The sequence below is a fragment of the Megalops cyprinoides genome, chromosome 5 (genome assembly GCF_013368585.1).
Source record: "Megalops cyprinoides isolate fMegCyp1 chromosome 5, fMegCyp1.pri, whole genome shotgun sequence".
NCBI lineage: Eukaryota > Metazoa > Chordata > Actinopteri > Elopiformes > Megalopidae > Megalops > Megalops cyprinoides.
Window position 1 is genome coordinate 9,184,174 of NC_050587.1, and position 121,896 is coordinate 9,306,069.

Below are 121,896 nucleotides of genomic sequence, written 5' to 3' on the forward strand. Positions count from 1 at the left end.
GTAGTTCCAGATTGCCAAAGCATCAACACCACACCAGGCATTTACAAGCACTAAAATGGCATCTGCAGGAATGACCTTCAGCACAATTTTAACTTGGTGCAAAACAATCTGAGTCATTCCCTTGCAAAAGTGGACCTTGGCAGTTCTGACAACTCCTCACCACAAGTATGGAAGCTGTGCTCTTTAAGAGAAATTCAAGTCAGATAAGCTCTGGGTTGTATGTCTTATCACATGGCCTGTCCAGCGGTCCACAAGCAGTAAAGTACTTCTCTTGTTCTGGCCATTGATCCCAGGCCTAAGCCCACTCCACAGACAGATTTACACACTGACAGAGGGGCAGACTAGGACACTTTTAATGTTTTTAAACAGGGTGGACACCAGCTCTTCCTGACAATGAATAGCTCCCTCTTCTTGCCAATCATGGAAGAGGAACACAGGTATACTATTTTCAGTTGGGTTAAAAAGGTGAGAGTGCCATCAGACAGGGCACTTTCATCATATTTTCTGTGCACTTGCATCTCATTTGCATCCATATGCTCCCTTATCACTGACTGTGTGAGTATCTGCCTCTGTGGCTTCTGCGAGCAGTTTCTTTGACAATAAAAATAAAAAAAAAACACACCACATTTTTTCAGAAGTGCACGAACCAGCCAAGGCTAGGTTTGAAACTGAGACTCATTGGTTTGAAACTAATACTCATGCTCGCTGCCAGCTCTTTCATTTTTTCCATCACTATTCATCAACACTTCTTTTTCTGGCATTTTCAATCCACCACCTCAGGTAGATGTGCCTGGCTGATTTGCATTCTCTTCCTGTCTCCTTTATTCTTAACGATGGCTTTCCTGCCTCTGACAACCTTAGACAGTGTAGACTGTGGTATACTGTGGCGCGACACCGGACTCAAGATGCTGGCGTTTTCTCATCAGCAGAGAACACCTTTCTTTTTTTCTGCCATCTCAGCTGGCATCAAGGCACTTTGTTAAGCTGCACAACCTTTTTCTTCAAAATATTTTATGTGCGAGAAGCTACAAGACACGAGACTCTTAAATCAGTGATTCTTATAAGAGCAATGCACTGTACGTCAAGATCAGAATATAAAATTGGCAAATTCTGGCATTAGACAAAACTCAGGTAAGGTAAAGAAATGGGCATATGACTAAACACATTCACAAAGTTACTTTTTACCTGCAAATCCAGTCAATTTTGAAAACTCCTCCCAGCATTTTGGCGTTCATTCCCGCAGGGAGGACCCAGTGAATTGGAGACCCTCCGTGGTGGGATTCAGATGAGAGCCGCGCAAACCCTACAGAACACACCGCACAGGACCATGAATGTAGCAGTGTCCAATCAAACTACACGTGGAAAATTGGACAGTTTTGCCCTGCTCACAGCTTCTTACCTTGAAACTTTCCGCTCTCCCTGACGGAGAAAATCAGTATAACACTCCTGGCTGAGCGGAAGGCAGCGTTCAGCTTCTTCTCGTTGACTGGCAGTGTGGACCAAACACCCTGCGAGGCACAAATGGGGGAAATAACAATGTGAACTTACTGAGCAAAGCACTGGGTATCACAATGTCAACTACTATGCTCCTGGAACATTGCCCTCTTTGTGGCTTTTTCTAATCATAAATACATAAAACAATTAAATTAAAAACAGTCTTAGTAATTACACCCACAGTAATGTGAAGTTACCAGACACTGAAACTACAAGTGTGTCTTAGACCTGTTTGAAACAAATTTACTGACGACAGATTAGATGTCAGCTTGAAACAGGCCTACTGTACTTTCAAATAGTTTGGAAATTGCTGAATGGATGATGAAACTGTCCTATGCACATGCAATTAAAAACTGACCATCACAGAGACATTATAAAAAGTGGAAACTAGCATTCACCTTCGCTTTGGCCAGAGAAACATTCTCGTGGTTGTTGCTTTTAATCAGGAAAAACCTGGCATCCCGCAAAATGTACTTCAGCTTGCTTGTCTGATCTACAAGAAGAAATTAAGATAAGAACAAATGAAAAGCATTGATCACTGGCAGGAATCACTGCTGAATATATATATATACATACACTGTTCTACCTAGTTTACCTGATCCCCTAAAGTTTATCACACTTACCTTTGCGAACGGCTCGAACTGAGGAGGGAAGTTTCTCGTGTTTCTTCTCAGAACCTACAGAACAAATAAAACACATTACCTTTGCGTAGAATAACCATCTCAGTGGGGAAAAAACATTAAAACCTGCATTGTAGGGTTTAAATACACTGGCTGACCTTTGGCACAATTATGCATAATTTTAGCTCAGTTTAAGATATTTTTAGTTCACAGCACAAAAATAACTTAAGTGACACACTGCATGAAATTTACATAGTGAGGTTTCATACAGATATTCTAAATATACTATCTGAATATCTGATATTTGACTATTCTTCAGTGACACTGGTTAAGTACTACCTGGCACATGTGGTTTGTGAATAAGGCAGCCTATACAGTGGCCAACAACAACAAACCTTAGGGCCTTCCATTATTTGAAATCGCAAAAAAATTACCATTTAATTCCCGAGTCTCACTGATGGGTTCATTCACGGAATATGTGCTGGAGGGATCACATGCTTTATGGTCTGTGCATTAAAGATCGTAATCTGACCTGCTTTGCCACTGATGCGCACTTGTCAGAGTGACCTGGTTACAAAGTACCTGGTTTATAATGTCTTTATTCAGTTTCACTACCGTACACTAAGCCAAAAATAGGTACTCTGGGAGACAGGATAGGGGGTGTACCAGCGGGCCAGGGCGCCACTTATGTTTTTACTTGAATCACAGTTCTTTCTGTATCAACATACCATTTATATACAGAGTATGTTAAGAACAGTGCCTAAGATTATGACTGAAGAAATGATTAACAAGCTAACTCAATGTACACGCATGCGTACAAGGCAAGCAGATATGCAATCACTTTCTTTCATACAATATTCCATTACATTTACTTTGATCATCAAAATTAAAGTTAAAATGCAAGAGCACAATGTTTCAAGAAATGTATGGGCATTCAGAAAACAGTATTGCTGTCAAAACACAATTAAGTTCATCGTTCAGCGTATTTTTTTCATTTTGTCATCTACAGATTGAGGCTGGTGGGGCAGAAACACTGCCAAGCACACAGTGTTTTACTTAAAGCCATTTCTGTTCCTTTCTGTTTTGTTTCTGCCGTCACCTGCATCTCAGAAATTCAATGCTCTATAAACACAGAGCCAAATTCAGGTCTAAAGTTGCGATTTAGAGTTGCAACTTTATTTTTGGGATGCCACATTTGAATAATGCATGCCCTCGACTTTGCTTTTGGATATAGCCACCATCATTTTCTGCAGCAATTCTGGGTACACACAGCTGTTGCTGGACTTGCACAGTTTGTGCTTTAAAAAATGCACGTCATAACAGCACAAATGTGGTGTAAAGTTAATGACATACTCCAGTGAAGATCAAGCATTTTCTTCTAATCGTTACTTGGGTAGCTTGGGTGTATCCAATTAAATACGGCAAATGTAATAACTACATTATTTTAGGAACACATATACAAACAGCATTAACTAGAAACAAGATTTCTCATCAAGTCTGATGTCACAACATTGCTGGGCAAAAGACCACACCTCCAGAGCCCTCTATATGGGTTGTATACAAATGAAGTAACATGAAAATGAAAAATACTTTTCTCGCATTCTTTTCTGTTGGACATAACTACTGGCCATCTGTAGTAGACTTGAGACTTTCCCTCCACTAATGTTTATGTAGTGTAAAGTTTACAAAAGACTGCCTCTTTATCAGTTACCAATTACATAGCTGAGGCAATTACACATGTTTAAAACCAGCCACAGTGCATACCCAGTGGTACAAGTAGATTTTAATTCTTAATTCTTGGATCAAAGTGCAAAAATCTTGCAGTTCAAGTGAATCTGAGACACTAGGTAAACTGGTGTCTCTACAAATAAGGACAGTTTTACCAACCTTCTAACAGTTACAAGAAGTATTAATGACTAACAATACTAAGCAATCTAATAAACCTGAAGACTGCACCTCGTACTGTATGAAACTTTTGTAATACTAGGATAACACCACAATGCAATTTGATTCATGCATTGTGGAGCCATACTGTCCATTTCAAACCCTAATCCTACAGGTTTTCATGAAAACCTGTCTCCCTACTATACATCCACAGCAAAATTCACAACACAGCTTTATGTCTTTTCTTGACCAAATAACTATCCATCTTAATCTAGGAGGGGGGCAAGTTCATCAGTACTTAGAAAACTGATGGGGGAAATCCTTCCCGTTCATCCTCAATGCTGACAATTCACTAAGTTTATATATGTGTGTGTGTATATTATATATATATTCATAAACACCTCAAAAAAAACTTCAGTGTACAAAAATATGCCAGAATACTCATATGTATACAGCAGCTAAGTCAGAAAAAAATGCAGAAATAAGCCTGTCATTAAATTTACTGAAAAAGGCATTTTACACTAAACAATTTGGGCACCATTACAAAATTAAAATACATTACGTTATTAATCCATCCAATATTTCCAAAATTCTTTAGTGTAACTTGGCCATTCTTTCATCTTATGTTGTGAACAGAAAATAGAAAAAGTTCAAAAACTATTGTTTTGCCTTTACACCTATACAGAAATCCAATTTAAAAGGGCTATCACCAAATAATACTATAAGAGAAGGAAAACTAAAAACATAGTGTATTTTCAAATGAGTTTAAATCAACATTCTTTTTGTGTTTTTTGTGAAATCATTCTCTCCTCCACACATATGGAACTCCATTAGTCCATTCATCTTGTCCATAAACTTTGATTTACTACAATTATCTTTCCCACTCGAGGCAGGTTGTGTTTTGGAAAAGGAATTTTCTTCAAGGAACCCCTGATGGATACCTGGAATGGATAGGTCAGAACACATTACACAGTAGCTACCCATCTGCATGATGGTTTGTTGAGTGTCTGCATAATCAAACTGAAATAAAGACGAAAAAGGTAAACTTTTCATGGGAGGGGAAAAAATGTGTTTAGACGTAGAACATATTAAAGCTAGGCTGAAGACTGCATCAATGAAAGTGTGCCTACTCGGTTGGAAGCTAATGCTTAACAAACACTGCACCCCCACCCCCCCCAAACTAACCCCACTGGAAAAAGGCTATCTATAGAACACACTACACTGCACCCCACAGTACCAGAAGTCATCAGAACTGGCAAAAGCAGGTTAGTTTACACTACTTCACAACAGCAAACAATCTCTCACTGTTAAGAGGACAATAAGGGAATCTTAACTTATCCTTAAACAGAAGTACTGAATTAAGTAACAAAAAAAGAACAAAAAAGGAAATCGGAACTGTTTGGGGATCTTTAATACCTGCATATGATTCTGAAGCTGAGCTTCCACTTCTATCAAAAACGATTGGAGATATCCCTCTAGCGTGCTTCTTCTCTTTTCTTTCCTCATCTGAACAGTAAATCGGAAAACATGTCCCTCATGTTAGATTGTCCATTTAAAATATATATAGGGCTGTTTTATAATACTAATCTGAAACCTATGCAGGACTCAACCTCTCTCCTACATTTCTCTCCAATTTGACACATCCAAGTAGCAACCTATACTGAAATATTCTGACAATATGCATAACTACAAATATCATGAGAACATTCCATGAAACAAAGTCCATGCACTCCAGTGAGTATTAGCAGGTGATAATTTAGTACCCAGGCATCTGTTCAATACAGACTAAAAACTAAAAAGTAGTAAATAAGCTAAGCAACTGAAATGCCTCCTTATGTGTTACAATTAAAGGCAGTGTCAACAGTGCTCTTTTAAAAGGTTTTCAGTGTGTTGCTAATGGTTTGTGTTCTTAGCATAAATTTCATTTGCATTAACCACTTAAACTCTACTGCGTGACAATACGTCACAAAAAATGCTAGGCTGCTCAAAACCTTGCTGCTTGTCCCATATGCCGGTTTTGCACTTAGAGTTCAAGTGGTTGTTCAATCACTGAGAGACTCATTATGAATCATGTAGCTATGAATGCAATTTAAAGGCACGTGTGAGGACAAATTGGGTATAAAGGTGTGAAGCGTCTACCTGAGGCGTCAGAGCCGGATCCGGAGCGCACGGACTCGCCCTCCGAGAAGGAGACGGACTCTGATTGGGAGTCGCTGGCCTCGCTGCGAGTGTCGTAGTCGTTCTGCTCGTTCCCGTCCCGCTGATCCCCTTCCTCCAACTCGTACTCTTCCTCCTCCTCGCCTTCCTCCTCCTCCTCCTCTTCTTCCTCTTCGTCTTCCTCCTCCTCCACGCCCTTCTCCCCTTCCTCTTCCTCGTCCTCCATGACCTCCTCTTCCTCCAGGTCGGAGCGGTTGCCCTCGGAGGAGTCGACGGAGCTGCCCGTGTCCTGGTCGGAGGCGTACTCCTCCGAGTTGGCCTCCTCCTTGGAGGAGTGGCTCACTCTGCCCATGCTCTCATCGCTGGTGCGGCGCAGCTTCTGGGTAAAGCAAGGAGGCAGCGTTCAGTCAGACATCGCTCCTGTGGCCTCACACAACCAAAGAGACAGGCAGATACCAGGCCCGTTCATGCTGAACACACCACAGGATCTGACTCTGTTCAGTCAGCATGCACAATTTGGCATGCTATACAGTGTCATGTATTTACATTTACAAACAAGACTAGATCTGAAACTATGTAAATGCTCCAGATCAGTGTCTCTTACTCCAACTGGCAGCAGATCAGGCATTTCTGACATGTGGAAGTAGCTGTAGGCCCTAATCATGTTGCTTGCATTGTGTGACAGAATACTGTATCACAACCTCAGAGGTTAACCACAAACTGCTTTCTGCCTGTGAATGATATGAGGACAAAAAAGCTGGTTTCAGTGTGAGGCTTGCCAGCTTGTTACTGACTGAAGTTGAGCTGCAGATGTCAAATGTACTTTCAGTTGGAGCCCAATGAATTTCCACAACTGGTAACTTTCAGCCATTCAACATGCCTAGGCATCAAGACATATCAATATTTATACCAATACCTTAAAAATGCTGGTATTAGCACATATTCCAAATTAAGAAAAATACTTTAACAATGTACAGTTCTACTGTCACCATCACCTTTAGTACCCTTCACTTTAACAAAAACATATACAACAAACATTTTAAATTTCATTTTAATTCATATAGCAGATCTCATCCTCAACTTACGATTAGCTCACGCTAGCTGCAGATCCTCTTACCTCCGACAGCTCGGGCATTAGAGGTTTGGGCCTCCTGTCAGGCTCTCTCCTGCGGGACAGGGGCTTCTCGCTGTGCGATTTGGAGGGATCCCCCCTGGAGGCGCCCCCTCGCGCGCTGTGGTTCTTCCTGTCCTCGCTCCTGTCGTAGTGGTAGTCCTCGCCCTTGTACTCCGCAGAGTGCCTGCTCCTGGGGGTGACGGGCTTCTTGCCGTTGGCCCCGCTCGACGGCATGGATCTTTTGATGGCCTGGCGCGTGTGCCCCGAGGACCTCAGCCTCTTGCTCTCCAGGTTGTCCCCGCGGTCGTTCTTCCTCTTGGACCCTGCCGCACAGGATTCGTCCGTTTGAAAAACACTCCGAATGTCAGAATACAGACCAGAATGACTGAGCGGAACCAAGTCGCCCCTGACAAGGCGCGCGGTTGCTATACATCCGTTAACAGAAACAGCAGAGGACGGGTTATTTTTTTTTTCCCCTGTGGACCAGAAAACAGTAGCCTGTCTGCACAATGTGATCTTGCTATGGAACACGAGGTCAGTGGCGTTAGAGAAGGGCAGGTAAGAACAATGTACTCACAATTAGCTGTTTGGGGGTGCTCTCCTCACCACATTCAGTTTTTTCTGTCTTTTCTGGGCAATTTAAAAAAATCTAGATAATGTAGCCCCTGGTAACTTTCAGCAACAAATGCAGGCATTTGCTTGTGTGCATATTTACAGGAAAAATATCCCTGGTTTTAAATGACTATGCATTTTCTTGTACAAAACGTTTATAGCTTCCCAAGTTCATAGTTTTAAGCACTTGGAATGATTTTACAGGTAAAAAAAACTTTTAACTCCAAAAGCGACAGACGTGAAGTCCATCCACATTCATCACAAATGCAAATGAATCTTCTGTTCAGCAGAGAATTACTAATTTTTGTCACTGAACTTCCTCTTGCTGAATGCCATTTAAACCCAATCAAATAAACAGCTGGTAAATACAAAATGTATTCTAAATTAAGTCTGTTAACACAATGCACGTTTCTGCTTCATTATCTGCATGTGCAATGAATTATTTTGGTCCAATCTTATCTGGAGCTAGGTGAGTAGAAAGCTTGTTTAGACACCAAAACTGAACAGATAACCCACTACGTGACACAAGTAAACACACGACATTGTTTAGTTTGTTACATCTGTTTTTTTTTAATTTGCTAAAAATCCCAGCAAAACACTTCCTGATGCTTAGAGGTTAGTTAATTTGTATTAGCTAGCCAACTACCAAGCAGGCTATTACAGATTGGCCAACCAACTGTGCTGCAGTCATTAATGAGGGGTAAACTGACCTATCCTGACACTCGGTGTTCTGAGTGCACATCTGCAGGCCCGTTTCCCAGGTGTGGCCTACATCATCCAATTATCATATTAATCATCCACTAATGGTCCTCCAAATCCTGTTATTATAAATATCACCAGGCTGAGAGAACCACTGATGCGTGCCAGCTACAACCTTAAGAACTTGAGTCCTTCCATTAACAACAGGACTGGTACCATACAAAGGAAGACGATGACGAATAACAATTTAACATGAACCAGAGTGTTTATGTTTGACCCCGAACTCGCTTTGTGCACTTCCTCAGCAATAATGAGGCACATTCAGTACCTTTTTTGTCACTGACATCATGCTCGCTCTCTGGGTTGTAGAGCTCGTCATCTTGGTCTGGTGCTTCAGTCAGAATGTCATCCAGGACATTCAACTCTCCATCTGCAAAGCAACAAGGTTTGAGGATATAGGTATATTTAACTGTGTCCATATATCTACAGTTAGATCCCAGGATTCCAGATGAAACAACAGAAAAAACTGAGTGGAGGCAAAAACATTAAAAAGGTGATCAATAACCTGCAAAATGCATTACCAATCAACATCACACACGGATTTCCTGGACTTTCCTTATTTTTCAATACAATTTCTATTGTTTCGTGACAAAGGATAATTATTCTTGTAGTCTTTCATTTGCTGCTTCTTCTCAAAGTTCTGCCCCTTTTGATAGTTAATCACTCACCTTAATGCTGAATACACTGCTTCATAAGTACAAACAAGAGACACATCTGTGTTCTTTCTTTCTCTGTCTTTCATTTAATGTTACTGGCAAGAGCTGTAAAAGACAACTAGCTAGCTGGCTTGTAGCCTTTTTGTCTGGGTCCTGGACTCTTAAGTTTCCTTTTTAACAACATTACATGTTTGAATGATTTTTTTCTTTAGAGAATACTTTACAATCTGCTGTAAAATAAAGAACAACACAGTTTTGGTCTCTGGGGTGGCAGCGTAGCATACCAGTAAGGAGCAGGAATGCATAGCTGAAAGGTTGCCTGTTCGATTCTTCACTGAGGCATTTGTTGCTGTACTCTTGGGCAAGGTTCTTATCCTTCAGTAAATATCTAGCTGTATAAATGGGTAACATGTAAAAAAAACTGTAACCCATGTAAGTCGCTCTGGATGTGAGTGTCTGCTAAATGACAGTAATGTAACGTCTGGAAATAGTGGATATGCCACATTTGTGAATCCAGCGTCCGACAGATTTTTTTCCCTCACATCTTCCATTATTTCAATTGCCCACTTCCACACCGTAGTAGCGAATTGAAATCACTGTCAGTAGGAAATGCAGTCGTTAAAGCATATCCGTATGGCAAAAATGCCACTGCTCCAATTAAAGCCTACCCATGCATGGGAGCTGCATTACACAGCAAGTGAAGCCAACAACAGCAAGTGATTGCGGACCTTCGGAGCATCACAGTTACTCACAGTATATCATCAACACAGAATATCACCTTCCTGTGGAAGGTTCATTTCAGCAAAATGTTATGGTGACGGTAATTCATTAAATTCCGTTTCTACTGGCTGACGGTGGCAATGGCTTAACAAGCACTTATCCGGCAATGCTACCTCGTTTCAGCAAAACCGTAAATAAACTATTTCGATGAAATCTTAACGAAAGTACGGCATAGGGAGATCGTGTATAGGTGAATTTGCTCCGGCCTGCTATGGATCGCACATTGCAGTCATCTGGCTAGCTGGCCATGTTTCGGACCTCATGCCTGACCCAGCACAAGCTTAGACTGCTGAGAACAGCCTCAGGGTAGCTAGGTTGCTAACGCTAACGAACTTATTAGTAAAGGGAAAGCTACTTAACAGCACTAACTACATCAGCCTCGCCAGACAGCTACATCCCATAACACAGCACGCCATGTATCTAACGTTAGCCATCTCATCAATGATTACTCAATCGATCTTCGGTAAACAGCTATTCGCAATCTGCGTCTAAATACCTATTTATTGGACTTACATGGTTAACAAACTAAATATGGGCTGCGACAGACCCATCTGGTTTACGCAGATTAACTAACATGAGCTGATCCAAGATCGGCAGCGGGCACTGCTTTGTTAGCACGCTAGTTAGCCCGTCAGCTAGCCGCTGTACACCGCTGTTCACAATGCAGAAAATACAGCAGGTTCAAACAGCCACCACACTATTTAACGAAACAGCATATCTAGCATACTATCCATCTTACAGAGCCAGCGTGTTGGCTAACCGGTACCGCAGTTCTGTTTTAGAAAACAAATCACAACAATGGAAAAGGTGGCTAACTGGTGCTATCGATGCCTCTTAACATTACCTTTCTCGTCTCGCCTGTCGACCGCCATCTTCCGCCCCTTTCTCTGCTTGGCGTGTACTTTCAAAGGACTCGTTTTGCCTCCTCTTGTGTTCGCCTATATTACACTTTTTTAATACAGAAATTAAGACTTAAACGCTGCGTCCCTTTACAATTGTGTGCATGTCGACGCAGCTAAAATGGCGGATTAAGCGTCTCTCTTTGGGGAGAAACACGACGGACAACGCTGATGGCGTCACGTGACTACGGAGGACCTCGAAGGCAACCGGACGTTTATCGTCACGTACACCGGGCGTAGGCGTGAGCACCATAAGCGCCGTTGGAGCGCCCCAGAGCCATCTAGAGAGAGCCATTATTCTTTATTATTATTCTTAGCACATTTTGAGCCAATCTGTGCGTTGGTTCATGTTTGACTTGAATTTTCAACCCAGGATTGCAGATAAGTCAAAATGACTTAAAGTAAATAATGTTCCATATCTTAAGGACATTGTTTGTTTATTTAGAACGTTTATTTAGAGTCATGCCGACGCACATTGGCGACGTTGTGCATAAAAATACAAAAATAATATCATAACTCATAACCCAACACAGTGGTCATACCATGACAAAAACACCGAGAGTATTTATTTTTTTCAGACAACAGGACGTTGGACTGTTTTCGCCATAACGTCACATGATTACGCCGGAGTTGTCCGTCTTTGCGACAGTGCAGTTACCCATAATTCTCGAATGTTGCGTCACTTAGAACGCCAAGCAGTGAAGGTTGCGGTGCTCGGCAAACATTCCGCACATTTACTGTGGACGCTGCTTGAGCTTTACGTACTAGAATCACTGGCACATAAGATGTGCGTTTAGCCATTCGGCGAGGAAAACAAATCGTGCCGTTTTGTGAGTTTTGTTGTTTTATGGAAGCAGATGTGCTAAATCATTATGGACGTGATTTGCTGCATGATCGTACTCAGTTATTTAAATGCCTCTGAGACAGAATGAAACTTTTTCTTCTGTACATCACGAATCATGTTAGTTCGGTATATTGTTGAAGAACATGTGCCCCCATTGGTGGTCCAGTCATTGGGGTTTTTCAAATGGCAAATTGCCTTAATTGTGCTATGTTGCCCTGTTTGTGGTACTGAAGCTGGTTGGCTGTTTCACATATTTACTGAAACTCTCAACCACAACGAAATGCACTCCATTTCATTTCAAATATAAAAATATGAGGGATCTTGTGATGTCCACCGCCACCCTAATGATCCCCATCTTGAAACCCAGTCCTGCTATTTCCAGAGGGAGTTCACAATCTTAACTGGAAATATTAACAGTTTGTGTTAAACTTTCTTCTGTGTGTCAAATGAGCTTTAATAACATTAAATGCCATGTAGTATTATAATGCTAAACGAGTGCTAAAGTATAAGTGGCCTATACGTAAACAATCCAGACCAATATGCAACATTACAGTATCCAGCTAAAATGACTTGTAACAGAGTTCCTTTTTTCATCATTGAATATTGTAAACGCCTCTAGTATAATAGGAAATTCTTTAAACCATTTTTCCCCCAAACAGAACATCAGGTGAAATTAACAGCAAGTAGAAGTTCCTTACTTTATTTTTCCTAAGTTTATTTAGTCATTAGCTGATAAATGCTCAAATTAGTTTAAAAATGATTATATACATATCTAAAATGGATGTTTATTGAAACATAAGTTATGTAGATAGAATCCATAGCAATAACAAAGGAATAGCATACATAGCTAACTAACTAGCTGCCTATCAGTGTGAATTTGATCAAGAGTTGCCAGTACCACTTTCAGCAAACCCCTATAACTGAGTCAAAAATTCTTCAGGCTTTTCCCCTCACAGATTTCCCCCATGACTGCACAATTAAACAGTAACATAGGATGGAACATATCCCCTGCACTTGGTGTTACAATTTTACAGATTAGCGAAACACAAATGGACCAATGCCTGAATAAAAAATAATGTACAGAGTTAAAAATATACATCCTCACACAGCTCGTCATGTCTCATATAAGGCCTGTGAGGAAATCCTCATCACTGTCAAAGGTTTTACATGCTGCTTGCTGCAGTGCATGATGAGTGATAAAGTGAGAAGTACACAATTGTTGAATGTAGCAAGCTGGCTAGCTAATTGGTTAGTACACACGCCTTTGCCAATTCCCACCAGCAGAGGGGGTTACAAAACACTACTTTGTGGAATAGATATGGCTCTCATGTTTTGAGCACTTCAGATGTATTGTATTGCTCTTTTATCAGCTGAACACCCTATTTTCAAAATATTTGCTCTCATCATTTCCCCCATGGGCTCTCCCTCCTATTTTCTCCCTGATGGACTTGAAAATTTCCCAAAATGGGGGATTTTCCCTCAATATGGCAACATGGACAAGCACAAGCATGAGAAGACACTGTAAACTTGGATATACTACAAAATTTTGTGTATGCAGGTTAAAAGCTGCAGGAGGAATTTAGTATTCTTAATGCACCCACCAAAAATAATGTTTACTATGGTCAACTGCCACCTCTGCATTGTTTGCATGGTAACATGTTTTCATCATTAATTCCAGATAGCATTAAGCCCATTTAAAAAACTAGTTAGGTCTAGCTAGATATTGGATTGAGGATATGAATAATAAAACTACTTTAGACATTTAGTGGAGTAAAACCAACCAAATTTTCAGGGGAAACTCTACATCATAAGAACCACTTGTTCTGGTGGAAACCGTTTTTTAATAAAGTAATGGATACATTATAGAAATTTCAAAACAAATATTTTAATGGTAATTTTTACACCAGTTTCATCATTTACTGAGCAGATTATCCGTAATCTATTTTTCCGCACTTTTCACAGGACATGTAAGTACATTCATGTATCCATGTATAAAATTACATATTAAAAAATATCAAAATACAATTTTCATAATTACTGTATGTGGTCATATAAAAAGGTATAAAGACACTTAACAAAAAAATCAAACCTAATTAACAGGAATGAGTGGAGGGTTGTGTTCATTTGTGTGCCATAATATGTCATATCATGCATTCGCGTCAGTTCTTGCCATTTCTCAGTACAGGTGTTCACAACAAATATTGTGTAACAACAAAAACGTCTGGTGTACAAATGTAACCAATATTTTATCCACAATGATTTACTACACTATAATAACTGGAAACTATTTTCAGGAAATACTAGATCAATAAAACACCTCTGCATCAGTGGACATACTATAACTACCCAGAGACAGAATAAAAATCAATCGTTTTTACTCTTTGATTTTGATCTCAGGCAACACTTGCGGAAGCAGAATTTGCATGTTTTGAAGGTGATGAAAATCACGAGTGCCACTGTGGCCGCCAGTGCAGCAAACACATCCAAGCAGTGGTACTGATACCAGGTGAGGTTGTGGGCCTGGAGCCTCAGGTGCTTGGCCCCCTTATTCCGCATCACAAACTCGATCCAGAACACAGCTTGGTCCAGAGGTGTCATCGGCTGGTCATGGTGGATCCTTGACAGCTTCATGGCACTTTCTTTGTACCTGACGAGTGGCACAGGCAAATCAACCAACAACCTCTTCATTAATAGCTAACAAGAGGATACAACCGGCCTAATTTGGTAATTATTGCCACCTGCTGGTTAACCACTGTATTACATTTTCCCCACGTTTACAACACAGCTCAAATATTACCTAGAACTCTGCAGAATCAATTCATATTTTAGAAACCTGAATTTGGGAACATATTTCTGACTCCTAATTTAAAGCCAGGTCTCCCAGATCCTTTAGAGAAGTGGCAACATGTTCATCTCCTACTGCTTCTCTTTTCTTCATCCCTTGCAAGCCTCATCTTACTTCACCTGTTACAGTGGAAACCTGCATGTCAAGCAGATTTACTTCCTGAAGAAAATCATTCAGTAATTACTGCTATATAAATTTGCATAGAATTTTTCAGCTGCTTCAGTTGTTGTTGTTGTTTTTTAAACCAGCTTCCCACTGCTTTGTATTACTAGGAAACTGTTCCCTTCAGAAAAGCCAGTTATAGCTTTTATGCCCTTTGCGTGTTTTCCCCATAGAAATTTTACTTTAATTAATACCACAATTTCTTTTCATTACAGATGTACAAATAATCAGGATATACTGTACTTCATTATGTCATTCTCAGGGGTTTGCCAATGGCTTCTTTCTCTCTCTTTGTCTTACTTTTTGTGTCACCTCTTTTCTTCATGAGCTTTAGTTTTTTCAAAAAAAACTTTCTATCCAACATTCTTGGTTGACTTAGTTCCTGTTTCTTTCATAATCTTAGTAAATTTCCCATGCATTTGTTCTATGCAATCTTCCTCTTTACTGTATAATATTTAATTATGACCTTCCTCCTGCTTCCTTCTACTTTTTATTCCTACTCACCTTCTCTGGATAGACAGTATCCATAATCATATGCCTGTTCCTTTCTGGAAATTACTGTCAAATGACACTGATTGCCTGTGGTTACAGCTCTCTGACTTGGCAAGTAATGACTACGTCAACGGGTGGCTCACGTTGGGTCATTGATCACAGTGTTGAGGCCGTCCACCAGGTCTTTGGATTGCATGTTGTTGAAGTCCAGGGTGACGGCAGCTCCTTTAGTCTTCATGTGCATCATGTTGTCTGGCTGGTCAGCAAACAAGGGGATGCCCACCATGGGGATGCCATGGTAGATGGCTTCGTATATTCCATTGGTCCCTCCATGGGTAATGAAGGCTCTAGTCTTTGGATGGCCTTTTGAGCAGAGCAAACGAAGGACAGTAGATTGTGATGTTGCTCTCATAGTGAGAAAATACATAAAGGTGTGGCACTGACTACAATTATGTACTTCTTCAGCAGTTGTAGCCAATAAGATACCTTACCAAGCAAATCATTCTGAGGAATCCAGTCATAAATTCTGGTGTTGCTAGCCAGAGTTTCTGGCTTCTCTCCGCTGTATCGCCAAAGAACCTGTGACCAGAACAGAGAGCAGTCAGTACATCTGTTGGACTACAGAGATGTTACTTTGGAATTTCATTTCATAAAATGATTATGCATGAGGTAACTGGAATAATGTGAATGTATGGTACAAAATGGTGTACCATATGTACCAAAATGTTCAAATTGTATATCTGACATTCCATGCCACAGTGTCCACCAATAATTGACAAACTTCAAGTGAATAGGTATCACAGTAGTCAGATTCAATTTCAACTGTGATTCATCTACATGACAGGACTATGTAGTACCACAACAAAATACTTTTACACTGCAGTACTGATGGAAATGTCAGTTAAGAGGAATATTCAAAAGTACATACTAATAATGACACTTAAGTGGTATCACAGGCAGTGTGGGTGAATGGTCAGGTGTAATAATGAATTATATGTGACCACCAACCTTCTGTGGTATCTGTCCGAGAGCAGCAGCGATGGTGTTTGCCCTTTCTTGAGTGAGGTTCTTGATCATTGATCCCAATGAGAACACCACAATCCCATCATCACCCGAGCTCTGTACAAATTCCTCGATATCCTGAAATAAACATTCTGCCGTTAGACCACTTTATGATAACACTGCTGTGGGCTGACTGAGATTCAAGGTGAAACACATCTATTCCCATATATCACCCAAAGTATGTATAGGTGGAAAGCTGGTCTATTTTGTACTTCATTTCACATTTAAAGCCCTAACTCCTGCAACATGAGCAGCACATCTTAATCTGAGCAATTTTAAAGCACATGTTAGATGGATACTGTATTGCATATTATGTGATGTGCAGTGGAAGCAAGATTGTGAAAAATTTTATGAAACATCTTTATGGTAATTGCCACTAAAGAGAACAGTCATACCAAGCCACATAATACAAGCTTATGTGCAACAAACATACAATGTTGACTTATGTTTATGCAAACATATTAGTTTTGTGCTCACGTCAGGTAGTGGCTTAGCAGGCTTGCAGTGAAGACCACCAACAAATTTGAAATTGGGAGGGAAAGGTCGGGGATATTCAAAATCCCAGTAGGTGCGGATCAACCAAATGTCAGCCTTCCCCATGGTCTCACAGAATGTTGTGGGTTTGCCTGCAAAGTTAAAGAAGATATGTCAGGGCTGTTTAATTTACAAAAACACAAAGGCAATTCATCTTAAAGGGAGGGTAAATCTTTCAACTACTTTCCCAGAAACAAAGAACCTAGTTACTCACTTTTTTATGATATGATGAGATAAGTGTGCAATTACATACAGTACATGAATTTGTTTGGAAAGGTTAAAGAGCACCGTTGCAAGTGCTTTACAAAGAAGGTGAAAAGTGAAAGAGGATAATTATACTGACAGAAACACCTTTCATTCAAAGACATGCTCTGGGCATTTGGAATTATAACACACTGAAGCCAGTAAAACATTTCTTAAACTAAATAAATGTAGTTTTCAGAAAAAAAACATCAACATATTAGTTTTAGACTTTATCAATACATTTACAGTTACTCCTTGGGTAGATGCTGTTATCCAGAGAGGTGTGATAACAGATTTTATGTATGGAGGAGCCATTTTTATTACTGCTCAGCTGGCTAAAACCAGATTTTTAAATTTTATCCAAGCCATCCCAGGTGGCTAATATAGAGAGACAAAAAAACATGTCACACAATAGTATTTTTGTTGGTTGCAGATCAGTTGAGCAGCTGCAAGAACAGAACCCTGAGAGACTCCTGTGGTGAGGCTGTGAGGCTGTGAGGCCTTGAGACAGATTCATGCCAGATTAACTTGTAGGAACAGTCAGAAAAGCAGGATGAAAACTACTTGCGGGCAATGCCCAAAATGCCCAGCTCGGCCAGGGCTACCGGAAGGGCCAGATGTTTGACTCTATTGAAGACAGCACAGTGACTGTGCAGAAACCAGGTATTTGACAGGTTTCAGGAACAACTAAACACAACCATGCTGGAAAATACATGTGAAAACACTGCTCAGATTTTAAAATGCTATCATATTAAATTTGATTCTCTGTTACTGGTGGTGACTTAATGCAACTTACTGCAAATGCAAACCATCAAACACAGCGGCACTTCAAACAGGAAGAGGGTACTTTACCGATTCTAGTATTAGATGCTGTCATTGATGCTTGTGAAATCATGTGCAGACTGTACAGATCAGTATAGATTTAAATTCTGTAGATGCTGCTGCTTAAGGAATTATTGTTAAGCAGTGTTAATTATTAGTTTACCAGCTGCACTTATTCAGGTCATTAGAGTAAGACATTTAGCAATGACAAATTGAACCCCTCTCCTCACACCCAAGGACATTTGGTCCAAAAATGACTTCTGTGACTTTCACATAATATTTTATATAAAGTTGACTAATTGTGTATTTAACAAGTTTCTCACTCTGAGTCTAGTCATTTTTCATTACTTTTAGTAATTTATCAAAGTAGCTTGACATTTGTATCCAGTAGTAAGGTAAAGTACAGATTTTGTATATTGGAGTCTCAAAATGGGGTGGGTGTTGTGCGGTAAAACATGTTCACAACTGAAACTATTTTTCTTTTTCAGCTCTCACGCTTGGTTAACCTAATCAGGTGACTGCTGCAGAACTATATAAGCAACCATGAGTACCAGCATCATTGCCTCACGTGAACAAATACAAGGTTTGCTTACCTATATGTCATACAGGCCTAAATTACAGATACATTACAGTTACGTCTCTAATACTTACCCTTGATCTCACTGTAATATCGATTCAGGTTGGTAATGCATTGGATTTCAAACATTATAGTATAAAAGCTGTATGCTAGAAAATTCCTCAGTCGCTGCAGAAACGTCATCTGGTCTGTGTACGATGAAGGAGGTGCCGGGACGTAAGAGGGGGGCGCTGGCATCTGCCCACAGAGCCTCTCCATAACGTAGCCAAAACTGACCCTCAGGGAAAAAATGATTGGGATGTCGAGCTTTTCGGAGAGCAGGTCGCTGCACGGGATCATTGGATCTGTCAGCACCACCTCGTATTGCGAGCGCCTCAGCCTGTCTATCAGCTGCTCGTTCCGGAGCATGCCGTCGCACATCTGCCTCTGCATGACATTGAACTTCCCCAACACCTCCATGATCTTCAGGAGCACCTGCAGGCTGGAGGCGCCCGCCGACTCGTACATCCAGAAGTGGATGAAGTCCTCGGAGAGGCCGTGCATCTCCGTCTTGCCGAAGGGCACCTCGAAGACCTCCAGCCGGTGACGCTCCGCCTCCGCGTCCCTGACGGACGGAGAGGCAGAGCACACCAGCAGCGTGACGCTGTGGTTGCGGGCGATCAGCTCCTCCACGATCAGCTGCATGTTCAGCCAGTGGCTGTACTCCCCGGGCACGACCAGCACGTTCCCGGCCCGGGCCATCCCGGCCCCGCACAGCAGGAGCAAAGGAACAGAGAGAAGCAGGTGTGTGCGAATCATGGCAGGTACGGTGGAGCAAGCTGGAGCGTTACACAGCGAGCAGGAAGACTGTCTGTGCCGTGTGAATGTTTTCCAGCCCATCCCTGTGTGACTTTTTCTCCAGTTTCAGGGTACAGTGTACGAGAGTATGGAACGAGGCCAATAGGAAGAGAAGGGTGTAAACAGCTTAACGCCCAGAGTGCATTTTATCAGCAGATATTAAAGCTGTGACGATATAACAGCTCATTTATTTACTGAACCTAACACAAATAGTATAAGATTTTTAGTGCAGCAGTAAAAACTGCTTTCATTCAGGCACACTCGTATTTGTCTCAGACATCTCTATTCTTTTATTCGTTTTTTGCAAAGGTAACAGCAAAGATAAAAATAACGAAGGTTGTGTAATGATAATGAGCTATTTTTGATAGCTCACCAAAGTTACATTCTTGACGCATGTCCTCTAGCGAACTATAAGGTATCCGGTATAAGGTATATAGTCACAAGTTAATTCAGAAAGGTGGCTGATTACTCACGTATCCTTTTCAATTTGTTCACAGCAATCCAGTTTGTTCACATCTCACAGTCGCCAGTCCCATTTCCACTCAGCAGCAGACACATTGCATCCATTCAACACAAACTCGAATCGATCCTTCGAGGAAATATTCAGTTCTTTAGTTTGTTCGCTTTGCTCTGTGTTGCCGATTTGACTGCATCCTTACTTATTTGTTATGAGGCTGTTCGAGCAAAGAATACGGACATGGTCGGAAAACTGTATGCTCACCCACCTCTTGATGCACTAACCTGTTAACTGGCCATTTTTTCTCTCCTTTTCCCAACTCATTAACATACTCTTCTCTCCCAGTCAAGAGGGGCGTGGCCTATAATATATTAAACCCGTTATACCTAAGGCAACAACTGACGTGACAAACTCTACAAACCCATTTAAAGGTATATAACAGAAAAACAACCTTTATGTTCTGTGCTTAACCCATACATCAGTTGAATAATGATAAACTTTAAGGTTCGAAATGGCTCCTACAGATGCATTAAAACAAAGTACATTTCTTATTATACTTCTCTTTCAATCTAATTGAATATAGGAAATCTGAGAAGCTGTCCTTTCTCATTCCTGTTCAAGTCTTAGAGGCAAGCCTGCTCATGTTGTTCTGAATAAAATCTTACCCACCCACATATGACCATGTGACCTGCCTTCCATTCAAGACCAAACACATGGCAAGCTGTGCCTATGACTCACTAAAGACTCTTAGTTCTCCCCAGGAAATGTCTCATTGCATTTATTTTGGTGGTAACATTGCAGATGGCAAAGATCTGACTGTCCACCTTTCCCAATCGTCCTTTGTTCTCCCTGCGAAACTGCTTCATTTTCATGGGGACAGATTTCTTTGCTGTCACTTTTGTGCATCTGCCATGAATAAGAATTCCAATTGTGTGTTGTTTCACTGTAATGGTGCTTCTGTTTGGAAAAGGTCGAGAAGGGGGGGAGGGGGATTTTGGACAAGGTAAGTGTAAAGATTCATGACCTGCTCCATGAAGCTCATCCTGTCAGAGAACTGTATGGGGAAGGCAGAGACATGTGAGGGTGATGCAGGCATCTGTCCACAGTAATGTTCCACAGTGAAGCCAAAAGAACATGACATCAGAACATGACATCTGAAAGGAACACAGCATGGTGCCATCTTCTGAATACATGAACAGTTCTTCCTTGAGATCTCTGAGCTTGAGAAACATTTGCATCCAGCACAATTGAAATTAGCCAAAATTTGACAAATTTGTCAGTGAGGTCAAACAAGTTGTTTGGGAATGACGCATCAAACACTACTCACTACACATTAGGGCTAGGCTTTTCTGTAGTTGACAGCAGCTGACCCAGTGTGAGACACTGTGACACTGGATTCCTGTGGGTCAGCTCCTCACTTATGGACTGCAGGATAAGCTTTTGACTGAATTCCCCTGACCAGATGGACAGCTTTCCACCCCTCACTGTCTCTAAAGCATTGTCAGTGGTAGTGTGGCATAGGGGTAAGGAGCAGGTCTCATAACTGAAAGATTGCAGGTTTGAATCCCTGCTTGGGCACTGCTGCTGTACTCTTGGACAAAGTACTCAACCTCAGGAAATATCCAGTTTTATAAATGGGTAACATGTAACATTGTAACCAATGTAATTCGCACTGGATAAGAGTGCCTGCTAAATGACATTTAATGTAGTGTAATGTTTCCCATGATCCAGGTGGCCTCCTGTGCTGGTTTTCATTCAAGCTAAAGTCTCAATTAATTAGGTTTGATTGAGCCGTTAGCAGAACACTGCTCTTTATTTGGATAAAAATAAAAATCAGTTAGTGATTGGTACTCATTTAAAATCTTAATCAAAGCTCACAAATCGACAGTTTAGTTGGAATGAAAACCAGTATAAACAGTAGGCTCCCAGGACCAGGACTGGGAAAAACTGCTCTAAAGCACAAAGTTTCCCCACCCCCCTGAGAACATCTCTTTCACTCCAACCCTTCAGATGCGGGCTGAAGACACACGTCTTCAGACTCTACCTGGACTGACACCATTGCCATTTTAACCTTGTAAATCTAAGATTCTTGGCTTGTACTTGTAGCTCTATCTCTTACCTTGTATTTGCAGCACGTTTTTGCCTAGGTAGAATAGCGGTACTTTTTTGTCCCAGTGATTGTATTAGATATATGTACCCTTATATCAGATTAGCTCTGGCTCACTACACCGACCATGTGCTCAGCTTCAGCACTATCTACATTGTATGACCTGTACACATCTTGCCCTTGTGCCTGTCTGCTCACTATATGCATTTTTGTACGTCGCTTTGGATAAAAGCATCTGTTAAAAATTAAATGTAAATGTGAATGCAAAGTACAACCAGTGTATAAAACCCTCACTTTTTGGGACCCACTGTGGTAAATGTCAGTCAGTTCAAGGAGCAGTTCGTATAAAACATATGGGGAGATGTTCTCACAAAAGTACCATTGCAGCTGATATCACAGATAGGGGGACATGCCACTGTGGACACTAAGGACAATTTAGTTGTGCACATTGAATCATTGATCCAAGAGCTTAATGATACCTCAGCAAATATCACTCATACAAGGGTTAAATTAAGAATCATTCTGTACAACTTTGAGTATAGGAACTGTTAAATATGTAACCCACAATCAATGCATGAGTTTGAATATTATGTATTCTTTCTTTCTGTGGGTCAGCTCAATGGCTTGTAAGATAAGCTAGTGACTGAATTCCCTTGGCTGCAAGACAGGCAAGTGACTCAATTCTTCTGGCCAGACAAACAGCTTTCTACCTCTCACTGTCACGAAAGAACACAATACAACCAGTGTGCACAACCGTGACTCGTGAACCACAGCTTGCATAAAGCAGATGGGGAAGTGCTCTGACAAAAGTACCATTGCCCAGGAGATCCAGGCTATGTCACAGGCAGTTGGAAATGCCACTGTTTTGAAACACTGTAGATTTTTTTTCCCAAATTTAACTTTACATTGCTGAAGTTACAGAGATGTATGGACAAATTAGCTGTGCAAGCTGATTCATAGATGTGGCAACTTAATGATGCCACTGCAAAAATCACTCATGTAAGGGTTCAGTTTATGAAACATATCATACAACTTTGAGTATAGGAAACTGAATTATTAAATATCTAACCCAGAATCAATGAGTAAGATTTTAGATAAAAATTATATTTTTCTTACCTCTATGCTCAGTGAAAAATGAGTCCCATTTTGTTGCAAAAATATTTACCAGAATGTCTTGAGAAAGATAATACAGGGTGTTTTTCAGCCTCTGTGTGAAGTCCATGTTGTCTGTATACTGTATACCAACACCTGGGACATAAGAGGGCGGGGCAGGCATCTGTCCACACTGTCTCTCCATGATGCTGGCAAAGGAGAACCTCAGTGAGACCAAGAAAGGGACCCCCAAGATGTCAGCAAGAAGCTCACCACATAAAAACATGGGGTCAGTCAGCAGGACATCATACTGTGTTCTCCTCAGCTTGTCCAGGAGGGCCTTGCTGCTAAAAAGAGCTTGGCAAAATGCCTTATTCTGCTCCATGCCCTTATTGATCATGTCCTTGATCTTCAGGGAGGCCTGGATGAAGGAGTCCTGTGGCAGATCATACATCCAGTAACGCAATACCTCTTCCATATGATCACACAATTCCTGTTTGGTGAAGGGCACCGGGATGACCTCAAAGCTGCAGTTAGGAAACTGGTTGCTTTCGATGGTTGGTGTAGCAGAATGGGTAATCACAGTGATCTCATGCCCCTTTGCTGTTAGCACTTCCACAATGCTCTTCATGTTGAGCCAATGGCTGTACTCTCCTGGCCAGAGCAGCACCTTCCCACTGGAAGCACCTTGTGGTAGGCAGAGCACCAGCACCAGGACTGGCAGGACCTTCCCAGCACACGACATGATGAAATGTTAGTGGAGGTCTGAAAACTATAAGCCATAAATCTCTTTCCAGGTCAGTCTGTGGGAGGATTACTGGCCCTGCGACAGCAACTTTGAGTTATGCAACCACTCTTTTGGAATGAGTTTGTGAAGTGAGATAATCATGTTGAAGGCATTAACCCTTTATTTTCTCAACAAATGGACATTATACTCTTGACAATACTTCACACAACAAAAACACTTTTTAGTCTTGGCACATTTTTCTGTAGTTGTTGGTAAAATCATGTTGCTTCCTTTTAGCAAAAGGGAGAAACAGAGACTAACCTTGGTATAAAAAATACAGGAACACAAAAATTGTTATGTATGTTATCTTAAACCACCTGAAAAGTAGTTAATACCAGACACAAGGGCAAGTAGATTACCCTCTATCTGTGAAAACCTTTGCCCAGCCCTAGTCAATATACCATGAACTATATAACCCTTATTTAGCCTGACCTCAATTAAACTCATAAATCATTACTAATACCTCTGTACACAGAACACCATGACTCTATATGACTCTGTCCCTGACTTCTGTTGAAAGCAAGGATTTGCTTCTACTTAGTGTACACTGACATTGCATCATAGTCTTTCTGCCTGTGCTTGAGTTTTGGGGAAGCTCTTTCCAACATGCTTCTATTCTGTAAACTGTGAGTGGGGAGGATGTTCGAACTGAACTGGCCAAGCATGATTTGGTGTTGAAGAACTCCAGGGCAGGATTTCAGAATGCAAAAATTGTGAAGGGTGTGAAGATAAGCGATGACAGGAAGCAACTTGATTCATGAAAAGAAAAGAAAAGAAATTATTTATTTATTAAATTCATTAGGGAGGGAGCAAGTTGGAAAGACTATACAGGTGTTTGGGGAATAACCTACAACATAATTTTGAGAAATATACTTTTTCTTTTAAGTGTGCTGCACAAACCATCCACTGTCTGCCTCAAGAAACCAGGCATAGGACATTTTTATTGACATCTTAGTCTAGTTAGCCAACGTTAGCCCTGTTTGTGATAGTCAATTAGAATGATTTTTCTTTTCCACCCCCCTTTGTAATCAGACAATAGTTGGCGATAAAACTATAACAATAATTATTGCGATATAATTTTCCTCCATAGAAGTATAACAAATGTTCGATATAGACTAATTAGATAGCAGGCACGGAAATGAATCACAAACTGCCAATCATGTCACAGGAATAGAGGTATGCATTGTGCGCTTCTTCACTTCCTCCACCGTACGCACCTCTGGTGAAACTGCATTCATAGCAGTCACCACTTTGAGCCACTCCGCATTTTTCCATCGATTTGAAATGCCGCTAGTCTGGCCTCCAAAAAGGACATTTTTTTTTCCCTCTCCACCTCATCAACCATCACCTGAGAGGGCCGCGTTAACCTATTGAGCAACATGGGCTGCAGCCCAGGGCCCCGGCCACTAGGGGGCCCTGGGAACAGCAGATTACGTTGAGGTTTTGAATGGGGTTTTATGGTGTTTTGACATACTGAACGTTTTGGTCCAGTTTCCCATCTGTAGAATAGCCTATTGTCAGTGAGAGTGGAGTTTGTAGGCTAGTCACTTCACAGTGATGTCTCACGAGGCTATTAGAAAATATGATAAAAGGTTCTTTGGCACTTGCATTGATTCAGACTTGTGCCAATTTTCACTTATGCGTGCGGACTGTGATTCATTTATTTCGTCTTCACTCTGTTGTAGGTATGTGGGGTAGCCACAGTAACTTGCAATTCTCAAGTATTATTCTAACCAAAACCTCATTATTTAGCAAGCCCTTTACAACAGTTCAATTTGATGTAGTCTATGCTAAAACCGGTGCGATTAGAAAACTAGTTTGGAAAAATTCCAGCTAATTTTAGCTTTGAGGGAACAGCAATTTAACATAAAAAATATAGCCAATGCTAACTGAAAACTATGAGAAGCTTAATAACGGTAATGAAAACATAACAAACCATGTGTGCTACATTGCAAAAAAATATAAATAAATAAATAAATAACGTGCGAAAGAGTTAAAGATTCAGTCCGCGATTCTGACAACCCGAATCGTGACGTAGAAATAGGTTTCAGATACGTTCATTATTTAACGTGTTTAACACTTATTTAGAACCAGACGTGTCAGTCACGTCGGTTATTGGGCTTCCGGTTGCTGTAGGCCTAAATAGACACCAAATCAACACCTTTGTTAAACGTTGGAATCGGTGTCTGTCAGATGCCTTCATGTTTAAACGTTGTGTTTAACACCCGATTAGAACGTTAGAAACATTTCCTTCCATTGGTGTCAATAAACACGTTTGGTGGATGTATTTTACACGTCCATGTACACGTACACGTATTGAACACCAAAATACAGCCCAAATCAAACACTGGTTTTGATTCAAATAACGTGTTTTGCTACTTGGTTTTTAGTTTTCCGGTTGAAAATTGTGGACATAGGGCCCCGGGAGGTGTGTTAGCCCTGGGCCCCGGGGAGGCTTAATGTTGCCCTGATCACCTCTATCTCCGTGTCCGAATAATTTCTTTTCTTACGTCCTGCCATTGATCCTAAACATCAATCTCTGCATTACACTCAGATTTACCTGGGATCTTTATATGCTAATTCGACTAAACGCGTGTCTCGGTCCATATCAGAACAATTGTGGGAGTGGACGTTAAGCGCGTTCATGTTTTCAATTAATGAATTTCATTAAACCTACCACCAGACCAATTTTAGATGGTGACCTGGCAATCTGCCCCAAATATTCCTATTTCATATTATGGCCATGACGCACAAACACATGGAAAAGGTAAGGTAGGGAATTTTTCGCATCTAGTCAAAACGCCGCTATATTGCAACCCCCAGGATGGAAAAAAATGCAGAAATGGGAATAACAGGATGATAACCTACTGTTTGGCTATGTAATAAAATTTGCCCCATCTCCATTTTAACTGCCCCTCAGTCACTTTATCCTGGCGCGAGAACACTCATCAATGATTGACACAAGACCCGTTTACTTGCATCACCGTTAGTTCCTCTTGGTGTCGCCAATCTGCAAATTACAAATTTTATGCATACGCCACCTCGAGACCACGAGCAGAGGTACGCACGTTTTCCCGGCAAGTATCTTTTCATAAATACAGTTTTATATATAGAAAAGCGATTTTAGTGCGTACGCACCGTTGATACATGTGGCCCATGGCCCCATAAATTTCTCATTTTATCCTTGACATTCTAATGATTGTCAATGTAACATATTTTAGATGCAGAAAAAAACTAAACTAAAATGAGTTAGGCAACATAGACCAACGGTAATATATGGTGGGTATATATAGTATATAATAGGGATGGTAACATTCACCGATTTGCATCGGTGCCCCGGCATAAAAATTCACGTTGCGATTGCCCTGATTAAAACAGTGAACCGGATACAATTTGGGATTAACTCGGGATGCATCGTTTCTAACATCTTTGCATTGGTAAAATCCGATTTGTTTATAATTATAAGTAGAGGTCCTATGCCTTTATTATATAGAAATGTGGCCAGTAATTTTATATTTAGATCCTCTCTTTTTCTCAAGCGCGCTCTTTCGCCCGGGCTAGGCAGCGTCTGTACCACCTCAGACAGCTGTGGAAATTCAAAATCTCCACAGCTCTACAAGCAGCCTTTTACTCAGCCACCATAGTCTGTGGTTACTGGGAGCATCACAGTCTGGTACGGGAACAGCAGCTCCCAGGGCAGGAAGGACTTAAGCAGGGTGATCCGTTGTGCCGAGCGCATTACCAGGACTGCATTGCTTGACCTCCAGGCCATCTACATCAGGCGATGCAGGTCCAGGGCACAACGGATTATCAAAGACATTCACCATCCTAACCATAAACTGTTTCATTGGCTACCTTCAGGAAAGCTCACTGATGGCCAAGACTGAGCGCTTCAGAAGAAGCTTTTTTTCCCCAGGCCATACGGACAATAAACACCACCACTTAGCCACTTCTTCTATATTCTGTATGGAACCCAGCAAAGAAACTTTATATTTTCATGTTGCACAGGCCATATAGACAGTGAACATTCCTTTTACACCTGCACTGTCTTGTTTGCACTTAGTTTATCTCACTATAACTTGAATGTCACGTTATATCCTCAGGACACTTCATCTGCTCTGTACATAGTATCTGTTGTGTAAATAGTATAAATTTCTTATTCTTTCATATTTTCTTATATTTTTTATATTTTATATTTTTTATATTTTCTTATATTTTTATTTATCCCTCTGCTGGTGTGTTGTGTGTCACTTATTTGCACATGCATGTGACAAATAAAGCTACTTCTACTTCTACTGTTGCATAAAAGCAGTATCACGCTCGAGGTCGTGCTGTTATACTGAATATCAGCACGGTTGTGATTTGGTCATAGTTATGAGGCTGCAAGCTGAGCACCGTAAGAAATCACATCCGTGCTGATATTCAGTATAACAGCACGACCTCGACCATGATGTTGCTTAAATGCACAGTGACGTATAGCGTTAAGGGGCATCATAGATTGCGATTAATGTGCTTTAGTTTTTGTTTTTGACACGTTATATTTTCTATAATTAATTAATTGAAATTAGCACGTTATTTTGACAACCCTTAATATAATATATCACAAAAGAAAAAATTCAAGCTCTCTCGTGGGACATTTCAAGCACTCTTGGGAAGCAGCCGCTTAGTTCGCTTATGCGTTAGACTGGCCCTGTACACCTGCGCTGAACACATTAAGGTTCAAGACAAAAAAGTTTGTCCTTGAGATCTCTGAGCTTAAGAAATACTTGCTTCCAGCACAGCTGAAATTAGCCAAAAGTTAACTATGCCATTGGGGAGGTCCTACAACTTGCTTGGGAATGACACGTCAAACACCGTAAACTCGTAGTCCTGGGATTGTAGTTGGCAGCATGTGACCCAGCGTGAGACACTGGGTTTTTGGGGGTCAGCTCCTTGACTTATGAAAGACAATCTGGTGATTGAATTCCCCTGGCCAGATGAACATTCTTATTGTCACTGAAGCACACAATACAACCAGTGTGCACAACTGTGACTCTATGGGAACCACAGCTTGAATAAAACAGACTGGGGAAGTGTTCTGACAAAAGTACCATTGCTCAAGAGATCCAGTTTACATCACGGGGTTATGGAAATGCCACTGTTTTGAAACTACGGATTTAAATTTTTTTTTTTTTTACAAAATTAGATGTAAAATTTTTGAAGCAACAGAGATGGACGGACAATTTAGTTGTGCCGAGTGAATCATAGATACAGCAACTTAATGACTATTAAATGCTTAACCCATAACAAATGAAAATATTAGAAAACATAAGAAAGAATGTTTTCTTACCTCTAATCTCAGTGAAAAATGAATCCCACTGTGTTGATGTAAAAAGATTAAACACAACATCGTGAAAAAGATAATACAGAATGTTTTTCAGCCTCTGTGTGAAGTCCATGTTGTCTGTAAACTGTATACCAACACCTGGGACATAAGAGGGTGGGGCAGGCATCTGTCCACATTGCCTCTCCATGGTGCTGGCAAAGGAGAACCTTAAGGAGATCAAGAAAGGGACCCCCAAGGTGTCAGCAAGGAGCACACCACATGCAGACATGGGGTCAGTCAGCAGGACATCATACTGTGTCTTCTTCAGCTTCTCAAGAAGGTCCTTGTTGCTAAAAAGGGCTTGACAGCATGCCTTATTCTGCTCTGCTGCTTTATCAATCATGTCCTTGAATTTCAGGAAGGCCTGGATGAAGGAGTCACGAGGCACATCGTACATCCAGTAATCCAATAGTTTGTCTATCAGGTCACTGGCCTCCTGTTTGGTGAAGGGCACCGGGATGACCTCAAAGCTGCAGCTAGGAAACTGGTTGCTTTCGATGGTTGTTGTAGCAGAATGGATAATCACAGTGATCTCATGCCCCTTTGCTGTTAGCACTTCCACAATGTTCTTCATGTTGAGCCAATGGCTGTACTCTCCTGGCCAGAGCAGCACCTTCCCACTGGAAGCACCCTGTGGTAGGCAGAGCACCAGCACCAGGACTGGCAGGACCTTCCCAGCACACGACATGATGGACTGTGAGTGAAAGTCTGAAAACTGCAACCTATGAACCTCTTTCCAGGTCAGATGGGAGGAGGATTACTGGCTCTGTGCCAGCAACTTTGAATGAGGTAACCACTCTTTTGGAATGAGTTTGTGAAATGAGATTATCATGTTAAAGGGATTAACTCTTTGGCATGTTAACAAATGGATATTATATCCTGCACAATGCCTCCCACATACAACAAAACACTTTTTTAGTCCTGGCACATTTAGTTGTCGATTGAAAGAACACCAAGAAACAGGTAACAGAAGCCTGCCTTTGTGTAAAACATACAGGAACACAAAGAATGTTATGCATGCAATTACTTGTCTTAAAACATGTGAAAAATAGTTCACACCAGACACGAGAACAAGAACGTTTTGGAGGATGTGTTTCTGTTGTTCATTAACTGGTCAGGTCTGAATGAACATGCTTTTGTTTGTGCAAAGGGTGTCAGATGGCACGAGTAAACACTACATCAGAACTTGGTTCACTCTGCCTACAGAAAAAACAGGCACATCATTTATATATAGAGCTATTAGTGACTTCCCAGCCACAACAAAGCTTAAATACAATAACATCACCTTTATTTATATGTGATATCGGGCATGATTGTTGCAGTATATTTTGCATGCGATATGTGCTTACAGCAAGTTGGTGTCCGTGAGATATCGGTGTTAGGAGGTGTTGGTGACACATCACTAAAACATACCACTTGTGTATTCATAGTTTTTCGATAGCCTTTCAATAGTCTTAACAACAGCCTATTTAAAGGCTATTTTCATCACCTCTCTTGTTTTTGTGTCCTGCAATCTCCACTGCAGTACATCCTAATGTTTGATCTTTCCATCTCTTTTCTTTTCCTACTGAGCTTAGCCTTGAGATCCCCAACACTGGTTTCATATTGTGCAGTAAACATAAAAAGTTATTAACTCTCTGGTTTCTGAGCTAATTGTTATTGCTGTTTTCCATCTGCTCTGGTTTGTGGTCTTAGCATTGCCATGTCTAAGGTGCTAGCATTGCAGTTCCCCTTCGAATAGCCGACTGAGCAATAGCCTCTTGCCTTCATTATATATTTATTCATATCACAAGCACAGCACCAACACATACACTCGTAACAGATCAACCAAAATCATCACTTTCAATTTGGGGAACATAGGCTAGCGCACAATGGATAAATTTTTAACTCGTGAGAAATGAGCTGCTCTGACTGATGCCTTGCTGCCAGTACTTCAGCCCCCTAGCTGTTGTTTTTGTGTTCTCCCTGTCTGTCAGTGTTGTCCATGTGCTTTTGTTTACAGTTCTGTACCCACCTGTTTACTCTTGTTGGTGAAACCGTGCTGACTCCTGCCTGACTGCCTACCTAGTCCCTGCCTACCGTCCTGCTTTGGTTGCCTGATCTGCCTGCCTGCGTGTTTTTGACCCAGCCTGTTCCTTTTTTAACCCATGCACCTGTTTTGCTCTGACTTGGACTGCCTTCCCGGTTTTTGACCCTGCCTGTTCTGCCACCAGGAGCTTGTCCTGCGATTTGTAATAAAACCTCTTGGAACCTGAATGCTACTGGTCTGCGTTTGAGTCCGTGCCTGTGCCTTGACACCTTGCCAGTTGCCAAAAAAACAAAACTCCGCAAATACGACGAGAGTTATTTGCAGTTCGGTTTTTCGGTAACTGGCACATAAGAGCCACGTCCACAGCGTGTAATTTGTGTGGAGGTACCTGCTAAGGACAGCGTGAAATCCTGCAAATTAAAGCGACACTTGGACACTAAGCACCCCGAAATAAAAGACAAACCCATTGACTTCTTTAAAAGAAAACGTGATGCCCTTGATCATCAAAGATCCACTATAGCTAAACACACAACCGTGTCCAGTCAGTGTCTCTGCTTCATATGTCCTCTCCCAATGTATCGCAAAACTTGGGAAGCCACATATGTCTGCAGCACAAGATATGTGCAGAATCATGCTTGGGGAAAGTGCTGCCACTAAACTCGGTGCCATTCCGCTTTCGAATAACACGGTGGGTCGCAGAATTTCGGATCCAGCAAATGATGGGAAAGAGCAATTGCTACAGTATGTTAGGCAGAGTCCATATTATGCACTGCAATTAGATGAGACCACTGATGTTGCTGGGCAAGCCACGGTGCTTACCTATGTAGATTTCTCAAAGACCAGGGGATTGAAGAGGATGTTCTGCTTTGTCGTCCTCTTCAAACCCACACAACTGGTGAGGCGATTTATGATGTGCTTGACACATATATCAAAGATGCTGACTTGTGCTGGGACAAATGTGTAGGAATTTTTTACCGATGGGGCGCGATCAATGACGGGACGTGTGAGTGGCCTGGTCACACATGTCCAGCAGGTAGCTCCACTAGCAAGATGGACTCATTGCATGATCCATCGTGAGGCACTTGCAGCAAAAAAATGCCGAAGCCCTTAGAGTCTGTCCTTCATCAAGCGGTTCAGATAATAAATTACATTAAAGCACGGCCACTGAACTCGAGCTTATTTGCAGTCCTCTGTCAAGAAATGGGCTCTGAACATGAGCAGCTCCTCTTTCGCACGGAGGTACGCTGGCTTTCCAGAGGGAGAGTGTTACAGCGCCTTTACGAACTGCGAGAAGAGGTGAAATTGTTTTTGGTAGAGAGCAAATCGGAACTTGCCAAACACTTCGACAACCCCTTGTGGCTAGCTTCCCAGGCGTATTTAGCTGACATATTTGACAGGCTCAATACTTTGAACTTGTCTTTGCAGGCCAAGATGCCAGCACGTTGCTCCTAGCTGACAAAATGGATGCATTCATGCGAACACTTGACTTTTGGCATGACCACATAATTGGTGGAAATTACGAAATGTTCCCAAACCTTGCAGATTTCATTGCTGATGTACGCAGGACCAATTTCTCTACTCTCCTTCTCTCAGCTGCCGATCACTTAACTGCATTGAAGAAGTAGTTCGCTTCATAGTTTACGGAGGACTACAGTTCAGTCCCGTGGGTTCGGGACCCATTTGTCTGCACAGCAAAAGATCTGTCTTTAGAAATGCAGGAACAGCTTATTGAGATGAAGAGTGACGGCAGATTGAGCATAAATGCAGGCTTTGTTGGAAAGATAATAATAATAATAGAGGCTAATAATAATAATAATAATAGTCCTAAATACCTTAACTATAACTATAACTATGCTACTACTACTACTACAAATAATAATAATAATAATAATAGTTATTATCTATCTATCTATGGGGGGCATCCAAGTACAGTAGAACAGTTTGGGGGGGGGGGGGGGGGGGGCTGGCTGCAAAAGTTTGAGAACCCCTGCTCTACATGATTGATTGATGGTTTATTTTACCCATGTGCCTCTGATGAGAGTCAATGTTTGCTTACACTTGACTCTGACATTTTGTTTCATATTGCAACACAACAGACTTAACATAGCCTTCCTGTCTGTGTCTGAGTTTTGCTAAAATTCTTTCCGACATGCTTCTATTCTACAACTGAATGGGGAGCCAGTTAGTTCTGAGCTGGCCATGCCTCTCTGTGTTGCTGACAGCCATCTCAACAACCTCTAAGAAATAATGCATTGTATTTAAGAGACAGAGAGGCAGAGCACACCAGCATTCTGACACTGTGGTTCAAGGCAATGAGCTTGGGGTACGTGTCTGTCTGTGGGGAGGGGCGAAATCCCCTCATGTCCCCCCATGCTCTCCATGTAACAAAATGAGCCCTTGGCAAGATGAAGGTGATTGATTCTGTACGGGTGCACACTCTGTCAGCTATAAAAGTGCCTCTGTGTTCACAGTGAGAGAACAAGAGCGAGCAAGAGAGCTTTCCACAGCAGAATAAACCATTGTAATAAAGGAAATTGTGCAACTGCACATGATTTTTTGTCTTGTATTGTCTATGTTGTTTTAGTCTGTTACTTTCTAGGTGGCTGACTTGTGAGGTCTGGCCACCAAATAATTATGCTAATTTTTGCATCTTCATTGCTTGACCTCTTGTGTATCTTTAAACAAACATAGGTCTACAGACCAGAAAACTTCACTGACCTCCCACCTGATCCCTTATGAGCCAGATTATGCTCACGTGTCAAAACCCAGGAGTGATTAGAGACTGACAGCCATGGAGCCATTCCCCTGAGTCAACCAAAAGGCCAGTTGTATGACTTGCAGCAGAACCAATGGTATGCTCTGCTCCACATCTATGGACATGAGCAGGAGATATGGGTTGCTCAGGCAGAGACAGAGCTGTACTGATGGAGCTGCAGCAGTCCATCTTCCTAGCCAGTCAGGTGGTAGATTAGGAAGTTCCAGGGGCTGCTAAAATTGAGCAGGCAGAGCTTACACCAGAGGGACACACAAACAGTTCCGGTCCCTGAAGCTATGGGACTCCTGCGCATGGTAGCTCCAACCAGACGCCAACACTGCTAACTGAATCATTGAGGTGGTGGCACTGGCACAGTTCATCACAGGGCCTCCACCAGAGGCCACCACTGGTCCAGTGTCACCAACTGAGGTCCTTATCAGCAGCCATACAGCTAGCAGAGAACCACCTGACTGTCAGTGAACAATCTCCTTTTGAACCAAGCTGAACTAACTCTCTTCATCTATTGGTGTTTTTTTCCATCTATCTCATTTACATATGGCTGTCATGGATTCACAGGAGACAGACATTTTCTTTTTTGCTAACTCATAATTCAGTTAATTTACACATGAAAGCCAATATGCTACCCGTAATGTGGGTTTGGGAGGTAATTAGTAGGTTTTAGGAAATGATTATGAAGTGCTCTCTTCTCACGCATTAAAGCAAAGTACATGTAGGGATTATAGTTCTCTCTCAATCTGCTTGAATGAATGAAATCTGAGAAGCCTTTCTCATTTCTGATCAAATGCAGTAGGGCAAGTCCGTACATGTTGTTCTGAATAAATTCACATCTTCCCCACCCATGTGTGACTGGCCAATCATTTAAGACCAAAAACCTGGCAAGCTATGCCCACAGCTCACTAAAGACTCTTTGATATCAACAGTACATAGAGTATCTCATTATACACTCAGGAATTTATTTTGGTGGCAACATTGCAGATGGCAACGATCTGACTGTCAACCTTACCCGATCTTCCCTAGTTCTCTCCAGGAAACTACTTCAGTTTCATGGGGATATATTCCTGTCAACTTGTGTGCATTTGCCCTGAATAAATATTCCAAATACTTGCCATTTCACTGTAATAGTGCTTCTGTTGAGAAAGCTTGTCCAAAGGGTTGATTTTGGACAAGTTAGTGTAAAGCAGTGTATCTGCACTTTGCAGCCTGTTATACAATAGACCACACTCCACTTCTATCTACCCTGGGTACATTGGGGATAACTGACACCACTCTTCTTTGGGTTCAATCTCACCTCTCTGGATATTCTTTCAGGGTGTCCTGGAAAGGTGGGCTGTGTAGACCTTGTCTATGGGTGTCCCCAAGGCTCTGTACTTCTGCACCTCTCTTTTCACATGCAAGCTCTTGTCATTTCCTCTCATGGCTTTTCATACCACCTCTATGCTGAAGACACACAACTTTTCCTGTTTTTTCCATCATCTGACACACAGGTTTCTGAGTGCATCCCAACTTCTGTGAAAGAGATTTCATAGTGGATGGTGGACCACCGCTTTAAGCTTATCCTGGTTTAGACTAATGGTGCATTTCCACCAAGCAGTACAGTACAGTTCGGTTTGTTACGTAACGGTTTGGTACGGTAAACCCTGGTACGGCTTGTGTCTCCACTGCCAACCGTACCCTACGTAATAGGCGGCGCGTATGCTGGATGGCAATTGCTGCGTCAGCTAGGTAAGTAGCGTGATATCATAAAAGCGCGCGAAGAACTTAACATAGCGGAGACGGTTGATGAACTTTTGTGTTTGTATTACGGCTGTCAACATTAACGCGTTAACGCTTGTTCGCGATTAATCTGGAAACGTGTTAATGTTTTAACGCAAATTAATCATATTATCAAGTTTGACCGCAACTTCCTTACGTAATTCCAGCGCGGAAAGTTACCTGGCTGAATTACTGAAAGGCGCGGCAAACGCAGATATGCTGAACGGCAAATTAATTTGCTAAAAAATTATTTGCTATATTTTTAGAGTTAAATCGCTGTTTCCTCAAAGCCAAAATTAGCTAGAATTTCTCCAATCTAGTGTTCTAATCGCGCCAGTTTTAGCATATGCGCTAATCGGCTAATCACACCAGTGTGACCGTACACGCGAAAGGGTTAAAATGAAATTTGCCGTTCTGCACATCTGCGTTTGCCGCGCCTTTCAGTAATTCAGACAGGTAAATATCCGCGCTGGAATTACGGAAGGAAGTTGCGGTCAAACTTGACAATATGATTAATTTGCGTTAAAACATTAACGCGTTAAAATTTCCAGATTAATCGCGAACGAGCGTTAACGCCTTAACGTTGACAGCCCTAGTTTGTATTCACGTTGTCGCACCGAAGTGATGACTCTCTGTCGACCAATCAACGGACGGCAGTGGGTGTAGCGCCATCCTTTGCAAACCGTACCACCATGCTTGGTACCCCAACAGAAGGGTACCAAAAACCAGTATGGTACGGTACGCTTATTTTGGTACGGTTCCATAAGATGCTTTTCATCCGATCCAGGTCCTCCCCATTTCAACATCTCTCTCTCAGCCTTGACTCTACAAGCCTCTTCACTAATAGCACTGTAAAAAGCCTTGGTGTAATATTTGGTAGTTAACTGTCCTCCTCCTCTCAGGTTGCAGTAGTGAGTCGGGCATGTAAATTCATTTTGTACAACATCCAAAGGACCTGCACGTACCTCACTATATATTCTATGCATCTCTTCTTTCAGGCCCTGGGCCTCTCATGCCTGGACTACTATACTGTCTCTTTGCTTGTCTTCCTGCCTGTGCCATCAAATCCCTACAATTAATGCAGAATTCAGCTGCACCACTTGTCTACAATCTCCCTAAACGTAATCCGTTACTCCCCTCCTCACCTCTCTTCATTGCCTTCGTGTTATTGCTTGCATCAAGTTCAAAACCTAAACAGCACAGTCCCTTCATACCTACAATCATTCCTCAGACCATGTGTACCGCTCAGATCAATACGCTCTGCAACCATGGGGCAACTGACTGTCTCATCTCAATGGGTTCGCTCCTCTCAGACACAATGCCTGTGTGTACTGGTCCCTCAGTGGTGGAATGAGCTCGCCATGGGGGTCAGGAAAACGGAATCACTGGTCATCTTCTGACTCAGACTGAAGACCCACCTCTTCAGACTGCATCTCAGTTCCACCTCAGTTCTTGCCATTTAAACCTGCTACTTCTAGTACTTGTTTATTTTATTTGTAGGATGGCAGGGGGAACTGTGACACTGGATTCCTGTTGGTCAATTCCTCACTTAAGCAAGACAACCAGGTGACTGGATAATCTGGTGACTGACACCGCCTGGACTTTCTGCCGGTTCATCTGCATGTTCCCTGCCGTGACAATGAAACCCAGGAAGGAGATAGTGCTACGGTGGAATTCCCACTTCTCCGCCTTGACGTACAGATGGACGTGTTGGACGTGTTCTGACAGGGAGCGGGAAAAAATGAGGATGTCGTCCAGGTAAACAAACACGAGCTGATTAAGCAAGTCCCGAAGGACGTCGTTAACCAGGGACTGGAACACGGCAAGGGCATTAGTTAAACCGAATGGCATGACGAGATATTCGTAGTGCCCGGATGGAGTGTTGAAGGCCGTCTTCCACTCATCCCCCTCTCAGATCCTAACCAGATGAGGGGTGTCAATAATGTGCAGCACGATCGCCTCGTGGTGGTTGCCGGAAATGAGGAAGTTCACCGGGGAAGTGACGTGGGTAATGCGGACCAGCGGGGCTCCACTGATGGCGTGGGCCTCCAGAGGCGAATGCAGCGGGATGCGGGGGAGACGCAGGCGGGCCACCAGGTTGGCGTCGATGAAGCTCCCGCTGTCCCCTGAATCTATTAGGACAGGGACCGCATGAGGCTGATCCCCGACGAGCAGGGAGGCAGAGAACAGGGAGCGGATTTCAGGGGACTGGCAAATAGAGGTAACGCTCACCTGTAATCCCCTCACTACGGGTGAGCGCTGGCTTTTGCTGAACAGGTCGCCATGAAATGGCCGGACTGCCCGCAGTACAGGCACGACCTGGTGCTAATCCTCCTCTGATTTCAGCGGGGGACAGGCGAGTGCGGTCAACCTGCATCGGCTCTGGAGAGGCAGGAAGCGGAAGTGCAGGGCTCGGTGCTGCGGGCACTAACGGAGGGGCTCGAGCGGGACCAGGCAGTCCGCCGGCGGCTCTCGCCCTTCATCGCTGCGTCAGGTGCTGGTCCACACAGACGGCCAGTTCCACCAGGGCGTTGAAGCTGGGGGGTAGCTCCCGGGTGGCCAGCTCATCCTTGATAGGCTCTGCAAGACCATGGAGGAAGGTGTCATACTGTGCCTCGGTGTTCCAACCGCTGGTGGCAGCCAGGGTGCGGAAATCAATGGCGTAATCCGACACCGACCAGCGCCCCTGGCGGATCAGCAGCATCTCCCTGGCGGCCTCGCGCCCGTGCCTGGAGCGGTCGAACACCTTCCTCATCTCAAAGGCCGCAAAGGCGGCATAGACATGGCAGAAAGGGGCGTCGGCATCACAGACCGCAGTGCCCCACTGCCTGGCTCGGCCTGTCAACAAGGTGATGACGTATGCGATCTTGGCTCGGTTCGTAGGGAACGTGGAGGGCTGGAGCTCGAAGATCAAGGAGCGACAGGACAGGAACGACCAGCAGGTTCCCGGATCTCCTGTGTACGACCCCGGAGGTGGCAATCGGGGCTCCCAGCTCGGGGGCGCGGGCGGGACAGGCGGGGAGGCTGCCGCGGACGGAGGGGAAGAGGAGCGGCTGTCCTGGTTCAGCTGCAGCTGCTGCAGCTGAGCGGTGACACCAGCTAGGCTGGCAGCGAAGCTCTCCAGGAATCGACCGATGGCATCCAGCTGACTCTGATGTCCCCCCAACAACGCACCGTGCAGCTCCAGCGCGGCCTTCAGCTGAGGTAGGTCTGCTGGGTCCATGGTGGCTAGTCCGTAATGTCAGGGCTCAGGCAAGGACTCAATCGCAGACCACAAGTGCGTCGGTTTCCGGGCAGATTTAATGATATCGCAAAGCAGAACGTAAAACAGTTAACAGGCAGGGTCTAAACCAGAGAGGCAGTCCGAGGGAAAATCCAGGTACGGGAAAGCCGGAACTGGCAGGGTCGGACAACGGGCAGGCAGAGAGATTGAGCGAACAATACAGAGCGGCAGGCAACAATTAGATCAAAAACAGGCAGGTCGAAAATGGGAAACAGCAAACAGACGGGAAAAAGCGGCAGGGACGAAACAGTCAGAAAACACTGCTACGAACTAGCAACAGGGGCACGCAGGGCAGATATAGGGCAGGGCTGACAAGGGGATGGGAAGCAGGTGTGCAGGCTGGCAGATGAAGGCGATGAGCAATCAGGCGGGTGGAGAACAGGGCGGGGAGCAGGGCAGGGCTAGAGAACAAGGAAAACAAAAGCACATGGACAGGGAAAAAAAAAACACTACAGCTAGGGGGCGGGAGCACTGACAGGAAATATTAGAAAACATGAGAAAAAATGTTTTCTTACCTCTAATCTCAGCGAAAAATGAATCCCATTGTGTTGATGTAAAAAGATTAAACACAACACCGTGAAAAAGATAATACAGGGTGTTTTTCAGCCTCTGTGTGAAGTCCATGTTGTCTGTATACTGTATACCAACACCTGGGACATAAGAGGGCGGGGCAGGCATCTGTCCACACTGTCTCTCCATGATGCTGGCAAAGGAGAACCTCAGTGAGATCAAGAAAGGGACCCCCAAGATGTCAGCAAGAAGCTCACCACATAAAAACATGGGGTCAGTCAGCAGGACATCATACTGTGTTCTCCTCAGCTTCTCCAGAAGGTCCTTGTTGCTAAAAAGGGCTTGACAGCATGCCTTATTCTGCTCCATCATCTCATCAATCAGGTCCTTGAACTTCAGAAAGGTCTGGATAAAAGAACTGTGAGGCACATCATACATCCAGTAATCCAATAGTTTGTCCATCAGGTCAGTGACCTCCTGTTTGGTGAAGGGCACCGGGATGACCTCAAAGCTGCAGTTAGGAAACTGGTTGCTTTTGATGGTAGGTGTAGCAGTATGGATAATCACAGTGATCTCATGCCCCTTTGCTATTAGCACTTCCACAATGCTCTTCATGCTGAGCCAATGGCTATACTCTCCTGGCCAGAGCAGCACCTTCCCACTGGAAGCACCCTGTGGTAGGCAGAGCACCAGCACCAGGACTGGCAGGACCTTCCCAGCACACGACATGATGGACTGTGAGTGGAAATATGAAAACTACAACACATGAACCTCTTTCCAGGCCAGTCTGTGGGAGGATTTCTGGCTCTGTGCCAGCAACTTTGAATGAGGCAATCAACCTTTTGGAATGAGTTTGTGAAGTGAGATAATCAGGTTCAAGGGATTAACTCTTTGTTTTCTGAAGAAATGGATATTATAGCCTGGACAATGCCCCCCCACATACAACAAAAACACTTTTTTAGTCCTGGCATATTTTGTTGTTGTTGTTTCAAAGAACAACAGGAAACGGGGAACAAAACAGAGACCTATCCTTGCATAAAACATTCAGGAGCCTAAAGAATGTTAGCCATGAAATTGCTTTTATTAAATCATATGAAAAATAGGTAATACCAGACATGAAAACAAGAACCTTTTGGAGGATGTGTTTCCACTGTCCTTCACCTGGTCAGGTCTGACTGAGAATGCTTTTATCTGTGTAAAGGATATCAGGTAGCATGAGAACATGCTACCCAACTGCCTACAGAAAAAAACAGGCACACGATTTATAAATATGCGTTATATGTATATGCGATGTCAGGTATGATTGTTGCAACATATTTTGTGTGTACTATTTGCTTGTAGTGTGTGTGTCTGTGAGATCTCAGTATTAATTAACCTGTGAAAACCTTTGTACCTCCACTGTAATAAAGATACTGTTAACTGCACCTCACCTAGCCTGACCAGCCTTGACTTTGTAAATCAATATCAACACCTCTGAACACAGTGCACCATGACTCTACATGATTGACTGATCCATGTGCCACTGTTGTGAGTCATTGTTTGCTTATACTTTGTTGAACTTGAGGGGGTTGTTTCATCCATACACTGGCTTCAGGATAATGTTGTCGCATTGCTGTGTTAGTCAGAACATAGCAGTCACATATCTACTTCACGGATGGGCATAGATGCACACAAAAACACAAACATGTGTTCCAAGGACCCTGTTGCCCCCAGCTCTTCACTCTACAGGAATTGATACAGCACTAAAGTGGGGGAGGTCACCACAACTTTTATAATTTCCAAAATCCTTGGCTCTTTTGGTGGTTCCTATTGGTGTCCAATGGATATGAACATCCCAGAGGGCCACATTCTGCATGCTGAGGGCTCTCTATTGTGTCATCTGGTACGGCTGGGGGCAGTCTATGCCTGTTGAGTAGAAGGCCAGCTTGAAGAGTCGCGGGCGAGCAGGGGCAGGTCTGTCATCATAGCTTAGCTCACTACTGCCGACATGTCATGCAGCTACACTGGTGGCATCAAATGGGCAGTGGCGGAACTACTGTGATAATTCACTTAATGTGTTCTTCAATGTGGCAGATAGTGTGGTCCACTAGGGTTACTTCATTAGAATTCTTTAAAATCCTATGAATAGCCAATGGGTCTATAAGAATAGCCAATGGGTCTATAAGTGTTGAACATCCAAAATATTTTCAGAAAATAAAGCCAAGGAGATAAGATAGCATTTGTGTGTGACATAATTTGCATAGCTTATTTTTGACAAAAAATTTGACATACCAGGTATGACCATCTTGTACAGACGTCTCTGATCCACCCAAGTCAAACAATATGTTTTTTCTGTCTGACTGAAAGCACATGATATACCTGCACAAAATATTATCAAGGAGAAATGGACTTGAAAAAGTGCTCTGACCTGGTGGTGGTAGACTGGGTCCTTGTGAAGTCTGACCACACTGACTCTGACTAGCCTCAGGTAGGGAGCTGCTCTGGGGTCCGGTGGTGATGCAAGGGCTGGGGTCTGTTTGTGCCTGATGTGCCTGTTTGTTCTTTTTTAAAAAGAACTCTGATATCTCTCCCTTTCTTTTCATGGTTGTTTAATTGACCCTATGCAAAAATAAGACTATGGTTATATCTAAGCATACAATTACCCACATTTTAGTCCAATCTCAATCTTAATTACAAATCCACATTATCATAACTGTACCTTAAAATCAACTACCGGCCTAAGTTAGTAGTTCGATCGTGGCTAGCCCTACTCTGCAGTAAGTAGCTATAATTTATTACACCTTTACGATAGCAAACCGGTTATCTGCAAATTGTGGCAATGTTTTGAGTAAGGTTAACATTGATAATAAGAATTGTTTGTTTTGAGTTGAAGTACGAAAATCTGAGTTAATGGATTTCAAATGGCTAAATGTTCACTTGCTGAACACTGACAGCTGTACTAGTTACCCCACATTAGCTAAACTCTCGTATACTGTAACTTACAACACTGCACTGTATATGCATGGCGTGTATTACTAGCACAGATGTAAACATAATGTTAGGCTAAATTGGGAACCGATCCCTCTTATGTGATTAACTGTCTGTTATGGAGCCAAATTGCGAATATGCATCTACATAGCGACTCAACTTTCGTAAGAGTTGTTCAGGAAACCTAAACCCGACGCTAAACCTTAAAACTTACTTCAAAATGGTGCTTTAGCGGCAGGCCTGCCATAGTTGTGTCAGTCACTCGCGTGACTCGTGAGCCGTAGAAATATTCTCTCATCCTCGTCCTCGATTTGAAAAAGGCACCGCCTGATATCAAAATAAACGCTTCTTTCAACAAGAAGTGAAATGAGATGTCAATCAGCATCAACCTCCAGTGATAATGAATGAAATTTTGGGGTGGCACCCCGGGGTAGCCAATCAGATATCAGGGGTGTCCAGTGCCACCTCGGACACCCCTCTGGCTCCGCCACTGCAAATGGGACTCCTGACAGCTACTGAATTGACTGACATCTGGGAGGGCTTCTGCAGCTCTGTAGCAACCTCCTCTTCTCCTATAGTTAGTCTGGAAGGCCACTCATCAGCTGTCTGGTGGAGGAATGTGGGCCCATGGCCACACTGGTTGGGTTCAGCCAGCTCCATCAGGGACTTGCTGCGGTACTGTCATCTGCGGGCTGCTGGCTGAGTCGACCAAGCTTTGTAATTGGTGAGCTTCTGGATTTGGGCTGCCTGTGTGCCGACGAAGACCTTGAAACTGCAGGAGCTTGACTGCAGCCATGAAAGGATGGTTGTAGAGTCTGTCCACAGAGTTGTGCACTGGATCTCAAAGGTGAGCTCATTCTGCAGCAGTTTGGCAAGCTGAGCCCTGGTCAGTACAGTGTACAGTTCCAGTCATGGCACTGACTGTTGCCACTGGAGGCCACTCGAGACCTGGCCATCAGGAAGCTGATCTCAGCCTGGCCCTGGTCATCCGCTGAGTGCAGGTATGCCACTGATCCATAGGCTTGCTCAGAGGCATCACAGAAGATGTGGACTTCTCTTTTGACTGATACAATGCCTTTCCCTGCGGGCACGTGACATTGGGCAAGGCTAATCTGGGACAGGTGTACTAGCTCACCTTCCCAGGTTTCCCAGGCTCTAAGCAGGAGTTCTGGGAGTAGGGGGTCATCCAAGTCCTGTTCTTTGTCCCACAACCATTGGACCAGGACCTTTGCTTGGGTTGTGAAAGGGACCCCCAGGGAGTCATATTCACTGGCGAGCACCCTGTAAATGTTGCACAATGTGAGAACCGTATAGTTGACTGTACGATGCCTGTATCTGAAGCTATCACTCTGGCGGTTCGAGTGCAGCCTCAGCGTTAGTTCCTGCAAGGTCTGTGTGCTTGACATTGCATGTCCTGCAAGGCTTCTTCAGGGTGCACTGAGCAGCTTGATGTGCATGAGCACACCACCAGCAACTCTTGTTCTCCTTTATCCAGGCCCCCTTCTCATCGGCAGAGAACTGCTGGAAGGCTGTGCACTGGCTGAGGCAGTGCTTCGCGTTGTCACAGTGCGCATAGCAGGCCTGGCCTGAAGAAATGCAGTACTGACAGTATACCCTCCTCCCCAGTGGTTGTCCAGCATATGATGCTGTAGATGACAATGTCAGGGGTGTGGTGCTGGCGGGCGTAGGTGCAGGTCACTGAGTTGACTCCAATATTTTGCCTCACATTACAACACAACTAACAATCTTATCATAGCCTTCCTGCCTGTGTTTGAGTTTTGTCAAGCTTGAAGCTCTTTACAACATGCTTCAGTTCTACAAGTGACAGGGGTGCCTGTTAGTACTGTCTATTTCTGTTACATGTGGTCTGATACCAGATATGAACATAAGAATATTCTGAAATAAATATCAATGTGGAAAATGATTCAACTGTGGAATTGTGAAACCATAGAGCTCCATTTGTGATTAATGGCTTGTAATGTACTTATTAGAAAACACATGAAATATAATGATGTAAATATGATAACATCCTTCTGCCCATTACACTGAAGTTCTTCATGTGGTAATCTGGTGTGATGAAAGCCATGCAATTTTTGTGTCACATATCACTTTTTCTCAGGAAACCTTTGACAATCTTCCTATGGCTTAATATTACAGCATTTAAACAATATTCATGAACAGGTGTCAAAGTTTAGAGAGGTCATAGTCTGGGGTTTATTTATTTTATAAAGAATATATTAATCAATTACAGTAACAATAGCGTTTATTTCACATTAAAAATTCATTTACGGAATGACTGTAATACACAGGCATATTACTAACACTGTAATTACACATTTGTTATTTCATGGGTCACCCATACTTCAAGTAATATAAGAGCAATATAAATTTGATTTTTGTGCATGGCAGCCAATGTTTGTCATTCAGGCAAATTATGCACAGTGTGACACAGTTTGAATCAGATTTCATAGTATAAACAGCTGGAAGCACATACTGTGGTCCATGCAATCACACTGCATATAAAGGTGGTTATACTGCTGCTGCATTATGCAAGAGGACTCTGATACCTGCTTTGCATTCTCATTTTGAACAGAAAATTAATGTAAATGTCTCTGTTTATATAGTGTTTGCTGAACAGACACCGTCCTCATAATGATAATCAGTTTTTTAATTCAACAGCTAGTTCATTGGTAAAGCAATTATATAATATTGAAAAAGAAAAAGGCACACACACACACACACATCGTGATAACCCACTCCAACCCATGGTAGTTTGTCTTATATTGTTTTCTGTTTTTACTTGTTTTCTATACCCTAGTGTATTTCTTGGTAACAAGACTGACACATCACTGTGATTAAGGACTTCCTATTTGCTGGCCACCCACACTTTCCCCATTCCACAGCCCCTTGTCACAGAATTTACCTACAAATGAATGTCCTTGGGAGAGGGCTATCAATTGCCGCTGATTTGCCTGGGTTTCACAGGAGTGTCAGTGTTTGTGTACTGAATGCAAGAAGGGAGCAAATGATTATTGTCAGTTTGTTAGATTATTAGATGTGAATTATTAGACTAACCCCACAATCCTTAACGATGGGAGGGATTGATCAAATGTTTCTATGATTTAGCCTACATCTATTGACAATATGCTTACAAATGAACACCATTAACTGCTGCGATGAGTTTTTGTCAAATGCATTGTAATGCATAGATTTTTCTAAAAATGTGGCATAAAAAACACATTTCCATAAACTGTATATAGCAAATAAATACATTTAAGAAAACCATATTACCTTTAAAGTTAGTAAAGTGTTCTCAATATGCAATTCAGAGCAGCGCTTTTCTAGAACATGACCTTTTCCACAGTACATATGGAAATAAAGAATAGGCTATCTAGACAAACCCATCCTACTAAATCTGAGAAATGAGAGTCAGAATATCACCTCATTCTAGGAGTTCTGCATTACAGAATGTCAAACAACTTGGTAATCAGGAAAAAGCACTGTGCAGTGGCAGTGGTATTCAACAAGCTATATATTACATTGTTAAACAGCAGAACTCCATAATATATTTTAAATAAAATAGTACAACCATAAATGTAAGTAAAATGTTAGTAAAACTTTTTACACAAACTAGAGCTATGCAGAGTGGTCGAAGTCTGTAACTACCTTTGATTATTTTACGTTCCAACGTAATGCAGGCATGTAGGACAAGCGCCTACTCACTCCCATCCTCCATGTTGTAGCCTTATAGGGGAAACAGTATTTTCTGTTTGCACTGTTTTTTATAGGAAAAAAGCAGCGTAAACAGACACCTTTTTTGGTATCAGAAACTACATTAGGCTCATCTCACCATGACACTCACGTAGGAGCGCTGAAGCTAGATGAATGCAATCCTCCAATATACTGATGCAGCCAACGGCTATTTTTCACACAAGGCACTCATTGGAGGATAGGTGCTACTCTACTGACATCATACGAACAACTTGCAGGCCTCTTGCCTCAAGAATCGTAGGGTATCTACAGGGGGTTGAGATGTGGAAACCCTGGCCAACCAACTCATCTCTGTCCATGGTGGAACGAAGCCAATTTGTTCCTGTAACAGAGCGAGTCCTCCGTTTCTTAATGCGATAAATTGTAACAGCACGTACGGTATTTGCCGTTTTAAAAATGCGACAATGTGTACTCGAAGGAAATGGTTCTAAGTATTACTGCACTGTAACTGGAAATTAACCGTTATTAGGCTGCTCCTGTAGTTCTTCCATCCTGTGAGCCAGGCCGGCAAAAAGCAGCGCCAAAGTTAGCACGCAGGTTCATAATCGAGGTGCCACGGTCTATGCTCTGCAAGTGTGCTAACTACGCGCATTATCACAAATATGACTCGTCGAAATAAAGCAAGTGACTGGAACATTGGTTCATGTACTAGAGAACATTTCTGGAAAATGTGAACAGCCAACTGATTTTTGTAAATATAATATAAAGTTGATATAACCTACCCCCTTTTTGGCGAGTTTGGTATGGCGTTGACACCGTCAGGTGCCGAAAAAGAGGGGACGTTGTCTTACGCAAAACTTTATGGGGACCTTGACAAAAGTCGAACTAATGCAGGGGAGGATAACGAGGAAATGACATCGGCCTGCAAAGTGTTACAGTGTGAAAATGGATTGTAGCAATGTGGGTAATATTGTTGGTACTGATAAAATTTGTGTAAATACTGTAAATAATATAATTGATGATGGTAAGTGAAATTCTCTTAGTTGGTATGTTCTGGGGGGATGAGCTTAGTTCCAAAGTGGGGTGTTTTGGTAAATTGTAAATAGTTCTGCTGGCATTATTTCTTCATGTTTTCATGGAAAAATAAATTTCTCACCAGAGGGGTGCACTACAACTCTTGTGCGGTGCTCATTACTGCTTCCACTGCTTGCCCATCCCTTTTCAGTTCCCTTACTATGGGCTACCAGTCATTGTTGACATAACTGATTCTGAATCCAGGCCAGAGCGCTCAGCCTACCCTCAGGTTGAGCGTTGAGCCCATCAAGCCACTTGTGAACCGGCACCACTCTTTTAATTTTAAAGCAGTCTTCATCCGACAGCCCCTTATCTAAATTAGCTATTACATTTTCCAAAAAAAAAAAAATCACTAAAATGACTTTTTCCACCAGTATAAATATCTACTTTTGTTTGACAACTTACAAAAAAAAAACACACTACATGTTCTTGTTAACAAAAACAAGTCTACATACTTCAAAATTCACAGGGATTGCTGCTTGAATCTCAATGACAACAAAAAATCTCTGGCAGTTGTTTCCAGTTTCAAAAACGACAGAGATGAAAGAACACCTTACAGCTGGTCTTTGAGGATAGCATTTTACCGCACTCACTGATTCAAGATAACACAAGATGCAGGTTTCAAAATTCAGGTTAGGACGCTGGTGTGAGGGATGTTTCACCAGATCCTGAACCTGCTGTTGGGGACGGAAAGAACCCCAAGCATATCAATCACCTGACTCTCCCCTTCATGTCCCAATGTACCGTTAAGTCAGAGAGCCCTGTGCTTTTCAGTACACCTGGATGACCTCGTCCCACTCTCTTACTGGCCACACCCCGTTCTCCTTCACATTGGACGGCGAGGTCTTCCAGTCCCAGGTCTTGACAGGAATGTTCCAGTTTGGGCCATAGTTTGCCTCTACGTAGTCCAGTGTCTCGCAGGGGACACGCACCTTGAGCTCCAACAGTTCTGTCCAGCACAAAGTGAACCTCGGGAACACATACCTGCGAAAAGAGAGGCAATCTGTTAACACACTTGCTATGGAGACAACAGGTGGCCATGAGATCAGAAATCAGAATGACAGAATAGCTGCCAGCAGCAATACATGCAATGGCTGACATCATACATGTAATTATTAGTCAAACATAGCTTGCAGCTGTCATGATGTGAACTTGAATAGTTCTATACATTTTAAAACATAAACAGAAAAATACAGTGTTAAATCTGTATCAGGTGATCAATCATCAATTTTTGTATTGTGACACATCCAAAAAACATATATACATTTGCCAAGAGTAATCAAAACCCAACTGTGTTATTTATGAACACTGCAACTGCAAGATGAATCAATGACATTCTGAGTACAAGTACAATGTATGCATTGACTTTTTGTAAAAAAAATTACAGCTGACAATCAAATAGACTAATTAAAAATAAGACAAGTAATAAGTATACAACAGCCTACTACTGCTTTGTTATACACGGAGTTAATTCAGTTATGAATGGATAATTATTAGTCATTTTTAATGATAAGAAATTCTGAAATTTTACTGGTTTAAGCAAGGCATACTGTGTCACTGATAAAATGCTCATTTACCATTTGACAATACGCAATTTACACATACCAACTTTTTGGCAAATGAGTTCATGAGTTCTAATTGTATTAAATTTTCCCTTCTCATAAGGGAAATATTTGTATACGGTTTCATGACATATACTTTATACGGGGGATAGACAAAATAATGGAAACACCAAATGAAAAAGGACATGCATTTTGAGGGAACCTCTATTAGTGTCAGCGCTGATTATGTATCAGTATGTTTCTGCTATAAAAGACATTTTAAATTAAAACTTTAATATTTGAGCTTCTAAAGCAAGTGGAGAGATTGAAAAGATTTTGAAAGAGGCCAAATAGTTGGTGCCTGAATTGCAGGTGCATCAGTCAGAAACGGCAAAATTATTTAATGTGTCAAGGGGAACAGCATGATGGCAAAAGACAAACACAGACAGAAAGACTGCATCGGTAAAGAGGAACAGTGGTTGCAAGTCAAAGCTCACCAACAGGGAGCAACAGATACTGTACTGAGTCATCTATTACTGTTTTTACGACATCTGGACAAGCAAGTTTGTTTTATGTTAACCTACATTGCCTGCTCCTAACTGCTACACGTGGTGGTGGATCTGGTATGGTATAGACTGACATCTCATGGGAGTTACTGCATCGGATCATTACTCTACATGGTAGAATTACAGCCAAGGAATACAAAGCCATTTTAGGTAAAAATTGCTTCCCCAAGATGTTCCCATATTCCAAGATGAAAAAGCCCCATTACACACACCCCATAAATTGATTCAAGAGTGGTTTCATGAACACTAGGAAGAAATCAAACACTTTCCATGGCCTCTCCAATCACCAGATCATTGAACCTTTACAGTGTGTGGAGTAGATTTCCTCCTCCCTCATCACTCAAAGAACTGAAGCATATCCTTCCTGAAGAATGGTCTAATGTCCCACAAAAAACAATTCAACACTTGTATAACAGAATTCCAAGAGGGACTGAAGCTGTTCTGAAGGTGGCCCAAACCCTTATTAGTGAATAAAGATTTATGTGTTGTTTGGTGTTTCCACCTACCTGTGTGCCTATGAATTTATACTTGTGAAAACAGTATGACACCACAACCTTATCCAAGACAGCAGCCAATCATCATGAGCTATAAACTTGAAATTCACAAAGCACATACCTTCCTTGACCCTCCGCAGACATTTTAAATTTCATCTTATTAAGACTATCTTTCAGTTTTATGGCATTTCAACCATATCTGCAACTTCATTGGTCCTTTGGCAATATTGTTTTACCTACAAACTAATTAACAAACTTGACAAAGGGTTAAGGACCTCATCAGCCATTCATAAGGAGGTGACTTTTGAATGTTACTGGCAGAATAAAAAAAAATGACAACAAAAATTTTGAATAGACTGCATTCATTTTTGCATATTTTAAATGACAGATCATGGCCCACCATATCTATATGTAATTTTATGCTAATTGACTGAATGTTGAATGGCATATGTTTATTTGCATATTATACACAAATGAAAATGTCAGGCCAGTGTCAGCCACATGATTCTCTTAAAAATATGTATCAACAAATCTGATGTCCGGTATTCATAAATGATGTGTAATAATTGTCAGAATCAGTTCATTAGTTTATGAGAAGAAGTCATTTTCAATAATGAGCCAAATCCTCTACGACAAAATCAGCTGATGTAAAACAAAAATGTTTTTACTATGTGTGCAGAATTTTAGAGCTCTATGCTATACCGCTGACTTATTGGAAAAAACATCTGTAATGGCAAATTTTGGCTGCTGCATGAGTGTGTGTCTGAATCAGATGGATACCCATTAAGGACTGAGATGATGCCCACTGGCAAGAAATGATGAGTCACGTACTTGAACTTTTTGCCACTTTTGGCCTGCGTGCCCCCATTCCACACAATGTCCCCTTCCTCATAGAAGAAGAATATGTCCACTTTCACATCCGGGCCCTGGAAGGAAAGCTCCAGGCTGTCCTCCACCTGCAGCCAATCAGACAACACCATGCAAGCACAACAGAAAAACAGTTTAGGCCCACCTAGTTCAGCTAAACAATACCGTCCCATTTAAGCAGGCTGACTAAATAGAAGATTTCTGCTATGATAAATTTTCATCCCTCTCACTGACAGACAGGTCTGAAAAATTTGTCCATCTGCATTTTCAAAGATCAGCAAATCACCATTTGATCAGTATCAAATTAAGAAACACAGCATGATGCAAACATATTTTACAAACCCTTCCTCTCAATCCATCATAATTCTCATAAACTGAAATGCTCTGCCATTAATACTTCAGTATTTTCTTCCCATAACATTCACTGAATTTCTTAATCAGCAGCTGCATGCATTAAGGCTTTGCAATGCATAAACAACAACTCAACAACAATACATAATTTCATTTATTTTAGCATTATAAATTACAAGATTCATTTTGACCATCAAAACTTGAATACTAAGGAGACATTAAAAAGAAATGCTCATGATTTAGAAAGTCTGATTTCTGTCTTTCAAAGCACAGGGTTTGAAAAAATTCCACAAAATCTTACAAAATTCAGTAAATGACAGGTACTTGTTGGTTAATGGAAACCATATATATACATATATATGAACATTTCATATCATTGTTGAAATCTGAATAAAATTTTGAGATCTCAGACATACCTTTCCAAATTTGTGCTTGAGGGGTAGGCCAGCCTTCTGAAAGGCCTGGGTGATGTCAGGCCGATAGTCCTTGATCCAGATACCCAGGTCAACGTCTTTGCTGTAGGGAATGACATTGCACTGCCGAAACCAGCCTACAGGAGAGGGAGAAGAAAGCTTTAGCTCATAAACGGTAAACCAAAACTTGGCTGATTTAAACATCCTTGATTAAAAACATCTGGAAAAAAGTACTTAACAGTTCTTAAAATCCAGATCAACATGCAGTGAAATGAAAAGGGCTATGCTTCTCACCCAGGCAGGTGCCACTACTCAGCCAGAAGGGCACCCCTAGGTCAGTGAGGGTTCGGGCAGCCAAGTGTAGCAGACTCTTCGCCTTCATCCTGAAGTCCATGGCCTCTGGGGACGTGTCATCAGGATACAGCTAAGGGGGGTGAGCCGAGAAATACCACAGTGACGCAATGTGCACCTAAGCAAAAAAGTACTGAGAACTATCGAGAACTTAAGCTTGATCACAGAGCGTGAGAAGATCTGCCTTAAAAAACAGTCATGCTAACCCTGAATATCACTTCATTCATAAAAAAATAACAGCGTTTAATTATGGACAGAGACCTGATAGAAGGCCCGTGCGTCTCGGTATCTGCACTCCAGAAAGCGGGCCTGGGCACGCTCGCTCAGGAAGCGCGAGGTGTTCCTGGGAATCCGCACGTCCAGACCGTCCAGTGAGGCTGTCACTAACTCTGGTCTAACACAGAAAACACAGCAGTGCACATTCTCCAACTGTTAACAGCATGACATGTTTTCCAAACATTGCAAAACTGTAGTCATAACATTTTCCCCCAATCCTGCTAAATCTACAAGAAGCATTAAATTATGATGTGGGGGTGGGGGGGGGTAGTCTGACATCTATCCTCCTTGCAGAGATAATTAGTATTTTTCCAAACACATCATAAGATCATAGGAAATTGTGACTTCAGCCAAGATGGTGATTTGTGCTGGAGGATCAAGGTGATGCGTCATATAAATAAAGTAAGGGATGCATGACTGGAAAGCAAGACTCGCTAGACAGCTGCATGGTTATAGAATTACAGCAATTCTACAACCATGTAGCAATGTAGCAATGTATCAGACTGATATCATTATTACCCGTTTTGACAACTAGCTACCCAGCTATTCCTGCTTAGCTACAGTTGTTGGATTGCTAGCTAAACTTGTTACTTACAAAAGTTCTTGAGTTCAAGAAACAATCTGGAAATCTACAATTTCTGTCAAGTTTGTATGCTTCTCCAGCTATGTTGCATTAATATCTTCTTACCAGTCTGGACACTTGCTCCTTCACAACGACTTCAACAGGCATTCTTCTAAAATCACTGGATTTTCACACCAGGTGTTTTGTTTTTTGCCAGTAATGAACAAACTATTGGCAAGGTGTCTCACTGTAATCAGCTAAGTTTTTAAGAAAAATTTGTAAGGGCTCCACTGACTAAACGGACGGGAATCTAGTCCACACTTGTAGTATAACAGACTCAAATAAATCCTCTGAGATCTCCACTTTAGTCTCATGATCACTTTTTGTAAAATAAAGACACCCATGGAGCACTGTTCTTGTGGTAATGTCAACTGTCCTATTATACCCTGAGTAGAGCAAGTGATTGTTATGCTCTTTCATTTATTCATCAAATACCCAACTTCATTATCTCACTGTTGGTGGGGACGTCACCACATGTGCAGCTGTAGACGCATGCCCTCTAAGCGACGATGTGTAGCAGCCCACCCTCTGTTTACCTGTCATAGGCTCCTGCCTGACGTCCAAAGTCCAGCTTCCGGAAGGGCACAAACTTCCTGTCCATGTTGGGCTTGAGCCGGAGTGGGCCGTGCCACAGATAGTTCCCGCTGCGTTCGTAGAAGACCACCAGGTGCACAGCATGGCTGTTACGGCGGAAGAGGAAGTGGAGGGGGATCTCGGTGCCGGAGAGGTCATCCAGGCCCACCAGCCGGGGGTCCTTCCCGCGTACTTCCAGCAGCTCCAGCCCACGCTCAGCTGCTGCTTGGGTCAGGCTCGCCTGCACATTCACACACACAAACGCACAGGTCGAACTGGCTCAGGCAGACGCACAACCACAAGAAATGTGCTACTGTAGTCACTTGTGAGGGTCATGAATACTAATAACTGGTAATACATTTCTGCTTCACTCACTCAGTAGAGGAGTTTTGTTACATATATGACAGCAGTGTGGTGTCGTGGTTGGGACCGGGCTAGTAACCCAAAGGCTGCAGCTGGGGCACTGCTGCTACACTCTTGATGGAGGTACCTCGCCAAAATTTCTTCAGCAAACTACCTCAGATGCCAAAATGGATCACATTTAAATTAAATAAGTTGCTCCAGACAAGAGTATTGGCTAAGTTAATGATATAACAAACAGGAGGAAATAACTGTAATTTGTTGGGGATAATGGGTTCACTCAAAAAAAAAAAAAAGAAAATATATCCTGTGAGCAGAGAAATGTGTAAGGAAAAAATAAATTCTTCAGAGACGGATGAGAAATCAAGTCCATAAGTGAGCTTTGTTCATGGAAACCCCTACAACTATAATATTAACAGAGTTCCACCAATAGAGGTATCAACCCCTCATGTTTCAACATAGCAACCTTTAAAAAATGTGCTCAACAGTCACCTTAATTTATCAGTCGGATAAACAAAAGTGCCGTTTTACAAAGTTCAGCTTCTTACATCATACTTCCAGAGCTTGGCCAGCAGTGCAAAGGTAGTGAACTCTCTGTGTGTGCAAAGGGTCTGGCAGTGGGGCCCCTCGGCCTGGCTGTCCCTTTGCTGGGTGGAGTCCAGAGGGAGCAGGCCCAGGACAGCCGTGTCAATCAGGAACACTGGAAGATTATATTTGGATACCAGACCCAGAAACTTCTTCACCACCTGCTGCACAGAACCACCCACAAAGAAAAGACAAGTCAGGAGAGATAATGTAAGCTAAAGGATAAGCAGCAACTGTTTGAATAACAGCATCCACTGACAAAAAAGGCTGAATTAACTGTCAAAAAGGACGCTGCTGATGCCACAGAATGAGCTCGGTTATCTGGTACTGAGGGCTGAGGATCATGTTCTAATAAGCAATGGTTGTTTTCCACTTACCCACTGTGCATCACTCCCCTTCTGACTAGCTTTGCTGTTGGAGACAGTTCCATGCTAGACAGAGAGGATATAATATACCATATTATCATATGACAATATGTAGTCTTGGATTAGTAAGTGAAAATTAATGTAGCAGTTAGGTTAGCAGCATTACTTGAAGCATTATCTTTAAAAACCAACATGGAGTCAGTATGAGCCTTACTGAGCAACAATCTGTGAGGCAGTAGAAAGCATAAGCATCCATTACCAGACTAGTTAGACTAGGGCTAACTCACCTTTGACACATACTGTCTGTAATAATACAGCTGGAACAGGAGAAACACTGAACTAGCTGCAATAAGAAGCGCCAGGACCACCGTCTTGTTGATTCTAGGCATTAGTCTTGCTGGCTTGCTTTGTCACAGAGTGGCAGTCGATGGGGAGCATGGGTTTCGATCATGTTCACAAAGACACCAGTTGTCTCCTGACTGGGGAAACAGTTGATTAAATTAGTTATATTTCTCCTGCTCAGCTGTGAGCTCTTCTTGATTGTTCTGTGATTCCCATGACTGAATATACATCATGTATGCATAACGTCACAACTGCAGCACTTCATTCATTATTGGTACACTATATAAATAAATAAATAAATACAAAGTCAGGAACGCATGCACTCCATCTCTGCTGCAAGGGTACCGCCTACTGGGCAAGTTAGCCATTTCTCCTGCAACGACAATGTCAGTGAACGACAGTGACTTAAAGGCAAACTTGCTGGCTAGCTAGTTAGCGGTCTATCGTGGTAGGTTCGGAGTACTAGATTACGTAACTAGCTCGCAAGGCAGCAATACATCTGAATGCTTATAAAATAAAGATAGGTAGCCAGTCAGCTAGCTAGCTAGCTTTAATTGCTTATCCACGCTCGCATGGAGGAGGCTACCGAGCACGACTGGCGGACAATTTGGCTAGCTTTCCAGAGTAGGACTAGCTAGGCAGTTCAAAGAGTACATCTCGCTAAATGGAAATAACCGAGCAAAGCTGAAAAACAACAATCACGAAAGCCCAATTATGTGTTTAAAAGGTAGATAAAATTACCATAGTATATTAATGTGATCTAGCCAGCACTCCAGTTATGATAGCTTGCTAGATAACTAGAATACCAGTCGGTCAAGAAGTAGTCCAGCCAGCCTGGCTGCAAGTTCATATTCTAGACGAATTATTTTGCGTTCAGAACAGCTACCAGATCTCTCTGCTAGGAATATAATGTGTGGTGAGGGTAGGAACTCACCTACCGGCTATACAGTGTTACGGTTGCAGCGAGCCCTGTTGACATCTTTAACAGCCTTCGTAAAAGTATGGCAAGCGAATGGAGACAAACAGGCCGCAGCCACAACCAACGCGCCCTTTCTTTAGTAAGCAAAAAGTGAATTGCTAAGTGGGTGAAATGTACTGGAAAGGTGAGAATAGCAGTTAGTATGGATGGTCGTATTTTATAGGATACCAGTCGTGAGCATGAGCAACATTATCCCTGCTCCATAACTCGAATTAAGTTTGTAAATGGTTCAGATAATGGTATTACAGCGTTAATGGGACGAATATGGGACCACTATTCTTACAACGGGTACACTAACACATATAAGTGTGTAGGAGCACAGACCTGTGGTTATTTGCCCCCCCCCCCCACCTCCCCCAGCCATGTATATTGTGGTAATGAATATGTCGGCAAATTTGGTTCATCCTCTTGAATAATTCATGAAGTTACACTTTATTTTGACATTAAATCAGATATGCACAACACAAGCAGCGGGAGAAAGCATGTTTTATTTTTATTCAGTAAATTCCTTTACAGTGCCATCCAAACACTCCTTTTTCCGCTTGAATTAAATATTATCGTAAAGAGGTATACCAGGCGCTGGAGAGGGTCGAATATTCTTTTGCTGTTAGGAAAACCGGACTCCTGGAATCCCAATCAACACACACACACGAGTAAATATCACTATCAAATCAATTCAAGTTATGAATTCAACTCGACATATTGGCCCTCTTTCTGAATCCACAGGATTAGTGTCTTCCCATGCCTTTCCACATTACAGCAGCATAGATCAAGATGTAAAATATACAGAACATTACAGTAAAGACCTTTTAACGAAAATGACAGAAAAGTTAATTCATTATAATAAAAAAGTCTACAAAGGGATTCACAGACCACAGTGCAAGTCATGAACTACCTAATGTTAATTCAGGTTTAGTCCAGGACAATGACAAATATTGTTCATTGAAACCACCCCTAATATCATAACTCTTCTTAGTAAGGTTACTAAGAAAAACACGGACGTTTAGGGAAAATCTCAAGGTACTGACAGTAAATTTAAATGCAGATATTTAAATAAACTGCAATAAGTTCTATTCACCCTGCTTTAGAACAATGATTTTTTCCCTTCTTCAGTGATCTAATGCAGTTTATAGCCATTAAGGTGAATCAACACCAGGGGGCACATGAAAAGATACTGTGTAATTCACATTATTACATAAGTGGCCCCACTTCTTGATGCTGAAAAAAAAATCTTTGGTAAAGGGAGCTTTTGGATGGAAAAAATCACTTTCAGTATATTAAAAAAAATCAAAACAAACTAATCTGTAATGGTTAACCTTCATTACATGAACAACCTTGTCTGAAGATTCATGAATGTGTTTATTTCATTCAAACTATTCCTCTATCAGTCATTTGAAATTCTGTCAGAATGTGAGTCACTAACAGGGCAGCATTTGAGTAGCTGCTGAGAAAGCCATCGGTCCATGTTCCAGCCGTGTCCATCTGGGGCAGATTCCAGGCAGAGGTTTAGGAGCATTAGGAGTATGGGGTGCATCAAATGCACCACTGTATTTTACACAGGACAGCAAAAGTCTTTTATGACTGCCATGCACCATCTGGAAGTGCACAAGTTAGTCTGGTTTTGTTCCAACATGACAGATATGCATCTTCAGTGGTGTATTGCAGTAGAGGATCCAGGGACAATGCCTCAGCTTGACTGGAGGTTGGACATCAACCATCTCAACTGCCACACTCATACGAATACATACAAAAGAAACAAACTAAAAAAAATAAATACGAGTAATTACACAGGTGTCAGCTGGTAGTGGACAGGGTCTCTCATGCCAGGAAACACCCAATTAAGAAAGAGATCTAAAACTCAGCATTCAAACTAAAACAAGAATGAAAAAGTGCACTCTTCGTCTATTCCCTGATTAAGTGGCTAGCATTCCTGACACAACCTCCCCACATGGAAACGTGACAGACAGCGCTTCCTAAAGGGTGGAGAGCTCAGGTACATTAACAGCGAAGGCGACTCAGGCTTTTTTTCCCCCGGGCCAGACATGGCGCCAGCTTCTCGGGGGCCTCGCCCGGGTTTCAGTTTGGATGTACTCTTCAGGACTGACAGGAAGGGCACTACTCGCACAGGAAGCAGGAAGTTGAGGATGAGTTCCTGGGTGACTGTGGCCTACTGAGGCATGCTGTTAAGGCTGCTGTTGGAGCCACCCAGCCCGTTCTCAGTCTTCTGGAAGCTCTTGACTGCACTGGGGACCTGCAGGCCTGTGGACAGGGTGAGGCCTCCGCACCACACCTGCAGAAGACCACACACATCAATGTCACCCTCACTGACACATATCTATGTTATCTATCTTATATATCTTATCTTATCTTATCTCACATATCTATGTTACTTGTTACATATTCACTTTTTTCATATATCAATTTCAATACTGTGCGTGTGAACTGTGCAGTGCCCACAAGCATAGAACACTTCAAAACTTGACTTACACTTTTCCTATAAATATCAAATCTTCATTGCTACTAGAAATAAAGCTGTAACAAATTTTTAAACAAATGAAGAATTCTAATTTTCATCACTTTTCTGTGCTCACTGAAATGGAATTATGTACAGTTAGTATTTAAACTGTTCAAATTCTATAATAATTTAATTTTCAATGAACTGAAAATTCTCTCTCCATATATATCAACACATTAAACTAAAAATAAGTATCAGGAAAAGGTTGTGTTGGTAATGCTGGGCTGGTAATGTTATCATTAAACCATCATCAGTATATCTTTTAAAATGTACACCTACTATAATTACACATAGAATCATAGCTACATAGCTCTACAGTGTATGCATATTTAACTTAACATACATGACATTTAAAGTATTGTATCTTGATATTTCTAATTTTCATAATTAGGTTGATAAATGTGAAAAATGAATTAATCTTTTTCTATCCTTCATGCAGAATCATATTTTTCCAATAACTTAATAAAATGGCAAAAACCAACTATTTATTTTAACCAAAATGTGGCTTTTTTGACTTTTACCACAAGATAAGAAAAAAGTAAGTCTGAAAGTACAATGAGCTGCAATAACTGAACATTACTGTAGGTGTCTGACATTTCAGACATTTGGGACCTGATTACAGAAGGCAGAAGGGATTGACAGAGTGACTGTCCTCTAAGCCAGCAACAGTATCAATATATTATTTGTATTTACTGGACTTACCATGAAGGCTGGTACAACAGGCTGGCTGAATTTAGTCTTGAAAGTGTGAAGTAACTGCTTGTTTTCTGCATTATAAAAGGAAAGCTGGCCTAAGGGAACAAAAATTAGAGCTATTTATGCCAACTGCAACACATAAATGTCTTTCAGGCAAAGCAGAGCATGAAAAATATTTCAAATGACAGGCTGAGAAAAAAGAGACCAGTTTGTGATCTGTTACAGTCAATTTGATGAGTAAACGCAATGGCTGAAATCCAATCTCACCGTATCCAATAGCCTACAGTGGATTCAAGGGTTGAAGTCATTTGATATTACCTGTTTTACCCGCAACACACTTTACTCAATCTAACTAGTCCATCAAAGAGTAAATGATTCTGGTAGTAACACTGACTCTTTCTGCTTAGGTGTCAGTTGTCAAAATGTGAAGCATCACTTACTAAAAATATGGAAAAATTGTGTAAAGCTGGATAACACAATTAGCTAAGTGCTCAAGACATTAATACTTTTAGTCACTTACATTACATCATTACATTACATTACTGGCATTTAGCAGATGCTCTTAGCCAGAGCGACTTACATCAGTTACAATGTTATCCATTTATACAGCTGGATATTTACTGAGGCAATTTGGGGTTAAGCACCTTGCCCAAGGGTACAACAGTAGTGCCCCAGCAGAGAATCAAACTGGCAACCTTTGGTCACGAGTCCTGCTCTGTCACCACTATGCTACATTGCCGTCCCTTAATTTCAATACAAAGCAGCTTGCAAGAGGCTTGTGTCATCCTCTGACTCTGCTGAAATAGAAGTCCTCTCTAGAGCCATGGAATTTGTGACAAGCTTCCATTTTTATGCAATGCCCAACAGGTCCAATGGTAAAATTGATTTTAAACCCAACCATCCTGCTAACCATCAATCATCAACTAGGTCACATTACCTCAGTGAAAAACAGCATCACTGAAAATCCTGCAATTGACCATTTTGAGTTAAGAAAATGCAATACTTTCAAAAATAACTGGGTTTCACAGGAAGGGCTTAATTTTTAAGTGAGCAGGTTATTTCGCAGCCCTAATTTTCGCTGCATCAATCTGGCAAAGTCTTACTCATTATGGCTTCTTTGTGCATGAGGCTAGGCCTCCCTGATGTCAGACAGACACTTCTGACAAGGCTGATGAGCTGGTGTGTCCTTAATGTCCTGTATTTGTCTAATGTTTAGCAGCAAGTTATACCTCCATCCAAGTCACAGTAGACTCCTATTCTGTCTGGCACAGGGACCTCCAGGGTCTTTGCCTTGTTGTTATGCTTGGCGGCAAAGGAGGTCTGCAGCCAGTTGTTGATGTGGATGCACCAGGTGGTGTTGGTCTTTCCCAGCTGGTCAAACTTGCCAAGGTTCCTGTAGGCTACACCCACACTGTAGGACTTACAGTCTTTCAGGGCCTTCACCTCCCAGTAGTGCTGACCAGACTCCATGCTGGTGTCCCCTGTAAGCACGAGACATTAGCAAAACCCACAGGGGTCAAATGGGGCTGACTGGTAATCTGTTGTTGATGATCAGCTGAGGTCAGCTCCTATCAAGCCTGAACCTTTGTCAGCATCTACAGGCTTTGACTTACTGAGAAGAGATAATGCCTGCTGTATGTTCTGTGAGCTTTCCAGTTTTATCACAAGAGTATCATGGTTACAACATTTCTTACCATACACCATACAAAACCATACACATATTCTCCTAGTCCTTTGTCAGAGTAAAATTTCTAAGGTGGGCACTACAAATTGCTGTAGAGGCGGCCAAGGGCAGGCAATGCAGTGCTGGAGATGCAGATGGTTTTGGGTCCAGTTGTTAATTATGTAGGTAGATTAATAATTTATAACTAGATTAACAGATGGCCATGTGCTAAAGGTGGTCAGTATTTTGTTATGCACCCTGGGAATCTGTATGATTTTAAGACATGAGGTATAGTACAGGGCTGCCTTTCCTTTGTGTCGACCACATTCCCTGCTACACAGATAAATGACGTTATGTAATGCATAATGTAATAATATGGTATCATAGTTAGGGTTGGTGAGGATTACCCAGTACGGTGTAGGATTCTCCTGTGAAGCGATCTCTGCTTCCCCTCATCGCCGGCGACCGCGTTGTGGAGGTGCGTTTGGGCGAGGGGGTTCCACTTCTGCAGCCGGCAGGACAGAGTAAAAACTTGATTGGAAATGTCAACTACAGACCAACAAGCTGCACAGCATCATGCTGTGTAAACAGGAAACACCACTTTAACTACCAACAGGTTTGCTGTTTAAATAAAGAGTGAAGTAATACACAGTAGGTGAGACTACAGCAGCATGCGTGCATTTCACCTTGCCCTCCAAATTTCAGTCCACCCAAAGGCATCTGTGAGTTTAAGTTACACCACAAACAAGGTGAGGGGAAAAAAAACGAGAACAAGGCAAAAAAGAAACGAGAAAAGTGAATTATGACGAAATGGTGACATAATGAAGAAATGGCCATAATAAGCAAAACAACTTACAAGCAACTCTATTTTTTGGACTATACTGTATATAATTTGACTGAGGTAAAAACTAACATGATACCAATTAAAAGAAATAAAAGTTTCTTTTCAATCCAGATTTAGCAGAAAAAGCAGCCGTAAGTATGTGTAATTATCAAACACTACAGACAAAGGTTAGTAATTTTATTGGCATAATTCATGATCAGATTAGTACAAGCAAGCCTTCTTGAACACAGAATTGTATGAAAAACCACACCAACTAAAACCCACAGCAAGTAGCCAATAAGAGTGGTACTTTGAAAATCTACCAATAAAGCAGCATGTGACTTGACATTTCAATGTCAATAGTTAAAGTAACTGGCCAAATTGTCTTTCATGATTTAAAGGGTTAAACAGAGTGCATGTGCATGGCCAGTAGTTTGTGTGGACACATAACTGATGGTAGCATACTGTCTATATGTGAATTATAAATAATAAATCCCTTGACCTTGAGAGACTGTCTGGTTTATTATGGACGTTGTTGGGAATTTTGAGGGCCACGGCAGTTGCGGGGTGTCAGCTGTGGCACCATGGCGGGTGTGTCCCCGCACACTGCTCCTGATCTACAGCCCATCTGCTGCATGCCACACATTAGCAGGGCACTCTGGGAACAGCTGGCCAATGACTGACACCACACACAAAGGGGGCTGGACCAACTGACAGACAGGAAGGAGATGGGTAATTTTACTTTTCCACTCAGGGATGGAGACACAGTCTTTCCACAGAGGCCTGCTGAGTCATTATGATGGAACAGAGTGGTCTCATCTAAATGATGTCATCATATTGCATGTCTACATAGTGTCATTTAGTGAGCAAGTACAAATCCTGAATATACTCTTCTTTGTTTTTCTGTCAATATTGTCCAACATTTAACTCACTGACTTTGTGCACGATGCTCCTGGGAAAATGCAGCACCTTAACATGGAATGAACTAATGGACACTGAATGTGTGGACACTGTTGAATGATGTGATTCTTACTCACCAAAAAGCATTGGTTGCAAGCATGAAAAAAATATTCAGCAAAGGTTAATTCTATGCAACATATTTCTACCAAAAGTTGATGGACCCACAGCTAGCTGTTAATTATTAATCATTGCTGTTAAAAATTAATCATTTGTCACCATTTCTTTTCAGGAGAAAGAGAAGGAGAAGAGCATCCTGGATTAAGAAAGAAAATTAATTGGGACTGATTTCATTTACAGATGGAGCATTTTCATGGGGTGCAAACTGCATGGTTGACGGAGACTTTATAGGATTTGCAATAAATCTTGCAGGAGACATTCAATTACAGGGTAACTCTTTCCATCTTTAAATGACTACTTCAGTCTGGCTGTCACATCAGACATTCCAAGCACACCACACTTCATTTTACCCAGTTTATTTCAGGGAGGTTTACATCTTTAAATTACGTCAGCACTGGGTATGAGCATGTTATTCATTTTTGCAGCCTCAGAAGACTGCAAAAATGAACATTTGCTTGAATAGTACTGCAACCTGTAAACACAAGAACCTGAAAAGGACTGGATAAAACCAACCTATGTTAACCACCTCTGGTGCAAAAGGCATTATTTGCGGTTGCATTCTAAAGCTAAGCTAAATCCTACAGCTAAGAGGCACAGGATCACCTTGACATGTTCTTCAGATTGGTAAGATGAGCGCTGTTGATGGACAAAAACAAAAACAAGCAGCGGGTTAATGGGCCTTATCTGGGGGCAAAGAGGAGCAGGGACAGAATATCTATCCGGGAAATTATAGTGAAATTATAGGACACCTGTAGAAAATGGATATTTCTTTAACCAGATATGTGTAAAAGAGTGTAAAACCTCCTCACAACCAAAAGCGTGAGTAATGCTGTTATTTGTATTATTGTTGAATGATTTGTCTAAAAATTGATCAGATGCATTGGGGTCGCTGTTTACATACTCCTACTTGGCTGAGAAGCTCAAAGACACCAGCAGGTGTCACAGTAGCTGGGAGAAAAGCACTCTGGTCAAACCTTGTTTACTGTCACAAGGATATATATTTGAAAGAACCCAGCCTCTTGGCAATAACTGTTCATGGATGTGATTCTGGCCACATTAACAATTAGTTGTAGTTTTGTAAATTTTGATTTTGTTCATGTTTATAAATTAGAGACAATTTCAAGAAGCGCAGACCCACCAAACCATCCATTTTCATTTACCACTGTCCTGTAGGCAGTTGCTGAAACAAGGAAATGCTGATCTTTAATAAAACATTAGTGGTTCGAGTGTCCGTCCACTCTGTTAATGAAATCTCACTCTCGAACAGAAAGTGACTCACATGAGATTCCCATCCTTTCTCTGGCCAACATTAGCACATAGGCACTGATGCATAAATCATGAGCTAACTTTACTGCTCATTTGTCGACATGGATAAGATGGGGTAGGTGGTCGTAAAAATCTGACACCGTCAGGGTTATTGCTGAAGATTCTGGAAACCTCTGAACTCATAGAAATTTCATGCTTAAAATGCCTGCTGGTTGTGTTTCTGTTGAGATGGCAGCGTGATCACGATGGATGTTATATTAATAGATGACACAGAGGTGAAGCTTGCAAAGTCTGCGATGACGTAGTCAGTGTTTCCACAACAGCAACTTCAGCTGCAATTTAGATAGTACACTAGTCACTGTACACTGTATACTCCTCTTTCCTCCTGTATACCTGAGCAAGAAAAAGGGTATCCCCAGTGCAGTTTGACTGGCAGGGTTGAAGCTAGAAATACTTGCTAGACAAAGGCTTGCAGAAGAGAAGACAAGAAGATCTAACAAAGAGTGCAAATGGCCATCCTAATTTGAAAGATGTTTGACTGCCCTAAACTGTAAATATCCCAGGCTAAGAGAAACAAAATATTGGACTAATTACACTTTTTTACATTCAACATCAGAATCCAAAACAACTTCTTCCTTTGCCCAATACCAGAAAATAGTTCAATGTAATGCATATTTGAGCGCATACTGTTGGTCCCTTGCCTCTCATCAAATGACTGAGAGCCCATGGTCTCAAGATAAATCAAACAGCAATATGAGATTTGCATTTGTTTGTGTTGTACCGAGAAAGAATAATGCCAGTTCAATTTCACTTAATTTCCTTCCGCTGTCAAAAGCAATAAAATACCTTAACAAACTTCAGCTTATAGTGCATTACGGTGGGCCACACTGTCTCTAAATGGATGCTCAGACATTGTTTGCTCTGGATTTTTGGCATACTTTGCCATGGAAGATACAATACATAATGAACACTGACCAAGTGTACAGCTTATCACTTTCAAAGGCAGATAAAGCACCTTGGTGCTACCACTGAGTTTGAAGGCAACACTGAAGGCAAATTCGGACTGAATATTTGAACATGTCTGTAGCTGCATCCTCACCTGCCCTTGTTCTCCTTGCCCTTCACCTTGCTTTCCAGGCCTTTACCCCCCTGTGGGTCCCACTCCACGCTCCTGTCCTCCACTTTCAGGTTGAGGTGTGAGGATGTGGAGTCAAAGTTGAAGTTAAATGCTGGAAGGAAACGCAGCATGGTTGAACAGAGCAGATATTGCCTTGACTTCAAATAGTGTGTTACCTGTAGAACCAATGCCCTATATTACCACAGACATGGACCTCTAATAGGTCTGCTTCTTACTGTATTTATTTAGCAGAACTGCTTTTGTCCAGGGTGACTTAAGATGCTTTACAAATTTTACACATCCTTCTGGAAATTTACAAAAGTAAACTGGGTTAAGAGCCCTGTCTGAATGTGCAACTATAACACTCTGCCTGGGAATCAAGCTGCCAACTACCACATCACAAGCTTAGCTCCCTACAAAGCAGGTTCATTACTATTCATCACTATGAGTCTAAATCTCATATTACTTCCCACGGGGGCATTGGTGGAGCATCATGACAGGGACTTATGTACTAATGTAAAGCAGATATCACAAGGGTCAGGCCTCACCTCTAGTCTCCAAGGTTACGGGGTCAGAGTATTCTCCAGCTGCTGCTTTGTTGCATGCTCGTACACGGAAGTTCATGAATTTGGAGTCGAACTTTAAATCTGAGAGGAAAAAAATCGATACTGTCAACCTGGTCTGCACAGCCACGCAATTTTTACACATGTTAAAGAATGGGATGTGAAAATACATCTAGTTTTGTTTGTTAATTTAAGAATACCACAAACAAACAGGTGAGGAATCGTGCTACGCATACCTGATAGCGAGTACTCTGTGGCTTTGATGTTATCCACCACCTCCCAGCAACGCTCATCTTTCACTCTGGGTAGCCCTTCGTGGTTTGTCTTCCTATACTCCAGAATATAGTGATCTATCTTACTGTCTTCCACTGGCATCCTCCAAGCCACTCTGATCATATTATCTGCCACCAGACAGTCCTGGACATCTATTTCCGGTGCTCTGGGGACTGCAGAGAAATCATATTTATTAAAATGACACCAAATCCATTTCTGTATCAAATCACCTCCTGGAACAAAGACATCATTAGAAAGCATTGATAGCAAGTCAACAGTACAGTTGTTTTTCATCTATATTTTCAAAATGTCCTCCACTTTTAACCACCTTTTGTAGTCTGAAATTGCACATTAGGCTTACTGAGACACCCTCTGCATTCGGACAGGAGTGCTGGACAGTGTGAATGCAACCTTCCAATTCACCCGCTCCCCTACCGTCATTATTGGCCACACTACAAATCCCACAATGCATCAGGAGGAACAGAGGATGGGTGTGTCCCCCTGATGCTATCTGAGCAAATCACAGGTGCCTGAAAGACTTACAGGGTGCTGTATGAAGAGCTGTATGAAAAGTTTGCTGTATAAAATTATATATGTGTGTTTGCACATGCTTGTGTATGCTTTAAACTATATTTCCATGGAATTATTAAATGGCCTTGTAGCAAGCCTGGAGTGGTGATTTTAACCCAAGTGAAGCAGGGAGCTGTTAACCACCCAGAAGTGCTATATATTATTACATCTGAATGGGCAGATGTGGCTATCACAAAAACATTTCCCAGGTAACCCATTAAAATTGTACATAAAAACTCTCATCTGCATCTACAACATCTTATAACGAGGTCTGCACAATTTCGTTGAAAACAGCAAATCATAGCTGATGTAGCTATCGCGATCGCTAGTTAGCTAAATAACAACAAAGTATTAAAATACCAGTAGTTAGCCTCTACCAACATTTTTGATATTGTAATACTTCATTTGTGTGTTAAGGCTTGCTAGTTAAAAGCTAGCTAGCTGATTTTTTAATAGTCCTACACATGAGTTAAATAAACCTGGCCTACACATCTGAGAGTATAAGAGGAATGAGAGGCCTTCTCGTGACAGATGTCTTATTTCCATGAGAGTGGTGACACCGCCCATAGAGCAGGTGGTTTGCCTGTCCCTTTAAAAAGAGTACTGGGGTAACCACTGAACACATTAACAGCCATACAGATGGGACAAACAGCAGCTTTAAGATCCCTTACAAATCCTCTCCATAGTGAACCAGAGTATTACCTCAGGGGCCTCAAGGGAGTTGGTACAAATCAGCCTTGTTCACAAAGGAAAAAATGTAGGAAAATCAATATAATGGTGTGGTTTAAGCCTAAGGTGTTTCTGTAAGGTCATGTTTAGACTGGGTTTTGAAGTGCCATAATTCATAATACTCAAATTAATTTGTTTGATTGCTTGCACATTCTCCGATTTTTAAGATTTGTTGTTGAATGTATATTTAGAAATAAATAGTTACATTACTATCATATATTCTTGTGTGACTGTTACTCTCTATTTCATCATAGAAAGATGAAAAGATTCTCATTCCATGTACATAAAAACGCTGCTTTACGGCACTGTCATCAATAACTGAACTTTAAACAGCAAGCAGCTCCAAACAAGAGAGAAATGTTTCACGGTGAGGCGGTGCTGTCGCCATGGTGACGGAGCCCCCAGAAACGCTTTCCGTCAAACAAGGATGCAGCCGGCTTCACTGAGTCAGCTTTTGAAAGGGTGAGGGAGGGCCCTTTTTGTCCCTCAGAGACTGGAGGAAGCCTCAGAGGGAATTCTTTTCAAACAGAAAAAGAGAAGCAGGAGGCCCCTCCGCATTCATCTTCAGGGCCTTGACGAAACAGAGAGAATTACTGCCAGAGGCCTATGCTACAGACAACGCACAGCCGCATCACTAACATTAATTAAACGCGAGGTTAAGGAGAACGTGCAGGGCAGAGTAACACACACACACACACACACACACACACACACACACACACACACACACACACACAGTCCCCATATTCAGCATGCAACATACCCTTCCACAACATTTTACTTACAACCCTGCTATTTTATACAAGTGGCCCCTCCCCTCCCCTGCCTCCCCTTACATTTCCAGCGTAACCCTAGCCCATCCTGAGCTGGCTAAGGTTGGCTAGGGTGAGAGCTGTGTTCCAGTTTTAACATTCTAAATGCTTCTGGCCCCCCTCACCCAGGCCAGTGTACTGAGGTCAACGTGTATCTAAGGCACCACTGCCTGCTGTCTGAGCTCAGAGAGGTAAAGAGGGATCTCTGCCCTGATGTCTTTTTTTTAATATGCAATGCTGTGGACTTTAATGGGATGACGTTTTGCGCCGATCTACCACGCTCTGCTGAGCGTGTGCCTCCAAGCACTGGAGAAGCACAGAAACTCAGAACAGGACGGGAGTGGGCATGGTTGGAGGATGCTGTGCTCAGACTGAGTCGGAACTGTGCTCCAGATTCCTTGAGAAGATTATCATTTTTTTATGCTTCCTTTTCTCTGCTGGTGCATATTCGGCCACCAGCATGTCCACACAACACCTAGACACAATTAGGGGAGAGATCGCTGTCTGAAACAGCAGGCAAGCCCTGCACAAATGTACTCACAATGGCTGGACCTGAACACTTTCCAGCAGCGTACTGTGGGCGTGCCGACATGCTGTGTCCCCCATACGCTGACCCTGGATCAGTATCCACTTTGTACACTAAATGGTCCGGATTATTAGGGATGAGTTACAAGGCAAGACCAGCAGGCTTTTGAGTTCAACGAGTCTCAAAAAATTTTACATTTTCTCCTCGCTTCACCTCTCTAATCCAATGACTGGATTCACAGGTTACCTCCTGAGGGAAATTGTTATATCCTGGTTCTATTTTAGGCTCCCGTTGTGCACCCGGCTTCAGGACACCTGTGGTCCTGCTCTGGTGAGTTACCGCCGGGACAGGTTGTTTCGGACATAGGACTGGGGACGATGGAGTCAGCAGCTGAGCCACGCAGCTCTTCAAAATAATCAAACCTATCTCGGTTGGAGTGCAGTGACGGCCCAATACATTACACTGTGTTATTCATTTGCACAGCAGCCATCCTTGTCCAAGGGCTCCATTATTTGCTCATAATTTACATACTGGCCGTACCGCCTCTTGTATTTGGAGCCAGCTGAAGAATTTAAAGTTAGCTTAGCACCTTGCCAAGGGAGAGCTAGAAGTGTCACAGCCAGGATTTGAACCCACGATCCTCTGCAGTGGTCTGAGATGCAAATGCTGTCTTGGTATTGAACACAAGCATGGCCGACCTGTCTGAATCAGTCACTCAGATTATAAATGTTTGAGCAATTCTGGGGGTAAATGGGAGGTACAATTATGTATGTATCTAAGATGGCAGTCACCAGGCACAGCGGTCAGTCAACATTGTTCCTGTTTGACTGTTTACAGTGCAGAAGCTCAGGAACACAGGCAATAATACGTCAGAAGAGTAGTGGTGCTCATGGCCCCCTAGCCAACAAACAGCGCATGAGATTTTATACATTCTGACACTCGCACACGAAATATGAATAACCTAAACAAACACAATCTCTTCTGCATGAGCTGAGCCCCAATATGATCATAACAAGCAGAAAACAGACAAAAGATTCTTCCACAGAGAAGGCGATCAAACCACAAATCCGTTACAAGACAAGGCACTGAAAAGGCACTAACAAAGAACATATGTATTGTAGGATGTGCAACAAAACGACTAAAAACACAAAAAAAAATCCTAAAAATTCCAAAGCTGTGATGTTGTTGGACCAAGTCTGCACTTCTGAGATACCTCACATTTCAGATATCTGACCAGAAAAGGGCTGAGCCTTATAAATTAATGCTACATTTTTTCTGTATTCCATATGAAGGATGGTGCCTGAGTAAATAAGGTCAGGCTGTCCTCTGCCTGTTTGCTGCCTGTATATGCTCTGTTGAAACATAAAACATGGCGGAATTATGTAAACCCCTCCCAGCATTTCCTGTGAGGTAGTGCTGCCAAAGACGTCAGGGGGCGGTTTCAAATGTCACCCTAGTGACACTGATATGCCACATCCTGTTTGTAAACCTTCCATAGGGAAAGCCCTACAGGGACATGCAAAACCAGGGTCTTCCCAGACGTTCCCCCATGTTCATATTCACGTTCACAGGTACAGACAGTAATATGCTCAGTGTGCTGGCAGTACCTGGCAGAAACTTCAGGTTCTGGAGCAGCTGCCTCTCCTGGGAGAAGTCCACCATCAGGTGTGTCATGTTGTCGGTGGCCCTGGGTTTCATAGTCAAGCGGAAGGCGGGAGCCATGGTCACCCTGCAGGGATGTCAGAGTCAGGCCACCACCAGAAGTCACAAGCTTATACACGTCAGTGGTCAGTGATACACAACACACATATGCACGCCTCCAGACAGACACACACACACACACACACACACACACAAAACCACTCCTAGTCACGCACACTGACATTTACTTGGTCACACGCTCATGCCTTATCAGAATGCAAAGCGTGAGGAAACATTGTCTGTTTTGCAAATTAACATCACTCCATTACCAGTACGAGAGCACTAAAGGGAAACTGTAAAAGCCAGATGTCAAGTTATGACAAAATCACCATAAGACCCTCATTCAAGCCATGTGGATGTTTGAAACATGCTAAAAAAAGGACATTGCAATTTGCAAAAAGAAATAATAACAGACATGTCAGTCTAGAAAGAGTTCTCTTAGTGCTTCTCAGACTGAAATGCTTATTGAATTGTTATATTTTTCTATGCACCCCGGAACCTGCAGAAATAAATCTAAATAACAAACAACAGTTACATTTTTAAACATTTTTTACCAATACAGACAGGAAAAAAAGAAAATACCACAGGGATACATTAGTCCCTACAGTAACTCACTCAGACCAACACAATAAGGTTATGGTCAGAACACTGCATTCCTGTTTTGTTCAGCTGTCAATCAGACCCATGCACTGAGAGTGTCTCTCTCTCACTCTCTCGCTGCATAGCACCACAACACATCAGTGGGCAGGGTGAGTCCACAGCAAAGAAGAAGAAGAGTACCATACCTATCCTTGATCTGTTTGGCAGCCTTTGCAGGAGAGAAGGAGGGTGGGGAGAGAAGAGAGGGGTCGTTAGTAGAGCCATGCAGGTGGAAGTGGGCATGCGGTTCTCTGGGCAGCGGCCGGGCTGGACACATACACACATACAGACAGCGGGAGGCTGAGGAGATCACAGTGTCGCTTCTCACACGAGAAGCAGCTGCTGGAGGTCTTGTTTGTAAAATGGCAGAAAAATGCTTGCAGGTCAGTGTATAAAAAGGCTGTTATTCTGCCTTTTGGTGAAGTCCTGGAAAACTGTGATGGAACATAGCTGGCTTTTGGAGCATGTTGTGCTGTGGTAGATTCTGTGATTACTGTGCAGTGTTACATTTTTCATTTCATTCTTTTACAGGTTAAAAATGAAGTGAAAGCTAGATTACCATAATTGCTGTGTCCCCTCTAATGTAAAATGAGTCTAAGGGAAAAAAGAAAATGTGGATTATGATGTTTTTCAGGGACTCCACATTTCTACCCTTTGTTGATGTACATGTCAAACCTGTACTCCTTAATTTCAAAATATAAAGGATTTTAAAGGAAAGACAGAGGACAGAAAAACAAAAAAAGCAGAGATTAGTTAAGATTCAGCTAAAAATCAGAGAGGGTATTCTGAAAGTTCTTGTTAAGCAGGCATTTCATAGTCTGATGGAAACAAAATCTGAAAAAAGAATCAGAAACTCAAAAAGTCTTAAGAATCTCAAAATTCCTCCAAAAAATTCATTGAACTATGACTTGGAGAACTGGGAATGCAGTCACTTTGTACCACTTCATTTGCCCTGACTGGATACGGTGCAAATACTATCATATTAAATGCCCTGCAGTGCAGTGACCTGCCTGTGAGTAAATATCACATGTCACACCATTCCAGTTTCAGACCAGAAAGCAGTGGTCTTAACAATGTTATTGAGCCAAGTCACGATAAACAAATAAAGGTATGTCTCTGTTCAGCAGTGACAGTGTAAGCAAGACATAAGGAGAAGGATGCTTGTCTTGCCTGGATAACTGTGTGAATAAAGTGTCTTATCTCAGAAGAGCTCTGCACAGGGTGTATTTCAACCTCCAAGTTTACTTAGTCCTAAGACAATACAATGCTTTCTGTATTTGATATGTGCCACTGTATTTCTGTATGCTTATGAGAGAGTCAAGAAAAACTGAATCTTACAGTTTAAACCACTAGCTTCCCCTTGCATTTTCCGCATCAACTCTCAACTGTGCCTGTCTCAAACGTTAGTAATTATAGTAATGCTAAAGGTTCAGTTCTTTCAGACATCGCTGGGGGGACAGCTGGGGTCCAACATGGATCCTTTTCAAACACAGGTGTGACTGAAAGGCCCTACGGACCCTCAAAGTCACAAACACGTGTGACATTGGATTACATGGGAACTGCTGTCTTAAACGCTCCTCCCCACTGGCATTTAGGAACTTGTATTTGTGGTTCAAAGAAACACAAACCTTTTGCAGTGACCTGAAATTATGTGATTGGGACAGACCTCTCACTTTTTTCACTACCACTTTATTTTTCTCTCCTGCTCTCAGTGTACAAGCAGTGTCTACCTTGGCAAACTCTTCTTCGTCTTTGATGTCCAGGGCGTTGTTTGCAAACTCCAGCAGCTCCTCTGAGCTTTCCAGTGCATTGGTGCTTTGCGTGAGTTGGTTCTGCGAAGCAAAGGAGAAGCAAGGTGAAAAATCGGCATGAAATTATCCACAATGTGCTGGGCTTTGTGATAGGGCAAGAACACGTTCCCCTTGTAACGACTTTAGTGAGATTTCAGTTCTCTTATACGCCAAAAGGAGCTTCTAGGTTATTGATCTCAACAGATTCACTACCATTATAGTTTACGCAGCGACATAAAGCACCATTATTACACGTAGATGCGGTTCTGGGGGCTTGCCAGAAATCTCTGCTGAGTCACTCAAATTTGGACCAGAACTGACTGGTCCGTCATTCAGACTGTCCTCCAACAGACCAGCATACAGTATCCTTATTGTGAAGCACCAGACAGTTATTCGGCTCTTGCTGAAGCTATGGGTTTTTGGGATACCCTAGAGACAGGACTGGACAGGAAAAGGGCCTTAGATTACCACCTCTACTACATTGTAGACAGGTTCAATCACTGTTCAGTCACGATTAAATGAAAACAGTACAACAAACCAATTGGAAAAAGTGTTGAAATAAAGCCTCCATTCACAGTTGATGGAAGATTTTCAAATACAACATTATAAACTCAAAAAGTTGTTCTGCTTTTTAGTTGCAGAAATAAGAGATTCTTTTTAGTATTTGATACAGGCACACATACACATCATCTGGGGGTTGTTCTATGAGAAAAATACATAAAAAAACACAGTAGAAAACCATATGATGTAGTAAGCAAAGATTTAGTCACAGGCCCTAAAAAAGTAGGTTCATACATGATTTGTACATGCAACTAGTTTCCCAGGGTTTACTTGCAACATGGAGCCACAACACCCTGGGGAGCCTTTATCTGCACTTTATATCAATCATTTAACTTTTACCCATCAAACTTTAAATATTTAACTGTGATAAACTTACATATGCTGCAACAAGCTACCTAGACTCAATTTGTAACGAACTGACCAGAAGGAAACTAATTGCACTGACCAGAACTACTGTCACTTTATGTGAAACTTTGTTAAGCTATTTCCTGCTCTTCCTAGCTGCTGTCTTTGAGTCATCATGAGTATAAAATGTGCCCTGTCCCTGTTCCTCAGTACTCACACTGCGAAAGTGAAACACACAATAGCACTCATTTCCACAAGCGACTCACTTCCCTTCTGCAAGAGCCAGGGGTTATATTGCGGAGCTGGCACCCTGTGTGTAGTGAACTTGATGGAATGAGAAACAGAATACCGCCTGCTTTAGGAAATAATGGCTAATCTCTTATCTGGGTGAATTTCAGACAGGCCCATTGTTCCTGCTCACTGGCCTCAGTGGGCTGGGCCGGGAACTGCCACAGCAGCACGATGACATCACGCCCAGGCCTCGGCACTTCAGCAACACGGCCGCCTCCCGTTCCCATCGCAAACAACACAGGAAAACGGGCGTCTCTTTCACAGTCTCACTGCGTGATTCAGAGCTCTCCTTAGCCAGACGCACACAATTACACTTTATATCAGCCATCCAATACGTGACTTGGACAAAGTGAGCCAAAGTGAAACAAGCAAAATACACTACTTTCAAGGAATAAAGCAGACAAATTGCACCAAAGCTTAACCCCCCTAATCAACGCAGAGTCTGTTAGGCAGCAGTGGTTGTTTCTATAAGAATAAAACTTTGAGAATGCGTCTCGTAACAACAACATTGAAATCTGCCTTATTAGGGTCATTTACTTGTTCCTTATAAAGATTTGATTTGTGATTCCATTATCAAATATTCTTTTCCCTTTTTCCAGAGATGTCAGAAGTTTAAGCTCCAGTCATTATATTACACTGTATTAAAATTGGCTTAGCTGACACGACTCTGATAACATTTTTTTTTTCATGTAATCCATTTATACAGCCAGATATTTACTGAGGAAATCTGGGGCGAGCACAGTACCTTGCACAGGGGCACAACATCACTGCCCCATCTAGGAACCGAACCAGCAGCCTTTTTTTTGGGGTTACAAGCCCTGATATGTGAACTTTAAGGCAAATCAGTGACAATTATTCTGAGGACAGTCATAGGTGAGCTTAAAATAGTCCTCTGGATAAGCATGTGTGCTTCACAGCTGTGGAGAGGTGGGGAGAGTATAGTGGGGAGGGAAGTGTGCTGTCACCTGCAGTTCCTGTGACTTCCGCGCCTGCTCCTGTTTGATTTTGTTGGTCATGCTCTCCTTCATCTCATCCAAGACAGAATACAATGTGTCGAACTCCTCTTCCAGGTCTGAAACCACTTGTGTGGAATTCACCTAAAACAGTCAACCAGTGCTTTAGTTTAAGCTCATCCACACTGAGGATTTTATTTGTATTAGAAAACTGTGTTACAGAAGAAAGCAAATATTTACCCTCTAGGGGAGTAGTCAGATACAAGCATTGCGTGGCATGACAAGTGTTCCAGGGAAGATGTTTTTTTTTCTGTTAATCCTTCAGTATTTGATTTCTAATACCGATGTCTGCATGTGGATTATTATATACTGTATCTGGGAGACTTTAAAGTCAGTACATTTGAATAGGCCCCTAAAAAGAGTAGATTTCTCCATGTGTACTTCTGTTAAATGCACTGTGCATGTGTGCTCTGTACATCTACTAAATTCAATTTGTGGTGATTATGGTTCCGTACCTGTAGACCTGTCAGTGAATGGCTTAATGTGTCAATGAAACTGTGGAGCTCCTCATTCTTGCTTGCTAATGTGGTGATTATCCTTTGTAGGGCCTCCTGCAAGAAAGAGAGAGAGAGAGTCAAGTACATACTCATTGTTTGGTCTTTTCCCTAGGGCAAGCTGCTGTTCAAGACTCGACATTTTAGGAACAGTTATTTGACTTTACCTCACGCTGCACAAAATGGTAACTTCAAAAGGTATACCTGCATGAGATTCTCTGTTAGTCAGTTAACTCAGACAATCAGTATTTAAAAACTTAACTGATCGAAAAATTTCCTTGTGTGGTCTGACACGATGCAAGCACTCAGTCTTCATTACAGACCATGTTATGATGAACTGTGTGGTCTTTCCAAGCAAAAACTGTCATGCACCATGTACATCCACCCTCTGACTACAGAGCCCCCCTCCCCCACTCGCAGGACCTCACATGACCCTCTCACTATAAATACCGATTTACTGACAGGAAGTACTTGGAGACAGGCCAGCACGCCAGCACACAGCAAGTTACAGAAAGACCTTAGGAGGGCTTAAAAAGACAACCAATTAAAGAGATGAAAGTAAAAGAAAATTTGGCTCACTTTAAAAAGAAATGACAAATGAGTCAAAGTGAGAAGGCACAACAGACCAGCAGCGTTCACTCCAGCACACTGTTTTGGAAAACCACCACAGACCGAGGAGGCTTTCTTAAACAAGGTTTTATATGGCAGAGGTTTCTCTGCTTGGTAAAATGATGAGCTATTCCATATGACATTCAATGACGCAAACTGCAACATAACTCAAACATGCAAACCCAATGAAGGCACCTTCTCAACCCTTAAAACACCCTTTCAATATTTTGAAAACGACACTGGACCCACACACAGAGTTACAAACTGAACTACAGGTATAAAAACATTCAGTTGAGATAAGATTTCAATGTGATTTTTAAAAACCACCTAAAAACCACCTAATTTCTCAGGAACAATTTCTTGGACCCCCATCAGTCAGGTTTCAGAGCTGGACACTCAACAGAAACCGCACTCCTGGCCGAGACAGAGGCTCTCCACACTGCTAGAGCCTCCGGCTTGTCATCTGTCCTCATCCTCCTCGACCTCTCCGCTGCTTTCGACACAGTCAACCACCAGACACTAATATCGAAGCTGTCTGAGATGGGCATCTCTGGAACCGCCCTCTCCTGGTTCAAGTCCTACCTGACTGGTAGATCCTCCCAGATCTACTGGAAAGGCTCCACCTCTGCACCCACCCCCCTCACTACAGGAGTTCCACAGGGTTCAGTACTGGGACCCTTACTCTTCTCAATTTATATCAAATCTCTTGGCTCAGTTATCAAATCACATGGCTTCTCCTATCACTGTTACGCTGATGACATCCAACTCTTTTTCTCTTTCCCTCCCTCTACCTCCCAGGTCAACGAAAGAATCTCTGCATGCCTGGCTGATATCTCCAAATGGATGTCATCCCACCATCTAAAGCTGAACCTCAGAAAAACGGAACTGCTCTTCATCCCAGCCGGCCCTTCCCCCCTGCATGACCTCTCCATCACCGTCGATGGCATCACAACACCATCCTCTCAGTCAGCAAAGAGCTTGGGTGTCATCCTCGACAGCAACCTGGACTTCAAGGAGTACACTGCTCGCACGTCACGGGCCTGCCGATTCCTCCTCCACAACATCAGGAGGATTTGTCCGTTCCTGACAACATACGCGACGCAGCTCCTTATCCAGGCCACAGTTCTCCCTCGACTGGACTACTGCAACGCTCTCCTCGCAGGCCTCCCAGCCTGTACCACCCAGCCTCTCCAGCTCATCCAGAATGCAGCTGCCCAACTGATCTTCAACCTCCCCAAATTCTCCCATGTTACTCCCCTGCTTAAATCCCTCCACTGGCTTCCTGTCGCTGCCAGGATCAGATTCAAGACCCTGACCCTCGCCTTCTCTGCAATCAACAGGACAGCCCCTGCCTACCTCCAAGAACTCATCCAGCCCTACACACCAGCCCGACCCCTGTGCTCAGCAGCAACTGGATGCCTCGCTCCTTGCATGGTCAAGGCAGGAGGTGCTCGTTCTGCCAGACATCGGCGTTTCACCTACATCTCTCCCCAGTGGTGGAACGAACTCCCTGTCTCGCTACGGACAGCTTCTTCGCCCCATTCCTTCAGACGGGGCCTGAAGACACACCTCTTCAGACTCTACCTGGATGGACCCAGCACACAATTGCTGCCCCCCCCCCCCCCCCCCCCCCCAAATCAGTGCTGTCGTAAATTGCTGTGCTTTTTAAATTGTGCTTTTTAAATTGTTTCTTGCTGCCGCCTTTACCCTGACGCTCATTGCGCCGTTTGAAGTTGTTGAAGTTTGCCGTTTGAAGGTGTATTGTATTAGTTGCCCTATAGGCTGTAATTGTACAAATCTGATAGTACTGTGTCCTCAAGCAGACCTTGCACTCAGCTGAGAACTGTCTCATTGTGGAACTGTACATGTCCTGTCCCCGTACTGTCGCTATACTTGCCGTAAGCACTTTTGTAAGTCGCTTTGGATAAAAGCGTCTGCTAAATAAATAAATGTAAATGTAAATGTAATGCTCTTCCCACACCATTTAGCTGGATTTTTAAAGGAAAAGGAAACAAAATTCCAGTCATAGACAAAAACAGCCTTCATTCATGACACCATTAGCTCGAAGTAGCCCAATTAAAAAAAAAGCTTCAAAAGTTTAGCTCTGCTCGATAGGAATCAACTCAGTCATATCCTTGTGGACAGCAAGGAACTAGATAAAGAACAAGATTCATATGACTCTGTCGGTTAAAGCCTTCCATTCAGACAGACAAACTGACAGATAATCTGCTGTTCTGGAACAGTGTTAGCGCTGCTCAGGTGCTGCCGGGACTGTGTGATTGACAGAGGACAGCAGTAATCACATGTTTGTCCTTCCACAGTTTTTAATATGGATAAGTGCCCTTTCAGCATTGAATGCTGGCACATCACAAATGCAGACTATATCTTGACCCAGTAAGGCTGTTAAGGCTGGATGCATTTTGCTTTAATCCCGTGACGTCAACAGACGCCATATCCTGCAATGAATAACAGAAGCTCCTATACCACGGCACAAAGACACTAAAGGTTATGCTGCTGTAATTTCATTACTGTGCTACAGCTGAAGACCTCAAGTCAATACCACAGGGACACATAACATCAGGCTTTCCCTGCACTTCCAGAAGGACTACCAATGCCAAGCGGACCCCATGCTATTCTCTGTGATGTTGAACAGCACCAAATAATTGTGGATGAGTTGCAGTAGTTTAGCAATAGTGAGGCCTAATGCTTCTAAGACATTTGCTCTGATTCTACAGAGCGACATTTTCATTTTCAATGCGCAAGAACGAAATCAACCTTTAAGGCTTGTTCTGCGTGTCCTATATAATAACTCATGCGGAAACTTCACAACCAATCCAAGTTGTTCATCACATGTCCTTTGTACTCTGTCTGCTGCAGATTCAACCCCCACCCTCACTGTTTATGGCCTCCATAAAGTACAGTGTACCTGAAGTTAACACTTTGAACCCTCAACACCTAGAAAAATGAAGACATCATGACTGATGTGGTTTTACCAGTTTCTGCTGTTCTGTGTCGGGACAGTAGGATTTTAGCACATCCGTATGATTTTTGCATTCCCATGTTTCCAAAATACAGAATATGTTTTTGTGACACCAAGTCCAAGTTACAGACTGAAATAAATGACAAATGTAGATCGATCAAGGACAATGCTTTAGGCTACTTGTATTGCCTGGCCCTTGTATACATAGTTACTTAGATGTTCCATTGTGTTCCTTGGATACACAATTGCATACTGCTTAAAGGCCAAGATTCACACAGAAATGTAATGCTTCCTGATAACAACCAAGCCATACATTACCCTACGGATTAAGAATGTGAATATGGTTACTGTCCACCTAGCCTATGATTCTGGGTCAATTCCAACTGCTGGGCAGCAGTCAACCAAGTACTTCAAAGGCAAACCACATCTGTGCTTGGCACAGGCAGAGTTATTCGTGCAATAGTAATCTGACCCTGACCTAGCATGAACTAATTAGCAGATTTCAGTCACAGCTTGGCAACAGTTTCACAGTCATGAAACTGTCATTTTCTATTTGGGAATTACTAATAATAAGTAGTAATTATTACAATGAAAGTTAAGAGAGCAGCTTGCACAACATGAGAGATCGGCAGATGAGGAAGACAATCTCAAAATGTTTCGACAGATACTCCAAGATACTCTGTTTCTTTCACCTGGACTTCTCTCAGATCAAAGATTGATGCAGGTGTTCTGATGGATCAAAATTTCTGTTTCAATGGGGTGCTTTGATGTGTGTGCGTGGGTGTTCTTTAATATGTCACTACAGCAAACGGCTGCCAAAAACTGTATAACTTAAGACTGAAGGGGAAAACACTGTAGAGTCCCTGTGTAAAAGGAAACTACAAGACAATGTATCAATCATTTTATATGAAGGTTGAAGAATGGGGGCAGAACAGTGACACTGACGTTAGTGTTAGTGTGCAGCCAGAGGTCATTTTTACACTGCTCACTGATATGTAATGTTAAACAGGGACACTGCATTGACTCGCTGTGCTACAGGATGACTCAATATCATGTTCCCACAAATAACAGGCTCAGCATGGTTAATGCTGCAGTACTGCGGGCTGTTCCTCTGTGGCTGCATCAACAGCTGCATAATATGAACAGCAATATGCAGGAAAATTCATGATGTACCAAGACCTGAGACTGGAGAACAGAAGATCATTTTAAAACATTTACACACTAAAACAAAATATAATCAAAGTTATCTATACAGCATCCAATACGTGGCAACTGAACTTCAATAAAGAATCTTTTGGCGAGTTTCTTTAGGCATTGTTTGTTAAGTGAAATGTATTAGCATGGACAACAGATCTTGGATTTCCCCAACAAGAACATTATAAACCAGGAAATCATCAAAAACAACAGGAGAATAGAATACCATACAGCACCATATCCCTGCTTAAGGAGCTGGAATATCAGATATCCACATGACACAAAGGACTTTGGCATCACAATATGGGGTGTGGCCTGGTCCTGTTTTATTTGTATTGTACAGAGGCACTTTTGTTTCTACCAAGCGTGTACATGCTTGATGTTAACACTGTATGGGGTGGAGGTCTCTGGGCTGTATAATGTGTGGATCACACAGGAAGCCCAGCTCTCGAGTCCCACAATGCACTGGAATGCCCCAGTGAGCACAGACCAATAGCCTGTGCTGCCTTCCCATCCACACAGGGCAGCACAACGGTGCAGAAGAGCACAATCAAGCAGATTTTAGGATTAAGCCACTCCCTCTATTTATAGCATGTTAGACGACACCAGATATAGATCAACTGGAAATAAAATGAGACAAAACAAATTGCATTTAGAATTTCCAGGAAATACCAAAGTCAGAGAGCCAAACAGACTTATTTAAGGCCAAATGGTAAAGGTCCACAGAATACTGTATTTGAATTGTTTTTATCTGTTTGAGCAGTACAAACAGATACGATACAGAACTTATACTTATACTAATATTTAACGCACTGGAATTGTCCCATGAGGAGACCATCCCCCTCTTGTCATATGATACATAGTATTTAGCTATATCTGAAATTAATTAATTACTTCTGAATGCTAAAATAGTATTTATATCTACATTTATTTTTTATTTTAACCCTTTTGCGCGTATGCTAAAACCGGTACGATTAGACAACTAGATTGGAAAAATTCTAGCTAATTTTAGCTTTGAGGACACAGCGATTTAACATCAAAAATATAGTAAATGCTAATTGAAAACTATGAGAAGCTTAATAACGCTAATGAAAACATAACAAACCATGTAACGTAACACACACGCTACATAGCATACAAAATAAGTTACATGCGAAAAGGTTAAGAGTGAAATGCTGCCACACTTTTGAGGTCTTGAAGGTGGTCATGAAGGTGCGGCCATCTCTGTTGTTCACTCCAGTGAAGCAAAGTAGCTTAGGCTACATGTCTGAGCATTCCAAGTCGGCAGGAAAAATACATGCGATGACATCACCAACTAATCGTCAAATTTGTTGGCAACTAACTTGGTCATTGATTTTAGTTGACTATGTTGATTATTCGTTGCACCCCTAGTACCAGATAGAGCAAATGTAATGGAAAACCTAAGAGCTATGGATGTTCACCCCTCAACAACAAAAAACTACTACAAATATTGCCTAATAATGCCTAACTATGACTATGATCATTCTATACTGTAAGCGTATATAGTCATTTTAAATATGTACGTCTACAGTAATATCCTTATTACAGCAAAAGCTACTGAGTTTTCTCAGGCCTTGTTGCAGAGGTATGCACAATGTTTGTCTTGAATCATTCTGAACAAAATGGATGAGCTCACCACAAAACTGTGAGTGCAGACAGTGCCACACTAAACATGGCTTCAGTTTTCCAGGATTTCAGCATTTATTCACAAAATATCCACAATTCCCTGATTAGACCATTTTTCACAACTGAAACACAGGATCAATGTTTTCAGTACAGCAGAGCTGCACAGGCTTTCTTATTCAGCCCATCTTTTTACTGCTGGTCTTCACTGCTCTGCTAATACTGGAGCTAAACACAAAACACAACAACTACTGGAATATTAAAACACTGCTTGGCTGCTACAAAAACTGGTGTCTTAAAGACAATACTATGCTTTTATGAGAGGAGGTTCCTTTGAATCTTTTTCAAGTTTATAGTAAGGGCTCAACTGTCTGGGATTGATTGTTTTTGTCTGGAGCCTCACACCAGACACACAGGCATTACTGAACTGTGTGAGCATGGCATCAGCTGCATCATTAAAAGAAGCATTGTATGGAAACAGTCTGGATAAACAGTTGAAACCACAGAGGCATGCAAAATTTGCCACAGCTTCCTTACTACTGTGATGCGATTAACTTCACTGGGACACAGTTTTCCCCACTATTAACCAAAGTGCTTTAATTGTGATGTCATTGTTTTAATTTGATTAGGCAAGAGTTTTTTCACTTAAGCATATCACTCCTGCTAGAGCGATCAGGCTTTCGAATGGGAGGAGCAATGTCTGCTCCAGCTAATATAGTAAAAGGGGTGTGTGTGAAAGGATAATCCCCGTGACTGCCACTGTATCTCTCTTACCTTATTCTACCTTAGTCTACCTTATTCCTGAAATCATCAGCAGAGGAGAGGAACACACATTGCTGAGTTGCCATGTTACTCAGCCGTCTTGATCATTGCCCCACATACCCACACTAGCTAAAAGGAGACTCAGGGCCTGTCCTATGCCACTTTAGGATTACTTCACTCGGTTATACGAACAAGCTTACATAACACGCGTGTTGTAGCAGCTTAAGTACATGACAGAAACAAAGGGGCGGGGTTTAAATTGACTTAACTAAGAAACGTGACGACATGCCTACTAATCTCAGTGTGCTCAAACACAGTATTAATAACAAGCCCTACCGGCTCTGGTGACTCTATTCTTAAAATGACTCGATACACTTGAATTCAACCCATAATTTTGAATCTAATGCAGTCACTCGGATGTGGAGACAACTATTGATCTCTAGGGTGATTCTACAACAATTAAATCCCAGGGTGAGTGTGTAACTGGATGTAGCCTATAAACTGGTATTTAACTGGCATAAACGCTGTGTGCTCAGTATGGACAACCGAACACTCTTCTTGGTTTTCATTGTCAAATAGAACAAAAAAAGATTTAATTCCAAAGCCTAACTAGATATACACTTTCAAAGAGCAATGTAAGGTAAACTCCTGACATATGTATTGTTTTATATATAGGCCTATTTTCCAAGGAACAACCTTAGGTGTCCTTAAATGACTTGTTATTGATCAAGCTGTTTGCATCCTCTAGCCCCGTGTTTCCCAACCCTGCTCCTGGAGGCACACTGTCCTGCATATCTTCTATGTATCCTTCCTGCTTGACTAAATCAGGTGTGCTCAGCTAATCAAAAGTGCCACTGATGAGTTCAGTCAGGTAGGTAGAGCAGGGATAGATAGAAGATATGCAGGACGGTGTGCCTTCAGGAGCAGGGTTGGGAAACGCTGCTCTAGCCGTTCTGTATCCCTCGTTTCCCAGGGGTTTTCAATACATCATCTACATTACAGTATATTTTGTCATTCAGCTGATGCTGTTATCCAGAGCAACTTAAAAAGAAAAGGAACAAAGATGAGGTAATAAATCCCTAATAAAGTTGCATGAAATATGGTACACACAGGACACAACTGACCACATCTGAACATTAAACTGTACTACAATAATCAGGGATACATGCTTCAATAAATTCATAAGTGCTATGCATGAAGTGGATACAGCAACACAACACGCCCTACCGTAATACTACACAAACAATGGAAGGTGCATTATGCAAGGGCAGGGGAGGCAGGGGACAGTCTGAAGAAATGGGTCTTCAGTCTGCAACGGAAGATAGCCAGCGACTTCCCTGTCCTGACTGCTATGGGAAGCTCGTTCCATCACAGCGGGACCAGAGCAGACAGAGGACGTAACTGGGACGTGTTGCTCTGAAAGGGGGGACTGGCTAGATGACCTGAGGTTGAGAACTGAAGCGGTTTGTCGGAAATGTAGGGTCTGATGAGGACAGGTTAAGGTTGTGCGTCTTTAGACAGAGCTTAATGCCATTGTAAGAATGTTTCCCACAATGACACTACATTTCAAGGATGGCACTAACATTTTGGTATATGTGCAGCTAACTGCCTACCCTTTTGAATGGACAAATTCAATTTTAAACATCACTCTGGATAAGAGTATCTGCCAAATGACTAAATGTAAATGTGAATGCAAATGGTGAGAACAGCATTTCTGGAAGCATTTTGATGTGAGCTGCTATTGGTAGCCAGTGACGGGAGATCAAGAGAGGAAAGAAATTGGAGAATTTAGGGTCACTGCGGGCTGGCTGAGCAGCAGCATTTTTGATGAGTTGTAGGGGTATGACTGCACAGGAAGTGAAAACAGCAAGGGGGGAGTTACAGTAGTCCAAGCTTTACATTATATTCATTTGGCAGATATCCAGAGTGTCTAACACAGTACAGCTAATAAAGTGGCATGAAGAGGTGCACAAGCAGGACACCCCTAACCAAGCATGAACAAACATCAGTGCTAAACATAGTGCTGAGATCACAACAGTGTATCTAGATTGACAAAGCAATGCCTACAACTTAAGGGCTGCATCATTCCAAATATAATGTTAACACACACTACACACATGCATATAAACCTTCACATAAACCTAATTACATAAAACTCAAATACACTTCCACATATATAACTGCACATAAGAGACAAAAACTCATGCTGGGGGGTTGAGATATAGCCTGAAGAGGTTAGTCTTCAGTCCACAACAAAAGATGGCCAATGTTTCAGCTGTTCTGAACGAAAGTTTCTTTCATCACATAGGTGCCAAGACAGACTGTGGTCATTACCCAAACAGGAGGTAGGACTCACAAAAAACACAGATCCAAAAACTAGGCAAGTACAGTTCCACAGCACACTTCAGCCTTCTTTGATCACCAAGTGAGGATTACAAAGGAGAGCACACATTCTATAGCCCTTCATTACCCATTGTAACTAAACTAAGAACTCTCTGCAGCACTGATGTACTTCAATCCTCCAGTTAATTAACCTTTCTAACTAAACTCAGAACTCTGCAGGAGCTGGGTTTAATACACAGTGACAACCACAATATCAAATCCTACAAGAGATACAAGGGAAGGGACATTATCAGTAGATTAAAAGGAAAGTACTTCTATAATGATATAAAGTATAAAGCACTGACCTTCTGTAGAGGCATGTTATAATGCAAACAAAACACAAGACATCCCAGATTAACTTGATTCCCTGCCTAACTGCTCTGCAGCCAGATTTAAATTAAAAGGTGTCAGAGATGCCATTCTTCGAAAACAACAGGACCCTGAAAGCAATACTTGAACAGAGTAAACACCTCTACACATCATCTGACAGCCTCTGCTTAGTCAGGCCTGGTGACTGCTGATGACTAATTAACCATTATTTAAAGCAGAAAATGTGCCAAGGCACACAAGGCTTAACATCCCTTTGCTGGATCCACTGAGTCTAGTCCTGGAGAACCAGATGAAGTAAGGCAGCTTCTTGTTTCCATTTTCCACACAACAGAGCACACAACAAAGCTGATCAATCACAATTTGTCTATCCCTGACACTGCAAACAACAAATGCAATGGTGATAATTTGGCAAAGTAACCATACCAAATGCACCTCGGCTGTATTTGAGTGCCTAGTCCCGCAAATTTACTGCACCTGATTTGTAGAATAGCTGATATTTCCTTCTCATAACTTCTGCACAGTGAATAATCACCTTCAGTGGAAGCTCAAAGGGCTGCCTGCAGATTCCTACTCTCAGTGGTCAAAGAATGGTTGCTACCCTGCAGAACTGGTGGATATAGCTTTGGACTGGTCACCTACTGCCACTGTTTGAAGTGCCCTTTAAAACTGAGCAAACAGAAAAGAGACTTGCACTCAAAGGAAGTGTTTGTTCCAAACGCTGTAACAACACCGTAACAAGATAATATCATTTATACATGAATATTTTGTGTATTTACATAATGATGGTATGTCTTATAACTAATACTGTATACCTTAAGGAGGTCTATGAGAACATAGTTGCTTTATAACAGGGGTCACATTTTTAACGATTAAAAATAATATTATTTTTCCCGTTTACCCTGATTTCTGATGATTATTTAAACAAATTTAGTTAGGGGAAACTAATTTCTGGTTAGAACGTTATAAATATTTTCCCCAAAAAGTCACATCAGTAGAATTTATTGTTTCTTTACTTGTTTTGTTCAATACTGCTTTTGAATACTGTTTCTATTTTGTAGTCATTTCTACTAATACCACCACCATGTGATGCCAATGCTTGTTGAGAACAACAGCAGTGTCAAACAGCACAACAATGTTCACTGATAAAACATGCACAACCTGTAAGATGTGTAGAATCTGTATTTCCATATACATCAAGCACACCAGTCAAAGTTACAGTTTAAAGTTTACTCAATCTTTTTACTAGACATTCTTATTTACAGCAATTTATAAATGTTCAGAATCAGGAGTCATTGCAAATAATTCAATAGTGCTGTGACAAAAGTACTATGACACTTGTATACCTTTGGAGAACATTTTCAAAGTTTGTTAAAACTTGAATACAAATCTATTTTATGCTAATTTATGCTATTTATTTTTAATAAGGTTGAATTTGTACTGCCACTACTCATTTAATGTGATATATGAGTAAAGAAAATAATTATTCTCTTGTGTTATATTTTTGTTTTCCCATCAGGATTATTTTTCAGGGAATATCGTTTCATGAGAATATTGCATTGCGAACATTTGTATTGTGAATGTCATGAAATGTACCCTCTCACACCTAGGAGAGTTTCGCAAGCTTGCCATTTAAATAAACCTTTTAAATTAATGGTCTCTTTATCATTTATTGTAAATGGCAATGCGGAATCCAAACAGCCGGCTACTGCAACTGCACTGCAAGTGAGCATCCCTGGCAAGAGGTGAAGTGCTACATTCTTTCCAGTTGGCAGAGTGGAGAGTGGAAACCTTCAAGCAGAAAAGCTCAAGACTTCATTTCCAGATGCTCGTGACATTAACAGCTGGAGGTAACTCAGTGACGACATGCTAAATAACTGTAAGAGAGTGGGGGTTGGCGCAGCAATGGGAATCAGGGAACAGGAAGTGCTGCCGGGTGCAAATACTCAGAACTGCCAATGGTCTCCTTTATCTGGTATATGAAAACATAGCATTAGAAGAACTCAAAGTGTACAATATTCTATCAATGTGTTAACAATTTATCATTATCTCTAAATCACTCTGAATAGTTGTACTGGCAAAGAGAAAGGGAGGCACTGTGAACTTTAGAGAAAGGTACATGTGATGGGAAATATCTCACAATAATTTTCCAGAATGGTTATGGCTTACTGAGAATCCTATGAAGACAATGAAGACAATGTCATGGAATGAATCTGAAAGTCTGTATCTGTAGGTGAAATCATGGATGAAACTTTGGATGACATCTTTTGCCTAATGACTTCATGTTGTCATTAAAATGTTCCACACAGAAGTGAGTTATTGACCTTTACAGTCAGTGTTCCAAGCATGTGGCACATTATGGCATTGTTTTTTCTCTGACTGCAAACTGAAAAACATTTACAAGACTGACTGATCAGTGGTTGCTTTGCTTCTTCAAGAAAAACAATAAACCTGCATGAAGTTCAAGAGAATCACACTGTACAATCCAAAGTCAGCACATCTCACATATGTCTGCAACAATGGCCCCTATCCTTTGGTAAAATAATGAAAAATTATAAAATGATTTCAATTTCAATGGATTTCACTTTGCTGAATACATGTATAATATGTAGTTTATTCTGTAGTTTATTCTCTACATATTACATCTTCAACATTTACCTACATTTTTCTGGTATATTCCTTTTGCGCCCATAATCATTTGAGGCACAGAAGAGGCTAACGCTGTCCTCTGGTCTGCTCATAATAAACCATTTACCTGCATTTAAACTGATTTAACCTATAGGCATACCATACACAATTCAGATAAAAAGGAAAAATGACTCAACTCAAATCCATACAAAAATTTTTAATGTGTCCATTACAAGTCTTCTCTTTCATCTGTACAGTTAATTTGCAAACCACTGCAATAAAAACACTGTGCTAACAGGAAATACTGTAAAGTACACATTGAAGAGGACACCCAGAGGAAAGAGGTAACTAATATACGCACATACTGTAACCACAGCAAAAGAACCCAGGAGAAACAGACCGGACACTGGCTCCAGGCCTAGTTCTATTTAAGTGGCATTCTGACCAGTGAGGGTCTACGCATGCAGAATACTGGCACTAGCAAATGTCAAAATGCTTGGTGCAGCGCTTGCATACAGTAAACACTCCAGTACTGAGAAGAGTGGTGTACAGAAGGATGGCGTGATACAGAAGAGATGTGTTAGGCATTAAGCAGAACAACATCCCCCTGGAGTGGCTACAGGAATAACTCCATCTGGTCTGTTTCAGAAATTACTTTGGTTCCATCTACATGCACCTTTTCCACATTATTAAACCTAAATACATTGTAATTACCTGTAAGAGAATTCAAGTGCTACTCGCTGCCGTGAAACTGAGTGACACTTCCCCTCAATGTGTGAGATTAAGTTACACCCAATGGCTCAGTGGTGGAAAAAATCTCAGATTACAAAACAGAACTGCTTCAGATGTACTCTACCACAAGAGAGGGGATTTCATTAAGCTCTACAGAACTGACCCATGTGGTAGCGTCTCTTAAATACAATATGGAAAATCTCCCATTATCACGTCAGATAGCATTATCTCATTGATCATCAAGGTTTTAATAAATCAAATAAATCACCTGTCAGAATTGTCTATACTAAGACAACAAAGTTGCTTACAAGTGTCTATAATGACACTTTTTACGATCATACATAACTACCTTGTTTCACCTTGTGGCTCCAGCACAGGGAAAGATCGTGGTTACCTCTCTTGCTAACAAACCAGCTAGCTATACACGCTGCTGCAATAACTATCTAGTACCTACATAGCCACACCAGAAGTATGACATCCGTGTACTTTCTTTTTTCATTTGATATTTACTTCTATTAATCTAGCAGATGATCTTATGCAGAGGAACTTACAAAAAGTTCATTCAATAGGGTTAAGCAGTACAGATACAGAATCGTTAGTTCCATCCATGAAATACAGTGCCACAAAGGAAATGCAGTCATAAGGTGCACAACCATATCCTGTTACCACAAGCTTGTATTAGCAAAAGGTTTACCAGTGAGCTTCGTTGCTGCAAAAGCTTATACTGTCACAATTCTGTCCCTTCTTATTTTTTCCATTTTACCACAAGCTTTTTGGACATTGCTAGGGAAGGGGAAGGACCAGTGCTTGAGGAATGTAGATGTAGTATGAATAGGTAAGTTTTGAGTCTGTACCAGAAGATCGATAGTGACCCTGCTGTTCTGACAGTCGCACGACCTCCTTCTACCTCTTGGAGGCCATACTTCCCACAAGTCTTACTTTCCTAATTTCATCCTTGCAATCTGCTATTACAGCTAGCTAACCAGGTGGACTTGCTTCTTTGCCACTTAATCTTTGTCTTAGGTGTCTGCATAACTCTAACTATAAACATCTACCACAAATTACTTTGGTAATTAGCTAAACATGAGGTCATAATCATTGAGGGGAACTGCTGAAATATTTCAGCCTCTCCATTTTATGCCAAGTGAAGATTATGCATTTGCTCTGCTCAGTCCAGGGTGATCATGTTACGGCAATCTTCTGTATTCTGCGTCATGTTGGGTGGGATCAGAGGCAAGAGTTTGGATCTCAGACAGACGGTGAAGCATTGGGACTTACAGATTTAGGCTTAAATTCCCAGCAGGGAATTAGCCATAGCTCCTGCAAGTTTCCATTCCTATAATGGAGTGGGCCACTCTCATCAGCGTTACATTGATACTACTGAGTTTCATTGTATGAGGGCCAGAATACAGCTCAGGCTGCGCTTTATCAATGACAGTGGGTGGGTGAGGGTGTCATATCATTAGGGATTTTCAGTTTACCTTATTTTTTTTTTTCCTCAACATGATTTTCCCCCACCCATTTTATTTTTCCTGGGGTGTTTTTAAAACCATATTAACTTACCAACAAGGGCTACAGGGAGATAAGGTGGAACAAACACACCTGAAGATTAAATATTTAAAAAGGAGGTACTGTTACACCTGATGAATTACCCTCAGTCAGATTGGAAGGCTGCCCTTTTCCAAAGCCAGTGACTGTCTTAACATACTTGGAAAGCACTTTTACCCATTTATGTTCCATCTTTGCTTTCTTTTACACAAAAATACTGACACTCGACTCCCAACACTAACATAGCCTAAACAAATATTTTTAAAATAGATCACACTACCCTTCACACTCCCATGCAGGCTATGCTGAACATGTGCAACTATTTGACTGAGCTGAGAAATGTGCACCCTCCATCAGACTCCAGGGCACAATGTCACTTAGTGGGAATTAGCTTGGCATCTCTGAATGATGTCACTACCTCTCAGACAGTAACGGTGACAGTGCGGATCTGCTGCTGCTGGGTGACCTCTCTCCTTTTAATTCCACTTACATGGTCAGAGGCTTTAGACTTAAGTCACGTGTGGATATACTTTTCCTTAATGTTAACAGTGCTTCACATTATTCTCCACTTGAACATATTCCCAAAGTAAAAGTAAAAGCAAAAGCGTTTACATATAAATCAACTATCAACTAGTCAGAAATCTTTCAAAATACGTACACCACCTCTCACTGTTTCGATGACACCATTCAAATGCAGGGCAATTCAAACCTAAATCGTGCGAAGTCCTGAACCAGTCCTGAACCATCAACAACAGACCACCGCATTTTCAACGGGCTGCTTTTTGGAGGACTTTTACTCTTAGCAAGTACAGGCTACCTGCTTCCATTAATGAAGCAACATGTGACACAAATAAGAAAACCATAATCAACAATAAAAAATTGGAAAAGGATATCTATGTTTTAGACCTTTCTCTGTCTGGCGTTTTCCATACAATCAATAATTACTCCACAGTTAAAGGTTCTGCGATGCTTGCGACCGCCGCAAAATACCAACATTCCCCCTCTAGCAAGAGTGCGACCGCGGTTTATCTGGCTGTTCGATAAAATCACCAGTTGTAATAAAACTGCTACAAAAATATCAACTGTATATGCGTCTTTTGTGAGAGCTTATCTGTACAGGAGATACAATATTTTCATCCTTGGCAATGTTAGCTGACAATAAATGGCAACACAGTGACTCTGTCGAACAAAATGATTCCAACAGTTATAATTTATTCGAACAAACAAAACTGGCTTTGATAACGGGCAAAGTTTCAAGACCCAAAATGAAAACAACTCTAAAAACTAAAAATAGTAAGGTAATATTTGGCATGGATTTTATTTCCACTACGCACCTGCTGGAAGTAGCATTTTACTTTAACCTAATAGAATGTTTGCCCCAGTTCAGTCGGGCGCCTGACGGAGTAGGCTGCGTACCACTAAAAGGCTCCGGAGGGTTTCTGTCCATAAGCAATTTGTACGGCGATCGTTGAAGTAGCTACATACAACTGCTTAAAATGCAGATCCAAAATAAGTTTCTCTGTGATATAACTAGCGATTTACATCCAAAGAGAAAATTCGATACTCAGCTCCGCATTTTTACCATCTATATCTCAATGTAATGTCACATCATATACTATTACAGATCTTTACCAATAAGAGATACTGTTCCGGGGCTGGTTCCTAATATAGTTAACCAAGCCCCGATTTAGCTTCACGTTATTTTATTCCACAGGAAAAGAAGCTTAGCTATAGCTAGTCTATCGAGAACAGCATTTTAATAACGATACTCATAATTTAATTTATACATGACACTTTAATTAACGTTGTGCATTATGTTAGCTGGCTTGCTATAAAACAACCTGCTAGGCGTTTGTGAATTCATAGGACTGCAGAATTGCTATATTCTGACAATGCATTTGGATTACTAGCTAAACATGAGCTAATTGGCTATCTGTCGTCCTAAAAGGCATACCGTTTCCTATAAACCTGCCGAGACGCTTCATTTTATTAAATTTAGTTACACATGGCCCTGTAATCACATGTATAAATCCGTTAGCTTTCAAATGGAGTTTGATTTGAATTGCACACTCTAGCACAGTCATTAGCTAGCCAGCTGGCTAACGGTGCAGGCTTCATCAGGCTTTACAATGTGGCAATCTGCAGCACACAAACTTGGCACATTGCATCTACTAATCGATTTCAACACAAGATGTAACACTTACTTTTTGAGAGTCCATACTGAGGATAGAAGAAACGAAAATAAAAATTCAAATACAGTTCATGGAAGGTACAAGTTTCTCTGAAATGAAGACGATACGGCCACCGTGCAACAAGGCGGAGCACTGGGTACATGCGCAATACATTTCTGACTCCCCTGCGTTAAACTGAGCGCACTTCAAGTGGATGAACACCAAATCCGAGCGCAAGAGTGATAATAAAACCACGTTCTACAAGCGGTCGATTTGGAAATATTATTGGGCATATTCCCATTCTCACAGAAATCGCTTCAGATCAACTGTTTACTGAGCTAAAATATTTAGTCACTGCAATATTAAAACACATTTTATAGGTACTTCATATTAAACACTTGAACAGATCATGAGGGGAACAAATGAAACGTTGTGTATTTTGCGAATAGATACGTTGAGCATTTCTTTTCAAAGTATGCAAAATTCTGTAAATGCTTGTTTTCCTGAAATTTAATGTGTAGTTATACACTGAATACCGTTGCTCTGTTGTTAGAGGTTGGATCCACTACTTTCCTTATTATTGGAACAAGCAAGATTCATTGTAGTAGCTCCAGCGCCCCCTGATGGCCCATGCTTAGATCGTAGCCGTGCGGCCTAATCGGATAGGTCCAACAGAGTAGGGGCTTTCACATTAATGGGAAGAAAATGTTGGAAGGGGGACGCTGAGGGATTGATGAGGAACATACTGTATTTAAAATAGTTAATTCATCCAACAAAATGGCACAATGAAATTGTTTTCCGGTTTAAATTTAGAAGAAAAAAATCTGGTCAATAACTTCTGATGGGATACATCTTTCTGCCTTCGAGAGTCGCTAAAACTCTAATTTGGATGCGTGCTGATAAGATTCAAAACATGGTCCCAAACCACTTTATGTTATGCTGACACATAGTTCTCCCACTTTCCCGATTCTACTGCAGGGCTTAAAATGTATGTGTGACATTAACTGATAAAATGATACTTCAAACACATGCTGTCTCCCAAGGACTAACAGTAGTTACTAACTAATTTCCATAGCTGTGTTCAATAACGTGAGTAGCACCCAAAATGACAACTACTGATAGGATTCTAGACAATGATGGACATTGCCAAACGATTAAAATCTAGCTGGCAATTGGATTCAGAAGATACAACGTTGCCAGGCAGAAATACACTAAATAAGTAGATGTGGAAGTGAAAATGCAATGCTATCATCTTAATTGACTGACATGAAATATAGCCTCAATGAAATATATGAAGTATATTTATATATGAAGAATACGTTACCGGTTAAATCGTTTTAAATGTAGCCAAAATAACTTAATACATCATTATTATGAGCGTGAATATAATTAGGAGGAAAAGGTATAGCAAAACTGTCTAAAATAGAGAATTTTCAGTTGGCAACCCTCGCAGCTGGCTACTAACATATCTACCAGTGCATTCCAAGGGTTCAGTCTTCCTTATGTGACATCCAGTTCACAAAATTTTTCAGACACACCATCAACACGGTGCTCTTTATGAGCGTTTGTTATTACTAGTTACGAGAAACCTCGGTGCTGGCAACATTGTCACTCGTTTATTTGCAGACGACCTCCCCTCCATAAAATCGGAGCTGCTGGACTCTCGCGATAAAGGCCGTGCGTCGTTGCTGGGTAACGGTGGTGGAGCGTATCAGAGACATTAACTGTTGAGGAAGGTGTGCGGCTTCAACAAGGGAATAGACAGGTAGCCAGATGATTCAAAACCCGCTTATCTATCAAATTGCTTTTTCGTCTGCGAATTAGGTTGATGTCGTGAGATAGTCAGACTAGCGGACCGGCGAACACTGAATAGATCGCCAGCTAGCACATATAAAATAACAGCTAACGTTAGCCGCTGTTGCCAGCTATCTAGCGAAATCACCCTGCTAACCAGCCATCCAAATTACTTACAAGTCACATAAATTAACTAATTGGCTAATGTTACTTGGAGTAACAGATCGTTCATTGCATGCATATAAAGTCTGGTAGCTAATGTTAGCTAGTTAGTTACTGTGTATATTAGCTAGCTAGGTAGGTACTATGTTACTATGTTAACGTTAGCCAGTAGTTAACAAGTTTAGCGAGATAAATCGATACATAGGTAATTGTGCATCGATAACTGCCCATCGATTTAGCGATTACAGCATCTGTTAATGCTGCAGAACTGACTGGTCGCTGTCTAGACGGCTATATAACCCGATCGTTTACTATTAACTAACATTAACTAGCTAGTCACTGCTAATGGGTTACTAACCCTGTCGCCGAAAGACGTTTGCAGGCTAGCTAACTTACTTTTCTGTGTTCTCACCCAAGTATTATATGTTATCTTGGCTTTAACTTCAGATAGTGGCCTGCCGGCGTCTGTGCTTTTCTTTTTAAGCGATGGCGAGTCAGAGACCACCCTCTGGCAGACCGATGAGCCGTGGGGCGCTGGTACCAGGAGGAGGAAGACCCCCGACGGCAATCAGACCGCCGCAGACGGCCATCAGAGTCGGAACAGGGGCAAGTTTGCTACTTAAGCGCTTCAGTTTTGCATTACATTGTCATTTAGCAGACGCTCTTATCTAGAGCGACATTACGTAGGTTACAGTTATCCATTTATACAGATTTTACAAATATCCGTTTGTATTTGTACAAATGTATCAGTTTATACAGTTGGATATTTACTGAGGCAATTGTGGGTGAAGTACCTTGCCCAAGGGTACAACAGCAGTGCTCTAGCGGGGAATCGAACCAGAAACGTTTGGGTTACAAGCTCTGCTCCTTAGCGATACACCACACTGCATTTAGTCAGATAGCTAGCCCTATATGTTTTAAATTATCTATCTACCTGTCTTTTATTTGAAATATTTACCAACGCAGGGACGTCCATATACACAACTTTTGTAATGGAAGTCCCAAATTGAAGCCATTCATAAGCAGTAGGTATCTGTGTTTAAAACAGAATTAAAAGGACTCATTAATAACATATTTTATAAAAATAAGGTTTAAGACATTTATGAAAAACCAGGAGTGATGGTGACTCTGTGATGTAATGTGTTACTGAATTACAGAGCCTTGGAGTATAAAAACTGACAGCAGTTTCCCTACCTTCCCTACTTTGGAGATTAACAGCAGGCTACCCTACCCTCATCTCATAATTTGTTAGACCGTCACTAATGTATTTTGTTACTTAGTAATTTAGTGCCATAAAACAAGTAAAATGACTTTGAAATCAATACTAAAACACACAGGCAGCCAGTGGAGAGGCTGAAGTGGTGGGGTATTTTGTGCTCTCAGCTTTGTTTTGGTGAACAACCTGACAGCAGCATTTTGCACAGCTTGTAATTTCTCAATAAAGTGCTCTGGAGCGCCTGTCAGTAGAACAGTGTTTAAGATAAATTCATGCCTTATTTTTTCAGCATCATATAGTGATATAAAAAGGTCTGACCTTTGCAGTGCTTAGACCTTTGACATGACTTTTGCACACATTGCGTCACTACTGTAAGAAAAACAAGGCACAATTCCAATCTTCATGGAAAAGACTTCTTTATTTACAGGAACGGCAGTTGTCAGAAATATGTGAAAATGCACTCTGGGTTGAGCGGAGTCAATCTGAACCTCGAGCACTCAGTGAAAGCATTCATTATAGTGATACAGAGCTTTGATGAGGATAGAAAATACACACTGATCATTTCTGCAAAGCAGGAGGCTGCAGTAGGCTTCAGGCAGGGCTTTCTGACTGAGTGCTGCGTTTACTCATTAGAGGAAGAGTGGCCTCAGAGGAGATGCAAAAGTGATCTGAGCAAGGGCCTTAATGCCAGACACTCCCATTTCTACGCCCCAAGATGGGATAGAATCTTTATTGTAACTCTTTGCTGTCACAGATACCGTCTTTTGATAATCAGTGTACATATACATGCGAAGTAAGCTTTAAAAGATGCATTGAATAGTTAAAAGTTGAGAGTGAAAAAAATGGAGAATAAGGTTTGAAAGGTCTGTATGAGAGGATGGAGAAGAGGTGATGAGGTTGATGTGTTTTTTTTATGCCTCTGGAGAGCTAGAGCATAAATATTCAGATTTACGAATGCAGGAATGAAGAAAGAGAAGACCCAGGTCAAAGGTTTCTGGTAAGGGGAGCAGCAGCGTGCTGGTTGTGCTTCTAGGTCTGACGTGTGCACATTTAACAGATGGTGCCAGGGACCGGTCGGCCAGGGACCAGGGGAGGACCCATGGCCACTCCAGGGGTCCTGTCTGCACAGATCAAAGTGGCGGACCGGCCTGTCACTCAGCAGGGCCTGAGTGGGATGAAGACTGGCATGAAAGGTGCTGTCATCACTGTCCCTGCTGTGTTACACACTGATGCAAGAGAGGTGTTTCAGTCTCACCCGTCAGTATTACTTTCTGTTGTCAGATGAGCTGTATCCACTTTGCTCTTGATTGACAGGGGTATGAGATATGTAATGCTTTATTTTGTTTGAGGTTAGCATTTGTCTTCTTCCATTTATGTCAGCTGTTTGTTCACTCATAATGTGTGTGAGGACAATTTGAAATTAAACTGCTCTTCTGTAATCTTTAGGACCTCAGAGGCAAATCCTGGATAAATCTTATTACCTTGGCATACTCAGGTAAACTAAAACATTGCACATGACCACCTATTTTGCAGTTATTTTTCTGTATCTGTTGACATGGTGACTTATAAATCATATTGTAATTGGTTTTGTTTTTCAACAGGAGTAAAATCAATGAACTTACTGCGGAGTCAAGTAAATTGCAAAAGGAAATCGAAACCTTCAACCAGGAGAACTCTGTCTACCTGTCCTATGAGAAGATGTGTGTACGCCTTATGTACCATAGCTTTTTTGATCAGAGATATAGATATACAGTTTACTGAGTCAAACACATTAACACAAGTGAGCGCAAGGCATTTTAATCCTGCTAGGGTGTTCATCATTAGTTTCCCACAGCTTGTGGAAGGACAGTTGTTAAATACATCCAGTCAAATAGTTATGTATCCTGATTAATAAAGACAGTCTTGTCAAGAGGTTGCATTAATGTATGGTAATGAATAAGGTCACCAATATTTTTTTTTTTTCTCAGAGCGGAAGGACTTGCTGGTGAAATCAAAGACCTACAGGGACAACTGGCAGATTACAACATGGTAATTATGCATTCGCTGTGTCACTGTATAAACCACTATCATGTTTTGGCTATTTAGCCAGAGCGATACATACAAAATATCAGCACATTTAAGGAGTTTGTTTTTGCCATAGGTTATAGAGCATTTCATTTGAGCTTAATCTTGAAAAAGCAAAAAAAAAAAAGATATGGAGGTTTTTACAGATAAAGCTCATGCTGTCTGATGGAATTGTTGCTTCAGGTGACAAGCTAAAAGCACCAGTGGGAGTAGGCAGCACACACTGCCCAACTAAATAGCACAAAGTAGGCCAGAAGTCAGTTTTCCCTTTAGTACCTCAGAAGGCTGTGCTGCAGTAGCCGCAGAGCAGATGACTGTAGATCACACTGACTTTGCCTGTGGAAGGCAGACGTTATCTTTTTGGTGACCCCTTTCTTACATTCTTGCCGTAAAAAAATGATAAAATCAGCACGATGGAGTACTTAATCTGCTTGTTAATAGTGATGTACTATTCTCATTTGGCAGAAAATATTCATATAAAATGAAAATGCGTACATTCTTCACTGTTTAATACATGTTTAGACTAGTCAGATGCAACACACTGTTTCCTTCTAACATATTCAACCTCATAGACTATTTGGTAGGTCTGGATGCTGCAGTTAGTTGTGCACTGGTTGCGGGAGGCTTTTGAGTCAGTGACCCGTGAGTTTGTGAAGTATACACTATGGATGGGAGGAAATTGTGTCCCAGAATATGAAAGGTTGAAGGAGGGATGACATTTCAAAGTTTGTAGACAGGTGTCATGTAATGCAGTGCTATGATTCAAGCATTTGATTTTCCTTCCATGCTCGTGCTGATTCCTGAATTTCAAAAATTCACTTTTTTCATTGATCAACTAATAATAAATAAATAAATGACTAAAAAGCCAGTGTGCACCATACTGTTAATACTTGACATACTTCATCCCTCAGTGGCAATGTATTCATACCAGAGCCTTTATTGTAACTATTTTCGTAGTTGGTGTTTCTAGTTAATGCTTGACATTGTCTCATCATTACTGAGGTGTTATTGCCGTGACATATCTCATAATATTCTAACAAGATAGCCTTTTTATAATATTGCTGAGATGTTTTGTTAACTACAACTAGGAATAAATTATGGGATTGGTTGTAGTTTAATCCACTGTTACTTTGCTGTTTTGCTTACAGCTCGTGGACAAACTAAACACTAACACTGAGATGGAAGAAGTAATGAATGACTTCAATATGGTGAGTGAACTCCATTTTCACAGTTTTGATAAATGCGTTATACGTATAATAAGTGGGATAATGAGTCAGTGCAAGGAATAACAACTTCACTGTGTCTTGTATAGCTGAAAGCACAGAATGACAGGGAAGCCCAGAGCATGGATGTCATCTTTACAGAGAGACGAGAGTGAGTACTTTGACTAATTCATGTCTTCTTATCTTAATTAATGTTTTTACTGGCAAAATTTCAGTTCTATTCTATGAATTATTGCTGTTGCAGTTTTGGTTTTGGTTGGACGAAACAACAAAGATGTTGTACATGGTTCTGTTGTGGCAGGCAGTACATGGGTAAGGCCATTTACATTGTTAGAGGGGCCTATTAAATGACCAGAGATTAATGACAGCGTACATAGCCAGATCAAGATAATGTATGAATTTGATGCATGTGCTGGCATCAAAAATGCATAATGCTAGTTTGGTGAAGAATCAGACTACTTGAGACTTGTAGTTGGTCAAAGGTTAAAAGCTGAAATACTTTTTTACCACCACAGTCCAGCAGTAATGAGTAGGTATGGATTCATTCCTTCAGCATCCTTTTTGTGACCTCTGTCCCATCAGCCCCTTCATAAAAGTCAGCATGCAGGACTTCACAGGTTTAACCCCCATGTTGCTACCGAAACCAGTGCCAGTATCTCATGAATGCAGAATAGTAATTGTATTTGTGGGAAAACGGCTTTGTTCTAACAAGAAGTTGCATAATTCCTCATTTATTTACCGGAATTTATTTTTCAAAGACATTTGTTTTTGTTTTTCAACCCCTGAGCAACTTTGGGTGCATGAGTTGCTCAGTTAAGTCCCTAATTGAACCTTTCAGTGGAGTGATGTGAGAGATAATGGATTTTTAAAAGAAAAAAAGAAAAAGAAACCTTGTGTGAAACAGTGAGAACAGTACAGCCAACCCATTCTTCCTTCTCTTGTTGTCACAGTCTTTCTTGATTTTTTTTTTTTTTGTTTGTGTGTGCATTTCAAAAGAAAGAGTCGCTTGTATTTGATCATAAGCTCTGGTCATGAGTATCCTCAGGCCTCAGCTGTGCTGATGCAGTCCGGTGTGATGGCGACCAGCAGCTGCAGCTCGAATGTGGGGTCGTGCGCGGTCGCCTCCCGTCGGAGGCCGTGGCGGTCAGGCCGTGGCGGTCAGGCCTCGGCGGCGTCCCCGTAGTCCCCCGTCTCGATGTAGCGGTCCTCGATGAAGCCGTCCTCGTCGTCCAGCTGGGCGTCCAGCTCGTGGGCGCTGGTCTCGGTCTGCTCCGTGTCCAGGCTGAAGTTGGAGTAGCGGCCGGTGGCGAAGACGCTGGGCTCCTCCTCGCACAGCCGCTGGTGCCGGTAGTTGAAGAGCAGCTTGTGCCAGGAGGGCGACTTGACGGCGCAGACGATGAGCAGGGCCGTGGTCAGGGCCGTCACCACCACGCCCGCCAGGAACTTCCACATGTGGCCCGCCGGCGGGGCGTCACCTGCGTCGGGAGCTGCTGTAGTGAACGCAAGCGCACGGCCGTCACTCTCACTCTGATACACAGCGTTTGTCACTGCAGCGTCTTCCTGTCTGTGCATTCTGTCACGCCACCCTCTGTAGATTTAAGTCACTGAGACGGTGGATTTAACTGCAGTTTTTTTAGATACTTCGATGGGAAAACATATCGCAATAATGAACCTAATTCTTATCTTAAATTGCTAAATAGGTTGTTCGTTAGTTCGTTTTTGCTTGTCTATCCAATGGAAATTATATTTGAGTAGACTCATCTTGACCATATTGTTCACCCGAAATTTGATTATAGTGATTTAGCATGGTTAGTTTTTACAAATTGGTTGCATTTTTTTATCTAGTTTTGTCAAATTGCAGTGCAGTTATCTGTTCTTAAAGGTTGACAGGTGTGAATGAAAATAGGTGGCTGATTCATTTAATTTGCTTTGAGTTGTTATGCAGTAATAGGGAATAGTTCATTTAACATAACTTTTGTGCAAAAAGCAATAGAAAAGTAAGGTGATTTACAGATACTGGTATGTCATCTACATCATTTTGTGGCATATTATTAAGTGTAGTAGTAACACGAAGGTTTAGGAGAATAGACCAGTGATCAAGGGAATGTAAGTTTGACATTTCTGTCTGAATATTTACTTGTTTTACCTTTTTCTAAGGAGTTATTGCTGCTGATGTGTCCAGGAGTGGTCATGTGTATTGTCTGGGGTGAGCTGGGTTTGTTGTTTTGGGGTGGTTCTGTTGTGGTAGACCCAGGAGAACTCTTGCTTTTGTCCAGGATGCTTTTGCCAGCTTGGTCTGTTGGGTTTGCACATCTGGCCCCTTCACCTGCCGAAGAAGCACACATAGCATCACCAACTGAGCACAGAGGTCACAATGGCAGGCTGGAAATGTCAGAATTAATGATAGCGACAATCTCCTTATTCTAGCCATATTACCATCCAGTGTGCTGAGTAGTGCTGTACTAACCCAGACTGTTGACTGGAGTCGTATGGTACTATTCAGGACATTGCCTCCTTAGCAGAGCAAGAACAATAAATGAAAATGGACAAATGGATGCCATGCAGCATGACTCTTTCTGTCTTCTGTAGTGCTTTCTACCCATATTAACCTATTAATCTAATATATAATCTATTCCTTGGTTAGAATTGTCAAGAATATTAGTGAACCTGATAATATAATTACTGTTGTAACTGACAATAGGAGAACAGAAGATTGCTTATGTAGGCTGGTCTTATACACATTATTGTCAGCAGGTGGCAGTGTTGTCATTGTCTCACCAACTCCACTGTATGTCCATGTCATTTAATGACAGTATAAATTAACATTAAAGGCTAAAACCACTTACTTATCTGCACTCTCCAGTTTTTTATTAGTTGCAGAAAGGCGTAAGAGCAGTTCCAAGGATTGTCCATCAAGTCAATGTGTTTGAGCTTTACAAGATCAGTGACAATATCGCTCTCCAGAGACTGCAGACTGTTGCCCTGCAGGGAAAGGCTCTCCAGGCTGGATAGGTTGGCGAACACTCCGGGGGGTAGTGAGCGTATTGCGTTTTGGGAGAGGTCCAGCTTCTTCAGCCTGCCCAGGCCTGCGAAAGCCCTGGGTTCCACTCTGCTGATCTTGTTGCCAGAGACGCTGAGGATCCTCAGCCTCGAGAGGCTGTTGAAGGTGTGACCAGGCAAAATGGTCATTATGTTGTTGTCGAGGTAAAGATCCGTCAGCTTGGTGTAGTTCTTAAGCGTCACAATGTTGGCCTCAGATATATTTATGAGGTTGTAGCTCAGGGTTAGCTTTGTGATGTTCGAGGGGAAATCAGGAGGAATGTGTTGTAGTGTCTTGTTGCTCAGGTCGATGTCCTGTAAAAACAAAGATGTGTGAGGAATTATTCCTGCAAACGAATGGGATTCCTGCAACATGATACACATACACGTGTATCACGTCATGAGGATGACACCTAGCTTCCCAGTATGTACAAACAAAATTGCAGCATCATGAACAATGGTGTAATTGTAGTTCCATCACATCAAATGTACATCATGTAACAGTGTACTGTATAGTTAAAATCATATATAGTTTGCTAGACAGTGAAACCTTATATTCACATGTTTGTACTGATGTCATTCAATGTTACAAAGGAAAACTAAACTATTAAGGGAGATGAAAAGTCATTATAATTCTCCCTTGGAACAGCTTTGAGTTCCTCGCATTAAAAAAAATAAGGACAGGGTTATCTGTGATATTTGTGTGTATATCTACATATCTACATAATATTAATATGTTTCTAATATACATACACATACACATATATATATATATATATATATAATATATATATATATATATATATATATATATATATATATATAAAGTATCCCCTCACACAGAGAACTGACAACTGTACTTACAGCACCAAAAGGATGCAGGAAAAATTCCTGAGTGATGCACTGTCAAGTTAATACATGCATAATATTTAAACATTTGAAGCAATGGATCCAGGTGCCTGCAAAGAGAAATACTGTACCGTGACTTACCAGCCCATATTGACTTGCTGCTTGTCTCGATGCCATCAGCACCCACCCCAGCCACAGAAGCAGCGTTCCTCTGATCGACATTGCCTCTCCTGCAGCTGAAATATGCGACGTGAGTCAGATCACCACCTGATGTGGCAGTGTTGCAACTACGTTGAAAGTAGAAAGGGGTCCACTGGCATGAAGAAGTACATTGAGCTCCTTATAGCACTTGTGCTGTATTTCACGGTGGATTTGGGTAGCCGCTGTCAGAAGCATACGCCTCAGCTGTCCTGAGAGTACCAGCCGCCTCGGAGAAATCGCTCTGTTACAATAACGAATAACCCTAAGTAAGAACAAAGTCTATAAATAGTGTACAAAGAGCAGCTTTGTTTGTAGACAGCGCTCCTGTTGCTCACTGTCGTCCAGCATGTCTCTGCTTGCTTTCCCTGTTGCGGTTTTACTCTTATCAGCTACAAAGACACTCATGTTCTCCTCAAGCGGGCCTGCATCACAGAAGTGGCATTCTGTTTGCGAGGAAATTGAATGTTTTCTGCCTAAGTACAAATTACTTTGGATGAGCGAGGACAGCTGTTTATTTCATCCTCGTGTCGTAAACACAGCCTAGCTGTGCCCGGTTCAGGGGTAGGATTGGTAAGTGCCCCAGCACACAACCATTGGCTTGGAAAATCAACATCACATGCTCTGTGGAATCTCACCTTGTTGTTTTTGTCTGCCTAGAAAAACCAGATAGAGCTGGAGTAAAAATTAAAACTGCAGTCTCTCTGAAAGAGCGCACTATAATACTGGGGCCCAGTTGTGATTATTGACACAAGGTTATTAAACATTTGGCGCATTGGGATTTAAAAATGTTGCCTTGCAAATGTCTTAGCATTCTTGGGTCTGTTATCTCAGGTGACAATGCGCAAGACATTAATCACAATAACAGATGTCACTCAAAATCTGGAAAAAAATTAAATGTGTTAATGAAATTTAACATTTGTTAAACTTGAATCATGATTAGTAAGCAAGCCATTACAATTTATACAAGCTGAAACAAAGTGAGGAGTACAAAACAGCTTAAAAAATCTTAGCCTAGGCCATTAGGATGAGGCAGAAGCCAAGTATATTGAAGGTATGAAATGAATACTGAATGCTGTGTGAATCAGAGAGTGAGAATAGGAAAGAGGTGTTATTTTGTAGAAATGATAAGGGACTATGCAGTGCTGGTGTTGGTGAGAACAGTTAGATTCCACCTCTGAAAATCCAAAATAAAAAGAAATTAATTTATATATGGGAGAAAGCAGTGACGAGAGAGCCATCGTAGATGTATATGGTCTTCCAGTAGAACAAGATCATGAATGCGCAAGTGGGAAGAAATGATTGATTGAAGATAAAGTAGAGCAGAAGAGTTAACATAGTAAACAAGAACGGATTTCGAAACCAATTTTAGCAGTAGAGTTGATCCAGTGAAGTGGTGAAGGGAACCGAAGAGAACAATGTGTGAGTGTAACAAATGACGGTAGCCTGAGTTAATTATGTTGAGTACTTTGACAGAAACAAACTCCACAATTATTAGACAAGAAAATGCAGTAAGAGAACATATTATGAAATCACATGAGCTGGATATTAAAGCAGAAGAAAGCAAGGCAAGGATAAAGGTCTGAAAAATGTCAACAATGAAGGAACAAGCTGAAATCTTTACACATCCAGCGAGATGTGAGATGTTCTCTCTTATGAAAGATCAGCACAGTCGACACAATTTCAAGAATTTTCCTCCAGGACTGGTTCAGATGCCATGACTGTTGCCTCAGGTTAGAGGTTTTTTTCCTATCTAAGCCAAACCTGCCCTCAGTGAAACTGAAGGAGCAGAGACTCCCTCCAGTGTAAACATTCTATTTGTAAACTGAATGTGTTGCTGTAAATTATAGACTGCATGCAACTAGTGAGTCACCTACAGCACATGATGTGCGAAAAGAAACAGCATTCTATTTACAACTTGAAATAGTGGAATGGTGTTCCTCCAGGTATTTTCAAATGTTTCTGTGCATTTATTTGAAGATTGAAACATTATAGCATTTTAACTCTTGGATTTGCACAGTTGTATTTTTACCGTGGTGCAAAATAAACAATTTAATTGATATAATTATATAAGTGTTATGGCAATTTAAATGCTTACCTGGGGGAAATTTAGCTGAGAACGTACTCTGACGAATGAGTTTTTACTGGAACTGAATAAGTAAGACGTAAGAGACCTTTGGTCTCAGTAATAAAAGGGTGCCACTTCATTTAGCTAAATATTGACTACTGTGTTTCTATCTCTAACTGGGTGAATTTTAAATTATTTATTGAAAAAAAAAATTTTGTTGACTTTTCTACTTAAATTCCTTATTACAAAAAATATTTTATAATAACTAAACAATCCTTTATATTAAAAATTCCTTTGACATTTTTTCACGTTTTCCTTTTTGAAATCATATATTGAACATGGTTCAGAATATACCAGACTACTTTGAAAGCCAGTGTCATTAGACAGATGTTCTACACAATGTGTTCATCAGAAAGATATTATAAGGGTCCTCCAGTCTCTGATTGCTTAAATGAAAAATGCTATGGTGAAGGACAGGTCTTTCCATATTTTGACACTTGAGTGGGTTCCGTAGGAACATGTGAACATGATGTAACCTCATGCAGTGTACAGGAAACAGTGCTTCCTTTGGTGTGCTTCCTGTTCCTTCACATACATCTGCATTTCCATATGTTGAAAGCTCACATGTCAACAGGGCTGTTGAACAGTGATTACAATGTTTTATCTGAAACATAAGCTTATGGTTGCATTGTCATTTATCATATTGGCACAAGTTTCCCTACCACATTTTTGTAGTATTTAGCTCAGTTGAGTTAGTACTGTATTGTTGATGCACCTCTGTGTTTTGAATCATAGGAAAATTATAGGGGATGTAAAGCAAATGGATCACAAAAAACACATTTATAGAATTTTCTGAATTAATGTGAACACTTCCTCCACCAGTGCTGTACTTCCATGTATGTCACGCTGGGCTTTTAAAGCATGTATGCATCTCATACCAAGTGATTATCAGCAGTGGTACCAACAGGGTGTTTGCTTTTTTAAACCCTGTCATAAATAAACTAAGAGGGGTTTCCTTCCAGTGAAGATCACAGTTACAGAATGATCCTTGAATAAACAGTTTTGCAGATTTATTTGGAATTATGGTCCCTAAATGTTGTTGCTACTAAAAAGGTTATGTGGCATTGTGTGATATAGCAGTACAACTCAGCATTGCTTTTTTGCCAATGCTGCAATGTTCCTCCAAGGTGACACCCAGTTATTGTGTTGATGGACACTGCATAGAGATGAACTTTTTCTAAAAATGCAGGTAAATGTACCAGGAACTGTGCAAAAAAATGTTTGTCATCACAAAGTGGCATTAGAAATTATAACTGTGAATTTTTGCTACACCTTTAAAGTATGCGTGATATGTGTCACATTGGCATCTCCCATGACCTTTGACCTGTCAGGAAGGAGGAGATGATCCGAGTGGTGGAGGAGGAAATTGAACGAGAGAAGCAGGCCGCGGAAAACATCGTGAAGAAGATGGCCCCTGAGAAACAGGCCAAGTACGCTGAGATGAAGACCAGCAATGAGGAGCTCCTGCAGGTCAGCCTGCACTTACAGTATTACAGCAGATAAACCTGAACTGCATGGCCAAATGCTGAAGTTATTGGCATTCAAGCACAGCTTATGTGTATTGAAGGGATGTTCTTCACCCTTATCCAGGTTTACTTCAAGCATATTGCCTGTTTACACAGCACAATATTAACTGAGGCAATTCCGGTGAAATGCCTTGCTCAAGGGTACAGCAGTCCACATTTATGACAATATAGGGCAAGGGGGGCTGAGTATCCAGCATTCTGGAATATACAGTGAATGTAGGTTGTTGATTACACCTCATGTGCTGTAAATGTTATGCAATAGAAGTCACTGCGGTCTGACGCAGGCTGCACCTGCTCGAAACATGCTGAATGCAGAATATATGTATATAATGTATCTGTAGGCAGAATATACATATGGATGACCTCTGCAGTAGGTTGTGTATTTGGAGAGGTTTCTGTGCTCATGAACATGTTCCCTAAAGAAATATGTTAAGTTGTGCTTGTAATTATGAGAGTAGCTCACGTTCCTCTTCGTTTACACATTGACCTTTTTTGAGGACCCCACTCTCCAGTCATTGTGGAGACCTGTCTGAGCTGGTTGTAGGCTGGCTATAAACGCTGACAGAACGCTCCTGCTTTTCACCACGCAGGAGCTGGACGCCCGTCAGCAGGAGCTTGACGCGCTCATCTCACGGAAGGAGACTTTGGAAGCCGTGAGTGTAATCTAACCTCTCGCACACAAGCCATTATCGCCGCTACACGTTTCCCTCAGCGACTGAAACCAGCACCGTGTCCTTTGCTTGAAATGTGATAACTTATAAAGATATACTTCTGTGTAATTTGCCACGAATGTGGTTAGCGCGGTGGGAGTCGGGCTAACCGCGGCGCTGAAACCCGTGTGGGTATGCGCTAACATGTGGCTTCATGCCTGTACAGTGTCATACAGTTCATTTCCCACTAAAGGTCATCATTCCTCTGTGGTTATGTACACAGTGTTTGCCTTGCAGCCTGTACTGGTTCACCCTACCAGGGCAATGAAGTCTGAGTAACATTTTACACAGCTTCTAATGGACATTTCACGTACAGCCCGTTCCCTCGTTATACACATTGTTACACACATTGCCCTTGTGACATGGGCAATTCTGACATTGAGTTTAAAATAAATTACTGCAGTTCAGAATTTCAGTGCGATTTTCAAATATACGTGTTATATATTTTTTTAATGTAGTTATTCATTTTTGAAATTAATATGAATTATTTAAATTGTTTTAATGGTTTTTACATACAGATGTGTAGGTGGAAAACGCAATCAACTGTTGCTACAACTGTATAAATGTTTACCTAAAGCAGATTTGGCATGAACACTTTTTCAGTTAATAGTATTGGAAGAAATACACTTCATATCATATGAAATTATTTTATATTGGCTGCGTTTCAAATCAATTGCGATGTTTATAAGTAAATGCATGGCCGTGGGGAATAGAGGAGTACATCATGGTGTTAACCAGCATTATGTGGGTGGGAAATGGCTCCCTCTGTTGGATGTTTATCTACAGTGCAGCAAATTAACCCTGAATTTATAACAGGGGGAGGGTTTCTATATTGACTCGTCTATACGTCAAGAGAACTGTGAGTGTGATTAAATGTTTAATTGCTATTGTCTGGGGAAAACCCAGGAAATGATAAAAAAAAAAATTAGAGGTGAAACCCTGGACCTCAGAGACCCTGGCTAGATAGAAAAGCTGCCAAAGAAGCAACCCCTGAACGGAAGAAACCCTATGTACTCTATGTCTGTGTCACCAGTGCTTGCAGCTAGAGCATTTATGATTTGATCCAGATTACTTAAGGCTGTTACATATAGACCAGACTGGAATGCTGGAAAGAGTTCTGGTGGATCAGTCTTGAGCCAGACTCGTTCTGCTTTTGACCCAGAACCTGCATAGTCTGCCAGGCCATAGAAAATTTAGTAAAGTCCTTTAATGTTATTCTTAGAAAAATATATATTCAAATTTGAATGTTCTTTAGTTATTTGGTTGAAAAAAATTTAATTTCTTGTGCTATAAAATTATTTAAAAAATCAGTATCTTCTACTAATATTTCAAAAAGAGTGGTAACATGACTGATTAAGGTAACATTGCAAAAGTATTGTTGCATTCAAAATCATCATCAAAACACAGTTCGTATGAATAATGAAAGTGTGTTTGTATGCTAGTACCAGAGTGAAAGCAGGAGGGGTTTCAAAGGGGAAAGAGGGAACAGTTTGAAGCCCGGCGTGGGGCAGGGCTCACCCGGATCACTGGTGTCCTCAGGAAATGGCCCACTCGCAGGTGAAGCAGGAGGCGGTGCTGCTGCACGAGAAACTGCAGGAGCTGGAGCTGCGGAGGGAGGCCATGGTGGCCGAGGACAAGAGCCTGGGCTCGCCTCAGGAGGAGAGGGAACGCCTGCTCAAACAGGTGAGCCCCTGGCTCTGTACACACTGCTCAAACAGGTGAGCCCCTCTCACTGTGCACACTGCTCAAACAGGTGAGCCCCTTGTACTGTACACACTGCTCAAACAGGTGAGCCCCTCTCACTGTGCACACTGCTCAAACAGGTGAGCCCCTGGCACTGTACACACTGCTCAAACAGGTGAGCCCCTCTCACTGTGCACACTGCTCAAACAGGTGAGCCCCTGGCACTGTACACACTGCTCAAACAGGTGAGCCCCTGGCACACTACACACTGCTCAAACAGGTGAGCCTCTCTCACTGTGCACACTGCTCAAACAGGTGAGCCCCTGGCACACTACACACAGCTCAAACAGGTGAGCCTCTCTCACTGTACACACTGCTCAAACAGGTGAACCGCTCGTACTGTATACACTGCTCAAACAGGTGAACCGCTCGTACTGTATACACTGCTCAAACAGGTGAGCCCGTCTCTTCATTAACTGCTCAAACAGGTGAGCCCCTCTCTGCATAAACAGGTGAAACTAGGCTGGCTCACTTGCCCAATCCATTCCATTTCCTGTCCTTATTGTAAGCATTATATTCACACAGAGAGTAGTGACTCAGCTTTCAGAAGGAATGGGAAACCTATTTATCAAGATCAGTTCAGGAGTTTGACCTTGTTAGTAGTAGTGGACTACCAGTAGACTTTGCTAGTAGAGTTTCTAGAAAGACAGAAAATTATGTAAAGAGTATAAAGCTAAAGAGAAGCTTGTATGTGATGTGCTGGACTGACAACCTGATGCACTGCACTCTGTGTCTTAACCTTTGTCTTACTGTTCTTACAGCTATTTAAATATTCATTTTTTACATTTAAGGTTAAAGAAGATAATCAGGAGATAGCAAGCATGGAAAGACAGTAAGTAGATCTGTCCATTGTGACTACATGCATTTAATAATATAGTTAGTTTCCCATCAAACAATAATGGTGGTATTGCAAATTTAAGTAACTATTAAGACCCTCTTCTTGCATCCATCTGAATTGTTAATCTGCAATTTAGGTTGACCGAAATCAGAGAGAAACTGAGCCAGATCAACGACGAAATGCGGCAGCTGGACAATGACATGGAGGAGCACCAAGGTATGGTCGGCCATTGCCGCACGGCGCTCTGACCCCGCCGCTGAACCGACGGAGACATAATGGCCTCCCTCGGAAGGAAAGGCAGCAGGGCCTGGCCCCTGGTCTGCGGAGACGAGGACGCTGCGATCCTACTCGGCGCGGGAGCGCTTTCTGGGAACGGGAGGGCCGCCGTTCTCGGGCGGGAGCGCCGCTCCGTGAATGGATCATAAATCTGAGAATGTGTCTGGATTCGGTCCAAGACAGTAGCCCGCTTCGTTAGTTTGCAAGCATCCTGTTCAGAGAGCCAGAGGCAAAGGCTTTATAAATGGAGGCCCTGCGGCTCTTTATTGTATGAAAAATGAGCGATTGTCTCCTGCCAAGAACAAAAGCACTTAGCACTTGCCTAACAAGTGAACATTCCAGATGTGTGGGGTCATCATGTGGCGTGTCAGCTCACATCACATTGGTTCGGTTGATTAGAGGTGATGTGAGAACACATCTGCCCATATGGGGCGGAAGAAAGCACTTAGTGCTGTTTGAACATTTTGTCCTTGCATGGAAAGTGTGTGTGCCGGCGTGTGCTGTCGTGTGCTGTCGTACGCTGTTGTACATAAACTTGTCTTTGTTTCTTTCTATGTCTTCTCTCCTCTTCCTCTCTTGCTTCTTGCTCATATTGACCAGATGGTAAGAATGCTTTGCTCTCTTGATGGAATCTATGGGCGTAACACAGCCCCTAAATTTAGGGAATTTGAATACTTATTTAGATCAACCTATTTCAGTAATATTTCTGTTGGTGTGTTGTTATTACTTGTGGCTGCCATTTCTTGTCTTAAAATACCGAAAGACCATTTTTAAATCCCTGTAGTGTTAGGCATATACAATACCAGTGAAAGGTTTGGACACACCCACTCATAGAAGGGTTTTTCTTTATTTTTAATGTTTTCCACATTTTAGAATACCGGTAATAGTAAAGATATCAAAACTATGAAATAACATAAATGGAATTATGCAGTGACTTATACTTATTTTAGATTCTTCAAAGTGTCCAAAAAATATTTTTTAAAATAAAATGTTTTCTTTTTCAGAAATTCATACATAGTCAATAACTTCAGCATTTATATGTCTCTTAGAAGCAAATTTCAAGCATTCAACCATAAGTTCTCAGATCAAAATGTCTTTGAATGCATGTTTCCTGTTATCTTAATCAAGTGTCCAACCTTTTGACTGGTAATGTTTTTATATTTCCTTTTCTAGCTGACACCCAATACTGTGTTTGCAGTTTTATGTTTTCTGCATTCTGAAACCCACTCAGTAATTGTTGACAGTGACCAAGGGTACAACAATAGTGTCCCATCTGGTATTTGAACTCGCAACCCTTAGGCTTAGATATTAATTTTCCTGGATATCAATCATACTTTGGCTTTGACACAATGACACATGGTTTTCATTTATTTGCAGGGGAACGAAACCAGAAGTACAAAGAGCTTAAGAAGAGAGAGGAGAATATGGACAGTGAGTGTGACCAATTGTGATTGCCTGTTAAAATGTACGGTTGAACCACATCTGTACGATTCATTGTGTATTGAGAGGAAAAACTGATTTAGAGTAACTTTCAGACCAATGGGATGAGAGACTAAGTAATGCATTTTGAAAATAATGGAGTAATTACGGGAAGCTGGCTGTTGATTCTGTACTATGAGAGCAGCCAGCATTTCCTTTCTTGTCACTGATACCGCATATTGGTTTTAACATGGATTGGTGTTGCGACAGATTTTCTGGAGGCGTTCGAAGACACCAAAGCTCAGGAGCTGGAGCGCAGTCGTCAGACACAGGCCAGCATTGTGGCATTGCTGGAACACTGCAGCAGGGTAAGGCTCTTTTTAAAGACCTTTCATAGCCTGGTGGTTCCTTTCCAAGCTTCAGATACAAGTCTGTGGGATCATGTCCCAGCTGAGTCGTATTTCAGGCTGGCTGTAAACCTTATGTGAACCCATTGGTGTTGCTTCTCTTTTTTGTACTTAGCTTTACTTCATAATAATTTACATGCCGTGACCTGAGCTTTGCCCCATGTGTTTTGTAAATATATACATCTGGAGCATGAAATGGGGCCAGAACATGAGTGCTGCTCCTTGTTTGTTTTTTGCAGAACATGAACCGCATGAAGCAGATCTCTTCAGTAACAGCCAATGAGCTGAAGTCCATGCAGGAGGACCTCAGCTTCAAGGAGACAGAAATGCACAAGTCACAAAACACAGCCAAAGGCCTGTCTGCAGGTTTGTCATACATCATCTTCTATATAATCCTTTTGCTTCAGGGTGGAGCATCTCTGCATTTCCTGTTATGGTGAGCTGGTGCATGGTATTTCTACCTCTGGAAGTTCTCCATGTTCCCAGTGCTGTCCATGGTGTATTTTGCCTTGTGGGGTGGAGGTAAAAGCCATCAGTGGGAACCTTCTTTTGCCCCTCTGCAGATATGACCAGGTTACCCCTTTTGTCAATAATGGCTGACTCAAAGGCCTGTTTTGGAAGGTCTGGCACATTACTGCTGGTACAGTCAGTGTGACTGCATTCCTGATATCATAATGCTGTAAGGCAAAAGTTCTCAAACTTTTTTGCACTGTGACCCTCTCATTTGGGGAAAAAAATGTTGCACAGCCATGTGAAAACGTAATAATACAGCAGTTAACTATATGCCTGCTTGTAATGGTGAGCAGGTCTAGTGTAACAAATCAATCAACAACTAGCAAAGAAGGTGATACTAAGAAATGTGATTGCATTACAGGCCCCATTTCTGTGTGAAGTTATCAACCAGATTTGCATAGATACTGGCGTAGAGAAAGCCTGACTACAGGATATTATTACAAAATATTCATCCAATCGTGGATGACACATATGATGCAGCATTAATTAAATATCAGCTACAGCATTTATTAATTTGTGAATAAATGAATGCTATCTGATTAAATATTAAACAAATGTGTAAAAAAATCCACACACCCATGGAAGACAAAGATCAAGGGTACATCAGCTATAAAGACAGTTTGCAGAACCATAAACACCCATGTCATGTAGCCTGGAGGACAGGGTCATTAATGAGCACAGAGAGTGAGTGTAACAACTGGCTTGTCCACCGATTACACCCTACTACATGGAAACATAGCTGAAACAACATAACTACCTAACGAATGCACACATAGTAATGCTGTTACAAAGCTGTACCAAACTCAAAGGCAACTAATGTAGCTTAACTCATTCATTGGAATGGATATGCCTGGACAGAGGAACAGACATCCTTGAAGTGAGTCGAGGTGGGACTGAGGAAGAGATGCATGTCATCTCCAACCCTTAGAGGGCTTCTGTACTTACGCTATGTGTAGGTTAGTTCTGGAAAGACTGTCTTACAAAGACAAGAGGATGCAAATGACACAAGCACTTTTAAGGCTGTGACTGGCAGTCCTCGATACTCACCTTGGAGCTAAAATAAAGAAATCAGCCAGAGGCTTTCCTGGAATGCTACGCTTTAGTGTTGTGTAGCAGAAGAGGTCACTGGCAATGGCAGCTCCAGTTCAAGTGACATTCCCTTGTGTCTTGTCACCACTGAGGATGGGGAATGTGGTACTGGTTGTCTCGGACAGACGGTGTCTTGTTTTCAGGGAAGTAATTCTAAACTGTGATTTCAGTCTATTCAGATGATCACTGATCGTCTGCAATTAGGCTTTTGGTAGTCTCTCATTCAAAAAGCCCATTAGACAGTGCTTTGAAATTTCCACAGTTATCTTGAGATTAACATGAGGAGACTTTCCCATCCTTCTAATTACACTGTAAGGGTAAAGAAGGTTAAGTTTTGTCCTTGTAGTCCTGCATTCAGAACATTATAAGGGTCAAAGATGCTTGTAAGGTAGGTCTAGAAGGACGAGCCATTTCTGCATCTGAGAAGTTTCCGGGCAGCTGAAGGGTTTTCTGAAAGAAGAATCATCAGGTCCCCTCTGATCTTGAATGGATGATTCAGCACTTCCCCCCCTTGGACAACCACCTAACCTCACTGATACATCAGTTTGTGGTACTCTGGTCCCATTTCCTAGCGGCACACTCTCTGTAGCATTTTCTTAACCACAAGTGCTTGTCTTTGTATCATGCAATGCAAATAGTGAAGAAGGCCCCTGACTGTACCCTTGTCACCAGACCATACTTTAGCAGTGCAAATTGAAATTGAAATCTGATTGGAGAGCACCAAAGGAATTTGGACTCTTCAGCCATGTTCTTTGCCCCTGGTCACAGTGTTGTTGCCACAGCATTTTGGGCTCTCTTTTTTACCCTGATCTCCTTACAACAGTGCACTGTAGTTATAGCTCATCCTCTAATCCACCCATACTCCAGACATTGTGAAACAATGTGAAACAACCTCCAACGTTGTTTTCACCTGTCTTATTTCATTTATTATTATTTCAATTATTATTTATTATTTAGGTCCCTCTAATATGAAATTTCTCCTTGATTAGCCACTAATGCTAAACCTGCTGTTTACTACACAGGCTAAGGTTTAAATATGCAGCATACCTTTGACAGCATTTGAATAATCTAGGAGAATTGAAAAAAATTCTTACTTTTGAAAAATGTACTTCATAGAGGAGTCTGTGATTTAAATAGGTGGCCTGTAGGTGGTGCCAATTTGCCTCGTTAGTTTGTACAAATTCACATGAATATTGACACTTTGGTATTTACATGCGGAAAAAATGCTGTGGTGAGCCTACCCTCCTTGTTAAAGAAAGTGAACCAGTGAAAGATGGTGTAAGGAATTGTGTGTTGCTTCAAGTTCAACAAGTAACTTACCTACTTTTCTATCCTAACTTTTTGGAATTACCACTTGTGTGAATGCGGTCCCCTGATACTCTCATATGCAATCAATAACTACAAATCCAGCAGTGCACCACAGTAGAGTTAACACCAGCTGGAGGATGATGTCAGTGCATCTTACTCTGACGTTATCTGTTTGTTTCAAAGCCGCCTGACAGTCGTCTCATGGCACTGATGAGAAGTTTGATGTGGGTCCCCAAGCTGACGTAACACACCCAGCGAAATGAAACCAGTTGTGCTGTATATGTTGAATATCAGTATTTTTTTTTTCTTGCAAAATAATTCAGTTTATTGGTCTGCAGCACTCCTTGCAGCCTCCTGCTACACCACATTTTATAATAAAGTACAGTGACCACATCTAAATTCACGAAAGCCCACCAGGGCTTAGTAAAGTATCCATTCTTAAAAAAATAACCTATACCACAAACTTATTGGACAAGCCAAAATCTGAGCATGTGACACATTGGTTAGTGAACATTGACACAAATTGATATTTCTAGCTGAGCTTTGTATTATATCACAGAGAAAGTATCACAGAAAAGGTGAAGCTTAACACCTGTTCTTACATTCTCCATGATCTCTGTCTGGCAGAAAGTTCACAGAATAGCATCTGATTTATTATTTTTACAATTACTTGATAAGGGAGCTGCAGCTTGTGAACTGGGTCCTTTTGCTCTCAGCCACAAAAATTTCCAGTCATCGATGGAAATGGAAAATTAGGGTGATCTCCATAGCATACAGGTAAATTGTATTACCTCTACAGCGGAGCCATGCCCGCCATTTGAACCTCTAGGCTCCACCTCCTCAGAGCTGGGACTGGGTGTACTGGATAAATACCCTCAGCTGTGGAATCCCTGCTAAGAGTTTCCTTCCCCCGTGCTCAGCCGCCCAGTATGTGTTCATCCTAAATTTGTCGTGTCTCATCGCTGCCATTGAAAAGTCCAAGAACGTTTCCTCAATTGTACTATTCTGAGCCAGCCAGCCATTGTTCCCTTTCACTTATTTATTTGTGCTACAGCATTTAAGTTTCACCGCTCAGTGAAAATTGCATGCGAAGGCACTGGAATTGGTTTTGAAGTTACCAGTTGCATGGTATGTAGCCCCTAGAATCGCTGCTATTAACATCCATACATACTGATCATACCGCTGCAAACCGTCTTTGCAGTTAAAGCCATTGAACTGAGAGGTAGGATGGCAAAGTACACAATGATAATAAACAGATGGCTATCTGAGCAATGCAAACAGCCCGGTGTAGCGTCCCTTTATAAATATTTTCAGTAGTCCTCGCCAAGGCCTTCATCTTGCGAATGCCGCACAGCCAGAGGAGCCGTGGAGGAGGGGCCGCAGGCAGGAGGAGAATCCCAGGAGGAAGTGGCAGAGAATGCACAGAAGTGCTGATGGGGCAACTGTGTGGCTCTTTACTGCGTGGTGCACACAGGCCTGAGCGGGCTCCTATCAGGAGGAACCGGCCTTCTTCCCCTTCCTGCCCACGCCCCCGCCCCTACCCCTGGCCCTGCCTGCCCCCTGCTTCAGCAGCACTCCTAGCCAGAGACAAGGCCAGGCATTCCCAACAAACACCCTGGGGGGGGGGGGGGGGGGGGGGGGATAGAGATAGGGGTCCTGGGAACAAGAGGTGTTCTGTTACCAAACAGAACTACAGGGGTTCCTGTCATGTGCACCACAGTCACTTGTAAAAGAGGATAAGGGAAGGAGCATGTGGCAGTATAAGTCAATCAACCTGTATCTCTACTGCTACTGGTGATCTTTAGGGAATTACACTTTGAATTGGTACAATTCAATTTTTGGCTTTTAGAGTCTTAGAATGAAATATGTATAAATATCTTTGTCATGGTGTGTATGGTGAATGTACATCAGTGATAAATCTAATTTTAGGTGATGAACTGCCTGCTGTTTTCACAGTAAGAATGACCACAGCAACTTTAACTCTGAGTCCAGCCACTACCTTGGCTGCCTGGGTCCCACATCCTGTATAACCCCTTTTCCAGACTGTCCTCGCCCTCCTTCAGTGTGGAAAGGGCTTGAGGAGAAATATGCAGTGTGTCCTTTGATGAACTCAAGTAAAAAGAATTAAAGTTGACTCCCTGAATTGGGTGATAAATAATAAATACTATTGTAAAGCCAGTTCTTGGAGCTGGACTACACTGTCAGCAGAACAGTTTGTCTTTGGAAATGATAATAATCCAAATTGGACCTCTGAGGTTTTAGTTGCTTTTACAAAATACCCATTGTCTCCCTAAAATGTGTTATTTAAACAGCAATTTTGGTGAAGGTTTACTGCTTGCTTTTCTCCTGTTGGAATGTACTGTACAAACATTTTCCTTAAAGGGATCAATTGAAACTGATTTTGTAACATTGCAGTCAGTTGCCTGTGTTGACTGTAGGGCAGTTACTGGATTTGCAGATTAAAATGGTTGGGTTTTTCAGAATGCTCAGCTTTTATCTTAAGAACGTTCTTATTTCTAAACATTTGGGCATCTGTTTCCTTTTTTTAGTAATGAAAAGACTGTGTAGTCAGGCTTGTGCTGGTGTGTTATCTCCCAGAGAGCCAGCGCCTTCAGCAGGACCTGCAGAAGGTGGAGCAGCTGGAGACCAAGATCAACACGGAGCTCAGCAGCCTGAAGGAGAAGATCCAGCAGATGAACGAGGGCCTGGAGACCTACAGCAACCTTGACGCACTCAAGGCCGCTGGCGAGGAAAAGAAGAAGGTACAGTTTTGTTTTCTGTCAGTGTCTGACTTTGATGTTTTTGTTTGTTTGTTTTTTTGTGAAAAGGCAGCTGTAGACTCAACTGAGGTGAAGGGGACACTGAATTTACACACTTTCACACATGTGAAAGTGTACACAATTTTGAAGAAGCTTCCTAGCTAGCTAATTGTGAAATGGTATCCTCTCACACATAATACATAGTTAAGAACATTTTTGTATACTTTCCCATCAAGCTAGCCAGTTAACTAGCTACAGTTCCAAGACCAACCCATTTCCAAGACCACCCCATTAATGTTAATATTATAAATATTATAAGTAGTTGCATTAAGAAGGCTCATTTAGATTGTGATAGAGTTGGTGAGAGACCTGATAAGCAGCATGTTGATTCTAGATTCAAAATTTATGTCCTATTTATATGGTAAATTTAATTAGTGTAGAATGGTTGAGGTATCAGTATACCCATCACATTTAGGACATGCCTCTGCAATACCAATTTATGAAAAGTCCTATCTTGGGAGCTTAAGATAAGATAGGGATTTCTTCTGTAATACGGTCCCAGACAATGATGTTGTACAAGAAATCGAACAACATTTTTGTCATTTTATCACTGGCAAATGTGTCCAGCAGTTGCTAACTTTTGCACGCAGTTGGCGTTTATGATTTTAAGGATCATTTACCAGTTAAATTTTTATATTTAATATTACTACACTGCTAACACTACACTTATTCTTCTCCATTACAAGATTACGTTCATGATGTCTCTGACATCATGTCTCTGACCATGCAAAGGAAGAGTATTCTCTTCAAGGCTTTCTTCCCTCTGGGGATTTCTTTATTCTGACAGACATGTCCGACATATTCCGTGTTCCCCTGCCGGTTCCTTTGTGTGAGAAGGCCTCTGTATTATAAACATTGACCATATTGTCACTGAGTAAATTGACCTACAGCAACATTTCCACAAATCTTTAGGAACCTTGAAGACTCATATTGCGCTTCCATTGGGGCTCTCTTTAACAGGATGCAGGGTTTTATGAAATGTTTGACACGAGGAAGTCATGTTTCTTCCACTGAGACACTGTATTTGTAACCCTCTTGGATGACCAGTTTTGTGTAAAGTCAATCTAGTTTAATTTCTTTGTATTTTAAGCCACTGGCTTCGGTTTTCTTTTTCCTGTGTTGGGAATTGTATGAATATATTTATTGTGACCTGCTTGTTTTATTATATTCTCTCATATGTCTCTTTTCACCAGACTTGACCCACAGAGCCTTGTTATCATAACATAGTTTGGCCAATCACCAGTGTGATATCTGAACAAATGTTGTCTCTGCATACAGAGCTTCATTTCCTTCTTTTGTGTGCGTTAAATATGTACAGCAGTATTTACTTCAGAGCTGGCACTGGGTCCGTCCTCTGTCGGCTAACAGCAGTATAACATTGCTGTTTCAAGCAGCATTCAATAAAGACCTCAGTGTTTGGAAAGAGAGAGTGTGTTGGTGTAAATGGCTGTGCCGGTCTTCCCTCAGAGACTGCAGGAGGATAGAGTGTCCCTCATACAGAGGAGAGACACCTTTCGAAAGGTGATGCAGAAGATGAACGACGAGTATGAAGCACTGAAGACCCAGCTGCAAGAGAACGAGACCCACGCACAGGTAAGCTGGCACTGCAAGGTGGTAGTGCTCTGTAGTGGTTAAACTGCTAGACTCGACCACTTGTTTGGTAACCAGTAACTAAAATTGATGTAGTTTTGAATATAAAAAGGTAATGCAGGATCAGTTTGTGAGGCAGATAAATAATGTATTTTTTAAATGCATTTTCCATTCAGCCTGCTTTCCAGTAGATGTGAAAATTAAATCATGTGGGATTGCATGTGGGAAGGTAAACAAGAGTATGATATGAGAATTAGAGGTTTTGACAGGTATATCTGCCATTTCTGCCTATGCTGCTTATTCTTAAATTAACACAGGTGGGTTTTGATGTTTCCTTAATGATATCGTGAAGACCTGATTATGAACTGTGCTCTTGCTTTTGTGAAAGGTCACATGGACCGCATGTTTATATCCTTAAAAGGCCACAGTGTGGGGAAAAAATGAACATGGGCATTCACTACAATTTTTTAGGTGACTAAATAATAATGATCTGTCAGTGCACCCTCTCTAAATTACCCAAATGAGAGGATCCTGCCCTCTGTGAGAGCAGATCCTGCACTGTTCATCTAAACATATTGATTTGTCTTTGGTCAGCATATTCAGAGGTGAAGCATATTTTAAAATAAACTTTTAAATCCTCCAAGCCTAAATGTTTCTCCTCTTTTATATTGATACTTGCTGGGGCTCTTTACATGCTGAACCACTACAAAAGGCTTTGTTGTGGTTCAATATTATGTGTAGACATTGCAGTTTCAGAAAATAAATGATGGTTGTGGTTGAGAAAGCATAATGTTGAAGAAATGTCTCCAAACTGTCTGGACTGACTGCAGTGGACTGGCAGAATTGTCGGTGTTTGCCAGAGGAAGCCGTTCTGCCGAGGCAAGCAGTTATATTCAGTGAAAGTTCACATCGATAAAGAGGGGATGTACATGCCCCCAGATTAAGGACAGCCAAAATGGTCTGTCTTAAACTGTCCCCATTTGAAAGGCTTTCCCACCTTCTGTTTACATGGTTTATACAAGCATTTACCTTGTTCATATCTGCACCTATGCCATGTAGTCCTTCAGAAACCTGAGAGTTCTTTAATTTTGTATATTATTTTATCTGCATACCTGTTGTTGTTGTATTGTACTGTAATTAAATTTAATAGTTAGTAATCAATTAAAATATACCCATTAAACTAGGCAAGATATTTTGTATAACCCAATTCTCCTCAGACATGGTCAGTTTCTGCATTCTAACTGTCTTCAACTGGATTTCAGCTAACCAACTTGGAAAGGAAGTGGCAACATCATGAGCAAAACAACTTTGTCATGAAGGAGTGTATCCTTTTTCAGTTTATTTCACTTCTCTGAGTCCATGTGTAATATCTGTGTGTACAAATATCAACTGCACGACCATGTCTATGAGAAAAGCTACTGGCCACCATTAATGTCAAAATTGTCTCTCTGGCAAAGCCTTGCTTACATTTTTATATGCTTTGCTGGTGTAGTTTATTCTGCAAAGGTCTAAGTGAGATTTGCCTTGTGGAATATACAGGCAACATACAGTACCAGTCAAAAGTTTGGACACACCTGATTAAGATCATGGGAAGCATGCATTCAAAGACATTTTGATGTGCAGACTTCTGCTTAAATGCTGGAATTTTTTTTTCTTAGGCATCAACTTCACTAATTATGTTTGTCTATGTATGAATTCCTTTCCAGAGAAAAATTATTTTTTAAAAATATCTTGGCTACTTTGAACAATAAAATTATAAGTTTTGATTTGTTTAACACTTTTTTGGTCACTGTATAATTCCATTTGCATTATTTCATAGTTTTAATGTATTTACTGTTATTCTCAAATGTGGACAATAGTTAAAATAAAGAATGAAGTTTGTGTACAAACTTTTGACTGGTACTTGATATCCGGGGACCTCAGAGCACAGATCTGTCTCAGATAGTAAGCTGAAGGTGTCCCAGACAGGTTGTTGCTTTGCTCACTGTCCATTTCCATAACTCATCCTTCCAGTCATTGCCTCGAAGGGAATGGAGAGTGACTACCGTCCTGTGGTGAAGAGCGTAACCAAACAACTGGCAGAATACAATAAGATCCTCATAGATGCCCTTCAGGGCAACAGAAACTGAGGGACCACTTCCTTCCTCTGGTCTGCCATGGCCTTCTCCCAGGGGTCTGACCCTGGTCTGTTTCCTGTGAGGGGACCCAGCAGGCATGCTCAACATTCCGAATTCATACTGCTGCAATGAGTACACATTTGTCTAGTTTTGCTTGTGAAGACATGATTCATGAGAGTGTGTGTTCGTTGAGCAGCCAATGTCTGGTTGAATATATTTGCTTAACTATGTTGGGAAGGGCATTGAGACCTATCAAACTGAGCTTTAGCGGCTTCTCGATCGTCCTTTCCAGCATTGTATATTTGCTTAAACATTGTCCCAAAGGGCTTATGTAATAATGCAGGGTTCATTTCAGTGTTCATAGGTGAACTCTTTCTCTCTACACCATGGTAATTGCATACACTGTCCTGTCATGATCTCATAGTGTGTGAGACCTGTG

General features: G+C 41.7%; 6 protein-coding genes across 15 annotated transcripts in view; 1 reads left to right on the forward strand and 5 right to left on the reverse strand.

The window, feature by feature from the left end:
* Nucleotides 1–11,124, reverse strand: part of ythdc1 (YTH domain containing 1) — an 18,567-nt gene extending 7,443 nt beyond the window's left edge. Inside the window, exons 1-9 of one of the 2 annotated variants that reach the window (XM_036528481.1) lie at nucleotides 10,921–11,124; nucleotides 8,909–9,010; nucleotides 7,273–7,592; nucleotides 6,138–6,534; nucleotides 5,415–5,504; nucleotides 2,118–2,171; nucleotides 1,893–1,987; nucleotides 1,400–1,508; nucleotides 1,186–1,303 (exon numbers count right to left, since the gene is read on the reverse strand). In XM_036528481.1, coding sequence (XP_036384374.1) covers nucleotides 1,186–1,303; nucleotides 1,400–1,508; nucleotides 1,893–1,987; nucleotides 2,118–2,171; nucleotides 5,415–5,504; nucleotides 6,138–6,534; nucleotides 7,273–7,592; nucleotides 8,909–9,010; nucleotides 10,921–10,948 — 1,313 coding nt within the window. In that variant the 5' untranslated portion in view covers nucleotides 10,949–11,124. The remainder of the gene's footprint in view (nucleotides 1–1,185; nucleotides 1,304–1,399; nucleotides 1,509–1,892; nucleotides 1,988–2,117; nucleotides 2,172–5,414; nucleotides 5,505–6,137; nucleotides 6,535–7,272; nucleotides 7,593–8,908; nucleotides 9,011–10,920) is intronic. The other variant, XM_036528482.1, reaches the window with a different exon arrangement.
* Nucleotides 11,125–13,684: 2,560 nt separating this feature from the next.
* On the reverse strand, nucleotides 13,685–40,509 carry LOC118777496 (UDP-glucuronosyltransferase 2B15-like). 6 transcript variants are annotated; one of them, XM_036528488.1, is made up of 7 exons: nucleotides 39,906–40,509; nucleotides 29,166–29,514; nucleotides 16,858–17,006; nucleotides 16,327–16,458; nucleotides 15,810–15,897; nucleotides 15,462–15,681; nucleotides 13,685–14,466 (listed from the first exon to the last, which is right to left on the reverse strand). In XM_036528488.1, the coding sequence occupies exons 1-7, from the start codon at nucleotides 40,278–40,280 to the stop codon at nucleotides 14,184–14,186; spliced, it is 1,596 nt and encodes a 531-aa protein (XP_036384381.1). In that variant the 5' UTR covers nucleotides 40,281–40,509; the 3' UTR covers nucleotides 13,685–14,183. The 6 variants fall into 6 exon arrangements, with proteins under 6 accessions (XP_036384381.1, XP_036384377.1, XP_036384379.1 ...); XM_036528484.1 differs by lacking the exon at nucleotides 39,906–40,509 and adding an exon at nucleotides 23,074–23,776 and having other exon boundaries at nucleotides 29,166–29,315; XM_036528486.1 differs by lacking the exon at nucleotides 29,166–29,514 and having other exon boundaries at nucleotides 39,557–40,313.
* Nucleotides 40,510–47,787: 7,278 nt separating this feature from the next.
* Nucleotides 47,788–56,003, reverse strand: fktn (fukutin). Its single transcript, XM_036529107.1, has 10 exons — nucleotides 55,948–56,003; nucleotides 54,955–55,146; nucleotides 54,680–54,733; nucleotides 54,266–54,466; nucleotides 53,321–53,598; nucleotides 52,148–52,280; nucleotides 51,830–51,959; nucleotides 51,539–51,672; nucleotides 50,736–50,860; nucleotides 47,788–48,287 (listed from the first exon to the last, which is right to left on the reverse strand). Exons 2-10 carry the CDS (start codon nucleotides 55,054–55,056, stop codon nucleotides 48,074–48,076), a joined length of 1,371 nt encoding a protein of 456 aa, XP_036385000.1. The 5' UTR covers nucleotides 55,057–55,146; nucleotides 55,948–56,003; the 3' UTR covers nucleotides 47,788–48,073.
* A 1,066-nt stretch (nucleotides 56,004–57,069) lies between these two features.
* fsd1l (fibronectin type III and SPRY domain containing 1-like) lies at nucleotides 57,070–92,584 on the reverse strand. Of its 4 annotated transcripts, XM_036529103.1 has the most exons (14): nucleotides 92,463–92,584; nucleotides 75,414–75,509; nucleotides 74,911–75,042; nucleotides 72,689–72,790; nucleotides 71,105–71,127; nucleotides 70,226–70,347; nucleotides 65,945–66,154; nucleotides 65,694–65,792; nucleotides 65,128–65,257; nucleotides 63,366–63,398; nucleotides 61,270–61,367; nucleotides 60,429–60,680; nucleotides 59,206–59,294; nucleotides 57,070–58,278 (listed from the first exon to the last, which is right to left on the reverse strand). In XM_036529103.1, exons 1-14 carry the CDS (start codon nucleotides 92,475–92,477, stop codon nucleotides 58,156–58,158), a joined length of 1,524 nt encoding a protein of 507 aa, XP_036384996.1. In that variant the 5' UTR covers nucleotides 92,478–92,584; the 3' UTR covers nucleotides 57,070–58,155. The 4 variants fall into 4 exon arrangements, with proteins under 4 accessions (XP_036384996.1, XP_036384998.1, XP_036384997.1 ...); XM_036529105.1 differs by lacking the exon at nucleotides 63,366–63,398 and having other exon boundaries at nucleotides 61,270–61,364; XM_036529104.1 differs by lacking the exon at nucleotides 63,366–63,398.
* A 1,535-nt stretch (nucleotides 92,585–94,119) lies between these two features.
* ift74 (intraflagellar transport 74) lies at nucleotides 94,120–121,534 on the forward strand. Its single transcript, XM_036530075.1, has 20 exons — nucleotides 94,120–94,194; nucleotides 94,870–94,991; nucleotides 96,659–96,794; nucleotides 97,048–97,096; nucleotides 97,203–97,301; nucleotides 97,569–97,629; nucleotides 98,814–98,873; nucleotides 98,978–99,039; nucleotides 106,434–106,572; nucleotides 107,219–107,281; nucleotides 108,878–109,021; nucleotides 109,873–109,913; nucleotides 110,056–110,135; nucleotides 111,573–111,626; nucleotides 111,885–111,982; nucleotides 112,261–112,387; nucleotides 117,530–117,693; nucleotides 119,218–119,343; nucleotides 120,603–120,663; nucleotides 121,354–121,534. Exons 2-20 carry the CDS (start codon nucleotides 94,872–94,874, stop codon nucleotides 121,467–121,469), a joined length of 1,800 nt encoding a protein of 599 aa, XP_036385968.1. The 5' UTR covers nucleotides 94,120–94,194; nucleotides 94,870–94,871; the 3' UTR covers nucleotides 121,470–121,534.
* LOC118778519 (leucine-rich repeat-containing protein 19-like) lies at nucleotides 100,041–103,684 on the reverse strand. The gene is made up of 4 exons (XM_036530074.1): nucleotides 102,918–103,684; nucleotides 101,735–102,242; nucleotides 101,035–101,214; nucleotides 100,041–100,378 (listed from the first exon to the last, which is right to left on the reverse strand). Exons 1-4 carry the CDS (start codon nucleotides 102,996–102,998, stop codon nucleotides 100,047–100,049), a joined length of 1,101 nt encoding a protein of 366 aa, XP_036385967.1. The 5' UTR covers nucleotides 102,999–103,684; the 3' UTR covers nucleotides 100,041–100,046.
* Nucleotides 121,535–121,896: the final 362 nt, after the last annotated feature.

Excerpts from the sequence above, each read along its gene's own strand:
- ift74 (XM_036530075.1), top strand. The coding sequence starts at position 94,872 with ATGGCGAGTCAGAGACCACCCTCTGGCAGACCGATGAGCCGTGGGGCG. Across the intron at positions 97,302-97,568 it reads TACCTGTCCTATGAGAAGAT|AGCGGAAGGACTTGCTGGTG; the intron begins GTGTGTACGCCT and ends TTTTTTTCTCAG. Across the intron at positions 106,573-107,218 it reads GCAATGAGGAGCTCCTGCAG|GAGCTGGACGCCCGTCAGCA; the intron begins GTCAGCCTGCAC and ends TTCACCACGCAG.
- fsd1l (XM_036529103.1), bottom strand. Across the intron at positions 72,791-74,910 it reads GGAAGTCACAGGAACTGCAG|AACCAACTCACGCAAAGCAC; the intron begins GTGACAGCACAC and ends TTTGCTTCGCAG. Across the intron at positions 58,279-59,205 it reads CTGTTGTACCAGCCTTCATG|GTGTGGTGCGGAGGCCTCAC; the intron begins GTAAGTCCAGTA and ends GGTCTTCTGCAG.
- LOC118778519 (XM_036530074.1), bottom strand. The coding sequence starts at position 102,998 with ATGTCGATCAGAGGAACGCTGCTTCTGTGGCTGGGGTGGGTGCTGATG. Across the intron at positions 102,243-102,917 it reads CAGCAAGTCAATATGGGCTG|GACATCGACCTGAGCAACAA; the intron begins GTAAGTCACGGT and ends TTGTTTTTACAG. Across the intron at positions 100,379-101,034 it reads CAATAACTCCTTAGAAAAAG|CAGCTCCCGACGCAGGTGAC; the intron begins GTAAAACAAGTA and ends CGTTCACTACAG.
- fktn (XM_036529107.1), bottom strand. The coding sequence starts at position 55,056 with ATGCCTAGAATCAACAAGACGGTGGTCCTGGCGCTTCTTATTGCAGCT. Across the intron at positions 54,467-54,679 it reads AGGGGAGTGATGCACAGTGG|CAGGTGGTGAAGAAGTTTCT; the intron begins GTAAGTGGAAAA and ends GGTTCTGTGCAG. Across the intron at positions 53,599-54,265 it reads CCAAGCTCTGGAAGTATGAT|GCGAGCCTGACCCAAGCAGC; the intron begins GTAAGAAGCTGA and ends GTGAATGTGCAG.
- LOC118777496 (XM_036528483.1), bottom strand. The coding sequence starts at position 19,435 with ATGGGCTGGAAAACATTCACACGGCACAGACAGTCTTCCTGCTCGCTG. Across the intron at positions 17,007-18,630 it reads ATATTACAGTGAGATCAAGG|GCAAACCCACAACATTCTGT; the intron begins GTAAGTATTAGA and ends TTAACTTTGCAG. Across the intron at positions 15,898-16,326 it reads TCGGACAGATACCACAGAAG|GTTCTTTGGCGATACAGCGG; the intron begins GTTGGTGGTCAC and ends TTCTGGTCACAG.